General features: G+C 35.8%; 1 pseudogene; it reads left to right on the plus strand.

The window, feature by feature from the left end:
- The first annotated feature begins 22,595 nt into the window (after window positions 1-22,595).
- Window positions 22,596-114,284, plus strand: LOC140522903 (von Willebrand factor A domain-containing protein 5A-like; annotated as a pseudogene).
- Window positions 114,285-144,179: the final 29,895 nt, after the last annotated feature.

Genomic DNA, 144,179 nt, shown 5'->3' on the forward strand with positions numbered 1-144,179 from the left:
CTGATATGTGTTTCATGAAGAAAGCAAAAACAGTTGGCATTTGTTGTAAACTTATGATTCATTCATGAATGCTTAAGGTAATTTTTGGTAGGTTTGCATTCCCTAGTTTTCCATTTTGATGAGAGAAGACTATGTAACTGACATAGCAAATCAAAGCTTTCCAGTCTTCCCATGATACATTTCTAAAAAGCAACATGTTGTAAGATATTCAGGTTACATTGCTTCAGCCTTTGTTTGCCTGTCAGTCATCACTGATCACGTGTCCTGAATTATCTATGCTTCACTGATGGGATTGTCCTACTTCTATCTGTATCATGACATATGTTTGTCTATTAAGTCTGAGAGCAATGGCAATCAACGCCAGGTGAGTGTTCACATTCTGTGTCCTTCTGATTCTCATAAACTATACTAGGGAGAAAAAGGAAGAGAAAAGGAACACTTTTGGAGAACACCATAAAGCCAATAAAAATATCCCTATTTCCTTTCCCCAAATTCGTTTTGCCTGATAGCCACAATCTATCACTTTATGAGTCAGCTCTGTAATCTCTATTTAAGTTGGCTTTGTGGTGTTCATTCACACAGAAGAACTAATACTAAACTACCTATTAATATATCTATATATAATATACTATATTATAATATATATTATATATGATTATATTATATATTTACATATAAATATATAATATATGTATATATAATATTCATATATATTCTTTGAACATGTGGGCTTACAGAGTTGTTAGCTACAGTTTTAAATACTAGAGGGTACCGTGGAAGGCTCTTGAGCCAAAAATAAAAAGACAAAAACTGAGTCTCATTTGAAAAGGATATAATTTTACACAAATGGAGCAATTGAGGAAAATTCAACAACATTTATGTCACTGCTACCAATGTAAGACATAGACTGTACTACCTCACTGCCACCAGTGTTACCCTGTTCTATGCAGCACATAGCAGTGAATCAGGAAAGCTTAATCTCAGAAGACTTGTGTTCACATTCCAGCTTTGATAGTTATTAGTTATGTGGCCCTGGATCAGTCACTTAACTCCTGATTGCCATGATCAACTTCCTGAAACTCAACTACTAACATAGAACCAAGTCATAATGAACTCAACTGGTAATTAACAGTAATAATGATGATGGCTAACATACATGTGGCATTTTAAGGTTTGTAAAACATTTCACATTGTATTATCTCTTTTGATGTTCAGAGTAACCTTGGGAGGGAAGAGATATTTCCATTTTTCAGAAGAACTTTCAGAGGCTCAGAGTCAGACAATGTTTTTACATTCAGAGTATTTTCCCACTATACTATATATAACACTGACCAACTGACACTACTGTCACCCCAAACTCTATTTGTCCTTCAGAATTTTTTGTGTAACAATTTTACTTCATTACTCTGGAGGCAATAGCTGAGAAATTTTCTACAGAAATGAATCTGAGAGGAAACATTGGAAACAGAGATGGAGACACAGAGAGAGAGAGAGAGAGAGACAGAGAGAGACAGAGAGACAGAGAGAGACAGAGAGACAGAGAAAGACACAGAGACACAGAGACACAGAGATGGAGAGACAGAGACAGAGATTAAGAAAATGTTGGGTTCTGCAGGTTACTTTTATATGCATCATAGATTCAGGAGAGGCTCCAGCAGAAAATGAACCAACAGTATTCCAAATGAAGTCATGTGTCTCCGTTTGGGGCAATGCTTCTCAAGAAATAGCAATGTCTTTGGTGTTTGAAAAATAGGAAACTGTCCCAATCCAGACATATGTGACCCATTTGGTCAAAAACGGTTCTTGGAATCAGAGCTGGAGGTGGGAGAAATAAGAAGAAGGTGTAACTGATACTGTTGATTTTATGAACAGAAAAAATAAAATAATACTGTAGCACAGCCAAGACCTACAACATGAAAAAAATATCACTTGAATGGTGATTTTCAAAGTAGAACTAACTAATGGTGGGAACAACAAAGCAAGTTAAAGGTGTTTTTGCTGATGTTACCTTTACACAGCTGAAGATAGAAATGGCAATGATCTCCATGAGTAATGTAAGGAAATTCAAGTACAAAGAAATGTAAGATGAAAATGAACAAAGAATGTCACTATGCAATTATCAAGGAGAACTCAGAGTCCTCATAAGCACCATAAGCTACCTCCCAGAGGTAGAGGTAGCAACCCTATCCCTTTAATTATTTTTAATTGAATAGAATAAGACAAGCTGCTTTGGACAGTATCTAGTGCAAATGGTGAGATTTACACTAATTTCAGGTTTGATCTCTCTCCAGCTGATCTTTTTGTTTCAGTGGGAAAGCAGCAATGTTATGTTAAGGAGACATATACGGATAAAATCTCAGGATGCTACTTTCTGTGTTGACAAAGGATAGTTTATACAACACCCTTGGCAGAGCAAGATGTGCAGAGTTTTCATCAAAATTCAATGTACATCTGTTAGTGTAACATATTATTAATAGGCTTCAGTATCATCTGTGATTCTCAGTGGAAAGCTACTGATAGGTAGTAGATATTTATAGACAAATATAGTTTTATTGTGTTTTTTTCCCAGAGCAGTAGCTCACCTTTCCTATGAGTAGCACTGCTTGCCCATGTTGCCTAGCAACATGGTTTTATCACCAAAAACCTGATAGTGATTTGAATTGGGAAAGGATGAAGTTGGAAATGGAAGCTACAGTGGCTGTTTGTTCTGATTAAGAGATTTGACTGATTTCCTATTGGCAGTTGTGGAAACTGCAGGTCTTGACAAGGAGTATCTCTCTTGGTTAATAATTCCATTGACATTCTAGTAGCAACATATCAGTAATGTTTAATTTCCATTTATTTAGTTCCCCTGGGCAGCTAGGTAGGATCTTAAGACAGTTTTAGACAGCTGTTTGAAGAACTACCCCTACACAATCCTCACCCAGGGTCAGATGAGCTCTTTTGGAGTAGATCAGGAGAGAATTCAAAAAGCCATTTTGCTGAGACTTCAGGGAGTCAAATTTCCAATAAACTCTTCTAACCTAATAGATTTTAGTACATTTTTGAGGACTCTCATTGCCTATGACTAACCCAGAAATATTTGATTTAGGAATAACTGAGATGGAGCATGCTGCTCATACTGAAACTCCTACACCTATTCCAATTTCCTGTATGTCTCCTAAAGTAAACAAGTCAGAGGTAATTTCTCATGGCTCTACTGTGTGAACAACATGGTAAGAATTGCTGCAGGAGATCCAAAGTTTAATTAAGACATGGTCCCCTCCCTCATGAAGTTTACAATCAGTCAATATATATATATATATATCTAACCAGCACCTACTGTCTTCAAGACACGGTGCTAAGTATGGCCCATACAAAGAAAAATGAAAGTATGTGCTCTTAAAGAACTCACAGTCTCTAGTAAGGGAGATGACATACAAACAACTGTATACAATTTATGAAAAGGAGAAGTTTGAAATAATCAACATAGGAATGGCACTAGAATGAAGGAGACTCAGGGATCAGGCTTACTCTAGAAATTTTAGTTGGTCATTGAAGGAAGATGGAGAAGACAGGAGACAGAGATGGGGAGGAGCTGCTTCTTTCTTATTGAGTTAGACACATGCATGAATTATAGAATAAAAATAGCAGCTGAATTCATATCAGAAATACATGACATCTATATCAATAAAACAAGTGTATAAGAGAGAAACAAAACAAGTACTATACATGTCATAAGGGGAAAAGATATCTATCGATGGAGGAGATTAGAGAAGGCTTCATACATCAGATGGATTTTTAATTGGAATTTGAAGAATGAATACAAATCCAACAATTTAATAGGGGGAGGGAGGATATTCATGTGCATACATTTGTGAGCACACGTGTTTTTATGTAGTTCAACTTAACAAATTATATTATATGTTAGGTTTATTAAGGGCGCCTTGGTTACTCTCTCAGAGCTAGGTGCCATATTGGCCCCATATGGGTTCCAAGGTACCCCAAAGGGTAAAGGTGGCATTTTCTTTACTTCCATAAGTTCAAGATCCCTCCGACTCAGTTCTCCGCACTCTTAGTTGTCAGTGATTACTGCCACAAGTTATGTGTAGTCACTCAACATCAATCAACTTTTGAAAATGATATTTACCTTAAAAATAGAACTATAATAAACACACAAACATTCCTCACCCCCCCCATTCCCTATATTTCCTAAATCTCTAAGAGAGTACTCAAAACTTAGTTCAGTTTCCCCATAGAATTGGTTCAAGTCAATTCTTTTTTTTTTTTTAATTTAACTTTTAACATTCATTTTCACAGAATTTTGGGCTCCAAATTTTCTCCCCCCTTGTCCCCTCCCCCCACCCCAAAACAGCAAGCATTCCAATTGCCCCCATCACCAGTCTGCTCTCTCCTCCATCATCCCTCTCTGCCCTTGTCTCCATCCTCTCCTCTGTCCTGTTGGGCCAAATAACTTTCTATACCCCTTTACCTGTATTTCTTATTTTCTAGCAGCAAGAACAGTACTCAATAGTTGTTCCTAAAACTTTGAGTTCCAACTTCTTTTCCTCTCTCCCTCCCCACCCCCTCCCTTTGGAAGGCAGGCAATTCAATATAGGACACATCTGTATAGTTTTGCAAATGACTTCCATAATAGTCGTGTTGTATAAGACTAACTATATTTCCCTCCATCCTATCCTGCCCCCAATTACTTCTATTCTCTCTTTTGATCCTGTCCCTCCCCATGAGTGTCGACCTCAAATTCCACCCCCCTCCCCATGTCCTCCCTTCCATCGTCCCTCCCACCCTGTTTATCCCCTTCTCCCCCACTTTGCTGTATTGTAAGATAGGTTTTCATACCAAAATGAGTGTGCATTTTATTCCTTCCTTTAGTGGAATGTGATGAGAGTAAACTTCATGTTTTTTTTCTCACCTCCCCTCTTTTTCCCCAAACTAAAAAAGTCTTTTGCTTGCATCTTTTATGAGAGATAATTTGCCCCATTCCATTTCTCCCTTTCTCCTCCCATATATTTCTCTCTCACTGCTTGATTTCATTTTTCTTTCTTTTAAGATATGATCCCATCCTATTCAATTCACTCTGCGCACTCTGTCTCTATGTGTGTGTGGGTGTGCATGTGTGTGTGTGTGTAATCCTACCCAGTACCCAGATACTGAATAGTTTCAAGAGTTACTAATATTGTCTTTCCATGTAGGAATGTAAGCAGTTCAACTTTTATAAGTCCCTTATGACTTCTCTTTGCTGTTTACCTTTTCATGCTTCTCTTCATTCTTGTGTTTGAAAGTCAAATTTTCTTTTCAGCTCTGGTCTATTCATCAAGAATGCTTGAAAATCCTCTATTTCATTGAAAGAGCAATTTTTCCCCTGAAGTATTATACTCAGTTTTGCTGGGTAGGTGATTCTTGGTTTTAGTCCTACTTCCTTTGACTTCTGGAATATCCTATTCCATGCCCTTTGATCCCTTAATGTAGAAGCTGCTAGATCTTGTGTTATCCTGATTGTATTTCCACAATACTTGAATTGTTTCTTTCTAGCTGCTTGCAATATTTTCTCCTTGACCTGGGAACTCTGGAATTTGGCCATAATATTCCTAGGAGTTTCTCTTTTTGGATCTTTTTCAGGTGGTGATCAGTGGATTCTTTCAGTATTTATTTTGCCCTCTGGTTCTAGAATATTAGGGCAGTTTTCCTTGATAATTTCATGAAAGATGATGTCTAGGCTCTTTTTTTGATCATGGCTTTCAGGTAGTCCCATAATTTTTAAATTGTCTCTCCTGGATCTATTTTCCAGGTCAGTTGTTTTTCCAATGAGATATTTCACATTCTCTTCCATTTTTTCACTCTTTTGGTTTTGTTTTGTGATTTCTTGGTTTCTCATAAAGTCATTAGCCTCCATCTGTTCCATTCTAATTTTGAAAGAACTATTTTCTTTAGTGAGCTTTTGAATCTCCTTTTGCATTTGGCTAATTCTGCTTTTGAAAGCATTCTTCTCCTCATTGGCTTCTTGAACCTCCTTTGCCAATTGAGTTAGCCTATTTTTCAGGGTGTTATTTTCTTCAGCATTTTTTTGGGTCTCCTTTAGCAGGGTGCTGATCTGCTGTTTATACTTTGCTTGCATGTCTTTGATTGCTCTTTCCAGTTTTTCCTCCAGTCCTCTAACATAATTTTCAAAATTTTCTGAGCCCTTTTTGAGCTTTTCCATAGTCTGAGCCCATTGAGTGAGCTGGGATGCAGAAGCCCTAACTTCCATGTCTTTCCCTGATGGTGAGCACCGCTCTTCCTCATCAGAAAGGAGGGGAGGAGAAACCTGTTCACCAAGAAAATAACCCTCTATAGTCTTGGTTTTTTTTCCCTTTTCTGGGCATTTTCCCAGCCAGTGACTTGACCTCTGAATATTCTCCTCACACCCACCTCACCTCTGGATCCTCCCAGCCAGCGCTTGGGGTCTGAGACTCAAATGCTGCTTCCCAGCCTCAGGGCTTTGGGCAGGGGCAGGGCTGCTATTCAGTGTGAGATGAAGTTCAGCTACCCGGGTCGAGGCAGGGCCACCTCACAGGCTCAGTTCCCTCAGGGGGTTTATGCAGAGACCTTCAACAATGGATCCAGGCTCCTGCCTGCTTGGGGAGCCCCGGTCTGCTCCCACCTCCGTTGGTGCCTCCTGAGGGGGCCTGAGTCATAGGGGCTCCCCACTCCCCTCTCGACCCCTGAAGAGAGCCTCTCACCGACCCTTGTCACCTGTGGGTGGAGGGACCCGTGCGGCTGCTGGAGATTCTGTCCCTGAAGCCTGCTCGGATCTGCTCCCCGCTCGGATCTGCTCCTCTCAGCACCAGGTGGCCGCAGCAGGGCTGTGCTCAGCTCCCAGTCCACGGCACGAAGAACCTTTTCCGAGAGGTTTTCAGGATCTGTGGAACAGAAATCACATCCGCTCCACTTCTGTGGCTTCTCCTGCTCCCGAATTTATTGGCAGCTCTTTTCTACCAATATTTCATGGGCTGTGGGTTCGGAGCTAGCATATTTGTATGTTTCTACTCTGCCATCTTGGCTCTGCCCCCCCCCCCCAGTCAATTCTTGCCTAAATGTATCAAAGCACCCAGATTAATCCCTAATTTTATGGCACTTATTCCATCTTCACTTGACCTGTGTTCAAGAGGTCACTCCAGAAATCTCTCCTTGTTCCTGACAATATTGATCCTCTGGTCGATTCAGTCTCAGACTCTAGAATAGTGAGATGCTGAGATACACTCCATGCCTGTTAACTTCACAGAGTTGGAGGCTTTAGGCTCTTCCCCTAAAAAGGAAAAGATCATATTGGTAAGTTTGTATAGTGTTAATGGAGAGTAACATGAAATTGATGAGTCATGGTCAAATTTTGACAGGATTTCAATTGAACAGAAAGAAATTTTATTTTGTCCTAGAGGGGAGTGAACTGCTGAAACTATTTAAGCAGAGAAGGAGCACGTGATTTAAGAATCTCAGTTTGACAGTTTTGTAGGGGACAGAGAGTATAAAGGAGAGATTAGAGATAGATAGAATGTTTGAAATATGGTGGTGGCTATGTGAGAAGAGAATGAGTGTGGGTAAAAAAATCATTAAAATGGAATGAATATGACTTGGCAGCTGATATGATATGAGTTAATGAACTTTTAAAAAATGAAATATTTGTGAAGTGCTATGTATTATGTGTTGTTCTCTAGAGATAATAGTACAAAAGCAAGAATAATTCCTATCATCAAGGAACAATGGAAGATTTGATTGGTTCAAGCATAATGTTTCTGTAATTGGGGCAAGGAGAACACATGAGAGGGAAGTGTACTCATGAAGCAGCAAGGTGGTTAATAAGGAGATGGAGATGATTGGAGAACAAGGACTGAAGTAAAACATGGTGGCTGGGTTTTTCCTGAAACAGTGGGTCAGGAAAGGCCATTGTCAATCGGTAGACTAACACAAGACAAAAGTTTCTCCAGGACAGCAAGTCCTTTATCAGGAGAAGATGGCAAAGATATGAATGAAGGGATGGTGAAGGAGACTGAATACCTATAAATGACTCTGAGATTATGAAGTTGGGTAGCAGTAAGAATCATAGTGCTTTCAATATAAACAGGATCATTAGGAAAAGGGGTAGGTTTGAGGGGAAAATGAAGAGTTCAGTTTAAGACATGTTGAATCTGAGATGCCAATGAGACATCTACACAGCAACATCCATCAGGAAGTTAATTATTCAAAACTAGAACTCAGAGGAAAGATAAGATGGATGTATAGATTTGGGAGCAATATTCAGGAAGATAGGAATTGAGCTCATGAGAGCTGATGAGATCACTGAGAGTACCGAGAAAAGTTTAAGGTATCAGACAGAGCCCTGGGGTATAATCAGTGTTTAAATGTTCTGCTTTATAAACTTATTTCATGGAACTATAGAATGTTAAAAGCCCAAAAGGACCTTGGAGATGATCTGTTTTCACCAACTCATTTTACAAATGAGGACACTAAGGCCCATATTTTCATTTAAATGTTTCCTTGAATTAATGTAATCCACATGCTTGTGGTTTCTCACAGTTATACAGTATTCAATTTTGTTAATGAGTTATAATTTGCTTAACTATCCCCACTACTTTAAGCATTTGAGCTGTTTCCAATTTTGTTTTACTACCTTTGCTTACCAATTTCTTCTCCTATATGATGAATAGCGTGAATGGTTCACTGTATCATAATGTTTATTGGTTATGTCATTTTAAGATAACATGCTGCCATCAAGAAGAATGTGCCAATATGCCACTTCAGAAAACTAAGTTCAGGAGAGTTCTATTTGAAATGACCTACCCTCCTATGAAAGTTGCATTTTCTATCAAGTGTTTTTATCACATTGTCTTGGTTATCACTCACTTACTCATCTAACCTCTAATCAATCTCTCTTCCAAGCATCTATCTATCAACACTTTGCCACACACCTCTATAATTTTCTTTTGCTTGATTTGTAAATAATTTCCATTTCTCTCTTTTTTTTAACTGTAGAGTAGGTATATTTTCCCCTGTTTGGCTTACCTATCAATTGGTCTGCTACTGCCCATTTCCTGACCTTGTGCTGCACTCTCCCACTTCTTTCAACTGTCTCCCATGCCTGGATTGTAATTCCTTTTCATCTGTAAGTTTTGACAGCCTTCTTTTCCTCTTTTTTTCAAAGTCCAGTTAAGGGGGTACTTCCTCCATGAACTTTTTCCTTTATCCTCTCAGATGAAAATGATCACTTCTATTCCAAATTTTCCCGGAGAACTTCTCTAGATATCTCATTTATCCTTATGTGATCCTCCTGGTATAATATATGTTTATGTGCATGTCTTACACCCATTACCCACAGGTCCTAAACTTGTTGAGGACGAGGATGATTTAATTTTATATTCCTATATCTTCAGTACCTGCCACAATGCTTTACATATGGCAGATGCTTATTAAATATTCATTTCATTGTTTCAAATATACACATAGCTTATTCAATATGTAATTAATCAACAATAACCAGGTTGCAGTAGACTAAAATGTTCTTTGGTTTCTGTTTTCCTCTCTTTAAAATGGACTTTGTCTGGTTGCTAAAAGTTTCTTGCATGCTAAAACAGTTTTTTTTTTAACCTCATTATGACTTTGACACGGATTAATATCTGATCTTTCTGCTTCTATAACCTACTCATATCTCAAAACTATCCTGAATAAACTGAGTCCATATGAGGTATTCATCTTCTACACTTTTCTTCATTTATCCACTGCTTGCAGGATTCACTGAGATATATCATATGCCATTAGTTAAGCACTACAAAATATTCCTTTTCCTCTTGTATATTCTAGCTCTTAATGGTCAAGTGGGGCTCTGAAGAAAAGTTACCATTAGAAGATATAAACCTTCTATCTTTCCTCCTAATACTCATATGGTCCCACAAGGACCTTTCATAAGTGCTGTGATCTGTACATCTGTTGCTACTAGTACTCTGTGTGTGTATGTGGTTGTGTGTGTGTGTGTGTGTGTGTGTGTGTAATAATGGATTTATGCAAATCTCAGAGTTTTGAACTGCTTTTTTAAGTAGTAAATATTGCAGATACTTATTTTAAAGAAAATTCTTAGTATTTAATAAAGTTTGCTAAGCACTTTACTTAAATCCAGTCATTTGAACTCCAGAACCACAGGTGCTACTGTTATTATCATTTTAGAGATAAGGAAACTGAGTCCCAGAGATTAAGTAACTTGCCTGTTATCACCCAGCTAATAAGTAGCTGAGGCAAGGTGTGAACTCAGGTCTGTACTGATTCTCAGTCTAGCTATCTCTCCAAAGTGTCACCCAACTTCCTCTTTTCAGATCACATAGTATGGAGTAGTATAAAAATGCCTGGACTTGTCAATCAGTCATTCACTTAGCATTTATTAAGCATCTGCTATGTTCCAGGTGTTATTGTAAGTGATGGCAATAAGAAAACCTGGGTTCAAGTCCCAACTCTATCCATCACTAGGGATACTTTGTGCAACTTAACTTCCTGTCAATATCAATAACTTTATTGTTAGAATGAGAGAAATATCTACCTACCAAGGTTTTCAGTTTGATCATGTAAGATGTATATATGATCACAATGTTAACCACGCACAAATGCAAAGTGGTACCATTTTCCCCCAAATGAATACATCTAGTCATCTTCATAAGTCATGGACAAGGACAGAAATAACCCAGAAGGAATAGAGGGATTGAAATTTGTACCGTGGGCAAGACTATCAATGAAATCACAGATCTTGCTATTTTCAAGAATGTCTGTTGTATTCAGAACTTTTTTCAAGTGTGTCTACTCAGTGCCAGGCCCTATGCTAAGTACTGGTAATACAAAGAAAGACCTCATATAGTCCTTGCTTTTAAGGAGCTCACAATGTGACGGGGGAGACTACGTTCTAACAAATATGTACTAACAAGATATGTTCAGGGTAAATTGAGGATAATCTCACAGTGAAGGCACAAAGGTTGGGGGCACTGGGTAAGGCTTCTTGCAGAAGATGGAATTGAACCTAAGCCTTGAAGAAAGCCAGAGAAGCCAGGAGGCAGAGATGAGGAGGGAGAGCAATACAAAAATTGAGGGTTTGTAGATAATACAAAGTTTCAATGCATTTTTAATAAACTAGATGTCAAAAACAAGATCATATTACAGTCATATTGTTCTCTGGATTATACTTTGCTCTGCATTAACTCATATAAAAATCTTCCTATGTTTTTTTTTTCTGATTCCTATGATTTATTTGCTATTAAAATAATAACGCAATTCTAACATTAAAGAAATTAATCAGTTGAGGATCCTCAGACATTTACCTTTCCGGTCCTTCCCCCATTTGTTCTGGTTTGTGAACAGCTTTGTTGTTGTGCTCTAGTAATAGGGGATTCCCTTTTCTTCACAACAAGTCACACTGACTTATTAACAAATCTCCCGCTCCAGCATTCTGTGGACAATGAAAATGGTAGTAACTCAAGGCTCATATTCACGAACTCCATAGAAGGGAGTAAAAGGGTGATGCTATGCCTGATGTGAATTGGGCATGGAAAATGCAGTTTATTGCTCCTCGCAAAAAGAAATGTTAAGTTGGAACAACTCCAAAAATTAGAAGAGAATTCATTATCTCAACTTGGAACTATGGTTTTAATTGTTTGAAAGGCTAATGTTTTCTCCTGATGAAAACATAAAAACAGTTTTGTAAGAGTGCTAAACAGACATTTAATATTTCTTCTCAGCACTACATTGTCCAAACAACTGTATAACTTGTCTGCTCATAGCATATGGCATGATTTGGCAAGTCCTCTTTTCACTGTCCAGTTTCTCCAATGAAGAAGTTTTCTCTGCCATCAGTTGCTGCCACTCTGGAGGCCTGACTCCAGATGCATTTGGGACGTGTTAGGATCTTTGGATTTTTCAGAAATCTGTAGGTCACAGCTATTCCTGAATGCATTCATCCTGAGATACTCATTTGTCTAAGTAAGGAAAGAACAAAGAAGAGGAAGAGTTAGGCTTGTGCTCATGGCTACTTGGAGGTCAAGTGGGAAATAGAGCAATCACTTTTATCCTCACCTGTCTTTCTAAATATAGTACAACAAAATCTTGATACTTCTCAGTCAAAAAAGAAAAGATCAGCAGAAAGTCTAGACAGTCCATTTGTACATGCCTTGAGTCATCGGTACCTTTAACTCATCAGTCAATTAAAGAAATGATTCCTCGCAATCTTCTCCAAGCTCCTCCCATTTTTAACGTCATTGTAGAATCGTGAAAGTAGACAGAGAAAATCTGTGCATATTCTGTATGAGTGGTGTTGCACAATAATATTCAATTACATCTATATTCCATATATGACTCAGGCACAGTTGTCACTGACTACCTAATTTGTTTCCACTATTTTGGCTACCACAATGTGTACTTTATACCTTAAATTGTACATATTTATACAACATACTTCAGCTAAAATATGTGGTCATATAATGAAATACAATATTTATATATTATATAATATATGTATAATATTATATAATATGTTGTGGGACAGCTAGATACTGCAATGAATAGAATGTCAGATCTGAAGTCAGGAATACGCATCTTCTTGAGTTCAAATTTGGTCTCAAATACTTACCAGATGTGACCCTGGGTAAGTCACTTAACACTGTATGCCTCAGCTTCTTCATCTACAAAATGAACTGGAAAAGGAAATGGAAAATCACTCTACTACCTTTGCCAAGAAAGTGCCAAATGGGAGTACAAAGAGTTGGACATAACTGAAAAGCTGGTGAACAACATGTAATACATACATATATACATATATATATATATATATACACATATGTATGTACATACATATATCCTTAAATATATACATTTCTGCTTCAAGTATATATAGTTATATAATGTGTGTATATATAAATATATTATATATATGTGTGTGTGTGCATGTGTTTTTATACACATACAGACATTACATATATATCCTCTATGGTATAAATCATACTTGATGGTAGCACAACTTATGTGGCACATGTGACATGCCTATCATCCCTGTTAACAGCATCATACCCTTATAACATTAGCTAGATCACTGGCATCACAGAATGTCAGGATGCTGTGAATATTTTGTTAGCCTTCTGCCATTTCTTTCTGATGCATTTCTGAGTTCATGTCTTGTTTTTTAATTGGTAGTTTATTTCTAGATATAAGGTTTTAAGTTAACTAACACTTGAATCATTTTCACAACAGCTGTGAAATTTCAGCTAAATCACACAAATTTCAGCATTTCCAGATATAGAATCAATGATACAATATTTGAATGCATATCAGAGATCTTCTAGTACAAACCTTGCCTTTTACAGGTGAGGAAATAAGACCTAGGGTGATTAAATGATGTCTAAGGTCACATTGATGATAAGGTAGGGTTTTAACTCAGGTCCACTAAGCCAATGTTATTTCTACTGCTCTCGTTAGAAAATGAACTGAGTTGAAGAGTATAATTTCATATGTGTGTACATATATACATATATGAAATATGCAGCACATGTATGACATGCATGCATATATCTCATTGATCTCAACAGCATAGTAGCTTTATCAGATCAGTCATATCAGTGCTAGTCTAACTGTGATATGTCATATCACTGTTATATCAGAATCCTCTAAAATTTACCTTCCTTTTAGTGAAATGGGTATGAACCTCAGCAGTTCTATGTAGAAGAACAAATAATAATCAATTTTAAAAAATGCATTTGTTGCTATGGAACATTCTTTCCCTATGTATCTGTCAGCTATCTATATATATGTATCTATCATCTAGATATCTACGTATGTAAAAGAGAATAATTTGATAATTAAGATTTACACCATGAGATACCCTTTTACTATAGTGACCAGCTGCATTCTAGCGTCATTCCATTCACCAAAATTTCCCAGACCAGAAAGATATTTGAAGATATTTCTGAGGTTCACAGGCATTAAAATTTCACTGTTATTGTTTTTGTTGGCCCAGAATCTCATTAGAGCCCAAACTTGCCAGATATGGGTTTTCTCATCTGCAAAATGGCAAGGATTATATTATATGATCTCTGAGGTCCCTGACATTTCTAATAAAAAATGGATAAAAATAATGATTAAATTTGGATTAAAAAAGGTTAAGTATTATGGTTTTCACTGATTAATCAACATTCTTTTGTATGTGTTTACTGTGTATCAGGCACACCCCTCACCTAACTCTCATCTGCCCCAATGACAAAGAAGAGAAAGCAACCTGGCAGATCATGGGAATGTGCGTACCCCTCCTATCATCTCAGCTGGAGACATCAGCCTAGACTAGATAGGATGTGTGTGTGTGTGTGTGTGTGTGTGTGTGTGTGTGTGTGTGTGTGATTTAACATCTGTATTGGAGGACTGAGAGTTTACATATAAGCATTCCCAGCCTGAGTAGCCAGAGAATATGATCTTGCCCCTGGGACTAGAAGTGAAAAGCTGGACAGCTGTGAGGAAAAACCTGAGGAAAGAAATAGTAAGAGACAACATCCAGACTTGTTAATGCACAGTCTTGTTCGCTGCAAACTTTGCAGTTTCCTGTACAGGAAGAGAAGTTCTAAATAAAACAAGACACTTCCTCTTCTCAAAACAGATACTTTCTCACCAATGCTACAAGGGAAATACAGTTAAATTTACATATTGTTTGGAATATTAAAGAGTACTAAGCTCATATCCTTGGCCTTTTACAGCTCTTATCTTGGGGCCAAAAGCATTCTACAATAACAACAGAAATATAACTCACATAGTTTTCCATCCTTTCTTCTTTTCCAGATATCACGGGTTGTGGAACCTGAGGGAGGAGAAAGGGCAGTTTCAAAGGAGAAAATGTAAATGATTAGGATAATGAATAAATATTGGTTGTGACCAGTAACAACAATTAAAATGTGTCAATAAATCGTGTAGTATGATTGTATATGTTTGTGTGTCTCTACATTATTCAAATTTTGGTATTTAATTAAAAGTGCACAAACTATAGTTACCCTTAAAAAACATGACTATATATCCTAATTTCATTTCTGCTAATGTAACAAGGGAGCAAAAAAGGCTTTTTACGTGCTGTCTGATACAGATTGAAAGGATTACGAGTTAAGGTGAAAATAGGATGTCTGGGCTGTTTGGGAGGCTGAAGGGAGGATTAACTCTTGAAGAGGAAAGTGGATCTCAAAGCCATGAGGGAGATGGAGTTCAGACATCTCTTATAATAACCATGGACTATTAATTCAATGTCTGAATTTTATGGCACTTTTCCTTTTTGTGTTTCCTTCTCTACTTTCTTGTATACAAGACCTTTAAGCTGTATCTGCATACGCAATTTCAGAAACATTCCAAGATTTTTCCAGTGGAGTCCTTTTACATAAATCTATGAGAATAAGATACTTTCTTTTTTTCTTTTTGAATTTTCTTTTTTTAAAAATTTTGAACTTAAACAAAAAATAAAATCTATTTCCATATACACAGAAGAACACAAAAAGAGACTTGAGAAAGAAACCATGAATCCACATTTCAAAGGCTCCAACAGTCTCAATTCCTATGTCTTCTTGTGATAAATAGAAATGGGCGATTTCCCCATATTAATTGAAATAAGTAGGTAAGTCTATTACCAATGATCCTATGTACAAGGGGAATATACTGCATTTGTTATCACTATACATAATTTCTTCACCCCCTCATTGTACCTTTAAAACTGATTGTAGTGGTATCTAATGTTGGAACCTCCCATGTATCCATCAAATATTTTATACTGAAACTGTAACATATTATAGTTGCTTTTAAATGCTAAAGATAAGATAAACAACAAAACACATAGTCCCTGCTCCCAAAGAATTTATAATCTGAGTGAGATATGTAACATACTACAGCATTTAAAGATAGAAGACCTTATAGAACATCTAGTGCATCTATATCATCAAAATCTAACAATTAAAAAGCAGTTTATGAGGACTTCTAGCAAGATGAACAGAGGCAGAGAGCCATTTCCCAAGGATCTACCCTAGGGAAAAGCTAAAAACCAAAACAAACTGAGCAACAATCAAGAAATCCATTTAAAAGCTATAGGCAATGGTTTCTTTTACCCCAGAAATACACAGTTTCAGCAGATGGCAAGTGAGCAAGCTTTTACTGAAATTTAAAATTGGTGGAGAGTAACATGAAATCAGATGGGAAAGGTACGATGAAGCCAGATTCATAATGGCTTTAAATGTTAAGCTGAAGACTTTGTATTTTATCCTAAAGCAAATGAGAACTGACGAAGGTACTTGATCAGGAGAATGGCAAGGCCAGAACTAAGTTTCAAAAAAGGTGATTTTGACATGTTGAGAAAGAAATGAAGAAGGGAGAGAGCAGAAGCAGTGAGAGGATTTAGGAAGCTACCCCACTAATAAAGACCAGACAGATGTGAGCCTGAGTAGGGTAGTGGTGGTCTTGGTGGTGGTGGTTGATTCTTTACTTTCAAAGCAGACCAATGAGAATACAGATGATGTCTTGACTTGCATGTGGATTGACTTAAGTGGTGGAAGGGATAGATGTGAGAAAAATTGTGGAAGTAGAATTGACAAAATGTGGTAATTAATTGGATCTGGGCATTGGGAGAGTGTTAAGAGTTGAGGGTGATTCTGAGGTTGTAAATCTGAGCATCTGGAAGGAGAGTGGTACTATCCATCTGCTTTTTTTCTCCTTTGTGATTACTACACTGATATCTTTTGTGTGACAATTGATCTCACTGAGGAAACCTTATGTTATTCTGGGGCTTAACATACATCATTGCTATGTGTCGTCTTTGAAGAGAAACTCCATGTGTTGAATTAATTACTCTTCCATTGATACTTCCACCAGAATGCCTCAATAACAGTAGTGTCTTTGATGGACAAGTGTTTTATGTCTTGCTTAATATTCATAATCAAAGGATCACTGAACAAAGTTAACACTGAAATTGCTTCTATCAGAGATCATAGAATTATATTTTTGGAGTTCAAAGTGATGTGAGACATTAGCGATTCCAACCCTCTCATTTTATAGATGGGAAACTGAAACAAGAGGAGGTCAAGTAGCTTACCCCAGATTACAAAACTTGATCTTCTGACTCCCACACTAGCATTTTTTTCCAATTATGCCATATTGCCTTCCATATACTTTTATGAATTTAAAAGTTCTTGGGAGGTACCTTTTAGGAGCAAATGCTTTAAGGTCTTATTTTAGTCAATTGAATTGCTTTTATTTTGTTTTGGAAGCAATGGAAATAAATGTAACTGGATCTAATGTTCTGTATGCCTCTCAGTCAATTTTTTTGGCTGTGATGACCCAGTTTGCTGCAGAAAGTCATCTGTGAAAGACTGCCTGTTTATATCATTTACGAAAATGGAAAGTTGTAAACAAACTGTCTTTTCAACAACTGGGAAGTAGATAAACACTTTGTTATATGTAAATGTTGGAAAGTATTGAATCATAAAGAATATAAAAAATTCAAGGAAATATGGAAAGTATTAAATAAGGTCATATAAGGTTAAAAAAGTAGACCAAAATTAATAGATTATTCATTGACTACAATAGAGTAAAGGACAATTAGGAGGCCCAGTGGATAAGTCATGATTCCTGGAGTGAGGAAGACCTGAGTAACAATCTAGTCTCAGACACTTACTAGCTATGTGAACCTGGGCAAGTCACTTAACTCTGTTTGCTTTAGTTTCCTTGTCTGTAAAATGAGCTGGGAAAGGAAATGGCAAACCACTCAAGTGTCTTTGCCAGGAAAACGCCAAAAGGGATCATGAAAATTCAGACATGACTAATAAAAAAGTAAATAAAAATAGCATTAAATGACAATAAAACTCAGACATAAAATGATTGGTTAAAATTAAAACATACAGTCTTCTTTACCTTTCCTTAATTAATTTACTTAATTTATATTGATATCTTTTTATTATTTCTGAATATATTGCATGAGATAGGGGTAGATAGACATATATATATATATATATATATATATATATATATATATATATATATATATATATATATAGAGAGAGAGAGAGAGAGAGAGAGAGAGAGAGAGAGAGAGAGAGAGAGAGGAAAATCCCACCAACAAAGCAGTTTTAACCAACACATGAAATGAATCTAGCAGAATATACATCATTCCATATCTATAGTCCCTCAGCTCTGTAAAGTAGAGATATAGGTGCATTTTCTTCTCTTTCTTTTTGGAATAAGTTTATACATTATAAGTATAATTTGTTTAGTTTCATTTCTTTTTTCTCTTTCTATTTATATATCTACAGTCATCATGTATATTACTTTCTTGTTTCTGTTTACTTCACTGTCCTTTAATTCATATTATTCTCCCTATTGAATGGGAATGATTGAATGGAAAGATTACATTGCATTCATATATCAAATTTTGTTCAAGCATTCCTAAATTGATGGAATCTATGTCGTTGTTATTGTTAACTTTTTTCTTAGCTCTTTGCTACCACAAATAATGATGTTGTAAATAGTTTGGTGTTCTTTCCTAACCTTTCTTCTTGGATATGCACAGGAGTAGGATCTCTGGATCAAAGTTTATTGTACATTATGGTCATTTGCTTAAAATAATTTCAAATTTCCTTTCAGAATTATTAGACCAATTCAAATTTAAAGTGTGACCATTTTTCCACAGTTACTCCTTTGTTGGTTATTTCCATAATTTTGGTCATCTTTGACAATTCTCTGAGTATGAGATAAAATGTTGGAGTTTTTGTTTTTGTTTTTAATTTTCCTTATTAGTGATTTGTGGCAAAATTTCATATGATTAGTCACAGCTGGCTATTTTAATTTTTAGTTCTTTTGCTTATAATTCTGACCATTGAGGAATGACTACTACTCCTATTTTTATATTGATTTTTATATGTGTTGGATATCAGACTCATTAGAGATATTTGATGAAAGGAATTTTTTTTCCTCAGTCTGCAAACTCCCTTTCTATTCTAGTTGCAATGGTTTTATTCATATATAAAAACATTTTAAATTTCTTACAATTAAAATAATCTATTTTTATCTTTTGTGATCTCCTCTATGTATCCCTGGCATGGTGAAGAACTTATCCTCTAGCTTTAGCTCTATTTATTACCAGTGCTATATTGACAGTGCCTACAGCATCCATGAATATGCTGGTGCAATTCTGAATTGCAAAAAACCACAGACTCTCTACATGGAAGGAAAAACTAAGACATTTATTCAGCCACCAGAAAGCCAAGTCCATCATAGCAACAAAAATTTATACACAAAAACAATGCAGAAGGCAACACCAGTCCCAAGCCTTCTTCTGCTAGGCTTCCCGTAAACCAGCTCCATTAAACAAAATCACAAACAATCCCTAAATCAATCATGCTGCCCAGCCACCGGCATCCTTCCTAGCTCTGACTGCTCCCAAGACTCACTTCCTCTCAGCTCTGCTCTAGCTCTGCTTCTTCCTGTTCCATCCATTCATCAAACTCCTCCTACCACAGGCTCCCTATGACTCAGACTCATGTAACACAGGCCTCCATGTGACCTAGGAAGGCCACATGAGCCTATTGATAAATATGAGAGATCTCCCCATTTAAATTACCATTATACTCTGATACATACCTAATGTGATTTGGGGGTTGGAGCATGGTACACACTGGCATAGGACCATGGTATGATGTCTACTATGATGGGTTTAATATGAAAGCTGTGTTGAGGCATTTAAAGGACAGTTGTGTGAATGAGAAATTATACTTGTTCTATTTGATTCCAGAGAATGGAAGTAGGAACTGTGGGTGAAAGATGCAGAGAGGTAAATTGTGGCCTACATAAGGTAAAACTGCCTACTAATTAGAGATATCTAAGAATGGAATGGATTGTCTTCCTTAGGACGTAGAGTACACCTTTCCTCATCATGACTTTTCCCATTATGGTTTTGATATATTGTGGGTCAGCATAAAAAATTAAATAGGATTTTTTGGGGAATTTTGTGGAAGCTCTAGATGACATGTGAAGATCAGCAGATGAAACAGAAAAAAGTTTAGAAACTCAGAAACAAATAAGTTCTATTTATAGTTATCTCTAAAGCCCCTTCTAAATCTGAGATTCTGGGATAATGTGTTGGCCGTAGCCAATAGATCTATAGACTAGATCATCTGCGGCTTCTACGTTTAGCTTGGCTGATCCTTGTAGGGCAGACAAATGATTTCCAACTTCATCACTGAAGCTTTTCCAGTTTGGAAGAGCCTGTCCAAATTAGTGTTCCAATGGTATAACTTTTAAGAATACAGAGAAGCATGTATGCTTGCATAAGACATCAGAATTTAATGGAGGAACAAAATGGTATTTTAAAAAAATTACATTAGTTTTAAAATATGAGGAGTGGAATATAGTGAACAGAGAACCAGATTCTAAGGGAGGACTGTATTCAATTACCAGCTCTTGTTGGTTGATCCAGGGCAAGTCAGTTAATATCTCAGTGCCCAGGGGAAGTCTCAAAGGTTCATTAAATATTGAAGAGAAGGTTCTTGTATGCATCAATAAAGCAAGTTTCCCTTTTTTGGAGATCCCTATAACAATGAAATATCTAGTCCAGCAAAAGAAAATGTTAACTATTCACTTGGATTAAGTAATATATTTTAAACATGGTGTTAAATTAATTGACAAATTGACAAATACTTAACCTGACTTCTAATAAATCCTGTAACAAGACATCTCAACATTTACCTTCATTGATGGAGATCAGAAATCAGCAAGTAGTTATAATACAAATAAAAGACAACTAGTTTTAACAGTGTTTCAAAAATTTAAACTAGGTGAAGTAGATTGTATTTGTAAATGTCATATTTTCATCGTTACTGACTGTATTTTTGAAGTGAATTTTAATGGCAAATAAAATCATCATGATAACAAAAAGACATTTATAGAGGATATGCAAAAGTCCTCATGCAGTTTTATGCTCCATTTTAAGGAGGGCCAGGTTAACCATGTCTATTTTCTTATCTAGGCTGAGCACCTGATTTTCTCCAGCCTTTTTCTACAATGCCCTGGAAACCTCTTCATCTTGGAAGTTCACTCCACCCTGGATTTAACACATTGGAAATACCCTCCTTCCCTGGGGCCTTCCCTCTGTTTGACTGATTTCTCCCAGAACCTCCATCTTCAACATGAGGCCTTGACTAGTCATTTCTTTATTACTCTCTAGGCTGTATTCCTGACTTTCTTCTGGGACTTTTTCTACAAAGCTCCTACACCATGTGCCTTCATCATTACCTCCTTTTCCAGTTTCTTTTTGTGTGTTGTCTTCCCCTACCTGAATGTGAACTCTTTGAGGATAGTATCTTTCTTTCTCTTTCTATTTGTACTCCCAGCCTTACCGCAACTCCTGGTATATAATATGCACTTAATAGATACTTACTGACTTGACCCTAAGACTCTGGGAGCACTGCAGTGTACTTCATGGCTTGAAAATGCTGTCACATGCATGTCATTGGATGATTAAAAAAGCATCAAAAGGTAGGTCCCGTAGTTATAATTATACCTTTTTCACACATCAGTGAACTAAAACTGAGAGAGTTTACATGACTGGCCCAGGGTCATATCCCTATTAAGTGTCAAAGACAGGACTGAAATTCAGATCTGTCCTCTAGCACTCTTTCAAATAAATATACATGTGTGTGTGTTCATCCTTTGTTACCGAAGAAGACCACGCCATCAGAGAAATGATGACATGACTTGCCCTTGACTTTGTTTTGAGTGAGGGAGGGCTGTGCAGGTCACCAGCCTCACTTCTCCTCCAGAGTCATCTGAATCCAGTGACCAGATATTCATCAGGATGACTGGAGATGACCCAGGATGAGGCAGGTGGGGTTAAGTGACTTGCCCAAGGTCACACAGCTAGTAAGTATCAAGTGTCTGAGGTGAGATTTGAACTCAGGTCCTCCTGACTTCTGCACTGATGTTTTATCCACTGCACCACCTAGCTGCCCCCAAATAAATATATAGCATAAAGTTGAATATAGGATATCTGAATAGCATGATTCTTTCTTCCATATATAAATAATCATTCTGGCTCATCCACTTTCATTTATTATTTAAGAACAGATAATAAGTTTTTTTGTCTTTTCAGGCTGTAGATGTCCAATTCAGTTTGAGGCCAACCCCACTGATGAAAGACATGGAAGCCTTGGCCTGCTCTGTTTCAAACTTTGTCTGGTTCAGTCCTCCTTAGGCAGCCAATTTGCCCCTACTCCTGCTGGGTGCTCCTCATATTGCTTTTAGGCTTAGTGGGGAAACCTGATCACCTTAACCCCACTGTAGCTTAAAATTCTCAGTCTTCAGAGACTGGCCAACCTCAGCCTCCCCACTAGAAGAGGACCACCATGCTTGATTCCACATACTTTCAATGATAAAAATAAACTAGTCTTATACCAGGTGAAGTAGATATGAAACTATGGAGAAACAATAAACTTAGACATGTTACTTTAAAAGAAGAGTTCTTAACCCAGTTTAAGTTTAAACATTTAAACAAAATCTCTGCTTTCCCTGCGGGGCTTAGTAACCTATGGCCACACATGAGAAGATCACAAGATTTAGAGCTGAGAAGGAATCTTCGACGTCATCAAACGAAGGCCCCTCGTTCTCTGGAGGAGGAAATTTTGTCCCAGAAAAGTCTTGCCCAGGGTTCAGCCAGGTATTATTTATCTGATTCTGGGTTTGAACACATTCTCTGATGGAGCATTCTTTAAATCGATTCACTGAATATTAGGACACCTTGCAAAAGATGTCCCTTCCTATAGGCTCAGATATTTTTAAAAGTTTATGGAGACTGCTGTGTCACTTCTGAGCAACTTCTAATCATCACTCTTTCATTTTTCCTTCCCCTATCAGAAAAGAAAACATACCATCTGTTTCCCTACCCCCTTCTCCTTATTTCTCTCCAGCCTGCAGATCTCCAGGGAATGAATATATGAAGACTTGACCAATAACCTCTGTGAGGTTATTGACCCATGCTCCAAACCATCTGGCATATTGACTTAAATATACAGTATTAGAGATGCTGTATGGCTGCAGTCATGGAAAACTTGTCTCCAAAGAATTACAGAAGGAGTTCACTCAAAGGGCAATGGAGGGGCTCATGACAGGCATTAGTAGGTTGCAGCATATTACTAATAAAGGAAGCAAAAAGGGATATCAGAGAAATGTGTAGGCCCGTGGTGGGGAACCTGTGGCCTTCTAGGTCCTTGGGTACAGTTCTTTAACTGAGTCCAAGTTTTATAGAACAAATCCTTTTATTAAGGCAATTTGTTTTTTGAAGTTTGGATTCAGTCAAAGGACCTCACTTGAGGACCTAGAGGGTTACATGTAGCCTCAAGGTTACAGGTTTGCCCCTCTGATGTAGGCAGAGACAATGTAACATATATGTATATATCTGTGTATAAATGTGTGTATACATACAGATATACACACATGCACACATATATACATACATGTATATGTACATATACATAACATGTTCAGTTATACTTGACAATTTGTGACATGTGGACCATACTGTCCATGGGGTTTTCTTGGCAAATGTCCTGGTGTGGTTTGTAATTTCCTTCTCCAGTGGATTAAAGCAAACAAAGGTTAAGTGACTTAGCAAGGGTCACACAGCTAAGGGTCTAAGGCAGGATTTGAACTCATCTTCCTGACTCTAGATCTAGCAATCTATCCACTGAGCTACCTAGCTGACTCGAAATACACATATCTACATACGTATATTTAAACATATCTATACTTCTCTATATATACATGTATATACAAATATCCATAAGTATTCATCTAGACGTGTGTGTGTGTGTGTGTGTGTGTGTGTGTGTGTGTGTGTGTTGGTTACACATGCATCACAAGTCTATTGGATAGACCACCCTAGGGGAGGTTTATGGCACCCATGGTTAATAATAACACAAAATAAAAGGAAACATAATGGTTGTGATTGACTGTATTACCAAAGAATGTTATGACATAGGTAAGGTTGCAGATGCAAAGAAGTACATTGGCCAGTGACTTGTCATCACAGAGCAGGGTTACAGGACTGGAAGGACTTTATAAAGCCAAATGGGGCAAGCTTCTGGATACTACCAACCCCAGAATCACTTTGAAGATTTAGTTGCCCTTAATGTTTGCTTCAGAGGCAGCTAGGTAGTGCCTTGTGTCAGGACAATCCGAGTTCACACCTAGCCTCAGACACTTCCTTAGCTTTGTGACCCTAAGCAAGTCATTTGACCCTGTTTGCCCCCGCTTCCTTATCTGTAAATGAAACTGGAGAATGAAATGGCAAATAACTTCAGTATCTTTGCCAAGAAAACCCCAAATGAGGTCGCAAAGGATCAGACGTGACTAATTGATTAAAAAAAAAAAAAAGAAAAAAAACTCGATTTAGGCATAGTTAGTTGTATAAATCTGGTTAAAGGACTTACAGGGAGGATAATTATTCTCAAGTCTCCTTCAACATTATAAATAAACATTTCCAAAAAAGTTTTCACCTCCTGAAAAGAACCCTAGAATTAATTCATTATTTTACCTGGACGAAGAATGACTAAAAGGGGCAGCTAGGTGGCACAGTGAGTGTAGCACTGGCCTCTAGTGACTCTACAAAGAGTAGAGTCTGGAGGACCTGAGTTGATTTCTGGCCTCAGATACTTGACACGCTTACTAGCTGCATGACCTTGAGTAAGTCATTTAAATCCAAATTGCGTTGCCTTCCCCCCCAATAAAAAAATGACTAATGTGCTTTAGCCAACTAGATCTCAGAAGCAAAGAGTTAGAGTTGAAATGACCTTCAAAGTCTTGAATCTGCATGGAAAAAAAAAAAAGGCCCAAAGAGGCTGAGGGACTTGACTGGGGTCACATTGCTATTAAGATTGTGAGGAATAATTCAGTTTCAGGTATTCCTGATTCTAAGTAAATCACTCTATCCACTACCCTACACATGTCCCATAAACTTGTATTAGCCCAAATTCAAATTCCCAAAATCCAAAAATATCAAGCTCTGAGATGCTAAGCAAGTCCCAGTCAAATCACAACCTAGTGGTACTGTTAGTAACAAAAAAGTATTTACATCATACATAACTCCAAAGACCTTTGTATTCATTGCTTCCTTTGATCTTCTGGACCATCCAGAGAGTGGGCAGAGCTGACACTATGTTCATTTTAAAATTCCACCTCCTGAAAGAATCCTTTCCTGATTCCTTTAATACCAGAATCTGGAGATTACCTCCAATTTATCTTGTATATATTTTGTTTGTACAACATTGCTTACATGTTGTCTCCCCCGTTAGACTGTATTCTTTAAAACAGGGAACGTTCCTGCCTAATACATATATCTACATTTATGCATATATGTACATATGTATGTGGGTATGTCTTTATGCCTACATATATACACATATATGTATATACTTAATACAGTGCCTGACACATAGTAGGCTTTTAATAAATGCTTGAAACAGGTCTTGAAACAGGTCTCCCAATTATCAGTCAAATACTCTTTCTACCATACCATGCTGCTTCACACTAATGGAATTGGCATCAAGCTTCCAGAGGTATCTCATGACCATGTCAAAATTTAATAGGTTCCACACCACAATTAAAGAGCACTGAGACATTTCAGCATTGCCTGGAGGATACCCAAAGCTTGGATTGCAGAAACACAGACCTTGGATCTAATTTCTATGTCCTGGCTCCAATCCTTGGCTCCAGACAGAATAATCAGCTTCTTTCCACTGTGGCAAACTCATTTGAGGAAAGAAAAAAAATGGAAAAATGTAGGTTTCTCCTCCTTCCTTTCCCCCCTAAGGACTTCCTCTTCCTCTCTCTTTTCCAAATAATAGAAAACAATCTTTATCTTGCCATAATACACTTTGGAGAAAATTGGCTTTTCCTTCTCTTTGCCCTATTGTCCCTGTGTGTTACAGGTTCTGCATTTTCCATTTGAGATTTTTTTTCCCCTCTAACATTTTTTCAGTATTTCAGGCAAGTAGGTGTTCTTTTTTTGTGTGTTTTGGGTCTCTTTGGCAGTCTGGTGAAGTCTAAGGACCACAGTAGATAGAGTGCTAGGTCTAAAGTCAGGGAGACCTGAGTTCAAATCCAGATTCACTCACCTGGACAAAAGTCACTCAATTTCTGTTTGCCTTTGTTTCCTCAGGTGTAAATTTGGGATCATAATAGCACCTACAATTATTGTAAGGCTCAAATGAGATAATACTTGTGAAAAGTGCTCAGTACTATGTCTGGTACATTGTAGAGGCTAATATATAAATGTTTATCACTAAATGCATAAAATAAAATGCATGAGATTTCCAAGGAAATCAATTACATTGAAATGCAGTTTTCAAATTACTTTTAAAAACAGAAATAAATTCAAAGACTTGAGCTTAAGCAAACCAGATTAAGGTGTTTCTGTATCACTGAAATAATAGATTCAGTCCCTGTCACTGTCCTCTACTATCCAGTCCTGTGATCTTCCAAAGGGTTTAAAATAATGTGTTGAAAAATAAAGATAAAGTAGTATTTCACTTCAATGTTGACATGTTTAGATTCTGAAAAGTGTGTGCATATATATAGACACACATGTGTATATACACATATATGAATATGTGTGTGTATATATACATATTTATGTATATGTATGTATAATAAGAGAGATGTAAAGATATAAATGTAGATCTATCCATATTTACCTACAGGGAAAGAATACTAAAATACTTTAAATAATTAAGTAAGAAAATTGAAAACTTTAAGAGAATTTACAGAGGAGGAGCCCGCGGAGGAGGAACTGTGGGGTTTGGAAGGCAGCTTGGAGTCAAGATGAAAGAGGACTTTACTTGGACACTTGACAGTGATTGACAAGGTTGTTCTTAGAGCGACTGAGGGGTGGATGGTGTGGTGTTTTCTGCTACCACTTAAAGGAAGACCCTAGTCCGGGACCCCCTGACTTTGGGGATGCAAAGATGGGTGTTATATAATCCTATGAATTTTATGTTTTTTAACATTTAAATCCATTACATATTCTGAGAAGTCCGTGGCCTTTAACAGATTGATAAAGAAGTTCATGACACAGAAAAGGTTAAAAACCAAACCTACTATTAGAGATTTGCCTGACAATGTAGGCTGTTAAGTGAATTGAATAGGGTCACTTTACTTGTATGCACTAGAGACAAGATTTGAATCTGTAACTAACTCACTTGGAGGCCAGCTCTCTGTCTATTATGATTTTTTAGAACCTCTTAAAATAGGATTGAAAAAAGAATAAATGGGATGAATAAAGGGAAATGGAAGGATCAGACATGTGATTGACTTTTCACTAACAACTACTTCAGAAGGTCTGAGTATGGAACATTCATCACAATAGATAGTACAGAATTTTGAAAGGTGATGAACAGGGAAAGAAATGAAAAAGTATTAACAAGGACTACTTTATCCAAATAGACTATTTGCGAATAGCATGATTTCTAGAGAAATTTTCAAAGGACAAATAGGAAATCATTGAAAAAATGTATTTTTTAAGTCTAAGGCAAATGTACAGTGAATTTGATCAAGTTATTTCACATTTTTTTTCCCCATTGTGTTTAGAGGAAGCTAAGTGGCATAGAGCACTGGATCAAGAGTCAGGAAGATCTACGTTCAAATCTAGTCTCAGACACTTACTAATTGGGTAACATACTTATCTTCTGTCTGCTTAATTTTCCTCATTTGTAAAATGTTTTTTGTAATTTGTAAAATTCTCTCTTAGAATTGTTGCAAGGATAAGAGTAGATAATATTTTTTAAGAGTGCCTTGTAAACCTTAAAGTGCTATACAAATACCAGTTCATGGCTTTCTCTTGATATCTCCCTGAACACAGCAGTGAAGTCAATCTTTCGTTCATACAAACTGTGAAATCTCTTAAAAAAGGAGTAAACTTTTGTTAAGAATTTGAGTTTTATAGTATATACAATCTAATAGCTTGAATGGCTGTTATGGGAAAGATAGATTAGACTTACTCAGTTTGATCCCAGACAGAAAAAAAAAGAAGAAAATGGTAGAATTGACTGCGTAAAAAATTTATACTTCATTTAAGGAAAGTATTTTCAGCAAATAGAGTTATTGAAGAGTAGAATGAGTGATATTTGGAATTAGTGAGTTCCCTTTCATTAGAAGTATCCAGCAGGGGCTAAATGACCACTTATCAAGTGTGTTGTAGAGAAGATTCTTGTTGAAATACTTTAGATGGCCTAAGAGATCTCTTCCAGTGCTGAAATGCTAAAAGTTTATGAATCTCTATTATGAACTTGAGACAATAGAAGCATTCATTTTATTTAATTTTAAGAAATTAAAAAAAAAATGTACCTCCAGGTAGTCTCTCCTCTGTACTTTGCTTTTGTACTTTTTAAAATATGTTTCATACCTATTCTTTGCTAAGTATGGACAACATTTTGCATAATGTTCAATCTTCCCTGCTTTGCATTTATACAATTAGTTAATATTCAGTAGCTGTGGAAGGTGGGCTTGGTCTGGCCATAAATAGAACAATCTAACAGGAAAATTCCACATCTCTTTAAGGTCTCTTAGCTGTCTCATTTGAAAATCCAGCAAGCATGGAAATATAAGGATATAACTAAGTTTGCAAATGAGCAACCAGCTCATGGCAGAAGCTGCCATGGTCCAGGGACATGCCTGGCTAGGTGCTGAATGAAACTAGTCAGGGCTGAAGGTGCAGCTGTAGGGTTAGGTCTGGCTACAGACAGTCTACTCCATGTAAGCAAAGCCCTGACAGCCAGAGAGGATTGATGGAAGCAAGTCACTGGGGCTTTGGAGAGCAACAGGGTCATAGATGTTGCACAGAAATTATAAGGATCTGTGATAACAGAAAATACAAAAAGGAAAATCGATGTCAAGAGTGACAACCCTATTTTCTCTACTCTGTTGTACTTTCTGAGTGGAGAGACATGAAAAGATGACATGGAGCTAGGTGAGTCTTTGTTTACACCACCTATCTGCTGAAGGGAGAAAGTTTGGAAGGGATTTATGGTCTCTAATCTTATTAATAAGGCTAAGAAGAGACACAGGCATTCCTGACACTCCAAATGGAAACCAACAATTACTTGGCCCATAGATTAATTTTTCTGTGACTTTCATGATGCCATTAGTATTGTGTTAGACCGCAGTTTTTGTTCAATAGATTTTGTGATCTGGCCTGGTAACTTACTCCTTCATAGAGAGTTGTTTTCATAAGGAAATGAATCCAAAGTTCCAAACAAGTAACTTAGATACTAACACACTTTTGAAATGTAAGCCTTTTACCAGTTGGCAAGAGCCTTGTTGTATATATTTTATTATTATCATTTTTTCCTTAATAGTATTTTAAATTTTTTTCCAATAATACATAAAGATAGTTTTCAATATTCATTTCTATAAAATTTTGAATTCCAAATTTTTCTCCCTCCTTTCCTTCCTTCCACTCTTCCCAAGACAGCAAACAATCTGGTATAGGTTTTATATATATATATATATATATATATATATATATATATATATATATATATATATATATATATATATATATATATATATGTATGTATATATGTATGTATGTATGTATGTATATATGTATATATATGTATATATGTATATATATATAGTATATATGCATATATATAATATATATGGTTAAACACATTTCCACATTAGTAATGTTGTGAAAGAAGAACCAGTTTGTTGTATATATCTTAATTTTCCTAAATAACTCCTTGAAATATTTCTCCAATTGAAAAAAAAATTTGTTGAACTTTTATTTCTTTGCTCCATTTATACTTACCATCAAGAACAGCCTCTTCCAAATTTCTTCATGCTGATTTCAATGTATTTAAGCTTAAAACTGAGGTAGGTTTTGTGATTCCTTGTTTAGCTTCCCCTGTTTAGCTTTACAAGCCATTCATGACCTGATCCCAAACTACCTTTCCAGATTTATTATAGATGTCTCTCTTTCCTAAACTTTATAGTCTATCCAAGTTGTCTCTCTGACTCTTGTTCATGCATGACATTTAATTTCCCATGGTGATGCCTTTTGAGGGCTTTCCCTCAAATCTAGAATCTATTTTAATTTACTTTACCCTCTCCATAATCATTGTTTCTTTCAAAACTTGGTTCCCATGACACCTTCTATGTGAGACCTTTTATGATTCTCCCCAGAGTCCAATACCTATTATCCACCATTTTTACTTTGAATTTATTTTGACTATGTATCTATCTACATGCCTCTCCCATGGAATGTTTCTTGAGAGAAGAGAAATTTAATTTTTGTCTAGGATTTTGCACAGTACCTAACACAAACATGTTATACACTTAATAAAGCAGTCTATGCCCTCTCTTCCTCATCCCACCTCCAAATCATTTATTAAGTTAGTACCTGAGATTTTCTTAAGACTCAACTTTAGAATGAATTCTTTTTTCTTTCTGCACATCACAGTAACAGATTATTTTGTGTAAAACATAGGAAAAGACTTGTTTTCATCTACCTCTTTTCCTTCCCCACTCCTTCCATCTTCTAACTCTCACTGAGACCTAGCTTCCTTCTTATGACAAAGCATCTCTGGCTTCCCTTTCTAGTATTGATTGTACCTTCATTTACTCTTCTTCTGGTAAAAGTGGGGAAGTTGAGATAGCCCTTGCTCCTCGTTGCTATTTCCAGACTTTCCCTCTATCTCTGCCATTCAGTAACCTCTCCTTCTTTGAGGTTCATGTAATACATATTTCCATAATCCAAGATTTTGGATAGCTCTTGCCTACCAATGTCCAGGACAGGTTGGTTGGTTTGTTGTCAGTGAGTTTAGTACATGGCTCAGTGTCTTTCTCTCTCCAATTCCTTTATCTCTAGTAGGGGAAGTCAACAAACATTGATACTATCCCCTTCATCAGTTCCTATAACACAATGTTATACCATAATATTTATATACCACAAGTCTTTGAGCCATTCTGCAATTGTTGGACATCACCTCAGATTCTCATTCTTTGCCATGTCAACAATAACTATAAATATTTTTGTACGTCTTTGGAGTTTATTTTGTTTAGGATTAATCTCTCCCTTAAGCTATTCTGCCTTGAATTCCTCCCTGATCCTTCTTGTTTTTCTCTCCTTTTTTTGAGTGAGATTTTTTTGTACCCAAATATGAGTGTGTATTCCTCCTTCCTTTGACTAATTCAGATAAGAGTGAGGTTGAAGTGTCAGCCACTCCCTTTACAGTATCCTCCTTGCTTGTGGAAATGTACACTTGCGTACCTAAATTCTATATTGTATAGATGTCTAGTTGTGTACTTTTCATTTCGAGCTAGGGGCAGCACTGCAGTCCAACTTCAGAGGATGAAATCATATGGAAATGTAAGAAATAGGCCTCAGTTCTTAGCCTATTCATTTTTTTCTGTTCTTGGTAAAAGAAATAGAGTTTCTAGACCTAGAAAATGTAAATGGTCATCATGTGAAAACTCTAACATTCCAGAGCCTAGAATCTATACCAGTTATTGTGGCAGTTGTGTATTGATGTTTCAGGGAAATGGCTGGGACTCATTCTATGTAGGAACCGAATTATACTTGGGTTGTTCTCACAGAGACTGATATGGTGTGTGGGAAGGTATTGTGGAGGTATTGAGGGAAATGTTTGTACATTTCTTCTTGCTATATATGTGAAATAATTATCCTTTTATAAAAGCTACTTTATATAATGTGGTTACACCTCCCAATGATGTAAGAAGCAAAATAACTGTTGGAGACTTAAGCCAAAGAAAGTAAAGAAATACCCCAAACATTCAGTTACCCCCTGGGACAATGAAAGGAAGATGTAACACCCTGATTCTAAGAGAGAAAGCCAGAGAATAATCACTACAATCCATTTTTCAAATAGTGAAATTGAGTCTCAGAGATGTTAACGAGTTTCCTTATTGTAACATACCCAGTAAGTGTGAAATCCATATCTTTAACTGAGAGCTTGATTCCAATTTCAGTGTTCTCTCATTTATATACTATGTTGCATTAACTACTATTAGATTGTTCATATATATATATATATATACATATATATATATATATATATATTTCTTATACTATTTTATATATCATTTATAATATATACTATAATAAAATACTATATATGTTTCTATATATTTATATTATGTGTCTTCATATGCATACTATTTAATATTATTATTGAGTGCCAATCATGAATGACAAGACATTTGGATAGAAATGGTTTATTTATCATGAAAGTAAAGGGGTAAATTTCCAATGATTTGGAATTCCATTTTAGCCCTTCAGCAAATATGTCTTTGAGCAACCTTACGCTCAGGACTATGCAAAAAAAAACGCTATCAAGTGTGGCTGCTGCTATATGGGAATTTAAGATTTATTTTGGGAGAAAAGATTAACCCACATGAAGCCACAAGCAAGAAGACAAGGCAACAGAATCATTGAAGGATGTATTTTAAAGCCTATATTTTAGAGAAGTCTTAGAAATAATCTAATCTAAACCCTTACTTATATTATATAATTAAATGCTGTAATGTAATGCAAACATCTTTTTGGAATAGGAAAAATAAATGGTTAAATCATTACATAATGGATCTAATTTTATGGTGTATCTAAATTTATGGCAAGGCAATGAAAGGCAAAATATTTGTACAATTCTACAGGGTCAAGAAGTACTCTTCTACCCCAGTTCACTAGACTTCTGCAGGCTCATATTCATTACAAAATTCTCAAGTGACAATAGATACCTGGATTGTAGACCTAAAAATAGCATACAAATTCTTAGGAGAATTGGGAAACACCCCATAGCATTTGAAATGAAATTATTTCAGATTAATGGAGAACCGTGTCATAAATTCTCTCTTCTTCAGCCATAATTAACATACCGAGGGAGTTAATAATGAATCATGTATGTGTTTTTCCCACAGAGCACTCCAATCAAACTAACAAACTATATTTTGAACTCAATCACAGGGGAAAAGTGCTCATTACTTAGGTAAAATTCTTTCATTTCCACTCATAAAGTTTGATCACATAATTCCATTTCTGGGGTGGCTGAATAAGCATTCCTATTCTTTGTGGTAAAACACAGTCCTACTTTTCCTTTTCTTTTTAGGCATAACAGTGAATTTCCAACCATTTGGAATTTGTTACTTTAATCTATAGCAGACTATTATGGTATTTGTAACTCTACCTTTGACATTGTCTCATTACAAGTTAATGTAATACATACCTCGGTAGAGTGAGAATATACAAATCAAATTTTTCTACTTAAACCAAGTGATCAACTTTTAGTTGGAAAAACTAAGATTTAATATATATATATATATGTATATATATATATATATATATATATACATATATATAATACAATTTAGTTTCAACTGCATAACCTTTGTCTTTAAGGTTGCTTTCATTTGTTTCTATCTTCTCTAAATATCCTGAAGGACAAAACACAAAAATGTAGGCCAATATTGTTAATGAATATTGATTGAAAAAAATAAAAATCTAAAGAAACCATCTCAATATACATTATTACATTGATCCATTCAAAGAATAGTTCACTATAAATAAGTTGGATTCATATCAGGAATGCAAATACATTTCATCAGACAACTGCATCTACTCACAGGATTAATAATAGCAATAAGACAAAGGAAATGGAGTAAAAAAGACAGGTTGAAAATATAAATGTATCCTTAGTTGTTGATAAGATTGATCACTTAGCATATCCTAGAGAATCAGCAAAAACACTGAGACAATAATTTCAGAAAAACTTCAGGCCAAAAATACCCCCTTTCCAAAGAAAATAAATCTTATTTCTATATAATAATAATAATAACAATATTCAAGAGGCAAGAAAAGGAAAATACTATCTCAAATAATTACATGATGCAAATATATTTGAGAATTCATTTGCCAAAGTACACAAAATATTTGTATAAATACAATTACAAAGTGTTTTTTTAAAGAAATATGAGATAATTTATAAAGTAGGAGGAATATTGAGGAATTATCACTGGACAGTGCCAAAATAATAAAAATAATGATACTACCAAAGTTAAGTTGCAGTTTTAATTCTATAAAAATCAAGTTGCCAAAGGAATATTTTATATCAATCAATGAAATGGTGAGTATTTTGGGAAAATATAATATAGCAAATATTAAGGGATATGATAAAAAGAGATAGGGATGAAGGGGGTATAGCTTAAAAGCCTCAAGTTTATAAATATAAATCTATAGTTCATAAAACACATGTGACATTGGCTAAAAAATAGATATCAATGGAGCAGACTAAAGATAGGATTATCATAAACAATGGAAATTAATATCTCAGTATTTAATAAGCAATAAAATATAAATTGCTTAAGAAAGAATGCCTTTTGGGAGTGTGTGAAAAAATTACGTAAAAACTAGAAAGCAGAATGACAGAAATTAGGCTTAGACCAACATTTGACACCATATTTCACAGTACATTATAAATCAAATGTCTGACTGAAGGACAAATCAGACCCGTGACTTCTTTTGTAGAGACTACTGAGCTAAGCATTTTAAAAATTACAGTTAGGTTTTATTATATTTATAAAGTAAAAACCATTTTTAACTCATGGGCCATCCAAAAATGGACAGGCAGAATTGGTCCTTCATCCATAGTTTGCCTTTTCCTTTTTTAAAATGGAAGTGTGATCATAATATTAAAAGTCATACTATAAAAAAGGTAACAATCACATACTTCCAAATGAGAGAAAGAAGTAATTGCAAAAAAAAAATAGATAACTACATGAGATTGAACATTTTCTGGGCAAACAAAATAAATACATTTAGGATAAGAAGGGAAGTGGTTGATTTTGGGGAAAATATTATTGTATTGAATTTCTCCTATTAGGGTTAAATGTCTTGATTATATAAACAGAACCCATTCTCAATATAAAAGTGGTCAAAGAATATGGAGAATATTTCTGAAAATAAGAATTCCAAGCAACCACATGAAAGAATACTCCAAATCAACTAATAATAAGAGAAATGTAAGTCGAATCAACCTTACTCTTTCACTTCACTCAAGAGATTGGCAAATATGATTTAAAATGCCTGTAGTCATTGTTGCATGGGTTGTGGGAAGTTAGAAATCAAAAATCTATTTGTCCAGAGAAGAAATTATGACAGTCATGTAATAAGAACCTGGGTAATGGAGCAAGTAAGAGTCCTCCTGGTATGGCCCCAAATCTAAAAATGCAAAGGAAATCCTCTAGCAATTAGAAGGATCTTCGATGGCACATTTAAAAAAAATAAAAAAATTATCAAATATCTCACTAAATACTGGGTCATCACGGGCATTCCTGGAGAGAATATGATCAGTATAAAAGATGGTAGCATTCATGCTGATGAGACAGGTCTCCTAAAGCATATTTTTTGTCCAACTAATAAGCAAAAGCAGAGTTAAATATTAAAAAATCTTCAAAGACCTTTCATGTTCATGATCTCTCATGATCCTCCCATCATCCTTATTAACTTCATTTAACAATTACAGAAATTGAGACAAAGAGTTTTTATCAAAAGTCAAATGTTGACAAAGTCAAATGATAGGACTCAGACTAGAAATTAGTTTTCTTAAGTCCCAGACCAATGGATTCTTTTTGCACTGTGTATATATATTATTATAAAGACATAGAACATATTGATTGATATAATGAAAGGATTGTAAACCTACAGTTAGATGAGAATCCAGGAACCTCTGAGTCCAACCCATTCATTTTACAGAGCTGATGCCCAGGGAAGTTGTTTCTTGCTCAAGGTCATCTGTGTATTAAGATTTGGATGTTGAATTTGAGCGCAGGTTTCCTTAATCCAGAGCCAGTTTTCTTTCCATCATATCAATCTACCTCCATGGTTAATATTAAAGTATACTAATACCTTGTAACCCATGCAGGTAAATTGCTTTTTCTCACATATACTAGTCAACAGAAATAATGGCTAGGAACTCTGGGAAATATATAGTGCTGTGATTTTTATTCTCATTTTGCATAACAGAACTGTGACTTAGAATAGCGAAACAGAAAGGAAGGAAGGAAGGAAGAAAAGAAAGAGAGACAGAAACATGGAAATAAGCATTTATTGCCTACAATGTACCAGGCATTGTACTAAATGTTTTGGAAATATTATCTCATTTGGTCCTCACAACCCTGTGAAGAAGCTGTTATTATTATTCACCATTTTATAGTTGAGGAAACAGAGGCAAGTAGAGGTTAAGTGAATTGACCACAGTCACATAGCTAGTGTTTAAGGTTGGATTTGAGCTTGGTTCTTCCTGATTCCACATACTACACACTTCTTTTCACTACCTAGGTCCCCATGATTAAAATAATTTTCACATGGTCATATGCTTAGTAATCAAACAACAAATTTTTATTAAGTACTATCTATTTTAATGGGAATTTATTTGGCTTTGATATAGACATGTAGACTCAAACTCTGGTATTCTTGTCCCAATTCCATTGCTCTCTGTACTCCACTGGACTCTTTCTCCAGATAGACAAGAGTTCACAAAGACATAGAAAATTATTGCATGTTCTAAATGAGATTTTTCCTTCCCTGGAATTCAAGATTCCATAAAGACAACTTTGCACATTTCCATAATGCCAGGTTAATAGATAGGATTTCCAGGGCTCGCAATCACTAGGGATTCCTCTCACCTTCCTATAACCTGAGTAATATACTCTCAAGTACAATTTGGTTATCTATTTTCCACCTTAAACTAAAAATGTTGCACTCCAGATTGGCTGTAGGAAAGGATAGTGTACTTGTTTTAAAATTTAAATAGCACTCTTCTCTTTGAAAGCTTTTATGAAGGCCCTTACCTGCAATATTGCCATCTTTCAAGCCACTGATGTACAGCCAAACTGATGGGGTGGAAGTGTTAATGCCATTCTCTCTCTCTCTTTCCACATAGGAACATCTACATGGCTTTTCACTGATAATTTCCTTTCGACTTCTGACATTTTGCAAAATTAATGATTTTTGTCTTAAAATATTCAAATCTCTACCAGCTCTATACATATTAAATGGCTGTACCCACAGTGTGCTAGGGTATAAGGAGAAAAACATCAACTGACAAAAATACAAGGCAGATTATTATCTTATGTATATATTTTCTCTGCTTCTATTTATATACACACACAAACATACCCTCTTCTCTTGACATAAACAAACGAACAGACACTAGGCTAACAGCAAGTTTCAAAATTTCTTTATCAAGATTTCACATCATAAAGGTTGCTTCAGAGACAGTGGTTCTAGGGTACAGAGTCTTCTGGTTGAAATTAAATAATGAGAACAAGTAAAACACTGTTCATCCTTTATTATCCTATCCAATTATCCCCATTTAGATATTAAGAAAAATCATAACAATAACAGTAATCTTCCAAGAAAACCCTCTTCTAATACCTCAGTTTGGACACCTGGGATTTTTGAAGTCCACATCAATTGGACAGAATATCTAGAAGACTCTAATAATCTGGAAGAACTTTGAGTGTGATCCTGACAATTAAGCACTGAGTGTAATTCAAGGACCTGGCTAGCTGAGTTCTGGGAAGTTCATCACCAGACAGTAGTCAACTAAATGATAATTATTCTTACCTTTTGCAATTCATGAAATCAGAGAGTTGCAAAGATAGGTTGGAGTATGTATTGTTAGTGAAATCATGCATCCAAGAAGCATAGAAATAAGATAATATATCAAGGACCTAAGATGTCCGTGGTGTAGAAATTAATGCATATTATAAATCACCTTTGAATTAGTAGATAAGTCATAGCAAGATGCCTAAAACTCAGAGAGGTTGCAACTGGCACAGTTATGTTCACTTGAATTGGCTCTCAGAGTCAATTGTTAAATTTTCAGTGTGAGCATTTACAGCTCAAGTAATTCTATAAATCAGGGCTTAATGTTTTGATTTGTTGACTACCTAGACAAGAAAGTGGTGGAAACAATGCTAATTATGAAGAGTAAGCACATCACGAGACTTGTTCGTTGTCACACAACTAATGTGTCAGAGGTGAGATCTGAATCCAAGTCTTTCTGCCTCCATGTGAGCCCCTCTATCCACTACACTATGTGTATGCCACTTGATAGTAGTAGCAGCAGAAGTATCAATGATTGTAGTAAGTCAAAAATCCCAATCTGGAAGGAATAAGCCTAGAAGAAAGAACCATTTCCTAGACTAGGAAAGAGCCATGTAACAATGTCAGGAGCTCATCATTTCACCAGATGTATGACAAAAAAGAAACTGATGAGTTAGAACCCCAATTCCTTTATTATTCTTTGGAAGCATTGAAAGTAAAAATTCAAACATTAGTAATATTTTTTCAGTTTATTCTTTTTAATTAACAAGAGGCTATTATTCTCCTTCCCACATCCCTCAAAAAGAAAGCAAAATCCTTATGACAAATATTCATTATCCAGCAAAACAAATTGACCGTCTCCAAAAATATGTCTCCTTCTGCATGTTGAGTCCATCATCACTCTATCAGGAGATAGGTAGTATATTTGATTCAGAATCCTGATTGGTTATTGCATTGGTCAGAATTTGTCTTTCAAAGCTGTTTGTCTTTACAGTGTTGTTTGTTTGTTCATTTATTTATCTTTAAGTTTTCAACATTCATTTCCACTAAATTTTGAGTTCCAAATTTTCTCCCCATCTCTCCCCTCTGCCCACTCCAAGACAGCATGCATTTTGATTATCCCTTCCCCCAATCTGCCCTCTCTTCTATCACATGCCTCCCTTGCCTTATCCCCATTTCTATATTCTTGTAGGGCACAATAGATTTCTATACCCCATTACTTGTATATCTTATTTCCTGGTTCCATGTAAAACAATTTTTAACATTCACTTTTAAAACTTTGAGTTCCAGCTTCTCTCTTTTCCTCCCTCCCCACCCATCCCTACTGAGAAGGCAAGTAATTCTATGTATGTTATACACGCATAGTTATGCAAAAGACTTCCATAAAAGTCATGTTGTGAAAGACTAACTATATTTCCCTGTCCTGCCTCCCATTTATTCTATTCTATCTTTTGACGCTATCCTTCCTCAAAAGTATTAACTTCTAATTGCCTCCTCCTCCTATTTGCCCTCGGTTCTATCATCCTCCCCACACCCTGCTCATCCTCTTCTCCCTTACTTTCCTATAGTGTAGGATTGATTTCCATAACAAATTGAGTATACATGTTATTCCCTCCTTAAAGCAAATGTGATGTGATAAAGGTTCACTTTTTCCCTATCACCTCCCCCTTCTTCCCCTCCATTGAAAACCCTTTTTCTTGCCTCTTTTATGTGAGAGATAATTTGCCTCATTCTATTTCTCCCTTTCTCTTCCCAATATATTCCTCTCTCACCCCTTAGTTTTATTTTTTTAGATATTATCTCTTCCTATTTATCCCACCCTGTGCTCTCTATCTATATGTATATAATCTCTCCAACTATCCAGATACTGAGAAAATTCTCAAGAGTTTCAAATATTATCTTTCCATGTAGGGAAGTAAACAGTTGAAATTTAATAAGTCCCTTATGATTTCTTTCCTGTTTACCTTTTCATACTTCTCTTCATTCTTGTGTTTGGAAGTCAAATTTTCTACTCAGCTTTGGTCTTTTCATAGTAATGTTTGAAAGTCCTTTATTGTACTGAATGACTATGTTTTTCCCTGAAGTATTGTACTCAGTTTTGCTGGATAGGTGATTCTTGGCTTTAATCCTTGCTCCTTTGACTTCAGGAATATCATGTTCCAAGCTTTGTGATCCCTTAATATCACAGCTGCTAGATCTTGTGTTATCCTAATTGTACTTCCACAATACTTGAATTTTGTTTCTTTCTGGCAGTTTGCAATATTTTCTCCTTGACCAGGGAACTCTGGAATTTGGCTACAATATTCCTAGGAGTTTCTCTTTTTTGAATCTCTTTCAGGAGGAGATGAGTAGATTCTTTCAATGTTTACTTTACCCTCTATTTCTAGAACATCAAGTCATGATAATTTCATGAAAGATAATATCTAGGCTCTTTTTTTATCATGGCTTCCAGGTAGTCTCATAATTTCTAAATCTGGATCTATTTTCCAGATCAGTTGCTTTTCCAATGAGATATTTTATATTGTCAGCTTTTTTTCATTCCTTTGGTTTTGTTTTATAATTTCTTAATTTTTTTATAAAGTCATTAGCTTCCATCTGCTCCATTCTAATCTTTAAAGAATTGTTTTCTTCAGTGAGGTTTTGGTTCTCTTTTTCTATATGGCCAATTATTCTTTTTAGGGCATTCTTCTCCTCGTTGCTTTTTGGATCTCTTTTGTCATTTTTATTTATCTTATTATTTTAAGTATTATTTTCTTCAGCATTTTTGGGATCTCATTTTGCAAGCATTTGACTTGTTTTACATCATTTTTTTTTTTGCATCACTCTCATTTCTCTTCCCAGTTTTTTGCTCTACTTCTCTTACTTGATTTTTTTGAGGTTTTTTTTTTTTTTTTTTAGCTCTTTTTCATCTCTTCCATGGCCTGAGACCATTTCATATTTTTCTTGGAGGCTTTGGATATAGGAGCATTGACTTTGTCTTCTGTTTGTATGTTTTGGTCTTCTTTATCTCCAAAGTAAGATTTTATAGTCTGATACTTCTTTGGGTTTTTGCTCATTTTCCCAGTCATTTACTTGACTTTTGAGCTCTTTGTCAATGTACTTCTCTGCTTCCAGTGGTGATGGGGGTTTACTGTCTGCAGCTCTATCCACCCACAACTTGTAGGCCTAGAGCTCCAGAAACCATAGCTGCAGCTACCCCTGATGCTGCTGTGGGTTCCTCCACCTGCTCCTCCCTCTGCCACCCTGGGGCTGGGGCCAGACCACTCAACTCTCCCACACAAGTCCCACAGGTTTCCACTGATCTTCCAATTTGTCCTCAGCATTTTGGTGTTGTGAAGTCTGTAAACCACCACAGGTACAAGAGATTCAGTCCCCCTAAGACCTCTTCAGGTCCCTACTGTGTTGATGCTACCCACACTGGACAGGGTTCCGCTCCCAGTGTGGTGCAATAGACATTTCCTGGCAACCTTCCAGGCTATCTTGGCCTAGAGATTGTTTCACTCTGTCATTCTATGGCTTCTGTAGCTCCAGAATTTCTTTAGAGCTACTTTTTATAGATATTTGACTGGGCTTGGGGGGAGAGCTCTAGAAAGTCCTACTCCTCCATCTTGACTCCAGCCCCATATATCAGTAATATTAAAAAAATTGGGAGTATTAGCTTTCTTCAATGACTGCTATGGTTTGACCAATTCAATCACATTTTGTTTGGAATGTTTTAAGTTTAATTTTCATGTTTCTCTTCCCTCTCCACTCACATCCATCCTATCTCTGGCACCTTTAGTATTTTACTCACCATTTTTGTTGCTTCTTTTGTTGCCTCTGAAATTAGTTCTCAAGTGCTATGATATCCAGGAATTGACCAACAAGGCAGGCAGATGGGGTTCATGGGAACTTTCCATTGAGACAGGCAAGGAGGCAGAACCCAGGTGTTAGCCAGAATTAATATGACCCTATAGGTTGAGATGATTGACAGATAACACAGTATATGTTAATGTATTCCAGAGCCCTGGAGGGATAAGCATAAGAAAGGAGAACCAGGCTAATATCAGGAATTCAAATTGATAGGCCTAAGAGTCTAAGTGATTAGAACAAGCAGAGAAATGCATAATAAAGTAAGTCTAAGCAAGTTTACCAAGTTAGTTCTGGAAGAGAAAAAAGGGAGAATGGATAATGAGATGAGGAACTCAGGCCAGGAGCCTAGGAAAGAGAGTATGGGAACATCTACTCTCACAAAACAAAAAGAATAGGTAATGAGGGTCAAAAGACTGACTGAAATTCACATCCAGAGGCCAGAACTAAGAAACAAGGAAGTGAAATAAGAGGTATAACACAGAGGAAAAATGCCAATGGATATTCTCCATGGTTGTGCTATCATCAACTCATTTCCTGATAATCTGGACAATAGACATTAAATAGACAACATAGATGATTACAGATTTTTTTTTTCCTTTCAGTTAGTTGTTAAAATTCCATGTAGACACAGCCTAAATGAAAATAAGGAATATAACATTTATATAGTATAATGTAATATAATGTTATGACATATAACATAGTATGATATAATTTAATGTAACGTGATATGACATGACATGACATGAAATTACATGACTAACATGATATAACATAACATAAAAAATCAAAGACAGCTAATGATAATTGGGGCATCTAGATGGATAAGACCTATCTAGCCTAGAGTGAATAAGATCTGAGTTCAAATACAGCCTCAGACCTTTACTAGCTGTGTTACCTTGGACAAATCATTTAACATTTGTCTACCTTAGTTTCCTCAGCTGTTAAATAAGGATAATAATAGTACCAACTTGCCAGGATGTTGTTTTTTTTTTTTCTGGGATAGAATGAGATATTTATAAAAGGCACTTAGAGTGGTACCTGGTACATAACAGGTACTACATAAATGCTTGTTGCTACGATTATTAATAATAAGGTTTGCAAAGAGCTTGCAAAAATATCTCAGGTTATCTTTCACAATATCCTCTAGTAGGCGATATTTTTGCCTTCGCTTACAGATAAGGAAACTTAAGTAGACAGACATTAAAAATTGCTTTATTCCAGGGTGACACAGCTAATGTCTGATAGTCTATTTGAACTCCTCTTTTCTGATTCCAGGTCTAGTGATCTATGTACTGAGTGATCCAGTTGCTTCACAGTTATCTTGAACCTTTAGCAAATAATTGTCCAGGTTGAAACGAAGCATACTACAAATTTATTTTCAAACTGAGTCTATTTCCTCATACACACACTCAGACATTCATATATATTCCTAAGAGTGGTCAGCTTGGGGCCCTTCCTAACTAAAAATAAAGCACATGCATTTGCCCATGTCCCCTTCCTTCCCTCCAGAAAAAGTATATGAAGTGATGTAAACTTTTTGAAGAGAGCCATGTAGAACAACACCTTATTCTCAGTGATTGTTTTAGTCTTTGTTGATATGTAGTGTGTGTGTATAATAATAATAATAGTAATAATACATATATGGATATGTATATGTGTTCCTTATTGGCTTGCTTTTTATTCTTTTCCTTATTCACTTCACCATATCTCCCAATAGAATGCAAGCTTTCTGAGGTGAGGGAGTCTTTGTTTTCAGTTACATTTCTTCTTAAAAGTTATGATTCAAATAAAAAATCTGGCAAAGAACAGGTGAGCATTTGCTTCTAACTTTAAACATTCACATGAAATCAGTGATTAGTTTGTGAAAGGTGAGAAATGTTTATGAATATCACTTCCAATAACTTATATTGCTTTGAAATTCACAATTCAGTCATTTCACTAAAAATATGCAAACCAAGTCCTTGCTTATACTATGTTTGTGTTGTAAAGTCTAGAAGTTCAATATAAATGCTATTTTTTAAAAGTATTTTGTGCCTCTAACTCCAATATTTTCATTTTGTAATGTGTAAAAATACTAATGATGTTAAAGTTCAGGTTTCTTTGTAATGTCACTGAGAAACTTTCCTAGAAGGCATTGTTGTTTGAAGAACATACTGTTTTGAGGGGCAGTAATAATACTCTTTTTTGATGATTCAGTACTTAGGCATCTCAGGCTTTTGAACTACTTTTCCACATCTTGCTTGCATTGCTCCATTTTCCAGTGGTCAGTTCCTACATTCTCTCAGGTGTTAAGGGTTAAATTTGACCAATGGGGAATGTCTTTGTAGTACTGTTACTCAAAATATCCATCTGTGGGCTTTCCAATTGAATATCAGTTGCTGTCCGTTGTGTTCAGTCACTGATGATGCCATTTGGCATTTTCTTGGCAAAGATTCTGGAGTGGTTTACCATTTCCTTCTCCAGCTCATTTTACAGATGAGGAAACTGAGGCAAATTGAATCAAGTTTCTTGCCCAGGATCACACAGCTAGTAGGTGTCTGAGTCCAGAATTGAACTCAGAAAGATGAGTCATTCTAATCAAGGCTTGATGCTCTATCCACTACTCCATCTAGATGTCCTACCATCATTTAGTCAGCCAGATTAGTTGTTTAGGAGCAGACATTTATTACAGTGGCCTATTTAATACAAAATACCTCCCAACTAGTTTTTGATCCACTCTTTTACAGATTCAAGGGAAACTTTGACTCCAATTTAGACATGAAACAAACAGGATCAACAGCCTGAAAAAGTCTTTTTCCATAGTTTTCAAGCTATTCCCCTTAGGCAGAGTATAGTTTTTCTACTGTACTTCTTTTTTTTTAAATTATTTTTTAATGTTTAACAATCACTGCCATACAATTGAGATTTTATCCCCCCCACACCTACCCCCCACTACCCCCCTCCCTCCCCACAACAGCATACAATTCTGTATAGATTCTACATATACTTTCCTATTGAGTATATTTTCACTACAGTCATGCTATGTAGTCAGACTAAAATAAATGAAAGAAATTGTATAACAAATCAGAACATGATACACAAACACATACACATACACAAACATGATCTGCTACATTTTGTGAGTGACTTCCATATTTCTCTCTCTGAGTGTGGAAGGCATTTTGCCTTGAGAATCACCTTTGGGATTTTTTTTTTTTATAAGAAGTTTTTGCGTTATTACAAAATTCCAAGTCTACCAGAAAAAACTCTCGCACACTGTGGTCGTTGCTGTGCACAAAGTTCTCCTGGTTCTGCTCCTTTCACTCAGCATCAGGTCATATAAGTCCTTCCAGGCCTCTCTGAAGTCTTCTTGTTCATCATTTCTTGTGGCACAATAGTACTCCATTACATTCATATACCATAATTTATTCAGCCATTCCCCAATTGAGGGACATCTCCTTGACTTCCAGTTTTTGGCAACTACATAGAGTGCTGCTATAAATATTTTTGTACATGTGGGACCCTTTCCCATTTTTATGATCTCTTGGGGATATAGTCCTAGTAGCGATATTGCTGGGTCAAAGGGTATGCACATTTTTGTAGCCCTTTGGGCATAGTTCCAAATTGCTCTCCAGAATGGTTGGATGCGCTCGCAGCTCCACCAACAATGAATTAGTGTTCCAACTTTCCCACATCCTCTCCAGCATTTATCATTTTCTTGTTCTGTCATGTTTGCCAATCTTATAGGTGTGATGTGGTACCTCAGAGTTGTTTTGATTTGCATCTCTCTAACCAATAGTGATTTAGAGCATTTTTTCATATGATTATAGATAGCCTTAACCTCTTCCTCTGAAAATTGCCTGTTCATATCTTTTGACCATTTATCAATTGGGGAATGACTTGTATGATTATACATTTGGATCAGTTCTCTATATATTCTAGAAATGAGGTCTTTATCCCTGACCTTAGCTATAAAAATTCTTTCCCAATTTACTACATCCCTCCGGATTTTGGTTGCATTGGGTTTGGTTGTGCAAAAACTTCTCAGTTTAATGTAATCAAAGTATCCATTTTGCATTTCATAATGCTTTCTATCTCTCCTTTAGTAAAGAATTCTTCCCCTCTCCATAGATCTGATAAATACACTATTCCTTGCTTCTCCAGTTTATTCATGGTATCAATCTTTATACCTAAATCATGTACCCATTTGGACTTTATTCTTGTGTACGGTGTCAGGTATGGGTCTATGCCTAATTTCCGCCACACTGTTATCCAGTTTTCCCAGCAATTTTTGTCAAACAATGAGTTCTTATCCCAGAAGCTGGGGTCCTTGGGTTTATCAAACAGAAGGTTGCTATATTCCTTGCCTACTGCATCTTGAGTGCCAAGTCTATTCCACTTGTCTACCTCTCTGTTTCTTAGCCAATACCAAGTGGTTTTGATAATTGCTGCTTTATAGTAGAGTTTGAGGTCTGGTAGCTCTAGGCCACCGTCCCAGGCATTTCTTTTCATTAGTCCCTTTGATATTCTGGACCTTTTGTTTTTCCAAATGAATTTTGATATTATTTTATCCAGCTCTAGAAAGTAATTGTCTGATAGTTTAATTGGTATGGCACTAAATAAGTATATTGATTTAGGTAGAATTGTCATTTTTATTATATTAGCACGGCCTACCCATGAGCAACTAATGTTTTTCACTTACTTAAATCTGACTTTATTTGTGCAAAAAGTGTCTTGTAATTGTGTTCATATAATCCCTGGGTTTGTTTTGGCAGGTAGACTCCTAAGTATTTTATACTGTCTACCCTAACTTTAAATGGGATTTCTCTTTCTATCTCTTGCTGTTGGACTTTGTTGCTAATATATAGGAATGCAGAAGATTTGTGTGGGTTTATTTTGTAACCTGCAACTTTGCCAAAGTTGTTTATTAATTCAAGTAATTTTTTACTTGAATCTCTGGGATTCTCTAGGTAAATCATCATATCATCTGCAAAGAGTGATAACTTAGTTTCTTCTTTGGCTATTTTAATTCCTTGGATATCTTTATCTTGTCTAATTGCTAGAGCTAACATTTCTAGTACCATATTGAATAATAGTGGTGATAATGGACAACCTTGTTTCACCCCTGATCTTATTGGGAATGCATCTAGCTTATCCCCATTGCATATAATGCTTGCTGAAGGTTTTAGATAGATACTGCTTATTATTTTATGGAAAGTTCCCTTTATTCCTACATTCTCCAGTGTTTTTAGTAGGAATGGGTGTTGTATTTTGTCAAAAGCTTTTTCTGCATCTATTGAGATAATCATGTGGTTTTTGTTAGCTTTGTTGTTGATGTGATCGATAATGCTAATAGTTTTCCTAATATTGAACCAGCCCTGTAGTCCTGGTATGAATCCTACCTGATCATAATGTATTAATCTCGTGATAAGATGCTGTATTCGTTTTGCTAAAATCTTATTTAAAATTTTTGCATCTATATTCATTAGGGAAATTGGTCTATAATTTTCTTTCTCTGTTTTGTCTCTTCCTGGTTTGGGTATCAAAACCATATTTGTATCATAGAAAGAATTTGGGAGGACTCCTTCTTCCCCAGTTTTCAAAAATAGTCTATGTAGTATTGGAATTAACTGTTCTTTAAATGTTTGATAGAATTCACTTGTGAATCCATCTGGCCCTGGAGATGTTTTCCTAGGGAGTTTATTGATGGCTTGTTCAATTTCTTTTTCTGAGATGGGGTTGTTTAAGTATTCAACTTCCTCTTCTGTTAATCTGGGCAATTTGTATTTTTTAAAATATTCATCCATCTCATTTAGATTATCGAATTTGTGGGCATAAAGTTGGGCAAAGTAGTTTCTAATTATTGTTTTAATTTCCTCCTCACTGGAGGTGAGTTCACCCCTTTCATTTTCAATATTAGTAATTTGATTTTCTTCTTTCTTTTTTTTAATCAGATTGACCAAAAGTTTATCAATTTTATTAGTTTTTCCATAAAACCAACTATTGGTTTTGTTTATTAATTCAATAGTTTTCTTAATTTCAATTTTATTAATCTCTCCTTTGGTTTTCAGTATTTCTAATTTGGTATTTACTTGGGGATTTTCAATTTGTTCTTTTTCTAGCTTTTTCAACTGCAAGCCTAAGTCATTGATCTCCTCTTTCTCTACTTTATTTATGTAAGCATTCAAAGATATAAAACTTCCCCTAATAACTGCTTTTGCAGTATCCCATAAGTTTTGGTATGTTGTCTCACTATTGTCATTCTCTTGAATGAAATTGTTGATTGTTTCTATGATTTCTTCTTTAACCCAACCCTTCTTTAGAATTAGATTATTTAGTTTCCAATTGATTTTTGGTTTCTCTTTCCATGGCCTTTTATTACATGTAATTTTTAATGCATTATGATCTGAAAAGGATGCATTGATTATCTCTATCTTTCTGCACTGGATTGTGAGATTTTTATGTCCTAATACATGGTCAATTTTTGTAAATGTTCCATGTACCACTGAGAAAAAGGTATATTCCTTTCTATTTCCATTTAATTTTCTCCAAAGATCTATCATATCTACCTTATCCAGAGTTTTATTTACCTCCTTAACCTCTTTCTTGTTTATTTTGAGGTTGGATTTATCGAGTTCAGAGAGGGGGAGGTAGAGGTCCCCCACTAGTATAGTTTTGCTATCAATTTCTTCCTTCAACTCCCCCAACCTCTCCTCTAAGAATTTGGATGCTATACCACTTGGAGCATACATGTTTAGTAATGATATTGTTTCATTGTCTATGGTGCCTTTTAGCAGGATATAGTTTCCATCCTTATCCCTTTTGATTAGATCTATTTCTGCTTTCGCTTTGTCTGAGATTAGGATTGTTACTCCTGCCTTTCTTACATGAGCTGAAGCACAATATATTCTGCTCCATCCTTTGACCTTTATCCTATGTGTATCCCCCCATTTCAAATGTGTTTCTTGTAAGCAGCATATTGTTGGATTATGGCTTTTAATCCATTCTGCTATCCATCTCCATTTTATGGGAGAGTTCATTCCATTCACATTCACAGTTATGATTACAATCTTTGTATTTCCCTCCAACCTCTTTCCCACCATTTGTGCTTTTAGCTCTCCCATCTCCCTTCGCCTCCTCAATAGTATTCACTTTTCTCCCCCTCCTCCTGCAGCCTTCCCCTCCTTCTTTTAGCCTTCCTCCCTTTTAGTTCCCTTTACTCTTATTGCTTCTTTCCTCCCTTTTAGCCTCCCTCCCCTTTCTTCCCCCTTCCCCTCCTACTACCTATAGAGTTAGTTAGGCTTATCTACTTAAGATTATTGTTCCCTCCTTTGAACAAATCAGATGAGAGTACCTCTCAAACAATGTTCATCTCCCTCCCCTCCTTCGCTCAACTATAGTTTTGTACTTCTTCCTGTGATATAATTTGCCATTTTCTGCTTCCCCCTTTTCACACCTCCTATTACAATCCCTTCTCATACTTAAATCATATTTTTGACATGACATCATTTACTTTATGCCCATTCCCTCTACGTATATCCCTTTTATCATAATAGCTGCACAGTTCTCAAGATTAACAGGTATCATCTTCCCTTATAGGGAGATAAACAGTTTGCCCTAATTGAGTAGCAAGTTTTTGTTTTTATTTTTTCCCCTCTGTTTACCTTTTTATGATTCTCTGGAGACCTGCATTTGAAGATCAAATTGTCTATTGAGTTCTGGTGTTTTGGTCAGGAAGCTCTGGAAATCCCTTATTTCATTGAATGACTTTCTCCTTGCCTGAAATGTTATGCTGAACTTTGCTGGGTAGTTGATCCTTGGTTGAAGTCCCAACTCCTTTGCCTTACGGAATATTGGGTTCAAATTCTTTCGATCTTTTAATGTAGAAGCTGCAAGGTCCTGTGTGATCCTGACTGTGTGTCCTTGATATTTGAATTGTTTCTTTCTGGCTGCTTGTTGTATTTTTTCCTTCACTTGATAGCTCTGGATTTTGGCAACGATATTTCTTGGGGTTTTGAGTTTGGGATCCCTTTCGGGAGGGGAACGGTGGATTCTTTCGATGACTATTTTGCCCTCTGAGTCTAGTACTTCTGGGCAGTTTTCCTTGATGATTTCCTGGAAGATATTGTCCAGACTCTTTTCTTCATCATGGGTTTCTGACAGGCCAATAATTCTTAGATTTTTCTCTCCTGGATCTATTTTCCAGGTCAGTTGTTTTTCCAATTAAATATTTTACATTTTCTTCTATCTTTTCATTCTTTAGATTTTGTTTGACTGATTCTTGTTGCCCCATTGAGTCATTAGTTTCTACTTGCCCAATTCTAATCTTCATTGTATTGTTTTCTTCAGTTAGCTTTTGCATCTCCTTTTCCATCTGACCAATTTTTCCCTTTAAGGAGCTACTTTCTCCATTTAATTTTTGTACTTCTTTTTCCATTCGACCAATTTTCCCAGTCAGGTTTTGTGTTTCCTTTTCCATCTGATCAATTTTCCCAATTAGGTTTTGGGTTTCCTTTTCTGTTTGATTAACTCTTCCTTTTAGGGAATTATTCTCTCCAGTTAATTTTTGAACTTCCTTTTCCATTTGTTCAATTTTCCTTTTCAGAGTCATGTTCTCATCAGTGAATTCTTTTTTTATAATTTTAAAATCGTTGGCCAGTTTTTCTTTTATTTCCTTCTTCAGATGTTCCAGGTAATCTAGTTGTGCTTGCGAGAAATTCATAGTCCCTTCTGAGGTTTCAGATGGAAGTACAGTCTCAGCTCTGACCTCTTGGTGTTTGTGTTTTGGTCCTTATCCCCATAGAAAGATTCTATGGTTTTGTCACTTTTCGTCTGCTTTTTCCGATTCATGATGTTGGCTGAGTGTTGTAGCTTTTGCTTCTTTCAGTCAGAAGGTACAGATCTTTAAGTTGAGCTGATGTGTGTCTAGGCTAAAAGCAGGCTTTTGTTTTTTGTTTCCCCGATCAACCCTGGAGTTAGCTTGTTAGGTGTGTGGGAGGGGTGGTCTGGTCTCAGGAGATCTCCTCAGCTGACCTGAGGCAAAGGCAAGGTCAGGGAATGGTGATCCCAGCTTCCCTATTGTCTTCCCTTTTCCCCTGGAGGGCTGGGGCATGCCTATAAGCTAATACGTGTTCCCGCCCCTCCTGGGGCTCGTCTCCCGGCGCTGAGGCTTGCCTGGGTCTCAGTGCGAATTTTCTCTGCCCTGGGCCGTCTGTCCTTCCAGATCACCTCCGCCACAGTAGGAAGAATTCCCCTTTGCTATTTTTCTAGCCTCTGGTGTTATGAGACTATTTGCCCCCTTCTGCTGTTCGCGCTGGTCCAGGATTTATCTGGGGAAGTATTTTATGGTTCTTTCGCGGTCATCAGGGGGGATGAGAGAGCATTTACTGATCACTCCACCATCCTGGCTCCCGGAAGTTCAAGTAGGTGACTTACCGAAGTTTAGTCTTCAGGCTGAAGGTTTCAAGGGCTGCTGCGCTGATATCTGGCGCTCAGCGGCTCTCACTGGCTTGGTTTGGCTTGTCTCCTGCTCCACTGGTTTCGCCCGCCACTCTCGGGCTTCTCAGGTCCCTTCCACCCTGCTGCGCTGACCATGCTGCGCTGTGCGCTGGGGGCTTACCCCCGCGGGACAGATCCTTCCCGTGGACCTTCCAGTCCAACCTGGGCTCCGAATCTGTCAAAGTCTGTCACACACTGGATTCTACACCTCCAAAGTCTGGTCAGATTCTCCTTTCAGAGATATCCAGAGGAGTTTGTCCAGGAGCTTAGGTGAGTCGTTGCTTTCACTTCGCCATCTTGGCTCTGCCCCCTCTCTACTGTACTTCTTGAGGAACCTTGAGCCTGCTGTCTCAGGAACATTTCTAGAAAACTGATGAAAAAAAGAATAAATTCTTCATTCTTCTGGGGTTCAAAAGGTTTCTCCCAGCAAACATGGAGACTGAGTTCAGGGCTGGATATTCTTTTCTGTCTACCTCCCCACAAAATTTTTCTCAAGCTCTTGATTGTAACGGTTTCTACCCTAAGTTACTAGATGCTCAGATCCTCAGTTCTAATTAGCTTCCTACTTTTGTGAAGCACCACAGGGCATGACCAAGTTCCTCTATTAATTGTCAGATCTTATTCACACTTTTGAGTGAATGTTTCATTAATATGGAATACCTGATAAAGGAATTGAGGTTATATTGACTGGGGTATTTTTCTCTTTTTTTCCTTTCGCTCATTCAAAAGCAAAGATGAATGGTTCCTTAATGTGATACAGACACACACACACACACACACACACACAAATATGTATGATGTATGCATATGTGTGTATATATATACATATATATATATATATGCTTGCATACCTGTATACATGTATTATATGTTTCTGAAGTAGTATTGATCTCTTTAAATTCCTCTGCCACACAAGAAGTACTATACTATACCAAAGGCCATCATCATTCCTCATATCTATGAGGAAGGGACAGCCAGGTGACACAGCAAACAAAGTGACCCAACTAGCATCAGGAAGATCTGAGTTCAAATCTAGTCTTAGACACTTACCAGCTATGTGACCTTGGGTTTGTCACTTTATCCTGTTTGCCTCAGTTTCCTCATTTGTAAAAGGAGCTGGAGAAGGAAATGGCAAACCACTCCAGTATCTTTGCCAAGAAAACTCCAAATGGGGCCACAAAGAGTTGGATAGAACTGAAAACATACAATAAATTTTTTTTTTAATTAAATATACCTTAGTATATGGTTTAATGAATTGCTATGATAGAAATATTCATCATCTAGTGGTCAACCCTCTGGTAATGGGACTTTCTGAAATTGTACATGGAAAGATTAATTAGTATTTATTCCATTTAATTTAACAAGACAAGGAGGTAGATGAGGAAAAGAGGATGAGGCAAGGTCTCTGATTCTTCTCTGTAGGTTTTATAGGGCATTATAAGAGCAGGAAACATCCAGAATACTTCTAAACCCAAAATATTAGCCCTGCAGTCACATACTGCTATTTGTTTAACTTTACTCAGTTAATGAAATTTTAGCTTTTGTTATCTATGCTTCTGGTAATTATATATAATCAAAGGATACATGAAATAACAATTTCACTGCTATAAGAACCAAGATTTACCAACATATTTTTGCAGTTAAAAATAACTGTCTTTTTTTTCTCCCATTGTTTTAAATGTAGACTTTGGGCATCTCTTTTTTCCTAGCCATGTTGAAATACTTGTAAAAAGACTGTTTTGAGTACTGTTTCCACCCAGCCAGATGCAGGAAATACTGCAGATCTTTTAACAAAACCCCTTCTCTAGAGATTTCCTCTTGAATTTTACAAACTTAAGTAGTTCTCATGGCCTTTTGAGGTTTAATACATGTACTACTCCTTAAGATTTTTCAGAGTAGAAATCATTTGACACTGTGTCTTGTGAGATCATTGGATATATGGGGAAGACTATGCTTCCTTAGATTTAAATGGAAAACTTTGTGTTAACTATTCTATCAATTAATCTTGAATCTTCTGAAGTTCAAAAGTTCATTTAGTGCTGTTGAATTATACCTTTACAAATAAGAGGTATTATAGAGTAACAAGAAGCTACACAATGAAAATGCAATCATTCTACAGCTATACCTTACAGTTGAGAAAATTAAAAAAGTTCTTGTAGATCACATAATTGTTATAATTTTCCATTTGAAGTTATTCAAATGCACCTAAAACTGGGCAAAAACACAAATTAGATCAACTACTTCTGCATAGAACTTATTGAGACAGCTCTGCAAATATGATCCATGACTGTTATTTCTACATATGTGTAATTGAGCAGTGATATCCACATTGAAGGCCTTTCTGACACACCTAAGACAGATGGAGTTATGGCAGTCTAAGAACCATGCCTCCAACTCGCAGAAGGTCAGCATGGAGGATGCATGTAGCTTTGTTAAAAAGTCAAAGCATTGAAAATCCTGGATAATTCAAAGAAACTTAAATATATACACTCTCTGTATCTTTTCTTGTCATTTAATACCATTTATGATGGCTTGAATCTCAGTTTCTATCTCTGTACTATGGTGCTTCAGACAAATTCAATTTCCCAAATCAGTCTTGCTTTTGGTTTCCTGTATAATTATTTAGATCTTTATTGAGATTCAAACAAATACTTTTCCTCCTGGAGAGGATTCATCTCCCTCTTCCTCAATGCCTAAACACTGAAATAATTAATAGTACCATAACAGTTGTCTATTTGTGATATACAATAAGTGAGACTTTCGCTAAGGCACAGCATATCTGTGGTTCATTTGAGACAGCTGTTTCCTCCAAGAATTATGGCATCAACTGTGACAGAATTGACATTAATTTAGGAGAAACTGGCATGCAAGTTCAGCCCAATCTTTAAACCAGTCATAAAAACATACACACACCTGCAAAAAGCCAAGTGTTGTAAAATGTGTTGAATTCCATACAGATGTGACACCTCCTCAATTCTGCTAGCATTGGACATTTCTGCATAAGACCTAGACCACCTATATCTTTTCTTGTTCCTTGAACTTGAATGATTGCAGCTCTCATTTAACTCCTATCTCTTGTACAGCTCTAGGGCATATCACTCTGTTCTTGGCTCTGAATACTCAAACCCCTGGTTATGGCATTTCCCTGGTGAGAACTTTGTGGCTGTCACTTTTATTGCTTTAGACAGCTTCTGGTCCAGCCAAGAAGTCCTTAGCCCCAGCACTAATAGGACTGTGAGGGTAAGATTGGTAAGAATAACATTGAGAACAACCATTAAATTAGTGGCATTCTATTTGCAATTCATGTATTTGAGTGCCCTTAGCCTTGGTATTTTATTTACCTTGTATATATTTTGTATTTATTTATCGGTATACCTATTGTCTCACGAGTCTCCACAATAAAATGAAAATTCCTTGAGGGCAGGGGCCATTTTTTTTTTTTTTTTGGTCTTTGTATCCTCAGCACCTAGCACAGGGTCCAGAACATAGAAGTTGCTTAATAAATGCATGTTAAACTAATTTGTGTTGGATGAACTAGATTATTCCAAATGAAGAAATGCAATATAACCCTCTAAAGTAAATCAGTCCTCTTCATGTCATAACATGTCATTATATTCAAGTGGTTGAACTGTGACAAGGTTTCAAATTCAAAATGAGTTTACTTTACATAATTCATAGTTTACCTTGCTTTAACAGTGGCAAAGGGTCAAGCAAGGATATCTTTCAAGGAATTACATGTTCACTTGGAGAAATTAATTTTAGCTCTTTCTGAAACTAGATTCTGAAAAAGGAAAACTGATTTAGTCATTGTAAAAATATTTCTCAACAAAGCTCTATCCATTCAATACATATACCCCAGATAAAATCTGTGTGCTTGGAGGTGATGTCACTTACTTATCATCCCTACTACCAGGGAGGCTTAGACTATTGTAACACTTGAACTTGGAAATTCTGAGGGTAAAAGATGATCCAGTGTCCATGCTAAGTCTAATTCCAATATGGTGATGTCCTAGGAGCAGCCTACTTACAGAGAAGCGAGCCAGTTCACGTTAGAAAGAGACAGGCCAGAACTTCTATGGAAACCAATATTGGGACTGGGTCCATGAATGGAGATTATACTTCTAGTCTAGGTAAGGTAAGAATAATTGCATATGAAACTACAAAACCACTCTGCACAACTTTCTATTCCTTTGAAATATACAAAATTATCATGTATCATTTTCTTCTCTCTCCTAGAGGTGGCTACCATTGGACACAAATATGTGTGTATGTATACATATATACACATACATATACACTTATGTACATATATATACACAATGTAAATATACATGCATATATGCATACACACATGTGTGTGTGTGGAAAATTATTCTATTTTTCAGTTCTCTCTCTGTATGCAGATAACACATTTGTTCATATATACTTTATGGTTATTTGGGGTCTTTATAATAGCCAAAATAGCTTATTCCTTCCAAGTGGTTCCTAAAACAATATTGCTCTTACTGTATACATTGTTCTCTTGGTTATTCTCATAGCCCTCTTCATTATTTTGTGTAAGTCTTTCCATGTTTTTTTTCCCTAAAATCACTGAGCTCATTATTTCTTACAGCATAACAGTATTCCATCACATTCATATACCACAACTTGTTCAGCCATTCCCCAACTGATAGGCATCCCTGCATTTTCCAGTTCTTTGCCACCCTAAAAAAAGCCAAAACAAACATGGTAGAACATATGTGTTATTTTCCTTTCTCGCTAATTATCTTCAGAAATAGACAAAGTAGTAATATTGCTGGGTCAAAGGATATAGGTAGTTTAGTAACTCTTTGGGAATAATTCCAGATTGCTCTAAGATAAGGAGACTACTTTTAAAAAATAATTAATCAGCTAATTTCTGTTCATCTTTGTAAAAAAATAAAATAATATTCTAAACTTTATCCTTTTATATATAGGTACTTCTCACACATACTTGTACTGTCTGTTTGACATTTCTTTTTAACCTAAAATTCCCATTGGAATTCCAATTAGTCATTTCAGATATTTCACAAGGGCACAGTTTTAGTCATTCAATTACTTTAAAAAAATGTATGAGTAGTAGATTTTTCCCATTTAAATGAAAATGCAAACTGAAAGGAACAGATTTAATTAATATTCCTCATAGCTATATTGCTTCTTTTCATTAGAATTAAGTTGGCTATATGACCTGACATATTTAAACATATTTTTCCTTTCAACATTTAGAGAAAGATCTTGTAGAATGACCAGAAGAAGAGAGGTGGGTAGATAATCTTTTTGGGGGAAAGTTGAGTTTCCATTTTCTAGAATTTTAAACTCATAGGAAGGTTTTCAAATAATTAAAGTATGCAAATGATCAAATAAACCTACAAAAGATTAGCCACCATCCAAAAGTCACTAATCAGACTGGTACTTCTCAATCTTCAGACTAGAAATCATTGTTTCATTTTTTTCTGTAGAAGACTTATCCAGTCTCTTGTACTGTACATATTATGATGGATGGATAGATAGAGGAGACATATTTCAAACAAAAATCATAATTGATCATCTTAATAGTACTTATACAAATTAATATTAATTCCCCATCCAATAAAAGACATACATTTTAAACTTGTTTGTGAATCTGTGCACATAAGAAGATGATAATTTTATATGCCCAAAAAACACTTAAGCATTTCAGTAATGGAACCAAGAGCAGCATTTTAAATAAAATATTCTAGACAGACAAAGATTACAGTAGAACAGCAAATACTCAGATTCAGAACACCTGGGTTCAAATCGAATTCTGATGCTCATCACTTGAATTATCTGCATCTCATTCCTTATTTATGTAATGGAACTAAATATTTGCTCCACCTATTTGAAAGTGTTCTTATGAGAAAAGCACTTAAATGTAAAATGTCATAAAAGTATAAGATAATAATATGATATATAGACATATTATATTAATATTAACACAGGTATGAAATATCAAGGGTAACCTTCCTCCCCAAGTGCTATGATTAAGCTCATAAGTATACATTATGCTTTTGTGTAGTAGCAGGGCCATTGTCAGCAAGTTTACATTTCAGAAAGAGTATCATCACAGAAACTGAGAGCATGAAGTAGGACATTATTAGAAGAGAAACTCAAAGTGCCTTTCAGGGTGGAGTTCTTTTGGTCCAAGAATAGTTTAATTATCATATTTGGGGAGCGGGGGAGGGATAGATTAGATGAAGCACTGATATGGTGTGGCCAATTTAAAGCCCCGATTTGACAACATATGGTAATTTACTTTGGAGTATCCTGAAGGAAGAGATCCAACTGCAACTAACAAATAGCTAAAAATAGCTATCAGAGATCATTTCTAAGATTTGTTTTGTTTTGTTCAGTTATGTCCAGTTTCTGTCATTATTTATCCCTCTCCCCCCAAAATATTCAAAATATTCATATTCAACTGAAATTGCTCTCTCCTAAATTAACAAAGATCTCTTAATTTCCAAATCTAAAAATGCCTTCATTCACCCCTTCTATGCATCCTCAGGCTCTTTGAAGTCCTTGGCACTGTTGATCACTCCTTTTTTTTTTTTTGGAAAGACCTTTTAATTTAATTAATTTGTTTATTTTTAGTTTTCAACATTCACTTCCATAAGTTTTAAATTTTCTTCACCTCCTTCCCCTCCCTCCTCTCCAAGATGGTGTGCAATCCAATACAGGCTCTACATATACATTCCTATTAAACACATCAATCACCCCTTTCTCCTTGCTCTCTTCTTTCTAGTTTTTGTGATCTACCCTCTCTCGAGTTTCCTACTACCTCTCTGATTCAGTCTCTGAAATAATCTTCTTCCAGACCATGCCTGTAAACTGTGAGTTTCCTCAAAGGCCCTTCCTGAGTACTATTCTCTTCTCCCTCTCTATTACCTCACAGCTAGCTGGCACAGTGGACAGGGCACTCAACTAAAGTCAGTCAGTCAATAACATTTATTAAATACCTACTATGTGCCAGGTGCTACACTAAGTAATGGAGATAAAAAAAAGAAGCAAAAAAACAGCCCCTGGCATTCTGTTTCGTTTTTAAAGTCCTTTATAAACTGGATCCTTCCTATTTGTCTAGTCTTCTTACATTTTAATCCCTTCTATATATTCCACAGTACATCAAACCTGCCATCCTTTGTATTCCTCTCATAGATCATTCCATCTACAATTTGTCACTATACCTATTACTTACTAAGCACTTAATAGATGCTTGATGAATTGGCTTGGCTTGATGTGTCAATTACATTTGAATTTTAGTTATCCATTAAAGAGAGTTTGTGAGGACCTCCTCCTGAAAATCAGAGATATCATTTGGGCAACAAGATCAAGGCTGTGTACAAGGGCTGATTTTTTCCAATGTTCTAAATCACTATTGATTAGAGGAATGCAAATTAAAACAGCTTGAGGTATCACCTCACACCTATCAGATTGACTAACAGAACCAAAAAGAAAAACGACAAATCCTGGGGGGGTTGGTGGAGTTGTGAATTGATCTAATCATTCTGGAGAGCATTTTGGACCTATGCCCAAAGATTTATAAAATTGTCCATTTCCTTTGACCCAGCAATATCACAACTAGGCCTCTCTCCCAAAGAGATCAAAGAAAAAGGAAAAGACCTGTTTTTACAATATTATTTATAACAATTCTTTATTGTAGTGGTAAAAAAATTGGAAATTAAGAGGATGCCCATCAATTGGGGAATGGCTGAACAAGTTGAGGTATATAATTGTGATGAAATACTATCATGACGTAAGAAATGATGAGCAGGAAGGTTTCAGAAAACCTGGAAAGTCTTGTACGGATTTATTCAAAGTGAAGTGAATAGAAAAAGGGAACATTGTACACAGTAACAATATTTTAACAACGATCAAATGTGAAAGACAGCTACTTTGATCAAGGCAGTGATCCAAGATAATTCCAAAAGACCCGTGATGAAAAGTGCTATCCACCTCTAGAGAAAGAACTGATGAACTCTGACTACAGATTGAAGCATTTTTTTTTTTTTACTTTTTATGTGTCTTGCATTTTATCGTTTTTTTCTATAACATGGTTAATATAGAAATGTTTCAAATGACTTCACATGTAAAATTGATATGTTGCTCACCTGCTTAATGCATGGGAGACAGGAAGGGGAGAAGAGAGTTTGGACCTTAGTTTTCTTAAATGAATGTTTAAAAAATAAAATGAATGGTTAATATAAATAAATAAAAATAACAAAAAAAATTAACATGAACCTGATTAAAGATCTCTACCACCCCATCCCATAGACCTTGTCTTTACCTTAAAGTTTTGCCCTCTTTGGTTTCTCAAACTTTCCCTAGGCCTGGAGGCAGAAAGTCAAGTGAAAGTCCCCCAGGTTGCCTACTAAGAGAAAATGAGCAGCATATCTGGACCTCTAGAGGAGAGCTATGGAGTTGTCTGATATTTCACAGGACAGTGTACTCCAAGGTAGGATGTAGATAGAATGCCCTCCAGAAAGGGCTAGGTAGAATAGGAGCTAGGTGGGCTTTCTGCTAATGTCTCCGCATCCTCCTTTTCAGGGACATTGGGTTTCTTCGGGGTATGTGTAGAGGGATCCTTGAGATTCCTTCTGACTTTTATACAGTAAACAATGTAAGCATTTTGGGGAGACGGAGGGGATTCAAACCCTTTTATGGCACTCTCACAAAAGGTAGTGAATTTTTTTAGCATAACGGTTACCCCTCCATGTCCATTGCCCGTCACCCAGGCTCCCTAATTAGACTTCCTGGAAGCCAGCTATTAAGGCAAAGTAACTGACCTCAACACTTAGGGTTTTGTAATTTTTGTTGTTGTTTTGCAGATTTGTTTTCATTTGTAGATTTGTTTTGGTAGGTTGTTTTGAATGAGACCTATAATTAAATTGGGAATTTGTAGGGAGGAATCTAATAAAGATTAACATCATTCCTTCAGAGAGTTGACTGAGGCAAATTCTACAAAGTAGGGATACAACTTTATGCACAATCCTCTACTGCTTATATTGAAATGTTTTTTATTTAATTTCATTTGTTAAGTTCGGAATAAAAATAAATAAAATTTGTGAAAAAAAATAAGCTGCCTGGGGGTACCAAATTACTTTCCTTGGATCCTACAGTCAGGAAGGGTCAGAGATGGGATTTGAACCCTCATCTCTAACCTGTGATATCATAATGACTCTCAGGGCAATTAATTTTCAAGAAAAACTATGCTGTGAAAGGAGTGGCACTTCCAATGAGTCATTTCAGTTCTCCCTGACTCCAGACAAATTTGAGGCAGCCCCAGTCACTGGGAGTCAATTAGAATTTTGGTTTTTTACCTCTATGTAGGTGCTTTTCAGGCAAAGTTACGTGTAATCTCATTAATTTAATGAGGTTCATTTGTCAAGTTTATCAGGGATGGCCCATTTCAACTTCCTTTTTCCCTGGAAATTTCTTTCCTGATTAAAAACAGCTTACTATGTTTTTTTTAAAAATCTTCTTTGAGAGGAGTGACTGCTTTCCCTGGTCATGGTCTTGCAGTATCCTGAAATATCTATTTCCTTCAATAGGGTGGTATTTCCCTATCCCACCCATGAACAATGCTGGCAACCAACATCTTAAATTCCTACCTTCAACTTTTGTTGGTTTAAGTAACAGTCTATGCCTTGATTATGCGTCTTTAGTAAATAAAACAAGTTATTCATTTCACAAACATGTTTGAATTATATAATTTTCATTCCAGAAAGTCAGCTTATCCATTATAAAGTAGAAAATCTTAATTGAATGAAAAATCAGCTTTGAGAAAAGTCACTTTAACAAAAACATACTTGTGAATTTGTTAAATTATTTCCTTTCTGCTGCAGTCATCAACCAGTGACATAAAAACTGCTTTTAATAAGATTTGACCTTCAGCAATAGAACATTCAGAGGTCTTGCCTGTGATATTTTAATCTATAAATACCAAATATTGCCTTCTTTTTAATTTAGACTTCCATTGAATTGATTTATGATAAATACAAGTGTTATTTCATTAAGTTTTATGACCATTTCTAACCCATGAAGACTACTTACAGGCAGTATAATTTAATTGTATTAAAATGTCATTTTAGGTGTCATTTTGAGGATTATTTTACCTTAATAATAACTGTGCAATATTTCCCTGAATAATTGGTCATATGATGATGATTTTATTTTATTTTTGTTATATAGTATCATAATGGGAATACTTATGTTATCTCCCTTAGCTCTCTTTCCTTTTATCCACTGGAAAAGGAAATGGTAAGACACACCATTATCTTTACCAAGAAAATGTCATGGACAGTATTAGTGTTCTGTGGACCACGGGGTCACAAAGAGTTGGACATGGCTGAACAACTGAACAAAAATATATCATGAACTGTGATAAACATTGAAGATACAAAGACAAAAAGAGGAAATAATCCTTTTCTTTATTAACTTTGTAGAACAAGTCATAAAACTAACAGTATTTGATGGAGCAGAATATCAAGACAGGACAATGTGTTATCACACTGATTTAGATATACACTGGTATACTGAAAAATACAGAATCAAAGATCTTGTAAAAGACCTTGCAGAACATTTAGTTCAATCCCATCTTTACATAGACCACAAGTTCAAGGAAGGCAAGGTCTACTCAACCTTACTTCACCTTTTTGCCTCTTCCTCAACATGCCACAATGCTGATTGAGTAGACTCACATGGAATCCAGTTAAATTAACAGAGGAACAAAAAGAACACAGAGGTTAAGTAGCTTGCCCGAGGTCATCTAAGCAGTGACCAAAACAATTAATGTAGAAAAGTCATTATATGGCACAGTCACAACCTATCCCCTAGCACCAGCACTAAAAAGCAAATTCCTTGTATTATAATATAAAAGTTGTCAGCTTTAGTCACTTTCAATTATAGAGGTTTGGCAGGATATAGTATTAAGATTTAAATTGAAAATGTTTCAATATTGTAGATTATTGCATGATTGTAAGAGTCCGTAATTTAATTAAATTCATGATTAAATTCATAATTGATCATTGATTTTGTGTTAGAATATAAACAGAATGTTTATATGTAGATATAGTGGTGTGGTGGATAGACAGCTGGACCTGGAGTCAGAAAGACCTTACTTCAAATCTGACTTTAGATACTTATCAGCTGGATGACCCTGAAAAAAATCACTTAACCTCTCTCTGACTCAGTTATCCCATCTATAAACTGGAGATAATAATAGTATCTCCTTCCCATGGTACTTATGAGGATAAAATTAGGTAACATTTATAAAGAGCTTTGAAAATCTTAAAGTTTTATGTAAATGCTAGCTATTATTAGTCTGTCTCAACAAGATCTCTCAAATCCATTCTTATATCTCTATTCCATTAGCCATCGTGATTCAGGCCTGTATCACTTCCCACCTGGTCTCTTAATTCATATCTCTGACTCAAGACTGTTCCCTATCTCATCTATTCTGCACACAATTGGCAAAGTGATATTATAAAAGCAATGGTTTGACCATGTCATTTTCTTTCTAAATATACTCTAGTAGCTTGAATTTTGGGATAGCTAGGTGGTATAGTGTATAGTGCTCTTTGCCTGGAGGCAGGAAGATATGAGTTCAAAGGTGACCTCAGACACTCACTAAATGTGTACCCCTTGGCAAGTTACCTAACCCTTTTTTAAAAATTAATTGTATTTATTTTCAGTGTTCTACAATAACTATCATATAACTTAGATTATTATTTTCCCATACCTCCCCACTCCCTCCCTGAAAGAGCATCCAATTTTGTATAGGTTCTACATATACATTTTTATTATAATCATGCTGTGTTGAAGAATTAAAATGAGTGGGAGAAACCATCTAACAAACTGAAAGGCAATACACACACACACACACACACACACACACACACAAATGATCTACTACATTCTGCAACTGAATTCCATAGTTACATAGTTCTTTCTCTGGATGTGGAAGGCATTTTGCCTTAAAAGACCACCGGGAATTTTTTTAAGTCCTTAGATTGCAATGAAGTTACAAATCTATCAGAAAAAAACTCTCGCACCTGTGGTCACTGTGCACAAAGTTCTCCTGGTTCTGCTCCTTTCACTCAGCATCAGTTCATATAAGTCCTTCCAGGCCTCTCTGAAGTCTTCCTGTTCATCATTTTTTATAGCACAATAGTACTCCATTACATTCATATACCACAACTTGTTCAGCTATTCCCCAACTGATGGGCATCCCTTTGATTTCCAGTTTTTGGCCACCACAAGGTGGCCCTTGGTGCTATAAATATTTTTGTACATGTGGGTCCTTTTCCCATTTTTATGATGTCTTGGGGATACAGTCCTAGAAGCTCTATTGCTGGGTTCACCTAATGCTTTTTGCCTCAAAGTCCTCATCTATAAAATAAACTGGAGAAGGGAAATGGCAAGGATCCTTGCCAAGAAGACCCCAAAATGGGCTCACGAAGAGTCAGACATGACTGAAAATGACTAAAACAGCAACAGCTTTTCTCTTACGTCTTTTATGTTTTACAAACTTCCTTATTTTGAATTTATACACAGTCATTGCCTAACCCCAGACTACTTTTCAAAATTTATTGCCCCTTCATGTATTATAAAGTCTAGACATAATGTCCTGCCTGTTTTCTATACATAGTATTCTATCTAGCATCTCCTTATCTTTGCACCGACTTTTACCTAATGCTTGGAATAAACTCCATTCTAACCTCTACTTGTTTTGTTCAAAACATATCACCAACTATACCTTCTCTATGAAACCTTTTTTTGATTCCCACAGCTTCCCCTGAAAAACAAAAAAGTTTCAGATTTATTTTGCACATAATTGTATACATTCATATTGTTTTTTTTACCAGATTAGATATTATCTCCTTGTGAGCAAGAATTATCTCACTTTTGTCTCTGATTCTCCAGATCCTACCCCAGTGCCTGGCATATGATAAACACCTAATAAGAGTTTGGAGTTTGATTAATTGATTAGTCCAAGTTGGAAAAAAAATGATGTTTGAAGGTTAAAACTTAAAAAATATATTAAACATTAAACCTGGATAAATTGGAAAGCTACTATTCACATCAAGTCAAACAAGATATGTTAGTTGACTTCTATGTATAACATAGAGTGACAGGGAATCAAAAACAAAATGTCAAGCAATTTACTTGGGGAAGAAAACAAATATAGGAAAATGCAAGGACATTTGAATAAGACAGGAAGAGAGAAGTTTTTTTTGTTTTTTTTTTTTAATAGCAACTGAGATATGGCACTGAGCTGAGCTTAGTAGAAAGATAAGGATTCTAAGAAAAGTAAAGAGGGAGAAAGGCAGAAGACACTATGCTAAATTGTTGGGGAAGATAGTATAAGACTGAGACATAGATCATAAACTCTGATATTGTTTCTCTCTGGTATGAATTTTCTGATGAATAAGCAGTGATAAATTCTATCTCCTGACTCAACACATTTGCTCTGGCTGTTGCACATGCCTAGAATTGTCTCTTCTAACTCCTGGCTTCAAATCCCAGGAAAATCCCCATTTTTTTATTAGCCCAATCCCCAACCTCATTTAATCCTAGTTCCTTCCATTAAGAATTATTTCCAACTTATCCATATGTATTTTTTTGCATGCTGTATTCACCCATTAGACTGAATTCTTTGAAAACAAGGACTGTTTCTGTTTGTTTGTTTGTTTTTAGCCTGTCTTTGCAACCCAGTGGATTCCATGGTGCTTGGGACAAAAATGTAAATGCTTCTTGATTTGATCTGACTTGATCTCTAGCCAAAAGTCCTTTCACATTTATTATGTTGATATGGTTTCTCCATATGAATTCTCTGATGTTCTTGTGGTTCAGTTGTGTCTGACTCTTTGTAACCCCATAAGGAGTTTTGCTGTCAAAGATACTGGAATGGTTTGCCATTTGCTTCTCCAATTCCCTTTACTGATGAGAAAACGGAGGTAAACAGTGTGAAGTGACTTGTCCAGGGTCACACTGCTAGTAAGTATCTGAGGCTGGATTTGAATTCAGGAACATGAGTGTTTCTGACTTGAAGACCAACACTCCACTGAGACATCTAGCTTCCCTGATGTTCAGTAACCTTTGAACTGTGACCATATTCATTACCTTCATAAATTTCTTTCTAAAATATGGATTGTCTCTAATCCAATTCTGAATTCCAATCAAATAAATTCTATATTTATTTCACTTAGGAAAAAAGAACTTCCTTAAACACATTGTATTACTTTTTTTGTCTGACTAGAGTCTGAAGTTTTTTCTTTGTTTATCACATATATGGTGACTGTGACTCATTGTCTTGCTGCCTAAGTTATCATTATATTCCCCGGCTTCTGTGAAAAGGAAAGGAATCATATTTTATGTGCATTTCTTGGGATGACTTTTCAGTAGACAGGCCGAGTGTGAAAGATGACATATTGGGTTCAGTTCTTGTCTCCTAGTCTAACAAATGATCACCAAGACTTTGTTTAAAGACATCCAGGGAAGGGTTAGCTCCTTTCTTCCTGAAACGGTTCAATGATACTTTTGAATAGCTGATTTTCCTCTCAATGGTTTTAAATTTAAAAAAAATTACCAAGTTAGCTAAATAGTTTATCTGTTTTGTTGTTTATTAAAATCCTCTAGTTTTATTTATTAATTCAATGGTATATTTGTTCTTAACTTTGTTAGTTTCTTCTTTGATTTATTTTTGGTAGGTTTTTATTTTGCTATCTAATTGGGGTTTCAAAATTTGTTTATTTTCTGATTTGTTTTAGCTACATATCTAATTCATTGATATGCTCTTTCTCTTTTATTATCATGTCTCATGTAGAAACATAATTTTCTCCTAGTAGTTGATCTGGAGGGATCCCCAAAATTGTTGTACACTGCTTCAACATTATATTTAATGACATTATTGACTCTTTCCATGATTGTTTAATACACCTAGTCTTTAGTATCACATCAGTTTCTAATTAATTTTAATCATTTCTTCAGCAGCCTCTTATCAAATATGATTTTTTATTACATTGTGATCTCTCAAAGATGTATTTAATAAGGACAAGCTGATGAGGATAAACTCATCACCTGAAATCTCATCCTCATGAAAAATGGCTTAGGTTCTGAGTCTGCACTTTCTCAACTCTCCCTCAGTTGCCTCTCCTCTCTGTTGGGAGATCAGAGCTCTAAACTATTCCCAAAACTTTCTTTAGAGAGATCTCTTAACTTTCTTGGCAACTCCATTTTCCATCAGCTGCTCTGCTTGGCTTCAAGGGTACACTGTACTTTCCCTCTCTCCCCCAGGATATATCCTTAAATCATAAGATACAAACTTCATTATTTACCATGGGATTTTACTAAAACAATCTTTTATCCTGGAAACTGACTTGTGTTTGTCCTTCTTTCTTGAAGAGGAAACCCACACTTCACACCTGAACTCCTTCTCCCATTGGAAGTACTCTCAGTGCCAGAAGCCTTGCCTTCTGATTGACTGATACCAACATTCAATTTAAAGAGGAAGCCAAGGTCAAAGCTAACTTCAGCCCTCTTAAGGCTACACTCCTTTCTCCTTTTCACAGGATTTTTTCAAACTTGCCATAGAAACTCCTTTTTCCATTGAAAAGATTCTTTTCCTCTGTGGCTTATCCTTCGAATGACTGTTTCCTCCTTCCCTAAGACTCTAGTTTAAGGAGGCTCAAGTCAAAGGTATCTTCATCCCTTTTCAGGTCACACTGCTGACTCACATCTGTGTGATTTTCTTTAGGATATCTCCCATTCAACACCTGAGTCAGGCAACTTCCCTCATCCTCACTTTTTAGCTTCCTTTTATATGTTGTTTTACCTCCAATAGAATATAAGCTATTTAAGGTCAGGGACTGTCTTTCTTTCTGTTTGTATTTGTAGTGCCAGTTCGCGCAGTGCCCATCCCATAGTAAGGCTTAATAAATTCTTGTGGATGATTGACTTTCCTAAAATTCTGTTCACACATGCCATTTCTGTTTTGTTAGGCTTACAGAAGTATGAGAAGAATAAATTGAGATTCCCTTACTCTTAGAGTTGTACTATCTATTTCTCTTTTCAAATCATTGAAATGTTTCTTTAAGTATTTTGATTTTATGTGATTTGGTACCTACCATTTTGTGTTGATTTTAATTTGTTGTCTCTAGTACATTTTAGCAAAATGCAGTTTGTCCTAGCTTAACTCTTTTGTACGTCTATTTTTGCTGTTGCTTTGCATGAGGTCTTTATTCTAACTACTCCTGCCTTTCTTATTCACTTCACTTACTTACATGAAGCGTAAAATATGTTGATCCAGACCCTTATTTTAACCCCCTATATATATTGTTGTATTCTGCTTTTTAGTCCACTCCATTATTCTCCATCATTTTGTGGGTAAGTCTGTAACATTTCCATTCTTAGTTAATATTGTTAATTTCTATTTCTGTCCATGTTCTCGTATATTTTTCCTTCTTTTTGTTTCTTACCTTTTTCTTATTAAAAAAATTACTGAGAGAAAAAAAGTGATTTCAGTATCAGTTTTGTGTAGTCTGCTTCTTCTCACTTGTTCCTCTACACTTTGCCTCTCTCAGAACCCAGTAAGAGGCTCTTGACCTTTCTTTTCTTTTAAGGCCTTCTCTAAAATCTACTGTCATTTACAGTTTGTTTTGCTTAAAATCCCCAAATCCCTTAAATCCTCCCTCAATGAATGAAATTTATTTCTGTATCCAACTTTGTGTATGTTTTTATCTCCTCTGAACAGTTCTTCAAGTGTCACCTTCCCCTTCCGTTCTTCTCTTATTTTTTTATAAACTTCTACTCATGTGCAATAGTTATATAATTTCTCCCATTCTTCCTCTCTTTTCCTCCCCTCAAATGCATTCTTCTTTCATTCCTTCTATATTTTTTCTTTTCAAAGCAAGAAAACATAATAAATTTACTTCCAGTCCCTAGATTTACTTTCTATGGCCTCTAATATCAGAGTTCTGAGGGTCTAAATTTATTGTCCTCCTATATAAGCAGTTTATCTTTGATCTCGTGATTGCTTGCTGAGGTCTACATTGTTATGTTTCTTTAGACTCCTATATTTTAATTTCAAAATTTCTTTGCAAATCTTTTTTTTAAAATCAGAAATGCTTAAAAGCTTTCTGCTTATTAAAGGCTCATTTCCCACATACACCCCTGGTCCTTCAGAATCATGCTTAATTTTGTTGGGTAAGTTATTCTTGGTTACAAGCCTATACCTTCTGTCTTCCAGAGTACTGAATTCCAAGCTCTCTTTTTTACAGTGGTGGCTGCTAAATCTTGTGCAATACTGACTCTAGCTCCTTAGTACGCTATTTTCATGTCATACTTTTACCCAGATGACTTTGATCCATTTTCTTCTGCTCCCACTTCCCCCCGCAAGTTTTAGAAAAGCAATCAAATCAACACTACTATTCTTTTACTTATAACCTCAAAAACACTGAGCATGGTACTTTGCTTATAGCAAGGGATTAGTAAAGGCATTTTATTATTTCATTCACAGGAAAGAATCCCAAATATTTTCCATGACAGAAGTTATAACTTCTGTCTAAAACATTTATTTGATATTAGACAGCATAAATTTGTGGTGCACATAATCAGTGGAATTTGGAGTTTTCTTTCAACAGCATTCAGATGTTTAGGAGTAACAGGCATAAAGCCACAATTTCCCTGATTTAAGATCCAATGATAAAAAGTCAAGAAGACAAGGGATTCAAGAGCAGAAGAGGAGATATTATTTAAATGACACGTCATAGCATCCTGATCAATGACACTGGCCAAGGGTTGTTCAATTTGGAAAATATGAAGCAATTGAGGAACCAAAAGTAATAGTGAAGACAATAATCAGTTATTAAAGTAAAGAAGGAGGATAAAGTTAATTGTCATCTGAAATAGGAATTTCGATATTTAAACTTTGGAAAATGGAACAGTTTTGAGTGGTCTAAAGATTGTCAATAGGAGCACCCTGGTAATTATCTGAATTAGATCAAAGTTCAGGGATCTGAAAAGTTAAAGAATTCAAGAAGTTATGAAGATAGGGTTTTAGTGGGATCATAATATTGATAAACATGGTGTCAATATGGACATCTCCAATGTTGATAATACAGGAAGGAGTAGAGGTAAACCTATGAATAATGTGTTAAAACCATAGTAAGAACTGGAAGAGTGATGAACAAGTGAGAAGGACAATAAGGATGGGTGAAGAGTGGTATAGTTACACAACACCTATATGAAAGGACAAGCCTTTGAGTGGCAATAGTAGAGCAAGGATCTGAAAGTGACAATGGGTAGTAAGAAGTATGGCAACTTCTTTTTCTAAAAAATGAGCAGCATTAGAAAAGTGAGGAAAGGAGTGGCCAGCCAGAAATTTGAATCTTTAGACAATAATATAGACTTTAGCTAATATAATGAAGTAGAGAGTGTAGTAGTGAGAAATCTAGGATGAAGGAGAATTTGTTGGCAGAGGAATGGGCTTGCAAAATGCACAGGGGAGTAGGCAGACAGGAACTGATAACTACAGAGGTGAGCTGAGCTGCAGTAAATAAAGATGAGAAACAGAAGTCTAATGTGTAAGCTGGCAAGGCTCAATGACAGAGATTAATGCTAAAGGACATTGGGAAATGAGCTGGTGATCAACCTTCTAGTGATCAAACTCTGTTTTAAAGAAAGCTAAGCTGGTCCAAAGATAATAAATACATCATTTATTGACAGGTCTGTAGTCAAAGCTTGCCAAACATAACAGGAACTTCTAAAGTGTGTACTCTGATCTTAGCATCTTCAAGACCCCCAGTCACTCCCATGGCACAGTGAGACATCAGGAGAAAACTCTAAAAGGGGAGGGTTTCCATTTTATACATTTCTAAATATGCTCATTTTTTCTTTAAAAACTTTTAAATCATATTTTAACTTTTATTGATGTTGTTTTTTGCTTCAGAAAGGTAGCTGTTCTATTCATAGATGCACCCATCCTATACCATTTCTGAGTATCAAATTAAAGGATATTGAAGTGTCTGTCCCAGAGCAAATGCTTTCAGTGGTCAATCACCTATATCTATTTTCATAACATCCAATTAACAAGAGCAAAAGACAGATCTTCTTAAATAAATTTAAATTTTATGCCTCCTGATTTCTCTTAGGTATATGTAATGCTAACTTTTAGTCCTTGTGCATATGCTAGTAAATGTCTTCATATTTCAGAAAATGTCCAAGGACCTTTTTTTAAGAAAGTCAATAATGTAACTTTATTTTCTTACAAAATACTTTTAACATTGAGTCATTACAATCCCAGTGAGTTTCCAAATCAGTTCTGGTACTTGTGATCAAACCCTTCCACTGCTCTATGAAGTATTTATGGTAGAATCTGGGCTTTGTTAAGTGCAAACCTCACCCAACCTTAGTTTAAAACTCAAAAGCCACAGAAATCAACTATTTTCTGGGTCAAGTTCTCTTTCAGGCAAAACAAAATTGTCTTCCTTAAAGATAAATAAATTTCAATTAACAATGGCTTTGAAAATGTTCTTCAGAACATCAAGTTGTTTTTGCAGAATGATATTTAGATGGGTTAAGTGTAAATGAACCAGAAACATATGGCTTGTATTCCATTTGAAATAAACACATATTCAGAAATAATTGAGAAAAGTGCTAGGGGAAAATGTTAGTATAAAGCATTACAAGATTTTCTTTTATGTGTTTCAGTAACATGTCAGGCAGAATCCAGTTTATTATATGGAAATTTTTCATTCAAATATTCTAACCGGACAAGAACTTTTAATTTTAAAAATTAATTTTAAGATGTTTAAATGATTTATAGATGCTATTTTTGGTATCTATCAGTAGCACCAATCAAAACCCCTCACATCAAACAAATAGGCATTGTCAAGAAAAGTAAATGAAGACACTGGCTATATCTGAGAATGTACAACAGTGTCTGGAGTCTATCACTTCTTACTAACAGTCCTTCAAAGTTCCCTGCTCCCCCCCCCCCCCCCACCAATTTTATTATGGTCATCAGGAAAATTGTTCTGTTGCTTCTGTTTGCTTAGCTCTACATTGGTTTATACAAGCAATCAATTGCAATAGTTCAGATGTGAGGAGGTGAGGGCCTGCACCAGGGTGGTGTCAGTATCAGAACAGAGAAGGGGAAGTATTTGAAAGATGTTGACAGGCCTTTGCAACTGATTGGATATGGAGTTTGAGAGATAGGGAGGTGTTCAGGATGACACCTAGGTTGGGAGTCTGAGGGACTGGTAGGATGGTGTTGCCCTCTACATTAATAGGGAAGATGAAAGTGTGGGGAGTGGTTAAGAGGAAAGATGAATTCTGATTGTTATATATATATATATATATATATATATATATATATATATGTGTGTGTGTGTGTGTGTGTGTGTGTGTGTGTGTGTGTGTGTATGTATATATAGTTGAAGATATCTCTTAGACATCCAATTTTAGATAATTAAAGATGTGAATTTAGAGGTCAACAGAGAGCTTGGGGAAAGATAGCTAGAATTAAGAATCATTAGCATAGAGATGGTAGTTAAATCCATGGAAGATGATGAGATAACCAAGTGAAATAATATAGAGGAAGGGAAGAAAAGAGCCCAGCAAAGAACCCTGAGTTTCACTGTCTTTAGAGGACATGATCTGGAAGAGGATCCAGTAAAAGAGGCAAGAGAGGACAGATAGGTAGGAGGAAATCAGGAGAGCGGTGTTCTGAAAACCTAGAGAGAAGGGTATCAAGGAAGAGAGAGTGATCAAACGTGTCAAAGGCTGAAGAGAGGTCAAGAAGAATAAGGATTGAATAAAAGTCTTTGGTTTTTAGCAACTAAGAGATCATTAGTAGTCTACAAGCCTTTCCAATATTTTTTTCTGAATCTTTCACATTCTTTATTTCTTATGATGTAATAATAAAATTTCATAGAACTCATGTTGTAATTTGTTCTTCCATTTCCCAAATGATGGATAACCATTTTGCTTCCAGGATAACTATTTTTTTCCCACAACAAAGAATGTTGCTATAAGTATTTTGGATCCACCAATTTCTTTTTCTCTGAACTTCTTGGGGGTACATGCATGATAACAGTATTACCATGATAAGGGTGTTGTATCATTTAGTTTAGTGACCATTTAGATATAATTCCAAATTGCTTTATACAATTGTTGACCCAATTTACAGTTTTACTAAAATTATAAAAGTGAACTTATCTTCTTATAATTCTCTCCAAATGGCAATTTTTTACTTTTATCATCTTTGCCAATAGGATGAAACAAAAGTACAATCCTAGGCTTATTTTAATCTGCATTTTTAATTAATACCTTGGAGTGTTGTTTTTTTTCATATGATTTGCATTCTTTATCTGAGAACTGCTTGTTCTTGCTCTCATCTATTGAGGAATAGATATTAGACAATTATCACAAAAATTTTGCCATCAAGATATTTTTCTTAATTGTTGCCCTTCTGTTTCTGATTTTTTAAATTTTACTTGGGTCAAAGTTTTTTTTAAAAATTTTATTCAAACTTGTTGATTTTGTATTTTATGATAAACTCTATTCCTTATTTAGGTAAAAACTGTCTGCAGCAAAATTTGAAAAAATATCACCTTCCTTGTTTACTGCCCTTTTATGATATGATATTTTGCATTTAAGTACTGTAGCCATCTGCAATTTATGCAGTTGCTTTATTGGTTAATATTATTTTAATTAATTTTTACTTGACTTGCTAGGATAACTCCAAAGAAAGACATCATATCATCTAAAAACTGTTATCAATTTATTGCCTCTTTGCTTATGAATAATATTTGAATTTTTGTTCTTATTGCTAGAGACAGCTTTCTAAGGCTACATCAAGCAATACTGGTGCTATTGGACCTGACTTCTTTACTCCTCATCTTATTAGAAAAGCTTCCATTTTTCTCCATTACAAATAATGGCACTTGTTGGTTTTAATAGATGATAAATTGGGTGGGCTTTTGAGGGAAAAAAGACCTTACCTGAGTTCAAATTCTATGTCAGACTTTGGACAAATCATTATACCTCTCATCTGTTAAAAAGAAAAGGAAAACAATATTTCCTTACTTATAGACTCTTTATGAAGAGTAAATGAATTAGCATATATGAAACGTTTTGCAAATCTTAAGGTACTATATGAATGTTAGCTATTATTAAGTTTCTTATTATTAATATGCTCTTTAGCACTTTAAAGAAAGCTTAATTTAACCCTGTGCTTTCCAGAGTTTTTTTAAATCATCAATGAGTATTGAAATTTATAAAAATATTTTCTCCATCTACTGATGTAATTGTTTAATATTTGGTATTTGTGTTATTACTCTGGCCTATTATCTTCATAGTTTTCATAATTTTAACAATCCCAATATGGCTATTATAAATAAAATTTGAAAATAGCAATCATTTAGACATGTGACTGTAGCCAAGTCTTTTATGTAATTGTTATGTGTTAATATTTATTAGAGGTATTTGTATGTAGCTTGCTTTTTTTCTATTTTTCCCTGTTTTAGGTATCAAAGCTATCAATGAGTCATAAAAAGATTACATAATAAATTCCCTCATTTTATAAACATACCAAACAAGCATGATATATATAGATATAGATATGGATATATATGTATATATATATATATATGCGTATATATATATATATATATATATATATATAATGATTTCTTCAAGATTAGACTAAATAGATGTTTAGTAGAAGAAAAAAGACTAGAAGCTACCAGTTCCCCATCAGAGCGATCAGTTATAGGAAAATTGAAAAAGAAAAATCACAATGAAAGAAAAAGGAATTTTAAGAGGAGCACTGCTTTTAAATTAATGGAAATAGAATACTTAACACTTTAACATTTCATTGACTTTGTGATTTTATCAATGTTTGTACTACTTCCTGTAGTCGATGTAATGGCCCATAGTGCCTCCTTATCCATTGACATTCTTGATCATGTCAATTCTGGGGAAATTTTCTCTAGATATTTTAATACTATGAAAATATTAATGAAAACTAAAAGCTATCTTCCTGTTGTTATAACCACCCCAAATTCTTTCCAAGCAACAATATGTTTAATGATATCTTTTTAATTAAGATTTTTTCTGCACAATTCACCATTAGTCATATGTGAAAACTTGCTAATCACCATGCATTTATCCATTGCCTATTGGGTGAACTGAACTTTTAAATGTTAATTGTGGAATTCCATAATTTTAAGTCATACATAATCACTGGGAAAAAGTTTTACATTTTACATTTCATTCCCAAATTGATAAGTGGTCCGAGGATATGACTATACAATTTTTAGAGGAAGGAATTCAAGTTATCAGTATGAAAAAATTATGAAAAAATATTTCAAATCATTAAAAATGATAGAACTATAACTTAAACAACTCTGAGGCTAAACCTTAGCTTTGAAAAGATGATCTAAAAAAGAAAATGACTAAAATGACTAAAAGGATAAGTAAGACATTAGATTGACAGCATCTAAAGAGAACTCGGAGGACTTTTGGTTAAAATGGTAACACAGAAATCTCAAAGCAGAACTAACTCACTTGAAGAGTGCCTAGACTACAAGATGAAATCTTCAAAACATATACATTAATGCACTGTGAGTAAATATGCATATCATTGGATCAGCTACTGTGGACAGCAGTTTGGAATTCTGTCCAAAAGTTATAAAACTGTATGCACCCTTTAACCCAATGATACTACAGCTAGGTCTAAAAAGAAAAATGAAAGAATAAAAATAAAACCCATACATACACAAATGTTTGTGGCAGTTTGGTGGCAAAGAATCGGAAATTTAAAGGGATGTTCATCATTTGGAGAATGATGGCATACGAATATAGTTGTAAACTATTGTGTTATAAGGAATGATAAAAGGATCAATTTTAAAGAAATCTGTGAAGACTTTGATGAGCTGATACCGAGTAAAGTGATCAGAATATATACAATTTATACATCAACAACAATCCTGTAAAGACAAAAAACTGTGGAAGATTTAAGAAGTCTAATCAAGACAAAGATTAACTCCAGTTCCAGAGGACTCATCGTGAAACATGCTACGTGCCTTCTGACCAAAAGACGATGGATTCAAGGTGCAGATATATTTTTTGGACATGCAAAGATGAGAATGTATTTTCTTTTAAAATACATATTTATTACAAGGTTTTTTTTTTCTTCTTCAATGGGGGAGCAAAAAGAGAGAGAAATGCCAGGTTTTTTTTTCTTAATTGAAAAATAATACTATCTAAAAGAATATTCATATTTTAAGGAGACCCAGGATCATTGAAAAGGCTCTGAAATTTCCTCAATATAAGCAAAGTTGCTTTCTTCCTTTAAATAAATTATGGAGGGAGAGGAGCCAAGATGGCAAAGTAGAAGGATTGCCCCCCATAGCCCATAAAATACCTGTAAAAATGACTCTAAACAAATTCTAGAGCAGAAGAAGCCATAAAATGACAGAGTGAAAGAGATTTCCAGCCCAAGACAGCCTAGAAGGCCAACAGGAAAAGTCTATCAGACTGGACTCAGGGTGGAGAGCAGCTCAGCCTTGACTGCCTGCCATGGAAGGGATAAGACTAGAGCAGGCTTCAGGGCATGGAATCATGGGCAGCAGTTGTGGTTCCCAGATTTCTCAACCCACAAATGCAAAAGACAGTTTCAAGGGTCAGCGAGCAAGTTCTTTGACCTGTGTGAGAACAGAACACAGTTTGGGGCTGGCTCCAAGATGGCAGCAGTTGCTGCAGCAGCAGCATCCAGTTTTGGTGCCGTCAGACTAAAGACTCTGGGGAATACTGCCCTTCATCTGGGTCTCAGCCCTGAGTGGCGATCTTGGGGTAAAGAAGAGCACTGATGCGATGAAGCTGGTGGAGGCTCTGGAGAAGGAATGCTACTCACAGATTCTGGGCAGAAAAGCATGTGGTTGCTTCCAGACAAGAGCCCAGGCAAGGAGAGGAGTACACTTGGAGGAAGTGAGAACTTACTGGTCCCTATAGTATACCCTCCACTTGACAAAGGACTCACAAGTCAAGTAACTGGCTGGGAAAATGCCCCAAAAAGGGGAAAAATAAGAGTATGAGGAAGAACAAAGCATACCATCATACAAACACATAAAAGTCAAGGCTTCTGCATTCAAAACCTCCAAAAAAATATGTAATGGTCAAAGGTCATGGAAAAGCTCAGAAAGGATTTTGAAAATCATGTAAGAGAGGTGGAGGAAAAATTGGGAAGAGAATTGAGAACGATGAAAGAAAATCATGAAAAGCAAGTAAATGGGTTGCTAAAGGAGACCCCCCAAAATGATGAAGAAAATAGTACCTTTAAAAATAGACTAAACTAAATGGCAAAAGAGCTTCAAAAAGTCAGTGAGGAGAAGAATGCTTTGAAAAGCAGAATTAGCCAAATGGAAAAGGAGGTTCAAAAGCTCACTGAAGAAAATAGCTCTTTAAAAATTAGAATGGAACAGTTGGAAGCTAATTACTTTATGAGAAACCAAGAAATTACCAAAAAAAAAAAAAAAACCAAAAGAATGAAAAAATACAAGGCAATGTGAAATATCTCATTAAAAAAACAGCTAACCTGGAAAATAGATCCAGGAGAAACAATTTAATAATTATGGGACCACCTGAAAGCCACGATCAGAAAAAGAGCCTACGCATCATCTTTCATGAAATTATCAAGGAAAACTGCCCTGATATTTAGCATCAGAGGGTAAATAAATATTGAAAGAATTCACTGATTGCCTCCTTAAAGAGATCAGAAAAGAAAATCTCGTAGCAATGTTGGAGCCAAATTCCCAATCTTTTGCAAAACTACACATGTATAGCCTATATTGAATTGCTTGCCTTCTCAGTGGGGATGAGTGGGGAGGGAGGAAAGGAGAGAAGTTGGAACTCAAAGTTTTAGGAACAAATGTTGAGAATTGTTTTTGCATGCAACTGGGAAATAAGAAATACAGGTAATGGGGAATAGAAATCTGTCTTGCCCAACAAGAATAAAAGAAGATAGGGATAAGGGAAGGGAGAGGTATGATAGAAGGGAGGGCAGACTGGGGGAAGGGTAATCAGAATGCTTGGTGTCTCGGGGTGGAGGCAGGAGTGATTTGGGGAGAAAATTTGGAACTCAAAATGTTGTGGAAATGAATTGTAAAAATTGAAAATAAAATAATTAATTTAAAAATAAATAAATTACAGACCTATTTCATTATTCAACTACAGTGAAACTGAGAGATAAGTATACTGATCAACTAGTTCAATATGCTATGTTTGAAACTTCATATAAACTAAACAAACATATTCTCCATCTATTTGGTATTTCCTTTGCTTTGTGTGAGTTTTATATGTGTGGTGGTCTCATTTAGAAGAAGTCTTTATAATATTCCCAGTCTTGGTGCAATCAATACAAACAATATCCTCAAACAGGAGAATTTAAAGGACCTTCCCTTCTATAGGTAGGCCAGTTGGTAGTGCAGCAGATAGAGCCTAGACTAGTTAGGATGATCAGAGTTCAAATCCAGCCTCAGATATCTACTATCTGTGTGACCCTTGATAAGTCTCTTAATTACGTCTGCCTTAATTTCCTCATCCACAAAATGACAAATAGATAAAATAGAAGGAAATGGTAAACCACTCCAGTATCTATACCAAGAAAACTCCTAATGGGATCACAAAGAATCTGACAAAACTGAAATGAATGAACAACAACAAAATCACCTTTTGGGGCAATGGAAATGACCAAGAATAAAAGCACATTTATCTTACCAAATCACATTTTCATTATCCCAGCAAAGCCTAGCGATGGACAGAAGTCTCATGCAGCACAAACACTGAACTTAAAGAACTAAGGACTTAGTTTCAAATCAGATGAAGTGAATTATTCTTCTGGGTATCCTATGACTGCTTTTAGTATTATTTTCTTCTTTTGGATATGGACTCTGAAAATTCGTTTGCTAGTGTGAGGCTGGGGGAAGTGGTCACCACAGATTTATAGTGGTGTTCAGTTAGTAGTATCATGTCTCTATTTCACTTTAATCTCTGAAGGTGCTGATATTTCTTCTATTAATGTTAAATCCTTTGTCAATGACTAAAATAAATCACTCATAACCGCATATATTGGAAATTCACAGTAGATAGCTCATTCAATATTCATTTAATAAACATTTATTAAGGATTTCTATGTACAGAACACTGTGATTAGGAAAGGAAAACGTAAGAGCAGAATCATTCATAGAATGTGAGCTAGGTTTCCCAGGTGTACCCATCTGTGTGCATGCCTATTCTTACACACACATTACAAGTACTGAAAGTACTGAAAGAAGGTAAATCCCAATTATATCAAAATGAGAAGACTATGATAAAGAGTATATCTGTCTGCCTAAAATGACAGATATTAAGTTGAAACAGTGCATGAAATATATAACTTGAGTGAAAACTGCTAGAAGGTAAGGTCAAAGCTTACCCACAGCTTGTGTCAATCAGAATGGTGCTCTTAAAGAATGCTCATTGAATTTTCACACTCATTGATCCATAAATCTGAAATTATGTTCATTGTTTGCAACATGGCTTTACAAAAGGAAATAAAACGTTGTGTGGCTTAAGACTGATGATTAGTATGATCCCCTTTTGAGATTAAAATTTTGTCCTCATTAATTGGCCTAATAATGTTGCATTTTACTAATCGTTGTAACTGTCTAATGTTTTAAAAAACATGCTCTACTATTTTTTTTAGCTTTCCATAACAGATATATAGCAATACCCCTGGATCAAACCTTCTCTTTGACAAAGAAGAGAAATTAAACAAGATCATCTTATACAGTGACTTCATATGACAATATATACAATTTGTTCTCTCCTAGCAATCCTTCATGTTTTTCCTATGATAAGATTTAGGATATGTTCTCCAGGATCTTCACTATTTTTCAGTTACTGAGAGTCAGACTGCCTTTCAGAGACTTTTTCATTTACGTTGTTGTAGTCATTGGTTCCCTTGGTTCTGTCTATTTGACGTTGGATCAGTGTTTTTAATCTTCTCATATTTCTCTGAATTTTTCATATTACCCATTTCTTGTGCAATATTCACCTACACACATATGCCATTTTCAGCCATTCCTATATCAATAGGTGCTCACTTTGTTTCTAGTTATTTGCTACTACAGAGGGTACTGCTATGAATATTTAAATACGTATTGATCTTTTCTTCCTGTCACCTTCCTTGGAGTTTATCCTCAATTACAGGATTGTAGGAGCAAAGGGTATGGATGTTTTCAACTTTCTTCCATAATTCCAAGTTAAAATCTTGAACACATGGTGGAGTGATAACTCTATCAGTTTACTGTTGCATTTATATAGATTAGATTAATCCACAAATGAGTCCAACTACATTGTGCCAAAGTAGCTCTTCATAAAGACTTTTATGGAGTAGTCCCAAATATTAGCAAACAAGGCTATCTAACAGGTAGCATTACTTTAAAGTAATCATTCCCTCAGTATTTTCACAGTGGTACAATGTTTCTGTGAGTCATAGCAATATCAAAAGACCCAAAAGTTACAGGTGACTTAAAACACACTGAGAGAATGCATGGTGAGTATCAAGAGGACATAGAATATTGTCAGTTATATTTTTTTTGTATAAATATTGTATATACATTGTCATTATTTGAAATAGAATATTATGACAAGGAAAAGGTAGATAGTCACATCAGGTTACAAAAGTCTGGGCTAACAGATGCATAGTATACAATATCCCCATACACATATGTTAGTTTTTCTTAAAAAAAGGTATTGAAACTCTGCTTGGATATTTTTTCCATTTATTTAACATTTATTTTTCTCTCTCCCATTCCCCTTCAGAAAGGGGAAGGGTCACAAATATAAAATCAAATTAATTTATGAGCCTAGTTCAGCAGAATTAAATATTGACATTGACCATATTCAAAAATATCTTTCTCATTCTATTTCTTAGTTGATGACTGTCACAAGACGGTCAGCATTTTTCAACATCAGTCCTCTTAAATCATGCTTGGTTATTGTGTTATTTGTCACTGTGTCTTGAGTCAGTGGTTATTGTGTCATGGGATCAGAATGGTGTTTTATGTAATTGTATGAAATGTTCTGGTTCTGGTAATAAAATTGCATTAGTTAATGCAAGTCATCCCAGGTATCTCTGAAATAATCCCTTCATTTTTTAAAGCACAATAGTAATTTATTGTATTCCTCTGCCTTTAGTTGTTTAGCCATACTGCAATATCGAGCACTCACTTAGCTTTCTTTCTTTGACACTATGAAAAAACTGCTATAAATATTTTTGTGTGTATACAGAACCTTCTATTCTTTCTTTGATCACTTTGATGTATAGGCCTAGAATAATTCTGGGGCAAAAGGCATGAATAATTTAGTAACCTTCTACACATAATTCCAAATAGCTTTCCAGAATAACTGAACTAATTCACAGCTCTTCCATCAATGCATGAATATGCCTGTTTTCCCTCAGCCCCTCCAGCATTTGTCATTTCCTATTTTTGTTAGCTGTGCCAGTTTGCCGTATGTGAAGCAGAACCTTAGAGCTGCTTTGGTTTTCAATTCTATAATTTTTCATGATTCATAGCAATTTTTTAAATGGCCATATATAGCTTGGATTTCTTCCCTTGCGAACAGAATTTTTTTATATCCTTAAGCAATTTATCAATCAGAAAATGTCTCTTATTCTTATAAAATTGAATCAATTCCCAATGTATCTTGCAAACAAGCCCTTTATCAGAGAAATTTACTGTAAAGCTGTTGTTATTTTTTCCTCGGTTAACTGTTTACTTTCTAAGCTTAGATTTATTTATTTGGTTTGTTGATTTTTTTTGTAATGCACATCATCTATTTTGTCTTCTGAGATTCTTTCTATACTTTATTTTGTCAAAGCTCTGTATGCTTAAGATTTGACAATTTTATTGTCTCAGGGGGACATAAGGCTTAGACTATTGGTATAAATTCTTGGTTACATGGGCACAAAACAACCAGAAAATGAAAAAGAAACTGCAGTCTCTCCCTGAATTTCCAGGCCATATAATAGAAACATGAACAGGCTTTGAAATCAATCAACTGAATCTAGGTTTTATCCAGGATGAAAAACTTTGCTCTGCTCTGAACATCTTTTTCCTTACTAGAAATAAGAAAACCTCTCCTTGTTAAGTGTTAGATTAGGAATGTTGCTTTTCATTCCAAATTTATACCTAAAATTTCATGGGATTTGTCTAAATCATGTCCAATCTATTATTATTCCATCAAACCCACTAAATAGTAAAAGACACAGAGAAAGAACTTTAACACTTTAGGTAGTTGTTCTATTTAAAAGTTATAAAATGATTTTAATGCAAATCACACAAAAAGAGAAAGTATATGTTGGTTGGTATCTGCATCTGTATAAGAAGGGTTCATAAACAGACATCAAGTAGTTATTCAAGTTTTTTCTGATTACTACAGCTACAGTGGGTGCTACATAAAACATATTGCATTTTTTATCTTCTATTGTCATTTTTTAAAATTATTTATTTATTTAACTTTTAACATTCATTTTCACAAAATTTTGGGTTCCACATTTTCTCCCCTTTTGTCCCTTCCCCCCACCCCAAAACACCAAGCATTCTAATTGCCCCTATCACCAATTTGCTCTCTCTTCTATGATCCCTCTCTGCCCTTGTCTCCATCTTCTCTTTTGTCCTGTAGGGCCAAATAACTTTTTATACCCCTTTACCTATATTTCTTATTTCCTAGTGGCAAGAACAGTACTCGACAGTTGTTCCTAAAACTTTGAGTTCCAACTTTTTTTCCTCCCTCCCTCCCCACCCCTTCCCTTTGGAAGGCAAGCAATTCAATATAGGCCAAATCTGTGTAGTTTTGCAAATGACTTCCATAATAGTCGTGTTGTATAAGACTAACTATATTTCCCTCCATCCTATCCTGTCCCCCATTACTTCTATTCTCTCTTTTGATCTTGTCCCTCCCCATGAGTGTCGACCTCAGATTGCTCCCTCCTCCCCATGCCCTCCCTTCCATCATCCCCCCCCACACTGCTTATCCCCTTATCCAACCACGTTCCTGTATTGTAAGATAGGTTTTTATACCAAAATGAGTGTGCATTTTATTCCTTCCTTTAGTGGAATGTGATGAAAGTAAACTTCATGTTTTTCTCTCACCTCCCCTCTTTTTCTCTCCACTAATAAGTCTTTTGCTTGCCTCTTTTATGAGAGATAATTTGCCCCATTCCATTTCTCCCTTTCTCCTCCCAATCTATTTCTCTCTCACTGCTTGATTTCATTTTTTTAAGATATGATCCCATCCTCTTCAATTCACTCTGTGCACTCTGTCTCTATGTGTGTGTGTGTGTGTGTGTGTGTGTGTGTGTGTGTGCATGTGTGTGTGTGTGTGTGTGTAATCCCACCCAGTACCCAGATACTGAATAGTTTCAAGAGTTACAAATATTGTCTTTCCACGTAGGAATGTAAACAGTTCTCTTTTCTAAGTCCCTTATGACTTCTTTTTGCTGTTTACCTTTTTATGCTTCTCTTCATTCTTGTGTTTGAAAGTCAAATTTTCTTTTCAGCTCTGGTCTTTTCATCAAGAATGCTTGAAAGTCCTCTATTTCATTGAAAGACCATTTTTTCCCCTGAAGTATTATACTCGGTTTTGCTGGGTAGGTGATTCTTGGTTTTAGTCCTAGTTCCTTTGACTTCTGGAATATCATATTCCACGCCCTTTGATCCCTTAATGTAGAAGCTGCTAGATCTTGTGTTATCCTGATTGTACTTCCACAATACTTGAATTCTTTCTTTCTAGCTGCTTGCAATATTTTCTCCTTGACCTGGGAACGCTGAAATTTGGCCACAATGTTCCTAGGAGTTTCTCTTTTTGGATCTGTTTCAGGCGGTGATCTGTGGATTCCTTGAACACTTATTTTGCCCTCTGGTTCTAGAATCTCAGGGCAGTTTTCCTTGATAATTTCATGAAAGATGATGTCTAGACTCCTTTTTTTGATCATGGCTTTCAGGTAGTCCCATAATTTTTAAATTGTCTCTCCTGGATCTATTCTTCAGGTCAGTTCTTTTTCCAATGGGATATTTCACATTATCTTCCATTTTTTCATTCTTTTGGTTTTGTTTTGTGATTTCTTGGTTTCTCATAAAGTCATTAGCCTCCATCTGTGCCATTCTAATTTTGAAAGAACTATTTTCTTCAGTGAGCTTTTGAATCTCCTTTTCCATTTGGCTAATTGTGCTTTTGAAAGCATTCTTCTCCTCATTGGCTTTTTGAACCTCTTTTGCCAATTGCGTTAGCCTATTTTTCAGGGTGTTATTTTCTTCAGCATTTTTTTGGGTCTCCTTTAGTAGGGTGTTTAATTGTTTTTCATGCTATGCTTGCATATCTCTCATTTGTCTTCCCAGTTTTTCCTCTACCTCTCTAACTTGATTTTCAAAATCCTTTTTGAGCTCTTCCGTGGCTTGAGCCCATTGAGTGGGCTGGGATACAGAAGTCTTGACTTCTGTGTCTTTCCCTGATGGTAAGCATAGTTCTTCCTCATCAGAAAGGAAGGGAGGAAATACCTGTTCACCAAGAAAGTAGCCTTCTGTAGTCTTATTTTTTTTCCCCTTTTCTGGGCATTTTCCCAGCCAGTGACTTGCCTTCTGAATATTCTCTTTACACCCAGCATGCCTCTAGATCTGCCCAGCCAGTGCTTGAGGTCAGAGATTCAAATGCTGCTTCCCAGCCTCAGGGCTTTGGGCAGGGGCAGGGCTGCTATTCAGTGTGAAATTAAGTTCAGGTGCTCAGGTGGGGGCAGGGCTGCCTCAGGGGCTCAGTTCCCTCAGGGGGTTTATGTAGAGACCTTCAACAATGGATCCTAGCTCCTGCCTGCTTGGGGAGCCCTGGTCTGCTCCCACCTCTGCTGCTGCCTCTCAAGGAGGCCTGAGTTATGGGGGTACCCCACTCCCCTCTCGACCCACCAAAGAGACTCTCACTGACCCTTGTCACCTGTGAGTGGAGGGACCTGCGCGGCTTCTGGAGATCCTGTTCCTGAAGCCTACTCAGATCTGCTCCCTGCTCGGATCTGCTTCTCTTGGTGCCGCACAGCCAAGGCAGGGCTGTGCTCCGGGTCTGCAGCACAAGGACCTTTTGTGAGAGGTTTTCAGGCTCTCTGGAACAGAAATCTCATCCACTCCATTGTTCTGTGACTTCTGCTGCTCCAGAATTTGTTGGAAGTTCTTTTTTACAGATATTTTATGGGCAGTGGGTTCAGAGCTGGCATATGTGTGTCTATCTACTCCGCCACCTTGGCTCCGCCTCCCCATTGTAATTTTCAAAAGAAAAGCAAATATATGAAGCCAAGGGAGAAAGAAAATCATTATAATAATTTATGGTTTGATGAAAAAAATCAAAGTACCATTATATATATTTTAATTACTATTTATTTGGTTTCTAGTCTCAAGTATGCAAGTACTACTTACTGAAAAGCCCACTAGTTACAAAATTTGCTAGGCATTCTAAAATTACTAAATAATCTTCTAAATCTTTGAAGGAACATGATGATTGCCTTAGGTAATGACTAGACTTTTAAGTATACATTCATGCACCAAAAAATCATACCTGAAAAAAATTGTGGATAGTTGAGTATGCTTATTAAATGTACAAAATGGATAACTCAGCCTTACTAGATACAGATACTCATCTCCGTCAAATCAGTGATTCTCAAAGGATTTTATCCCAGTGTAATGGGAGTTTAATTCATTCTTAGACCATCTACAATGAAAGTATCCATGTGGAAAGATCCTTCTAGTAGATTGGAGGACTGAAATATGCATGGACATTGTGTGTTTGCATAATAAGTGATTGGCAGGATCTTTTTTCCAGTAGCTAGTTAGCCAGAACCATCAGCATCTTCAAAGAACCCAAAGTATGATATTCTCATTTTAAGGAACATGGTGACTCCTTCACTTACTCCTGGTGAGACCATGTGGTAAAAGGGGAATCTCCTTTTACTTCCTCCCTCTTCTCCTTAGAGGAAAGTCATGTGACTTTTGAGAAATGAATCTGGATCCTTGGTATTTTCATTTGTTAAGTTGTGAGCCTAAGCACTTCTCCTCTCCCCAGACCAAGGTAGTATAAGGAGTTGTAAGAAATGTTCATACATTTATTCTTGCTACAACTTTGAATTAAATATCCTTTCATAAAGATTAATCCAATTTTAAGCAGATAGCTAGAACAGGGGTGTTAGTCACTAAGCTCCTAAAATATGGGACATGTGTCCAATGGGACCTTGAATCAATTGGATAGAAAAAAGATAACTGTGAACCTCTCAGTACTTTTTGGGGTGGGGCATGAGAGTGTAACAAGCCTGTACCTAAGAAATTGGAACCAAAGCAACCATATTATACCAGTGTCTAATTTTATGTGACTCCCAGTGCTTTTGTTTAGAGAGGGTCAATATTGGACTTTTTAGCTCACTGCACTCTCCCTCTATTATTCTTCCTAGTTTCATTTCCATGAAAAAAGATGTTCCCCACTTATGAATGCCTTGCTTTCCCGTATCCCCTATATTTTCTGGCAATTTTGTGCGTCGTCTCTCTCCCCATTAGATTGTAAGCTGCTTGAGGGCAGTGACTGTCATTATTTTTATTAATTGAATCTCTAGCACAGTTTCTGGCACATAGCAGGTGACTAACAAATGTTTATTTAATTATTAGATTGAGTGTGATCATAGGAAAAAAAGATATTGGAAATTTTCTTTCTTCATCATTACAAATGAACTAGCCACACTAATAGCTTTCTTTTTTAATTTATTTCTTTTCAGTCTTCAACATTCACTTTCATAAAATTTTGAATTTCAAATTTTCTCCGCATTTCACCCCTCCCACCACCTCAGGTTACCCTTTCCTTTAATCTGCACTTCTGTCTATCATCCACCCTACCTCTTATCCCCTTCCCTTCAGTTTTCCTGTAGGGTAACATAGATTTCTATACCCCTTTGTCTATATATCTTATTTCCTAGTATATAAAAGCAATTTTTAACATTCATTTTTAAAGCTTTGTGTTCCACATTCTCTCACTTTTCCCCTCCCCATTCCCCTTCATTGAGAAGCAAGAAATCCGATTTAGGTTACACATGTGAAATTCATGAAAAACAATTCTATAACAGTCATGTTGTGAAAGACTAACTACTGCCCTCTATCCGGTCCTACCCTCCATTAATTCTGCTCTCTCCTTTGATATGTCTCTCTACTGAAAAGTTTGCTTCCAATTACCCCTTCCCCTAATCTGCCATCCTTTCTATTATGCCCCCTCTCTTATCCTCTTCACCTTTGTTTTCCTGTAGGGTAAGATAGACTTCCATACCCAGTTGAGTGTGTATGTCATTCCCTCCTGAAGCCAAACTCAATGAAAGGAAGGTTCACTTATTCCCTCTCACCTTCCCCTTCCTCCCCTCCATTGTAAAACCTCTTTCTTGCCTCTTTTATATGAGATAATTTACTGCATTCTACCTTCACCTTTCTTTTTTCTCCTAGTTCATTCCTCTTAACAGTTAATTTTATTTTTTAGACATCACCCCATCATATTTAGCTCACCCTGTGCCTTCTCTCTCTCTTTTTCTCTCTCTCTCTCTTTCTTTGTCTCTCTCTGTCTCTTGCTCTCTGTATTTCTTTCTCTCTCTGTGTCTCTTTCTGTGTGTCTTTCTCTCTTTATACACATACACACACATACATATACATGCACACACATATTCCCTCCAAATATTCTAAAACTGAGAAAGATCTCATGAGTTACAAATAACATCTTTCCATGTAGGAATATAAACAGTTCAACTTTAATAAGTCCCTTATGGTTGCTCTATCCTGTTTACCTTTTCATGATTCTCTTGATTCTTCTATTTAATTTCAAATTTTCTCTTCAGCTCTGGTCTTTTCAACAAGAATGCTTGGAAGTCCTCTATTTCATTGAAGTTCCATTTTTTCCCCCTGAAGTATTATTATACTCAGTTTTTCTGGACAGGTGATTCTTGGTTTTAATCCTATCTCCTTTGACCTCCAGAATATCATACTCCAAGCATCCTGATCCCTTAGTGTAGAAGCTGCTAAATCTTGTTTTATCCTGACTGTGTTTCCACAGTACTTGAATTGCTTCTTTCTGGCTACTTGTAATATTTTCTCCTTGATCTGAGAGTTCTGAGATTTGACTACAATATTCCTAGGAGTTTTCCTTTGGGAATCTCTTTCAGGAGATGATCAGTAGATTCTATCCATTTTTATTTTATCCTCTGGTTCTAGAATATCAGGGCAGTTTTCCTTGATAATTTCTTGAAAGATGATGCATAGGCTCTTTTTTTGATCATGGCTTTCAGGTGGTCGCATAATTATTAAATTGTTTCTCCTGGATCTATTTTCCAGGTTAGCTGTTTTTTTAATGAAATATTTCATATTGTCTTGTATTTTTTCATTCTTTTGTTTTTGTTTTGCAATTTCTTGATTTCTCATGAAGGCATTAGCTTCCATTTGCTCCATTCTAATTTTGAAGGAATTATTTTCTTCAGTAAGCTTTTGGACCTCTTTTTCCATTTGGTTCATTCTGCTTTTTAAGATATTCTTTTCCTCATTGACTTTTTGGACCCCTTTTGCCATTTGGGTTAGTCTAATTTTAAAGGTGTTATTTTCTTCATCATTTTTTTGGCAAGCTATTGATTCGTTTTTCTTGATTTTCTTGCATCTGTCTCATTTCTTTTCCCAATTTTTCCTCTACTTCTCTTACTTGATTTTCAAAAATCCTTTTTGAGCTCTTCCATTACCTGAGACCAATTCATATGTTTTTCTTATAAACCTTGGATGCAGGAGCTTTGAATTTGTTGTCTTCTTCTGGTTGTATGTTTTGATCTTCATCTTCACCAATGATGTAAGAAAATACCTTTTCACTCAAACTGTAAGAATCTGTGGTCTGTTTATTCCCCTCCATTTGCTAATTTTTGCAGCCAATTACTTGACTTTTGAGCTCTTTGCTAAGTGGAGGGCTCCAGAAGTAGCCTCTGCTTCAGCAGTAGCTGCAGCCACCTTGGGACTACAGCTAAGACTAGGACCAGACTAAGTTCTCCTCTCAGTCAGGTAAGGGGTCCTTCCAACTGACCTTCGAAGCTGTCCTTGGTATTTGTGGTTTGAGAAGTATGGAAATCTCAGCAGCTGCCAGAGATTCAATCTCCTAAGGCCTTTTCCAGCTCCATTCACACTGGCACCAAACTGTGCTCTGCTCCAAGTCCAATATGACAAATGTTTCTTGTCTAGAGTCCAAATTTTCTTGGGCTGGAAATTTGCTTCAGTCTGTCATTTTGTGGCTTCTGCTGCTCGGTTTAGAGTCATTTTTATAGTTTTTTTGTGGGGTTTGGGGAGAGAACTCTAGCAGGTCCCTGCTTCTACTCCACTATCTTGCCTCTACCACCCCCAACATCTTTCTTTTGTTAACATATGTGAGGAGGACCTAATGGAAATAGGTGGCTATATGAATAGAGATGATTATTCCCAGTCCTGAGAAGCATTCAACAAGTATTATGAATTAGATGTCCAGAAAGTACAAGAAACAGAAGAAAATGATATACATTCTTATTTGTTTCAATGAATACTGATCCCTGGTTGTAACATTTTGTAGCATGGATATATCTATCCTGATGAAAAGAATGATTGAAAATTTATGAGAGCCCACTCTCCACAAAAGCACCATGAAGTCCTAGAAAGAAAACCAAGAAGATATTCTTTCAACTTCTGCCCCTGATATATACTGCCTGTGAGATACTGGACAAATCATTCAACCTCTCAAGGCTCTAGTCAGCTCTCTAAAATTATAAGGCCCTGACTTCTTATGGGTGAGAGGAAAAGGAAAGAGTTAAAATTCATAAACGTCCTACTATGCACCATGACGTATGCTAATATAAGTAAGGAAAACTTTTTACAAATATTATCTCATTTCATCAGTAGAGTGAGTTTCATCATTCAAGACTTCCCATATCCAGAAACTTATGGATTATGGATCTCTATTACTTAATTCTCTTCCTTTGAGGCATAAGGAGAAAAGACACATTTTGCATATTACAGAACAAACTAACAACTCCCTACAATTATCATAAAATCCCTTCCTTATCTCTACCCCTCAAAAGAAAACTGCTTTTCCCTAACTAATGTCTATGCAAAGCATGAGCCTAATCATACCAACAACATATCTAGGTCTCTTCTCTTGTGCCAACCTGATAAGCAAATGGTAGCAGAGTTGAGAGATAATGTAAACCATATTGTCAAGTTGAACACCCTAGAGGATTTTTCTCTGCAGCTATAGTTCTACCAAATGAAATCATGTTCCACTGATCTTGGAATGTTGTTAGTATAATTTTAAGAAAACAGAGAAATGGAGAAAGATAAATGATACCCTGTGCAGTTCTTTAATCAGCAAATTTTGCTGTCTTTAGACAATTCCTATGGTGGCCCTGATGTCAGTTTTTCAGTTGGGATACTGCCAAACTGAAAGCAAACAAGTTTCTGAATAAGATCCATGACTATTTCATTAGTGAATAGGTAATGTAGTTCAGAGAAACTCACTGTCTTCTGTGGTGCTGCTTTTGAAAATGATCAAAATGTATAAGGCTCTTTAAAGAGTTCGTGCATTTTACCTGAAAATAGGTCATACCTCAGAGAATAAGGTAAATACGTTCATAATTCTGGTAATAGCTTGTGAAGAAATAGTATTTTAAATATTTTTAGAGAAATATTCTAAGAATAAATATCCACTTTTTAAGAAGGACAATATATATAGATAAAGTAAACTCTCATGATCCCTTGGTCAGAGAACCAGTAAACACCAAGTCTTGATTGATTTTTTGTTTATTAGACAATCAACATCACCTAAGGAAATGAAGAAAATGTTGATAATTCATATTAAAATTAATAATGTGTCATATATATGTATGTATGTATGTGTCTATACATACATATATATGTATGTATGTATGTATATATGTATGTATGTGTATACACATCTTCTCTTCTCCTCCTTACTCCCAGATCTGGTTGTAAAACATTTTCTATTGTACTCCCTGATTCTCTCCCTGGGCCTCATTTCTGAACCCTAATCACTGGCACTCACAAAGGTTTCTTTCTTCATAAGGTGGCAGGAATTAAACAGAATTCTTTCATAAGATCCTAAGTATCCAGTGACCTGCACAGCCCTCCATCACTCAAAACAAAGTCAAGTGTAAGTCACATCACCATTTCTCTGATGGCATCTTCTTTGGCAATGAAGGACGAAAACATACACACAAGTACCTAGAGTGCAACTTGGAGTTACAAGAGAACCCAGCATCTCATTTCATCTTGATTAAAAATTAGTGGTCAAAAGTTTCTGTAATTGTCTACTTAAAAGAAAATCAACTTGAAGCATATTCAGGACCTCCAAAATCATGTGTGAAAATATACTTTGTGGAATTGGTCTCTATAAGTTCACTTACAGAACAAAAAAAGCCTTGAAAGGCCTGGCACCCCATATTGTGAAGAAGATATGTTATGGGAGGGCAGCCAAAATCATTATTTTTACTTTTCAGCATTGCTATGTCTTTAAATATTTATATGTTCTTCACAAGTATGTATAGCTTTGACTAAAACAAATGTGTTTCTTTACTAAAGGGAGATAACTGGTTAGAACTGACAATGGCTCAGGATGTGTGGTTTCTTTTAAAAGAAAATAGAGATTATTTCATTTTAATATTGACTTTATTGGAAGAACTGAAGATCTTTCTGAGTTAGAAATGGAATGTACGTAAGTTCCAGGAGTGAGCACAACTGGAAACAGGTATATACTAGTAGTTAAGCAAAAAAAAAAAGAAAGTCATCCTTTCTGATCAAAATAAACATTTATTTGAAGGGAAAGCAAACATATTCTTTACAAATGATGATTTATTTCAGTGCCTGTACCACTGGATTTGGAGCTGACATCTGCTGTTTTCATCTCAGTTTTTTTTTTTCTTTACTAAACTTCAGGGTAATATAGAATTTGTACAGTATAACCAATCTTAAAGCTCACAGCCCAGACCAGAGGATGGATGTATTACTGATTGATCAGCAAGGTGGTGCAGTGGATAGAGTGCCAGGCCCGGAGTCAAGAAGACCTGAATTCAAATTCAGCCTCAGACACTGTGACCCTGGGAAACTCACTTACCCATGTTTGCATTAGTTTCCTCATCTGTAAAATGACCTGGAGAGGGTAATGGCAAAGTATTCCAGCATCCTTGCTAAGAAAATTCCAAATGGGTTCATGAAGAGTCATACATGACTGAGATGATTTAAGTATAACATTTTTTATTATCCAGACATCTACTGAAGCTCCTCTCCTCTGTTCAAAGTAGAGTGCTTAATAAGATTTTGACTTTTTAAGATTATAATTTCAAATTTCAAGAAGTAAAGAAATTAACAAGAGGAAGTTCTATTCTGGAACCGAAAAAAATGAAAATGAGGCTGTGATTAAAAAAGAAGAGAGGAAAACCAGACATTATCTGAGGTGCAAACTAGATTTTTTAAAGTAGTTTTCAAAGGGCTAAGATGAAGGATAGGTAGTATTCCATGAATTGAAATGCTACAGAGGATGTTAGCCTGAAAAGGATCAGATACTCTTTAAGAACAAGATTTTAACACAAAAAAATTACAAAAATTAAAAGAGTTGCCTGAAAAGACCAATGTAGATATACAAGGAGTTCAATAACCAATATAAATTAAACGTAAATACACACACACAGAGTGGTGCCCTGGTAAATGTTTAACAACTGGCTCTCCAAATATTAAATTATACATGACATACTTTTCAGTTTAATTAGCAGTATTAACATTTTCTTCATCTCTTTCTTAAGTCTGGATAATCAACGAAACAATAAAGCAATCCCTGATTGGTAGCATTTGCTAATTTTGAGGCATGAATGTTCACACTGAAATTTTAACAAGTAAGTTTAGGAATACAATTTGAGCACGCTCCATAACATCCCTGGATGAATAGATAGCTACATAGAGAGGGAGACAAATAGACAGATAGATAAAAAGGAAGAAAGAAATCTACCTATCACAGACCAAAAACAATCAAGAAAAAAAAGCTTTTTTTAAAAGTATACTTCAATCTACAGTCAGACTCCATCAGTTCTTTCTCTGGAGATGGATAGCATTTTTCATCACGTATCATTGGGAACTGTCTTGGACCACTGTATTGTGGAACATAACTAAGTCATCCACAGTTCATCATTGTCCAAAATTGCTGTTACTGTGTACAATGTTTTGGTTCAGATTATCTCACTTTGCATCAGTTCACGTAACTCTTTCCAGAATTTTCTGAGAGCATTCTGCTCATTTCTGATAAAGCAATAATATTCTATTACAATCATATACAACAGCTCATTCAACCAATTCCTAATTGATTACCATCACCTCAATTTCCAATTCTTTGACATTGCTAAAAGAGCTACCATAAATATTTTTGTAAATATAGATCCCTTTGCTTTTTTATCTCTTTAGGATACAGACCTAATGGCACTATTTCTGGGTCAAAGGGTACGCATGGTTTTAGAGACCTTAACCCACTGGTTAACACGTTCACAATTCCATCAACAGTACATCAGTATCTCAATTTTCCTACATCTTTCCAATTTTTTTCATTTCCCTTTTCTGTCTTATTAGCCAATTTGATAGATGTGGGTTGAGTTTCAGAGTTGTTTTAATTTATGTTTCTCTAATCAATAGTGATTTAGAACATTTTTTCATATGATTATAAATAGCTTTGATTATTTCATCTGAAAACTGCCTATTCATATCTTTTGACCATTTATTGTTTGGAGAATGAGTCTTTCTTTTATAAATTTGATTCAGTTCTTTATATATTTGAGAAATGAGGCCCCTATAAAAGAAACTTATACAAATTTTTCACAGTTATGATTGCTATTTATTTCCATCCATCCTACTGCTCTCCCCCTCCCCATTTATCCTATTTTCTCTCTCTCTTTTCACCCTATCCATTCACCCTATCCATTTTGGTTTTGACTACTACCTTCCTCAATCTACCATCCTATCATGCATCTTTTTTTTTATCCCCTTCCCCATTACTTTCCTCTAGGGTAAGACAGATTTCTATACTCAACTAAATGTGTATGTTATTCCCTCTTTGAGGTAATTCTGATGAGAGTAAGGTTCAATCATTCCCTTCTTTCTCCCATCTTTCTCTCTACTGTAAAGTCTCTTTCATACCTCTTTCATGTGAAGTAATTTAACTATTCTATCTCTTTTTATTTTCCTTCTCCCACTACAATCTTTTTTCTGACCCCTTAATTTTATTTTTTATGTCATTCCATCATACTCAATTGACACCAATGCCCTCTATGTATACTCTTTCTAACTGCCCTAATAAAGAAAATTTTCTTAGGAGTTACAAGCATCATCTTCCCCTGTAGGATATAAATAGTTTGACTTAGCTAAATCCTTTATAATTTCTCTTTCCCGTTTATTTTTTTGTGCTTTACTTGAGTCTCATGTTTGAATATCAAATTTTCTATTCAGTTCTGGTCTTTGCATAAGAAATACTTGAAAGTATTCTATTTCACTGACTATTCATTTTACCCCTAAAGGATTATAATCAGTTTTGCAGGCTAGGAGATTCTTGCTTGTGATCCTAGTTCTTTTGCCTTCTGGAATATCATATTTCAAGCCCTCTGATTCTTTATGGTAGAACCTATTAAGTCCTATTTAATCTTAACTGTGGTCCCGCAATATCTGAGTTATTTCTTTCTGGCTTCTTGCATTGTTTTCTCCTTGGCCTGGAAGCTCTGGAATTTGCACATAGTATTCTTGGGTGGATTTATTTGAGGATCTCTTTCAGGAAGTGGTCAGCGAAGCTTTTTTAAATTTCTATTTAATTCTCTGGTTCTAGGATATCAAGGCCATTTTCTTTGATATTTTTTTTTTTCAGTGATGGCATGTAGACTCTTTTTTGATCATGGCTTTCTTTTTTAAATCATCACTCCTTAATCTATTTTTAGGTCATTTGTTTTTTCAATAAGGTTTTTCACATCTCTTAATCTTTCATTTTTTTGATTTTGCTTAATTGTTTCTTAATGTCTCATGGAATCATTTGATTCCACTTACTCAATTCTAATTTTTAAGAAACTATGTTTTTCAGTAAATATTTGTACCTCTTTTTTTCCTATTTGGCCAATTCTGTTTTTTAAGAGACTCTTCTCTTCAGTGAATTTTTTGCTCTTTTAACATATGGACTTTTCTTTTATTTAAGGTGCTTTTTTCAGTAATTTTTGCACCTCCTTTATCGAGCTAATGGCATTTTTTTCATAATATTCCTGTTTCACTTCATTTTTCCCCATTTTCCCCCTATCTCTCATTTGATTTTTGTAATCCTTTTTGAGCTCTTCCAGTAATTCTTTTTGCACCTAAGAATAATTCATGTTTTTTTTTTTTCCCTTTGAGGCTTTGAATATAGCAGTTATGACTTTCTTCACTTATTCTGAGTCTGTATTTTGTTATTTCTTGACACCAATAGTAACTTTCTATGGTCAGATTCTTTTTTGCTTTTGTTGTTGCTTTCTCATTTTTTCAACTTAGTTTTTGACTTTTAACTTTTGTAAACGTTGGTCTATGGTTCCAGGGTAAAGTAAGCACTGTCATATACTTCAGATTTTTTTTTTGCAACTGATTTCAGAGCTAATTCTTAGAGACTAAAAGTTTTCAGTTCTTTCAAGGTGATTATTGTCTAAGGAGAGGAGTGTTTACTATATTTCTGCTCTATGGTCTTGCCTCTGAGTGACCTCAAGGATTCTTTTTCCACCCTGGAACTGTGATCACAGTTCCCCCCACCTCTAAAGCTGCAGAGTCTGGTATGATAATATTTCTACTTTCCCTGGGACTGCACCTAGGACTACAACCCAGGATGGCAACCTGGGTCTATGAGCAATGCAGCAGAGTCCTGTACCAAGTGTAGCAAAGGGACCACTGTAATCTCCTCCTGACCAGTTGTCCAAACCTGTTATCATGTGTGGACTGAGAGTTCTGGAAGTCACTTCTGCTGAGTCATTTGCCTCCAAGGCATGTTATCTTGTCAGAGTGTTACCTGGGCTGTGATCCACTTTCACTCTGTGAAAGAGACATTTTCCTGCCTTCCTTCTAAGTTACCTTGGGCAGAAAAATTGATTAAATTCATCCTTTTGTGGGTTCTGTCACTCCAGAATTCATTTAAAGGCATTATTTAAAGTTGTTTTGGGGAAATTTTTCAAACAAATCCCTGTTATCTTGGCCCCATCTCCCTGAGACCTGATTTGAAACCAGAAAGCTAGGGTCAAAGGAAAGAACCCTTCCTGACTCCCGGCGCAGCACTCTTTCCACACACCACCTAGCTTCCCCATCGTTTTATATACATATGTATGTACACATATGCACACACATATATATATATATATATATATATATATATATATATATGTGTGTGTGTGTGTGTGCGTGCATGTATATATACACACACAAATGAATGTATATACATGTGTATACATATTAATGCATGCATACATGCATATATGTGATATATATGTTTGCATGCATGTGCATGCATGTATAAACAAAGCCTAGAAGATAGTATGTGTATACAGGTTATACACATATATTGTGTATATGTGTTTGCATGTGTGCATGTACATATATATGTGCACATGCGCACACATGTACATCCATATACACAGTTATGTAACAATAAAGAATGCTAAAATTCAAATTGAGCTGAAATTAGTAAGGATAATCAAGAAAAATATAAATTTAATTTCATTGTTATTTTTGTCCTATTGGGTCAAAAATTATGTTCAAGAAAGGAGAAGACCATGGCTTGGGGAGGAGAGAACGACAATACTGGAAAAAAAAAAGTTGAGAACAAAGGTATTTAATTCTTATGTTACTTCTCATTGCTCTATTAAAGAACAAGTTTTTTATTATCAATAGATTGAGCATAACAAAAATGACAAACTGGTAGTTCATGCCCAAGATTAATGAGAATGTAGTAACTGAGAGCTGAGAAGCTTTAGATGAGCTCAAGTCAGCTATACTAGATGAGTTATTTCCTCACATACTGAAAAAAAAAAACTTGTAGGCATGACTGCTATGCTAATATCAGGAATATGTGAGTGATCTTTAGAATAAGAGAGCTAATGCAGGACTTAGCACAGCCAAATGGTGTCCCCATTTGGAAAAAAAGGTAGGGAGAAGAAAATTGAGTCTGCAAACTATTGGCCAGTGAGATTCACTTTTTTTTTTCAGGGAAAATTTTTAAAACAGATCATTAAAAGAATGGTCTGAAAAGATTACAAAAACCTAGAATGATTTCATCAAGAACAGATCCCCCAGATTAACCTCATTTCCTTTTTTAACAGAGTTATTAAACTGATAACTACGAGAAAGTTTTAGATATAGCTTTCCTGCTATGCCTGTGAAAAAACATAGAGAAATATTGACTAAATTATGATGCAATCAAACTGGATAAGGACTTGGCCTAGTGGACAGACTCGATGAATATTTGTGATGGTCATATCATCTTAGTAGTAATATTTCAGTGTAAGGTTCCAGGGATGTATGGTTGGCCCTGTAAAGTTACATTTTTTTATATCCACAACTTGGATAAAACTATACTTGGTATGTTTATTAAATTTGCAGGTGATCTAAAGCTAACAGACACTAAAGGCTGGGTATTGGGCTGAATCTAAAAAGATGAACAATGTTAAATAAAAACTCTTATACTTACATTAAAAATGTCAGTTTCATATGTATAAGATGGGGAAAGAGTGGTTAGATGATATTTAGGCTGCATTAAGAAAAGGCAGACTAGCTTCCAGAAATAGGGAAGCCACTTTATTATATTCTGCCCTTTTAAGACCTCAACTGTAGTATTGGGTTTAATTCTGTAAATTACAGCTTGGGAAGGATATTGATAAAATGATATTGTATCCCCAGAAGTGGACAACCAGAAGAGAGAAGGACTTTGAGTCTTTGCCACATGAAAACATAAAAGGGGACTAGAAGACTGAAGATATGATTACAGTACACAAGTATCTGTAGGGCTGTCATGTGAAAGAGGGTTTATACATTCCGTATGTCCCCTGATGGCACAACCAGCAGCAATATGAAAAATCTACAGAGAGAAATTAAGGTTTGATGTCAGTAAAATCTTCATAAAAATTGGAAGTGTCCAAAAGTAGAACAGACTGTTTTAAGAATTTTTAGGAGGTGGGGTTCCATTATTAGAAAGCTTGAAGGAGAGAATGGATGATGAATTACTGGGCATGTTATAGTGAAGAATCCTTTTTCTTGTATAAATAAAAGCTATTATTTTTAGACATAATGAAGGTATACAAAATGTTATCTACAAACATACCAATACCATACACTCCTAATCCCACCTTAAAAGCACATACTTTAACCCCTAGGGGCCAACTCTGCAATTACATCTCCATTAGATATTTTCTTAAGGTTCATATATATTCCTTATATTGATACATAAGGTTCATAGCACAGATTCACTAGATTCTTAACTGACTTTTTTTTTCAATTTAACCAATATCTTTATTTTTATTTTTTATAATTATTTTATTTCTTTTCAGTGTTCTATAATCACTTCCATATATCTTAGATATTTTCCCCTCCCTCTCCCTCCTTCCTACCTCTTTCCCCACTCCCTTCCTGAGACAGCTTGCAATCTTATATAAGTTCTACACCTACATTCCTATTAAATACAATCTCTCTATAGTCATTTTGAATAAAGGAATTAAAATGAATGGGAGAAACCATAAAACAAAACAAAACATTACACAAAAAGAAAATGGTCTGCTTCATTCTGTGATCCAATTCCACAGTTCTTTCTCAGAACGAGGAAGGCATTTTGCCTCAAAAGTCCATTGGAATTTTTTAGGTCCTTGCATTGCAATGAAGAACTTAGTCTACCAGAAACATCTCTCACACATTGTGGTTGTTGCTGTGTACAAAGTTCTCCTGGTTCTGCTCCTTTCACTCAACATCAGTTCATATAAATCTTTCCAGGCCTCTCTGAAGTCTACCTGTTCATCATTTCTTATAGCACAATAGTATTCCATTACATTCATATACCACAACTTGTTCAGCCATTCCCCAATTGATCGGCATCCCCTCAACTTCCAGTAGCTGGCCACAGCAAAGAGAGCTGCTATAAATATTTTTGTACATGTGGGACCCTTTCACATTTCTGTGATCTCTTTAGGATAGAATCCCAGAAGCAATATTACTGGGTCAAAGGGTATGCACATTTTTGTAGCCCTTTGGGCATAGTTCCAAATTGCTATCCAGAATGGCTGGATCAGCTCACAGCTTCACCAACAATGAATTAGTGTTCCAACTCTCCCACGTCTTCTCCAACATTTATCACCTTCCTCTTTTGTCATTGTGGCCAATCTGATAGGTGTGATATGGTACCTCAGAGTCGTTTTGATTTGCATCTCTCTGATCAATAGTGATTTGGAACATTTTTTCATATGACTATAGATAGTTTTGATTTCTTTCTCTGAAAACTGCCTGCTCGTATCCTTTGATCATTTATCAATTGGGGAATAACTTGTATTCTTGTACATTTGACTCAGTTCTCTATATGTTTTAGAAATGCTGCCTTAATCACAGACATTAGTTGCAAAAATTCTTTCCCAGTTTTCTGCTGAGGATTACTTTTTTGTATATTGATAGAATGAGTATCTCTTTCAACACTGAAATTCTGTGATTCTTTACTCTTTTTATCAAATCCATCACTTTCTGGAAGAGAACCTGAGAGTGAAAGTGACTTGCCTAAGAAAATTTACACAGTAAGCAGTAGTACCAGAATTTAAAATCTGGTCATACTTTCTTTAAGTCCATTGTCTATGTACTATATGATTTTGACTGACTTTGAGAAAAGAGAGTCATCTTTCTGGAAAAGGAACTGATCAATGCTTACCTTCATGCTCATGAAAGGCATTATACATGATTCATAAGGTTGGTTTGGGGATATTATTTATTTATTTGTAACACTTAGAAGACTACACTGTGCCCATTCTTATCACAAAAAGTCATAAAAAATAAGAGAAATACAAATTGTATTTTTATTATCACTGATCTTTGCCTTAAAAAGTATGTATTAAAGGTTTTGGCAAAATAAAAATATTCACATTTCTGAGAATAAAAAGACTATCTGACCACAAATCATTATATTTTGAATGGATATTATGAGACAAGCAGAAAACCGTTGCTAGCAGTAGCATCTACTCTTGTGGATTAAAAGTAATAATAAAAGAAACATGGATATAGGCTATGGCAACAACTGGCAAAGCAAGAAAAAACAAAACAAATTAGGGCACTTCACTGATTTCTAAAGACCACAACATTGTTCTCCAAAACCTGTATCACAAGTTTCTTTGTAGTGTTCTTTCATCTCTTTCTATTTCTAATTTCTTTAACCAGGTAAGAAAGCTTGTCTTTGTGTCAAACGCAAGAATTTCCACATACCAGCTGTCTGATGTTTAGTGGGAATGAGGATCCTGGAAAGGAGTCAGCTTGTGGGAAAGGGTCTAGACCCAATCTGAATAATCCAGACAGCCTACATTGGCATTTTTAGGAGGTTTCTACTGGGACAAGTTCACTACTTTCCAGCCTTGCTTGTGAAAAGCAATGGCCTCATCACTGGATTATTCCAGCATTTTTATCAGTAAGCACTCATCATACACAGGGGGGCCTACTACAACAGGTTTTTAGATCTGCATTGGTAAAAGAAAAGAAATATTTTTTTTTGTTTTTGCAAATATTTTGTTTATTTTCATTTCTTAACACTCACTTCTACAAGAACTTGAATTCAAAATTTTCTCCCCATCTCTCCCTCTCCCCCTGCATGCACCCCATCCACTTCCAGTCAGTCCTTCCTTCTATTACCCACCCCTCTTCAATTTCCTTTCCCTTCTATTATCCTGTAGGGCAAAATAGATTTCTATACTCCATTGTCTGTATAGCTTAATTTTCAGTTGCATGCTAAAACTATTTTAACATTCATTCTTAAAGCTTTGAATTCCATATTTTCTTCCTCCCTCCACATCCACCCTCATTGAGAAAACAAGTAATCCATATAGGTCATACATGTGTAACAATGCAAAGTACTTCCATAATATTTATGTTGTATAGACCAACCTCATTACCCTCTGTCCTATCCTGCTTTTCATTAGTTCCATTCTCTCCCTTGACCTATCCTCCCTCAATAGTGTTTGCTTCTGATCATCCCTTTCCCCAATTTGCTGTCCTTTCTACCATCTTCCCTCTTCAATCTCCTTCCTCCTTGCCTTCCTGCAGGGTAAAAGAGATTTTCATATACAATGGAGCGTGTGTTATTATCTCCTTGAGTCAAATCCCATGAGGATAAAGCTCAATTATTTCCTTTCATCTCCCCCGTGTTTTGTTCCGTTGTAAAAACTCTTTCTTCCCTCTTGTTTGTGAGATGATTTGCTGCATTCTGCCTCTCCCTTTCTCTTACTCCTAGTGCATTCCATTCAACAGTAAATTTTGTTACTTTTTAGATATTTTCCCTTTATATTCAGCTCACTCTGTGCCCTCTATCTGTGTGTGTATGTATATATACATACACATACACACACACACAAACCCATACACACCTACACACACACACACACACACACACACACACACACACACACACATATATATGTGTATATATATATATATATATATATTCCCTCTAACTACGTTAATACTGAAAAAGGTCTCATGAGTTATAAATAACATCTTTTCATGTAGTAATGTAAACAGTTCAACTTCAATAAGTTCCTTAAAGTTTCTCTTTCCAGCTTACCTTTTCACTTTTCTCTTGATTCTTGTATTTGAAAGTCATATTTTCTATTCAGCTCTGGTCTTCTCAACAAGAATGCTTGGAAGTCCTCTATTTCATTGATATTCCATTTTTTTCTCTCAAGTATTATACTCAGTTTCACTGGGTAGTGATTTTTGGTTTTAAACCTATCTTCTTAGACATCTGGATTATCATATTCCAAGCCCTTTGATCTCTTTGTGTAGAAACTGCTAAATCTTGTGTTATCCTGATTTTATTTCCACAATACTTGAATTGTTTCTTTCTGGCCACTTGTAATATTTTCTCCTTGAACAGAGAATGCTGGAATTTGGCTATAATATTCCTAGGAAACTTCCTTTTGGGATCTCTTTCAGGAGGTGGTTGGTGGATTCTTTTCATTTCTATTTTATCCTCTGGTTCTAGAATACCAGGGCAGTTTTTCTTGATAATTTGTGAGAAGATGATGTCTACACCCTTTGTTTCATCATGATTTTCAGGTAGATCAATAATTTTTAAATTATCTTTCCTGTATCTATTTTCCAGGTCAGTTGTTTGTCTCAATGAGATATTTTATGTTGTCTTCTATTTTTCATTCTTTTGGCTTTGTTTTGTAATTTCTAGCTTTCTCATAAAGTCATTAGCTTCCATCTGTTCTATTCTAATTTTTAAAGAACTATTTTCTTCAGTGAGCTTTTGAACCTCCTTTTCCCTTTGGCTAATTCTGCTTTTTGAAATATTCTTCTTCTCATTGGCTTTTTGGACCTCTTTTGCCATTTAGGTTAGTCTATTTTTAAAAATGTTATTTTCTTCAGCATTTTTTTCAGTCTCCTTTAGGAAGCTGTTGACTCACTTTTCATGATTTTCTTTCATTGCTCTCATTTCTCTTCCCAATTTTCCCTCCACTTCTCTTACTTGATTTTCAAATTCCTTTTTGAGCTCTTCCATGGCCTTCAACCATTGCATAATTTTTTTTGAGGTTTTGGATGAAGAAACCTTGAGTTTGATGTCTTCCTTTAATGGTATGTTTTGTTCTTCCTCATCTGAAAGGATGGAAATAAATATCTTTTCATCAAGAAAGTAACCTTCTATAGTCTTATTTTGTTCCCTTTTAGGGGCATTTTCCTAGCCTATTACTTGACTTTTGACTCCTTTGTCAAGTGGAGGGTATACCCTAGGGACCTGTAAGTTCTCAGTTCCTCCAAGGTGGCACAATCAAGGTAGAGGAGTTTACTCTTCTGGCCTGCACTCTGGTCTGTGAGCAAATACATGCACTACTCAAATACATCCTACTCCAGAATCTGTGAGTAGGATTGTAGGATTCCCTGTCCATTGTAGACACCAGGTCCACTAGATCAGCACTCCTCCTCATCTCAGGACCACCACTCAAAAGTGAGACCCATATTGGCAGCTTGATTCCCCCAGGGTTTTTAGGCCAAGGACTCCAAAAGTGGATGCTGCTGCCATAGTGGGTGCTGCCACCCTGGGACCAGGACTGGGGCCAGACCATGCTTCCCTCTCATCCAGGTGAAAGAGCTTTCTTCCTGACCTTTGAAGCTCTTTTTGGCATTTGTAGGTTGAGAAATCTGGAAGCCACAGCTGCTACCTGTGATTCCAAGCTTTGAAGCCTACTTCAGCCATGGAGTGCCTAGTGGCCAAGGCTGGGCTGTGCTCTGCTCTGAGCCTGGTATGATAGACCCTTCGTGTCAACCTTCCAGACTGTCTTGGCCTGGAAATCTCTTTCACTCTCTCATTTTGTGGCTTCTGTTCCTCTAGAATTTGTTTAGAGTCATTTTTTACAGGTATTTTATTATGGGGGGAGAGCTAGAGCAGGTCCATCTTTCTCAGAAAGCAACTTTCAAGGGGTTAACAATCACTTTAATCAAGCACAGATATCAGAGAAAATCAAAATTAAAATTTCAGAGAAATCAAAAATAAATCAACAGACAGCACTTCCAGACTGCTTGACCATTACATACATACACGTCTGACCATTACATAGTTACCAGAGAGGGAAGCATCAGCTTCTGAGTTTTAGTGAGGTGATGTGGGAAGAGGTCAGTTCCTTGGCTCCTTGGCTCCAGAGTCTCTCTGGCCAAAGAAACACTTTGAGTCAGTAAGCCCCAAAGTAAAACCTCACCCTCAGAGCATTTCTATACTTTTTAGAGCCAGAGGGCATAATCCTCTGACCAAGTGCCTCAATAGAAATGACAAAAGTAACTTGGAACCCCCCTACAAAACAACTCCCCTAATCAAGCTTCCCATAATGAGCAAGCCCATCAATGGGTGGGAAAGACCCTCCTCAATCACACCATTCAATCAGAGACACTTTTAGTCAAACAAAAACAGCAAAAGATCCTAATCCGATTGCCATTACAGTGTTCTACTGTGTTCATTTTTCCTTTAAAAAACCAAGGATGCCATGATGGTTTCAGTCTCCTTTTCCATGCCTGATTCTTTCTGAAGGCAGTGTTGAGACTTTTAACACAGAAATCAAATTTGTCTTATCCCAAGAATGTCATTAAGGCTGATTTCCATGGGTCATTTGGGGATGTTTGCTATGGAAGAAATATGAGTCAGTTGTTGAACTGTACAAGTACACTTTAAAGATGAGATGGCTCAAGTACTGGCTATCTTGGGAATGTTGTATGTGGCATAATGGAAATAACATTGGCTATGGAATCAGAGGATGTAGGTTCAAATTCCACTGAATCAATTACTCAACTTTCTGTACCTCCACTTCTTCATCAAGAGCATGAGGTGGTTAAATAAGATGACTTCTCAAGTCTCTTCCAACTCTAAATCAATAATCCTCCACTCTGGAGCCAGAACGTAGACTGAGCATAGCATAAATAAAAATATTTGATATGCACGAAACATTTTTCTTACTTGATCCACTGAACAACCATAGGAAATAGGTAACTGTAGGTACAATTATTCCCATTTTAGGAATCAATACAATGTAATGCATACAGGTTTATACCTGTTGCCTGAAGATTTTGGTTCAAATTCCATATTTATTGCTGATGTTACTATGTACAAGTCACTGAATCACTTTGAGGTAGTTAGTGGATGAAGTTCCAAGCCTGGAGTGAGCAAGATCTGAGTTCAAATCTGAATTTAAGCACTTATTAGCTGGGTGACCCTGGGCAAGCCATTGGAACATTATTTTTATCTGTTTCTTCAGCTGTAAAATGGAGATTATAATAGCATCTTCTTTGCTTGGTTATTATAAGGATCAAATGAGAAAATAATTGCAAAAAATGCTTGGCACATGATTGACACTATATAAATGCTTATTCACTTCCCATTCCCCACTATGAGTATCAGCTTTCTCCTCTACAAAGTGAGATTCATAATATTTACTTCATAGGGTTATTGTGAGCATCGAAAGAGATGCATGCAAAATGATTTACAGACCTGGAAAAGCCTTATATAAATGCCAACTATAAATAATTTTTTGTTTATTTATTGATTGGTTGACTACTTGAAGAAGTAGTCTGGTCTGGTGGCTAGCATGCTCTCCTCTACTTTTACTACTTGACTACTACTACTACTACTACTACTACTACTACTACTACTACTACTACTGCTACTACTACTACTACTAGAACTTAAATAGCACCTTTTATTTAGCAAACTAAATCCTTTACAAATATTATCCCTTTTGATCCTCACTACAACCCTGGGAGGTAAGTATTGTAATTATCCCTGTTTTATGTATAGGCAGATAGAGGTCAAATGACTTGACCAGGAATGCATAACTAATAAATGTCTGAGGTTGGATTTGAACTGAGATGTTCCTGACTCAAGACCCAGCACTCTATCAACTCTGCCATATGCTTACAAGGGTAAACTACTTAACCCACTCTGTTTCTTCATCTATAAAATGGATATGGTAATATTTATAATATGATATGATGTTTGCTAATGTAACTCACAGTTAAAAGTAAATAATTAAAATATTAAGGACAACATATGATTGTACCTAAAACCATTTGCATCTGGGTACATGTGTCTATATAAAAAGAAAAACAAAACATTGCAAAAATAAGTTATTTTCAGTCTATCTATGTTCTTTGGTTTCAGTTTAATTCTTTTGTCAAATACCTACTCTACTTGCTCAGAACATAGAATTTGCATGTAAACATCTTCTGTCAGACAAATCCATAAAAAACTTATAAGAATTCATCTGGAGACAAAAGAAAATTTCAACATGAAAGTGCAAAGAGAAGATGAAATGTCACTTTGAGGGTTTCCATGAGTGTGTTGTTTGTCTCTCCAAGAAAACTTCGCAAAATTCTTAAAGGTTACTCATAATGATACTCATGGGTAATATGAAATCACCGATACACAATCATAAAAGTGATACATAATCACGCCGATATGAAAGGCACCTTAGAAATCATCTGATAGGTACACTGCCTCTACCACCATATCACATTGATGTAGTAAAAAAAGTGATGGGTCCAAATTAATTAAAATAAGACAAACAGGGCTAATTGAGTTGCCCACACAGCTAAGTAGGTGTCTGAGGCCACATTTGAACTCATGAAGATGAGTCTTCCTGACTCCAGGTTTAGCAAACTATCCAACAAAGCTGGCCAGTCCCATCTACGATTCACAACAATTGATCATCTTTTCTATTTGAAGATTTGCCGTGATAATGAATACAATTCTCAATAGAACTATCTACTCTGTTTCTGGAGAACTTTGATTGCTAAAAAAATATTTATTTGAATTACTTATAACCGTTTGTCCTAGTTTGGGGCCACGAATAACTTAGGCAGACATTCTTCCATGTGATAACTCATCATATATTTAAAGGTGGATATCAGTTTTACCCTAAATTTTTTTCTTCTCCAGGCTAAACACCCTAGTCTCTAATCCTTGAATGGCATAGTTTCAAGTCCCCTCAATGTCCCATTTACCCCTCTCCTGGGCACATTCCAGTTTGTCAATGTGCCTTCTAAAACATGGTTCATAGTAATGATAGTATCCCAAATGTAGTCTGATCAGAGTAAATGCATCAAAATTATGGGTTCCTTTTTGGGGCATTAAATTACTATTAATGTAGCCTATGATTATACTATCTTTTTTGGCTATATCAAAATACTGATTAATCATCTTGAGTCTCCATCCCAATAAAATCTCTAGGCATTATTCTCATGAACTGTTTTCTGGCCACATTTCTTCTATCTTATTGCAGTTCATTTTTTTGACACTATCTGCATGATATTATATTTATTTCTATTACTTTTCATTTTATTCACTTTAGTTCACTTTTCTAACCTGTAGAGCTGTTCATACCTCAATTCTATTTTTACTTTGCCATATCTATCCATTGCAGCTGTATTATATGCACAAATTAGATAAATATGTTGTCTATATCTTCCTACAAGTCAGTGAGGGGAAAATACTGAATAGAACAGGTCCAAAGAAAGAGTTTTATGATATTCCACTAAGTAAACACTTTCAAGTTGTCATCACTATATTAAACAAATTAATTTGGGTCTAAAATCTTAACTATATCTAGATACACCTAAACTTATTTTCCTTGAGTCATTTTCTTTTTCATCTTACACAGAAGGATATTTGGAAATTTTGTCAAAAGCTATATTCACATTCCTACATTTACGCCATCCCCCGATCTAGTAACTCATAAGAAATGAAGTCATTCTGGCACTAGATGTCCTTAATATCATAGTAATTGCGATGAAGCAAAACTTGGACCATAAGTCAAAAGACTTGGATTAAAATTCCACCTCCAAATTTTACTACCATGTGGCCAAAGGCAAATCATCTAAACTCCTAGGAACATCAGTTTCATCACCTGCAAAATGAGGGATTGGACTAGATAACTTTCAATAACTCTTCCAATGCTAGTTCTATGATCCTATAATATTCCTCTTCCAGAATTCACAAACTTTCCATAATAATCTGCTCTAGAATTATCTACATCACTATAAACATTTTGAGACATCATTTGCTTGACTGTGGTCCCTTAACACCTCTACCATGCACTCTGATTCTTTAGTGATCAGTGAAAACATTTCATATCCACAAATTACGCCATTTTGTTCAGGTCTCATGACCAGGAATTTCTTATCAAAATCTAAATTTTTCACTACTATCTTCACACTTATCTTTAATTTTTATTCGATATCCATTTTTATTCTGTATCTCTCAGGATGAAGAACATTTTCCTCATCCAGAATACATAAATATCAATTTTTTTCTCTTCCCATTACTTCAAGCAGGGATTTATCCCTTCCCTCATTAATATATTTTTTCTTCAACATAGCTTTTTGGTGGTGGTGGTTGTTTTGTTTTCTGGAGAATCTATCAGAAGCAAAAGCTTCTGTTCAACTATAATCTTCCTGATGGCATTCTTACAGAATTTCCCAACTCTTGCTTTTTGTCTCAGTTACTTACCCTTGCTTCTATTTCTTGTATGTGCTCTTTCAAAATAAAAGTTCATGATCTATCTCCCTATGTTGCTTCAATATATTCTCTAGACAGTTTCCATCTTTTACATGCAATTTCATGAACCTAAGAAAGTTGCATGGCATTGAAAATTTGGGAGAATAAAGAGGAAAAATAATGGGGCCATAGTGTGGTGATTAATAAGAAGGCAAATATTATAAGAAAAAGATCAGTAGCCCTGGAGTCAGGTGAAAGGTGCACTCAAACCACATCTCTGATATTGACCATAAGCAAGGTACTGAGTCATATTTTTAAAAATACAGCTTTTATTACTTGAATACCTACTTGAGAGAGTTGTGGTGAGGAAAGAATACTACTACCTAGGACCCTATGTTTTGTAGCTTACTTCATTTTTTATAAGCCCTAGATTTACAATGTTCTTTCTAAGTTGCCTCTGGCAGTATCATTGGTTTCCACATGAATCACCAGGAGAGGTAGCTGGCCTGACGTTTGAAAACTCTCAGAACACATTGTGTCACATCCTGAATCTAACTTCAGAAAAGACAGAACCTTTTTTAGTTGGTGATGTAAGGCTGAAATATGGATCCTTGCACATAGAGGTGGTCCTCTATTGCGCTGTCCAATCTCTTTTTCTTGGGGCCTTTACTCTTTATTTTAATTTCTGCATTCCCCTCTCTATTCTTCTGTTTAGCATGAGAAGCAGCTTCTGTCTCAAAAGGTCCTGACTATCGCCTTAGGAAGGAATTTTTGCCTAGTACATAGTCCCAACTGCTAAAAGAATAAAGGGAATTTTTTTCTTTCCTTTCTTCCTCCCTCCTTTCCTTCCTTCCTTCCTTCCTTCCTTCCTTCCTTCCTTCCTTCCTTCCTTCCTTCCTTCCTTCCTTCCTTCCTTCCTTCCTTCCTTCCTTCCTTCCTTCCTTCCTTCCTTCTTTCCTTGCTTTCTTCCTTCCTTCTTTCCTTGCTTTCTTCCTTCCTTCTTTCCTTGCTTTCTTCCTTCCTTCCTTTCAGTTCTCAACACTACAGAATAAGACAGATTTCCAATAGGTTTTGATTTGGGTATTTTTTTTCCTTCTTTTACTCTCACTTGTGAGGTGGCTTTTCATAGTAGAGTGAGTTAGCTAGCTTCATATCCAGGAAGATGTGGGTTCAGATTCCACTTGACCCATCTAGTTATGTGGCCCTAAGCAAATCATTTAATTTCTCAATGCTATAGGAAGTATTTAGGCCTCTTTAAAGTTATTAGTTGAAGAAAAGGTAGCAGCCTGCACTGAGGCTTCAACCTGCCACAGCCATTAATCTCACAATCCATCATCCAGGGAAGTACTTCCTGTGGAAAGAGGACAAGTCGTTGCCACCAACTGCCAATCCACTGCCACATACTTGGCAGGAAAGCCAGATTAGCTAAAACAGAAAGACGGGCTAAGTGAGAGAAAAGAAACATCATATGCCCAGTACATAAAACCGCCCTACCACCTTGACCACCATGTCCCCTTAGACATTGATAAAGACATTCAGGACAATGAACCCAAGAGTTTTGTGAATATCCATTTCCCCTAACCACCAGACCTGCTTGCAGCATCTATGAAGGGACAAAATTTTGAGGAAAAAGGATCCATTTTCTTAACACAATAAAAACTATTGATAAAATGCCATCAGTAGGCAAATGGGCATAGGATCCCTGAGAATGGTATTATCCCCCAGCCTGAGCAACTTTTTTTTTATTGCTCACAGAATAGCCCTCATGGCTAATATATTTTGGGGAAAATAACCCCTATAGAGGAGTTAGTCACCTCTATCAACTAGTAACCCAATTGTCATATATGGGGCAGGCAAGTCAATCAACCTGAGGCATTAAAGCACTATAAGTAAAGACAGGAGGCATAGTTTGGTAAGCAAATCTAGCCACCACTACCAGTACCACTTTGACTACGATCTCCCCTCAGAATCAGAGGGAAATAGCTCAATATCCTGAACCCAAGAGCCTTAGGAATAGCTGTACCACCAAATCTGCTTCAGGTCCAGGTCCATAGCCATCACCTGGGAAGTAACCCCACTGGTGATACAGCCTGGCAATTGCCCTTGCAGGTATTACAGTCAGAGCTTCTGAAGATCTGAAAAAAAAAGTTCTTGTCACCAAAGTGCATATTACTGTCAAATGATTCTACTTCAGAAACAATATGATTTCATCAGTAAAACTGACATAAAAACAGAAATTGTCATGTGCTTTTATGCTGTATACTAAGGATTATGAGGACTTCCCCTCTGACTTGCAGCTGAAAACTGCCATGTGTGTTGTCTCTCCCATTAAAATAGAGCCCATTGAAAGCAGGGAATTTCTTATTTTTCTCTTTGCATTCCTAATATGTCATTGAGGTTGGATTTTAACTCACAAAGATGAGTATTACTTACTTCAGGCATGACACACTATCCATTGTGGCACTTAGCTGTCCTACTTTGTACATAAAATGTAATTAATAAATGCTCCATTCATTGGTAGAAAAACCTGTCCTCAATTAGGAATTCTTTATACTCATGAAAACAGAGGTTTACTCCCAATCCCTTAATCTCATTCTAAGAACCTAGGTACTCTGATTCATATGGAAATGTCCTCTCCACCTTTGTGGCCAAGAATAATAGGTAGGAGAGATTTTAATATTCTCCACGTTATAGATGAAGAAACTCAGTGACACAGAAGTAAAGCAACACGTTGAGTAAACAGAGATTATAAGCAACGAAGCAGAAACTAGAACTGGATCTTCAGATGCCTAGTCTTTAGCATGGTTGTTAGATGACTATATCTTTCAAATTGTATTCCATGGAGCCCTGGTATTATAAATGATATGAAAAACGAATTATGGGAATTTTTCAAAAGTCATTTAGTCTTATCTTCTCTTCAAAATATTAAACTTTAAATGGTTCTGTAATTAACATATTCAATGTGTATACTAATTGCATCTGTGAAAATTAATCATTCATTTTCCAATTTACTCAATAATTTCTGCCATGCCCCTTCCATAACCCCAGTTTACTTAGCCCCTCCAAAGTCTCAGAATAACATTTTCTATATTATATAATCATCTTTTGAACCCTAAAGCACTTCATAACAGCCTCCAAAATGACTTTTGTTCCATAATCTTGATGAAATATCATTCACAAAGGTCACCAATGACCTCTTAATTTTCACCACCAATGACCTTTTCTTAGTCCTTGTTCTCTTTGAAATTTCCACTGTATTTATCACTACTAACCTGATATTATTTCTAGATAATGTCTATTCTGATTTCTCATAAAGTCATTAGCTTCCATTTGCTCAGTTCCAATTTTTAAGGAATTATTTTCTTCAGTGAGCTTTTGTTTCTCCTTTTCCATTTGGCCAATTCATTTTTTTAAGGATTATTTCTTCTTCCTTCAGTGAATTTTCATTCCTCTTTTTTCCATTTGGTCAGTTCTGCTTTTTAAGGCATTCTTCTTCTCATTGTCTGTTTGTTCCTCTTTTATCATTTGGCTTAATCTGTTTTTTTAAGGTGTTATGTTCTCCTTTATGAAGCTGTTGACTTGTTTTTCATGATTTTCTTGCATCACTCTCATTTACATTCCCAATTTTTATTCTACTTCTCTTACTTGATTTTCAAAATCCTTTATGAGCTCTTCCATGGCCTGAGAACAATTCATATATTCCTTGGAGGCTTTGGAAGGAGGAGCTTTGATTTTGTTATCTTCCTCTGAGTGTGCATTTTGATCTTATGTGTCACCACAGTAATTTTTTAAGGTCAGATTTTTTTTTCTGTTATTTGCTCATATTCCCAGCCTATTACTTGAAGTTTTTTTATTTGTTAAAGAAGGGCTCTGCTTCCAATGTGGAGGGTGTACTGTTCCAAGCTTCAGGGGCTTTGTGCAACTGTTTTCAGAGATACTTCCAGAGACCTGTAAGTTTTCAGTTCTTTCAAGGTGGCATTCTTTAATGAGAGATGTTTAATACTCTCTTGGTTTGTGTTCTGACCTTTGAGTGACCACAAGAACTCTTTTCTACCCTGGAACTACAACAGTCCATGCTCCACTGTGGCTACAAATTCTGGGACTGCCACTCTGAACTGAGACCTCTATCCAAGTATGGACAGAGCAACAGAGTCCTGCCTTGGTGCTAATAAAGAGATTCCTATCATCTCCTTTCCATCTGTGAACTGAGAATTCCAGAAGCAGCTGCTGCTGATTCAGTTGTTCCCAAAGCCTACTCTTAATTTACTGTTGCTGGGGCTATGCAGGGACTGGGGCTGTGTGTGCATGGCCTGCTCTGCACTGTGTTCAACTGTCACTCAGGTGTGATAGAGCTTTCCTGATGATCTTCCAAGTTGTCTTTGGCATATGTGAGCTGAGAGGTCTGGAAACTGCCACTTACACCACTGGTTCAGTCACTCAGAGGCCTGCTTTCAGTTTGATCAGACTGGTTCTGCGTTTCTCCTTCTGGTGCAAGAGATCTTTCCTGCTAAATCTTCTAAGTTGTCTTGGGTTGGAAAATTGTTTCACTCTGTCTTTTTATAGTCTCTGCTGCTCTAGATGTTATTTAGAGTCATTATTTAAAGGTGTTTGGGGTAAAGCTGAGGCAAGACCCTGTCTCTACTCCTCCATCTTGGTTCTGCCTCCTTGATAGTCACTATTTTGACTTCAGAAAGTTCACATTCTGATTTTCTTTCTGCTTGTGTAATCATTCCTCCCTTGACTGACACAGTGAATACATTGCTATACCTAAAGGTAGAAGATTTTATGAAACTTCAAAGTGTGAAGTAGTTCTGAGCAGATTTTCACTATGGAGTATCCTTGTGGTCTTTTCATCCACTCTAAGCAGACAGTGCCTCTTACAAACATCTCTATGTCTGTGTCTGTCTGTGAGTTTGTAGCAAATGTGTCTGCAATCCAGGATTACAGGAATGAGACGCTGTGGCAGTATCCTTTATTTTCCCCATTGATGAAGAATCCACTGATTATAGCTTCTAGATTCTGGTGGATGGGAAGAGCATAGTGACAAAAATAAAACAGAAGCAGCAGGTCCCACAGAATTCTGAGGATGTCACCCCACTAAGGCCAGGATGCTTATCTACTAGAGCAGGATAGCAGTTCTAGGGACATCTTCAGCTATAGTATAGGAAATCTGCCTTCTAACCAGAAGGCTGCTGTCACTCTGAGCTACATTCAGGACTTGCCCCTCGAGGCAAGTGGAGCTGTTTGCTTTGTGCTGTCAGCCATCTTGAACCCACACTACCTCCCCAAGAGTCAGCTGAGGCTGACAGCATCACCTCTCAAATTCCCCAAGTTCCTGGGAAGGAGCTGCCCTACACATTTAGTGTCAATGCCAATGTCAGTTCCCCCCATGGCATCAAAAAATTCCATTCCAACTGTCCCCTATGTTACTTGTAGTACTTGGAAGTTGACAAGACAGTTTCCCTGGTTTCCTTGGCTGAAGGATGTCAGTTTGATCCGGATGTTGAGGTTTACTATAGGGGCATGAACTTGTCCAATGTCTCTGTGGAGCTGGTTCAGGCTGATGCCAAGCCAAGTTCCCTGAAATGAGATACAGCTGTGACACTTTTGGCAAATTTATCTTCCTCATGAACTGCTCAGGAGGCATGTCTTACCCAATGAATAACAAATAAGGTGCCCAGTGACAAAGAAACTCTGGTCCTGCTGCTAAAGAGTTTCACTATCATTTCAATATTCATAGATTTGGATCCTACTTTGAGTCACTCTTTCCAGAAAGTGTGGAGTGCAGATAACAGACTATGGAGGAGAACATGAGAAAAGTAAAGGTTTTACAGGCTGACTAGGGAAGGACTGAAATCTTAGAGTCACTGAAGGACATTTGTAGCAAATTCTGCAAACCAGCACACACATACACACAAACACACACACACCATAGCTTTTTGTCTTCATAAATAGAGAAGTTTGTGGTATATGGCAGGTCATTACTAAAATTCAATGCCACCACCAGAATCTCAGGTCTTTTTCTTTTTCTTTTGGAACTGGAGAAGGAGCTTCAATTCACCTTATTATAGATATTGCTTAGGCAGCTGGGGGCACTGAAAAATTGATCATAGGCAAGGAGAGAATGCAAAGCAAAACCCTCCTATATGTAATGTGGCCCTGCAGCTAATGGTACAAGAAGTCACCCTAATCTAATCTCTAACACCTGGGCTGGAGATTGCCTTGCTCTCTTCAGCTCCTGTCATCTTCCAGGGTCAGAAGTTAACCATCTATGACCAGTTTCAAAGCAGAAATACATCTAAAGTAGTATCAGGTTAGAAATGTCTTCAAAACACATTCAAAAGTGATGGCATCAGGAAGACAGTGCCATTCTCCCTGAATCCCAAAGCAGATAATAAATTTGCAATTTACCACATGGCTGCCAAGTCCTTGATTCAGACCCTACATAAAAACTTACTAGTTGCTGCAAAAGAGAAGAAAAAAGTGGTGAATATCAGCCTCCAAGTTGAGAGTTTTCTCCTCTCATAGAGCCTACATTGATGTTGAAAAGGATCTCAGCTAGTCCATTCAGGGGCCCATAAATCAGATGAATATTCCATTGGCCTTCACGTATCCCAGACCAATGAAGTGCATGCCAGGTCTTCAGACATATTCTTTTTCTCCCATTGCTTTCATGTCCTTCATCTTACAAGCCCTGTGTGCTGATGCAGTTGAGAATCATGCCTGGGATGACTGCTGTCTCTTTCTCAGACTCTTCCACACTGAAATCTACCAGAGGTTAAACCCCTCTATAGTCTCCACTTCTGTGGTTAATTTCTCTCCAAAAGACAGATGGTTCCTAGGAAACAGAAAAAAAAAAACCACTGTTATCAACCGTGGATGAGTGTTCAGGCCACATTCTCTGCATTGCCTTATTAGAGGAAAGATGTCCAAAGCTGGGTCACTATCTTGGCTGTGCTGTGGATGTGCAGCACCAGTTAGGACAAGAGAGAACAATGGGAACTTCTGGAAAGCAAAGTTGTGAAATAGATCTGGGCTCAATCTGATACCTCCCTGGAAGAATGCATCTAAACCAGCAATGCCCTCCTGAAATCATTTGTAGATCCTTCTGTCTTTGGCCTTTGAGAATATAAATGGAAGCTAATAAATGTTTAATCTTTGGTTATTATTCCTAACCCTCTATGATGCTGTGACCTGATACTGTACCTCCCTTCACAGTTATGACTCTTTCCCCATAGGGACTGGTCAATCAGATTCAATTTGACTTATTCAAGTATTTATTAAGGGCCCTACTGTGATCTGAGTCCTATGCTCAAAGCTAGTGCTATAAAGACAAAAATGATAACCCCTAACACAAACAGGTTACATTCTATTGGAAAATGCAACAAATATACAGACCAGTAAGTTGAAAAATACATGCAAAACAAATTAAAATAATTTGGAAGGATGGGAGGAAGAAGTAACAACTAGGAAAATAAATAAAGACCTTTTTCAATTCCATAAAGACTTTTTTATGCCCTATACTGTGCACTATACTGAATCATTTTTCCTGGTTTCCAAAATCCCTATCATTACATAAACCATGAAGTTCTAGGTTTGGGGAATTGAGATGTTACTCTAGTTTTTCCCCTTTTCCCCCTTTTTTGTTGTTTCAGTTTTATCCAACTTTCCATTACCTGATATGGGGTTCTCTTGGCAAAGATACTGGAGTGGTTTGCCATTCCCTTCTCCAACTAATTTTACACCTGAGGAAACTGAAGCAAATGTGATTAGGGGACTTACCCAGGGTCGCAGTGTCTGAAGCTGGCTTTGAACTCAGGTCCTCCTGACTCCAGGCCTGGTTCTTTATCCACTGCACCAAATAGTTGCCCCATTTAGAATACCTTAAAGCAAGAGTGATTCCCCCCACTGTCCATTTTAAAGATGAATGAATAGAGTGATAGAAGGACTAGTTTGAAGTGTCTTTAGTTTATTTGCAAGTAGGGATTTGAGTTTTGAGGAAAGAGTGAAAATTTAGCTGGAGGTAGGGCATTCATCTACCATAACATATATTATTATATAACAGAATTTAAAGATGACTTTAAAAATTTCTTCTTACACTTTATATTGTACACTACACAGACAAAGGTGGTGAACAGCCAAGGACCTCAAACATAGAAGCTAGATGTGGGAAGAAGCAAACCTTAGGTTTATTCTAACCCTGTGCCTGGGAGATGTGGTTATGGGAAGAGATACCAAAACTCCCCATCTCACAGACTGAATTCTACACTGGACCTTTATGATTCTTTGTGTGTGGCCTTTATTTCCTCTGTTTCTACAATCACTAACAAGCTCCCTTTGCCACCTATGGGAGCTGTTGGAGGCAGAAATGGAGGTGGGATCCTATGACTCTGAACTACAAGACCTCTGCTTTTATGCCCTGTTGTCTGCTGAACAACACTAGTAGTAGACTGAACTAGGATAGAGATAAACATTTCCCTCTCTTTGAAATGAAAGAGAAGACCTTCTCTGCATGTTATGATATGGTCCTTATATCCCCAATTTCTTTGTCAGATTCTTAAGCTTTTCAAAAGCATGTTATTTCTGGCATATGTCTAGTAATTAGAAAAAAAATTATCTATAAAAAAAGAATCTGAATGCAAATTGAACATACTTTTTGTTTTTCATTTTTGTCTTTGTTTTCTTTTTTTGTTAATAATTAATTTATATATTTTCAACAATCACTTCCATAAGTTTTTAATTTTTCTCTCACTCCCTGCTCCCTCCATTCCCTCGATGGCATGTAATTTTATATGGGCTCTATGATTACATTCCTATTCTTTCTTTTCTTTCACAGCACAACTTACATGGAAATGTGTTTATACATGTGTAACCTACGTCAAATTGAAGGAGGGAGGGAAAGAAGACAGAACTCAAAATTTGTAAAATTTGAAAAAAAAAGTGTTACAATTGCTTTGTCATGTAATTGGCAACATAAAACATTAAACTAAAAAAAATAAAGATTGGATATTTTACCTTGAACTTGGCCTCAGACTCTTATTAGTTGGGCTTCTCTAAACCTCAGCATCCTCATCTGTAAAGTGAGGATAAAAACTGAATCCACCTTACAGGTTTATTGTGAGGATTAACTCAAACTCTTTTTCTCTCTCTGCCTCTGTCTGCCTACCTGTATGTATGCCTCTTTTTATATATACACACAGAATCATACACAAATATTGGAGATTACATAGGAATAACTATATATATACACATATATCTCTTTGTAAATCTTAAATATATAAAAGTGTTTTAAGAGTGACTTTTAGTGACTGTCATTTTGACTATTATAAATGCAAAAATTAAAAATAAAGGACATATGAATAAAAGTGCTATCTTTGTCCAGAGAAAGAACTGATAAATAGATGTATGGAATAACTGTACACACACACTTATCTGTGCCACATGATATCCAGCTCTAGGTTGGGGGAGGAAGAAAAAAAGGGAAAAAAGGCATTTGCAAGAAAACTTTATTATACGTTTTAAAGGAATAGCAAATTGTGCATAACAGATTTGCAATTTCATGTCCAGTCATCTTTCTTCTATTATACTATATTATATAAATGCTTATTTTATTTCATAAATCAAAGAATATTTTTTTGAAGTGGACTAACATCATTTGACTTCTTGACTTTTTTCTAACTGTGTGAGGTGTCATACCTCTGACCTTGTCCTTTCCTTTAAAGTAGACCTCATATTTGGAGTTGAAGACATTGGTTTCAAATTCCGTCTCTGCCACTTACTACTTGTTTGGCCTTTAGCAAGTGAATTAGCCCTGACAAAACCTAGGTTCCAGATTTGACTTTGCATGAAGACTCTGACCACAGTATTTCTACTTTTACTTTCACTGACAATCATTAGAGGAGTCAAGAATAAGACTTGAACATGATGCAATATCAGAATCAGACCCAAACACAGTTATAGTCAATGGACAGGCTTGTCTTCTTCAGAACACTTGGTTCTCCCTATTTACCCTAGGGAGGATTGTCCCAAGTCCCAATAACAGTGACCATATGAGGTGAGGGTTTTACCCTCTCTGTATTTGTTTTTATTCCCAAAAGATGAATGCTGTATTAGTTTGAGGATCATTTATACAACTTTCAAAACAGAATCTATGTGCATCAGGCTTAAATGACTCTAGATGTTCTCCTTCCTCTCCTATTTAACAACCTTCTTTTTTCTTTGCTTTTGCCATTTTAAGCTTTGTTTTCTTGCTTTCATTTAAATTCTATTGTGTCCACTGAACTTAGGGTACTTCCTCTTCAAGATAGCTATGCAGTTCTCCAGTGTCACTGAAGATCATAGCACCATCAGGCCAAGGCTCATTAAAGAGACTTATTTCACTCTTCAGTATTACAATTTCTTCATCCATAAAATGAAAAGACTGAGTTAGGTAATATCTAGGATCGTGCACAGACCGTGTCTTTAAAGAGTTGAGCTTTTCAGATCTGAATTTCCTCAGATTGCACTCTCATTTCCACCCCAATCATTTCCTCATTGCTTTTACGTCTCTCTTCTCCATTTCTACTTCTTGCTGTGAGAACCATCATAAAATCAACATTCTCATTGTCTTTGGAAAGAATGTGAATGTCAACCAACTACCCTATTGTTTAATTCACCATCACAGTGACTTCCCAGATCAGAACATCCTTCCTTACACATAGATGTGTAATTCAAAATTTATAATTTCCCCCATTGGAATGTAAACTCCTTGAGATTAGAATTGGCTCACATTCATGTTTTATCTCCAGAGTTTAACATACTTCTTGGAACAGAGTAAGTACTTAATGTGCAGTTTTAAAAAATTCATTAATTTATTCTTTCCCTTCCATGTCCATATCTGTGATCTAAAAACTCTATTCTGCCCTCTCTGCCTTGGAAGCTCGTTAATTCTCATAGCTTCAACAATTTCATTTATGAAGATGAAAAACACAAGTCTGCAACTCCATCCCTAACATTGCTTTGGTTTTCCTGCTCATCTCCTCAACTCCCTAGACAGTGTCTTCACGTAGATTACATGATGAATTTCCTGATTCAGTGCTTCAAATTCAACATGTCCAAAACCAAACAAAGTTGTTACTACCTTTCCCATTAAACATGTTACTGGCATTATAAAATTGTAAGACAACCCAGAGATCATTTAAACCAACTACCTCATTTGATGAGGAAACTGAGGCTGAGAGGAGAAAGGCTTTTATAAGCTCATTTAAGCAAAAGGTGGCAAAACTGAGATTAGACCAGATCTGATACCAAATCATTGCTATGAGTTCTATAATACAGTGCCTATTTTTGAATTCACTGTTTCTGTTAGTGGTACCTAAATTTTCACATTTAAAATCTTCATGATACAAATGAATCTCCTTTCTCCCCCAACCTTTATATCCAATCATTTAAAAGGTCTTGTTAATTCCGTCAACATATTTTAAATTACTTTTCTCTCCTTTCTATTCAAAGTGTTACACTTTGAAGCATTGCATCTTGTATTCTATTCTCTGACAGGTCTTTATATGCTTATAATCATGAATTTATTTATTGAAGTACTAGTTCAATGCCTCATGTTACAAAAAAGTGACCAATGCTTCACACAGGCTTTATGATGACAGAACAATATCTGTGAAGGCCCACCAAAATGGAAAGTCTTCTAGTATGTGCTCAGTGGTGGCCTGTATTTCCATTTTGTAAGGCTAAATTCAAAAGAGATCATTGTTGGTAGATTCATAACCAAGAATTTAGTTCTTTGGTCAAAGAAGCTCACTAGAGATAGGTGTCTACAAACAAAAAGTGGTATTTCAAAATTCTGCATCTTTAACATAATAAAATCATAGGCCATGGTATGATCATATCAATGTACAGTAACAGTAGAGAAAAAAGCTATTACAGTTGTTGAGGCAGAGAATTATGTCCATATTGTTAAAGGTGTTGTCAAAATAAATATTGACTTGTGGAGGCTAATGGCAGGGGAAAGTGTTGAGAGGAAGAGCATGGAAGAAGAACTAAAGTCAGTGAGAATAAACTATAATTATTTAATGGAAGCAATAAGGATGGAGAAATGTTCCTTTAAATGAATTGAATGGACGTTGAACGTGGAGAGATTATAATTATAATTGTTGTTGTCCATTTTTGAAGAAGACCAATGACATCATGATGTTGGGGTAAAATAGTGAATGATGTATGATGTCTTGACTTAAATTTGAATTGCATTTAAGGCGGAGTTGCACAGCCATTAGCTCTATTCTCTTTTCCGGAGTAATTTAAATCCAGTGGCAAGACAATAGTCAAGATAACCAACTATGGCTCTGGATGCAGTGGATGACATTGGCATCTTTGATGTCTAACCAAACTCTAAGAGTCCCATAGCACCTGCTTCAGCCACCATCATGGCCAGTGAAACAAATTGTTTTGATCTGCCCATTCCATTGGGAGAAGTTTTCTTATACTTGGGGTAGACAATCCCCTGAGTCACCAAATGGTTTGAGACCTGTTGGTTACCCTCTGCCTGGTTTAGCCATTTGTTGATATAGGGGGTTATGGCCACTGTCTGTGCTATAGTTTCTTGGAGCCCCTGGTCAAAAGTGTAATAAAAATAATAGCTAGCATTTATATAATGCTTTAACACTTATTTGGAAAGCACTATATATAGGTTATCATGTTTGTTGCTACAATAACCCTGTGAGATAGGTAATATTATTATACTTCTTTTATATCTGGGGGAACTGAAGCAGTTTTCAACTTTAATTTGCCAGTGTCAAATAATTAGTAAGTAACTGACATAGGATTTGAACTCAGGTCTTCCTGATTCCAAGTTCAACACTCTTATCCCCTTCACTCCAAGCATTAATAGTGCTAACGAATCACTTAGAAGCTACTGTGTTGAGCAAGAGTATGTCCACCCCCTCTCTTCTCCTGGAAACTAGGGAGAGTGAGAAGAGTCACCTCAAGTGAAAAATATTGCCTTGGATTACTGTCTTTGGTAAAAAAAAAAAAGTTAAAAAACAGGGAGGGATGTTGATAGCAATTCTTAAAAATAGGATAGACTCCAAAAGGCACAGTAGATTTCTAGGTCAGCAAAAAACTAGGTCAGAGTGTCGTAGGGAGGACATGGGCTTATTGGAATAAGGAGGAAAGTTCAGAAGAGAAGGCAGCTTGATTGTAAGACAATGGTCAGAACACAAAAATCAATATGATGGGAAATAAACTATATTGGCATGCAAAATCTGAAGAATATGGACCCCAGATTCAGAAGAGAATTTGGAGTGCTTACAATGTTTGTACAACTCTGAAAAATGCAATGATCACTCATGATTCCAGAGAACTGATGAAGAAGAGTGTTATCCATCTCATGGCAGAGAAGTGATGGATCAATATGCAGAATAAGTTAAATATTTATGGATGTGGGTAATATAAAATTTTGTTTTGCCATACTATATTTATATTTTGCAAGAGTTTTGTGTTTTTACCCCAGGGAACAGGGGATGTGGGAAAGAGAAAAAAACTGTTTGCTAATTAGAAAATATTAAAATTAAATAACAAAATCAAGGACTCAGGTTTTTTTTTTGTTCCTTTATGTAGGGAGGTTTCCTGGTTTACACCATTGTGGGATGGGTTAAGGAATCAGAGATTTCCACAAGGAGGAGAGACTGGGCCTTTCTGAATTGGATCTGAGTGAGGAGAATAGTCTTCTACCTCAATCCCAGATGAAATGAATGTTGCAGAGCATCATAAAGTTAGTCACGAATTATGTATTTAATAAACACTCTCTAGATACACATATCACTCAAATCCTCAACAAATATATAAAAAAGATTTTCTAAAAAAAAGTAGTGAATTGATTCTCATAACAATTATACCAGCCTTATTTGCTGCAACCAAAAAGGTAATTTGTCACTTTCCCCTTTTAATAACAAAAGTAATTTCTCAGTTTGAGTAGTAGACATTCAAAATTTTGAAAGGAAAGGAAAAGTTTTGGAGAGTGCCATTTGTCCAGCAGTTATTTCTATTAAAGGCAAAACACAAAGGGAGATTTGAGTACTGCCAATTCACTTCCCACTCACTAGTAACCCAAAACAAATTAGTTAAGTCATTTGTCTAAATTGGCCCCAGTGAAAGCTCAGAATGCTTCAGGCTTACTGGACTTGAAGAAGCATATGGAACTTGTAGTGTACATATACATGAGGCAGATGGCAGAAGAAAGAAGCCAGCCTAAGGACTGCATAAATACCTCTATTAACTGGATCTGCCAAGTGTGAGTTGAAAGAAGATGAAATATCAGCTCATCTTTTAGATTTTATTTTACAGAAGCATCATTTCCATTTGTGACGAATGTATATTGTGGCACAGATTCCAAGAAAACAATCAAAGAAACATTTCCCAGATTCTAAGAGTTGGAAGAAATTTCAGGGGCCTTGTAGTTCAATTTATACCTGGCCAAGAATGCCTTCATATAACTAGCCCCAAAAGCGGTCACTCAGCCTTTTATTGATGCTGTCCAGAGAGGGGAAACACTCTACCTCCCAATACAATCTATTCCACTTTGGAATATCTCTAATTTTCAGGAAAATTTTGTTCCTATCAAGCATAATTTTTTTATTTCAAACTTCTACCCATGGCTCATAGTTCTACCCTCAGAATCCAAGCAAAGTCCAATCTTTCTTCCAAGTGATTTAAGTACTTGAAGAGATCAGTTGCATTTCCTTCCTTCAAGTCTTCTCTCTTCCAGGCTACATACGCCCACTTCTGACTTGTCCCTAAATTGTAGGTTATCTAAGATCTCCACAATGTTATTCAACCTCTTTCTAAACATTCTTCTAAAAATGTAGTGTCAGTACTTCAGAAATTATTTAACAAGAACAGAGAAAAATTGTATCACACAACAATTTCTTAGTCTTTTACCTTAAGATTTTGCTCTCTGAAAGGGCCATTCCCTGATTACTTCTTAAAGAGGCCTCTTCACTGAATGGGTGTTACCTCACTCTAAGTGAGTACCTGAATAAGCCAAGATCTCTCATTGCATCCTGGGTCTTCTCTGCTCATCCTGATGAATATCTGGTCATTGGATCCAGATGACTCAGAAGGGGAAAGTGAGGCTGGTGTCCTTGCACAGCCCTCTCCCAGTCAAAACAAAGTCAAGTGCAAGTCATGTCATCTTCTCTGATATTGTGGTCATCTTTGAAAATGAAGGAAAACACAGACTCTAGATATAGTCTAATGTTTAATTTCTTTTTCTGGCAGACCATATCATATCATATTGCTGACCCATATTGAACTTGTAGTCAATTCAAGGTCATAGGTCATTTTCATATGAACCATTGGGTAATTATACCTATATCACTTTTATGAAGTTAATTTTTGAGTCCAAGTGGAAGATTTTATTTTTATCCCCTTTAAAATTTATTATATTAGGGGGTGGAGCCAAGATGGGAGAATAGAAGGACAGACTTGCAGTAGCTCTCCCTCCAAAACCCATAAAATACCTGTAAAAATGACTGTAAACAAATTCTAGAATAACAGAAGCCACAAAACAACAGAGTGAAAAATATTTCCAGCCCAAGACAGCCTGGATGGCCAAAAGGAAAAGTCCACCACACCAGGCTCAAAGAGGAGTGCAGCTCATGGAGTCCAGCCCAGGTTTGGCCCAGGGACAGAACTGGAGCAGGCTTCTAGGTGCAGTATTCCAGCTAGCAGCTGTGGTTTCCCAACCCCCAACCCACAAACACCAGAGACAGCTTCAAAGGTCAGTGAGAAAGCTCTTTCACCTGGGTGAGAGGGGACCAAGGTCTTGCCCCAGCCCTGGCCTCAGGTGGCTGTAGCATCCATTTTTGGGGCCCCTGCCTAAAGACCCTGTGGGAATCAAGTAGCTGATATGAATCTCAGCCCTGAGTGGTGGCTCTGGCGTGAGGAGCACTGGTATGATGGAACTGGAGACAGTTGTGGAGAGGGAATCCTACTCCTAGGTCCCGGGCAGAAAAGCTTGTGGTTGCTTTGAGACCAGAGTACAGGCCAGGAGAGGAATAAATTCCTCTCCCTTGATTGTGACCCATTGGAGAAACTGAGAACTTACAGGTCCCTAGAATACACCTTCCACTTGACAAAGGACTCAAACGTCAAGTAACTGGATGGGAAAATGCTCAAAAAATGGAAAAAAATAAGACTATATAGAAGGTTACTTTCTTGGTGTACAGGTATTTTCCTCCATCCTTTTTAGATGAGGAAGAACAAGGCATATCATTATAGGAAGGCATCAAACTCAAGGTTTATTCATCCTAAACCTCCCAAAGAGGTTTTGCAGTGGTCTCAGACCATAGAAGATTTCAAAAGAGACTTTGAAAATAAAGTAAGAGAGGTGGAGGAAAAATTGGGAAGACAAATGTCAGCTAATCAAGAAAATCATGAAATGTGAGTCAACAGCTTCTAAAAGAGACCCAAAAAACTGCTGAAGAAAATAGCACCTTTAAAAACAGACTAACCCAAACGGCAAAAGAGGTCCAAAAAGCCAAGGAGGAGAAAAATGCTCTAAAAAGCAGAATTAGCCAAATGGAAAAGGAGATTCAAAAGCTCACTGAAGAAAATAGTTCTTTAAAAATTAGAATGGAGCAGATGGAAGCTAATGACTTTATGAGAAACCAAAAAATTATAAAACAAAACCAAAAGAATGAAAAAATTGAAGACAATATGAAATACCTCATTAGAAAAACAACTGACCTGGAAAATAGATCCAGGAGAGACAATTTAAAAATTATGGGGATACCTGAAAGTCATGATGAAACAAAGTTCTCAGATATCATCTTTCATAAAATTGTTAAGGAGAACTGCCCTGATATTCTAGAACCAGAGGGTAAAATAAGTATTGAAAGAATCCACCAAACACCTCCTGAAAGAGATCCAAAAAGAAAAACTCCTAGGAATATTGTAGCCAAATTCCAGAGTTCCCAGGTCAAGGAGAAAATATTGCAAGCAGCCAGAAAGAAACAATTAGAGCATTGTGGAAAAACAGTCAGAATAACACAAGATCTAGCAGTTTCTACATTAAAAGATCAATGGGCTTTTAATATGATATTCCAGAAGTCAAAGGAACAAGACTCACCTACCCAGCAAAACTGAGTATAATGCTTCAGGGGAAAAAATGATTATTCAATGAAATAGAGGACTTTCAAGCATTCTTGATGAAAAGAGCAGAATTGTATAGAAAATTTGACTTTCGAACACAAGCATCTAGAGATGCATGAAAAGGTGAACAGGAAAGAGAAATCATAAGGGACTTACTAAAATTGAGGGGTTTACATTCCTACTTGGAAAGATAATATTTATAACTTCTGAGACTTTTCTCAGTGTTTGAGTAGTTGGAGGGATTATATACATAGATACATACATACATACATACATACATACATATGTACATACATACATACAGACATATGTATATGTATGTATGTGTGTATGTATGTGTGTATAGATAGACAGATAGATAGATAGATAGATAGATAGATAGATAGATAGATAGATAGATAGATAGATAGATAGATAGATAGATATAGACAGAGGACACAGGGTGAATTGAATAGGAAGGGATGATATTTAAAAAAATAAAATTAAGGGGTGAGAGAGGAATATATTGGATGGAGAAAGGGAGAAATAGAATGGGGCAAACTATCTATCATAAAAGGGACAAGAGAAAGCTTTTTCAATGGAGAGGGAAAGGGGGAGGTGAAGGGAAAAAGTGAAGCTTACTCTCTTTACTTTTGGCTTAAGGAAGGAATAACATACACACTCAATTTGGTATGAAAATCTATCTTATACTATAGGAAAGTAGGAGAGAAGGGGACAAGTGGGGTGGGAGGATGATAGAAGAGAGGGTAAATGAGAGGAGGGAGTAATTAGAAGTAAACTCTTTTGGGGAGAGACAAGAACAAATGAGAGAATAGAGTAAATGGGGGACAGGATAGGATAACTATAGAAAATATAGTTAGTCTTTCACAACATAACTATTATGGATGTATAGCTTATATTGAATTTCTTGCCTTCACAGTGGGGATGTGTGGGGAAGGAAGAAGGGAGAGAAGTTGAAACTCAAAGATTTAGGAAGGAATGTTGAGAATTGTTTTTGCATGCAACAGGGAAATAAATACAGGTAATGACCTAGAAGAAAAAAGAGAAGATGGGGATAAGGAAGGGAAGAGTGTGATAGAAGAGAGGGCAGATTAGGTGAAGGGATAATCAGAATCCATGGTGTTTTGGGGTAGGGAGAGGGAAGAGATGGGGAGAAAATTTGGAACTCAAAATCTTGTGGAAATGAAAGCTGAAGACTAAAAATAAATTTATATATGTATATATATATACATATATAAATTTATTTATATATATATATTTATATATATATATAAAGTAATAAAAAATAAACACTAAAAAAAGTCAACAAATTGAATGTACTATAATTGTAACACTATGACAGCAGAGCCATGGCTTACAATCTCATGGACAGAAGACTAATTCATAAAAAAAAAAAAATTAATAATTTTAAAATGGAAATTTGCATTCCAAATACTCATATTCTCTAAGTTACATGAAATAGAAAGCTATAGGACAAAACACAGTGATTCAAATTAAGAATTCACCTTTAAGGTGACATTAATTAATGTGTTTCATTTCTGTGTACTGGAAGTAATTTTTTTAATCAGATATTTGTATTCCAACTCTTGGTATCTTTGAAATGACAGGGATAGACAGTAATATACATTAGCCTAAGTCCACCACTTAGATTAGAAAAGTCAGCTTTCTTCCCTTTGACTTGGTTTATTCATACATAAAATATGTGACAAATATTTTGCTTTCATAAAAGATTATATTGAAGATGGTAGAAAGATATGCCAAAAGCACTTTATAACTTCCATCTACAGTATAAAGAATATGAAGTTAAGCAGCTGTTATCATGACCGTCTTTATCAATTAAACAATGATGAAAAACATAAAGGTGACTAGAAATAATCTGTATTAGGGAATAATACGAAACTTGATGAGGATCTCCATAGTCATTCTGTCTTGATTAGAACTAATTATAGTACCAATAAAGCTAACATTTACATAGCAAAAAAAAATTATTTTATTAGATTTAAGTCAATGTTTTAGACTATTGAAATTTACTAAATCCTGACTGCCATTCAATCCAATAGTTATAGCTTCCAGTTTTGTGTCATACGCCACATAATAGTCTAAATAGTTGTGCCTTCATCAGTCATTGATTAACAAATGAATAAATAAATAATAGTAGAGACAAGCAAAGATCCTTAGAAAAGCCCCTTGAAATTTTCCTTAAAAATCTACTCCAAGTTTTTAATAACTACTTATTGAATCCAGCAATTCAACCACTTCAAACTCCATCTGATTGCATTATCATTTGGTCCACATCTATCCATATTCATGAGACTTTGAAAAAATGCTTTACTAAAATTTATCACTTGGCTTTGCTAAATTTATAGCATTCCCTTGATTAGCCTGTGCAGTAACCCCATCAAAAAGTAGAAATGGAATTTAATCTGGAATAACCTGTTCTTGATGAAAGCTCGATGTCTCTTTTTAATTATCATTTACTCTTTTTTTATATGTTCAAAAATCATTCCATTGATAATAGCTTCTTCATGTTTTCCAGGAATTAAAGTCAAGTCACTAGTATTACACTTTTCTTTTCTTTTATGCAAAAAGGAAAACATTCACCTTCTCCAATCCTTGTATTCATTCTCCATACTTTTAAAGATTGCTTATGATATCTCAAATATGACATCTGTTATATCTTTAGTACTTAGTTTATATGAACCAGGGACTTGAACTCCTTAAGGGCAGCTAGACATACTCTTAAAATCCACTTTATCTTTTGACCCCATACTCGTTATTTTTTTTCCTGTCTTTTCCATTCTAGAGATCATTTTCTCTGGAAGAGAATATAGAAGTAAAGTAAGAGTTGAAATCTATACATTGTTACCATCATATTCTAAGAAGGGATTCTAACTCTCCTTTCATCCTTCCAATCCTTTCTTCTTCATTCTCAGTTTGTAGAAGGCATTTGAGTTATTGGACAATAATAAGAATATAATCAAGTATAAGTCAAGATGTTCTTATATGTAGGAAACTCAGCAAACTGGGTTAATTTTAATGATGCCCTGTCTTTGGGCAGATACATCAATGAGAGAGGGGGGAAGATGAGGAGGAGAGAAAGAAGAGGAGAACAAGAACAAGAAAGAGACAGACATACAGAAGGAGTCAGGGAGAGACAGAGACACAGAGAAAGAGCCAGTATTAATGTCAAGAAGACCTAGATCAAGTTGAATATTCTAAGATGTGTTAGAAGGATGACCCAGGATAAGCCATTCAACCTCTTTATGCTTTGGGTAACTCTCTAAGAATATGAATGATACAGAAGGTGCCAGCTTAACATTGGTGAAGGGACTTTCTTTCCTATGGAGTAGTCTGCACCATTTGAAACTGTAGGTCTTATGCTTACCCAAAGATATGTATCTACTTTATAAAAATCAAATTGGCTAAATTTTGACAAAAGGACCTGATGGACAAATGGTTGTATCTAAAACTACTTTTTTAAAATGTTTGTATATCTCCTATCTAAAGCAATATGCCATTTGGGAATTAAAGAAAAGAATGAAGAGTACATTTTTGGTTGTAAAAATTTCCAAATTTCTCCATGTCAAATTAATGAATGTTTTTTTGAGGTCACACAAAGAGAAACATGGGACTTGTTTTATAGATGACATTAATTTGTTATGTTTTCATCACTGTAATTGAACATGAAAGAGAGAGAGAGAGAGAGAGAGAGAGAGAGAGAGAGAGAGAGAGAGAGAGAGAGAGAGAGAGAGAGAGAAAGTATGTCACATTGAAGAGAGAACTGACCTGAGTCAGTTGGATCAGAGCTCAAGATCTGTATTTGAATATGTGATCCTACTTAGTACTGGCTATGTGACCCTGGACAAAACATTTAAACATTTAACATCCCAGGTCACTCAGACCACTCTCTAAAACTATAAATTATAGGACTTGTGTCAATCTATATTGCGGAAGAAACTTCCTCATTGGATTTTCCTGTATCAATGTATTCAAATATATAATTTTGTTTTGTTTTTTAACAGCTTTACTCCTACAATTTAGAAAATGAGTTTGGTAATTGTGGGAGAAGGGAGGAGAGGAAGAAATCAGTATGGTGCCACAGTTATTTCCAGATATAAACATCACTACTGCTCAAATAACCCCTGTAAAGATTGCAGTGAGGGACAAAAGCTGAAGAATCATCTGGAACACAAGCTTAGAAATTATTGAACCTATATGTTCTAAAGTGTTTATAGCTACTCTCTTTGTGATGGCAAAGAACTGGAAATTACAGGCATGCTCATCAATGAGGGAGTGACTGAAGAAGTTGTGGTATATGATTGTGAAAGAATATCATTCTGCTGTAAGAAATTGACTCAATAATCTTAGAAAAGCACTGGAAAAATTGCAAGAAATAATAGAGTGAAATGAGCAAAACCAAGACAACATTTTATACAATAATAGCAATACCATTTTTGACTTTGAATGAGTAAGTCATTTTGACTACTATAAAGACCCAGATTAGCTACAAAGGATAAATGAAGAAAGATGCTATCTGTATCCAGAGAAAGAACTGATAAATAGAAGTATGTATGGAATAAGTTTACGTATGAGTGTGTGTGTGTGTGTGTGTGTGTGTGTGTGTGTGTAATACATATATGTGTGTGTGGGCCTAATGGAGGCCATTTTTAGGGCAGGGAGGGGTGGGAGAAAGGGAAAAAAAGCAAAAACACTATACATAATGACCTTATTAAGTATTTAAAAGGAATACCAAGTTGTAAGTAATAGATTTGCCATTTCATGTGCAAACATAGTTTTGTTATATTATGTTATGGAAATATTTTTATTCCATAAATTTATAAAAATAAAATATAATATTACAAAAAATTTTTAAAAGAAATAACAGAATGAAACCTTGAAGTTTCTGCTAGTTTCAAGGACAATATGCTGAATGAATTTACAGTTCAGTAGAGAGAATCAGAAGAATTGCGTTCCAACCCCAGATTTGTTTATCGTGTGACATTGATTAAGTCACTTAACCTCTAAGGTTACATCTCCAACTGTGTGTTTGTATGACAATATTTACAAAATGCTGTCAGAGGTTTCAAAAACTTCATAAAAGACATTAGCACTTGATAGTCCTTTTAGCTAAATTCTCTAAACTCACAAGCCTCCTCCACTCACTAATTTTCTGCTTATCTCACCATAGGGATAATTATTCATGAAGCTCTAATCTACATTGGTCAACTTGTGCAACACAGAAGATTTAGGAGATCAAGGGAGACAGCTTCTGTCCTTTATTTAGGCACAAGTATTCCCCTAGGAATCCGGAATTAAATGTAAAAGGATGAGAAAGCATTTTCTTTTCATTTTTTTTAATTTTTTTAAATTGAATTGTTTTATTTATTTTCAGTGCTTGACAATCACTTCTATATAGCTTAGATTTTTTCCCACTCCCTCCCCCTCATTCCTCCTTCCCTCCACACTCCCTCCCTGAGATGGCATGTAATCTTACATAGTTTCTACATGCACATTCCTATTAAAAACATGTTGCACAGAAGAATTAAAATGAATGGGAGAAACCATAAAACAAAGCAAAACCAAACATAATACAAAAGAAAATGGTCTACTTCTATCTGTGATCCAGTTCCACAGTTCTTTTTCTGGATGTGGTAGGTATTTTGCCTCGAATCCACTGGAAATTTTTTAAGTCCATATATTTTTTTTAATTTTATTTTATTATTTTTTTTAATGTTTTACAATCACTGCCATAAAATTAAGATTTTATTCCCCCAACACCTACCCCCCCTACCCCCCTCCTTCCTCATGACAGGATACAATTCTGTATAGGTTCTACATATACTTTCCTACTGAGTACGTTTTCACTATAGTCATGCTATGTGGTCAAACTACAGTAAATGGAAGAAATCATATAACAAATCAAAACATAATACACAAAAACACACAAACACACTCAAACATGATCTGCTACATTCTGTGAATGACTCCCATATTTCTTTCTCTGAGTGTGGAAGGCATTTTGCCTTAGAAAACCACACTGTGGTTGTTGCTGTGTACAAAGTTCTCCTGGCTCTGCTCCATTCACTCAGCATCAGTTCATATACATCTTTCCAGGCTTCTCTGAAGTCTTCCTGTACAACATTTCTCATAGTACAATAGTATTCCATTATATTCACATATCACAACTTGTTCAGTCATTCCCCAATTGATGGGCATCCCCTTGATTTCCAAGTTTTGGCCACCACAAAGAGAGCTGCTATAAATATTTTTGTACATGTGGGACCCTTTCTGATTTCTATGTTCTCTTTGGGATAGAGTCCCACAAGTGATATTGCTGGGTCAAAAGGTATGCATATTTTTGTAGATCTTTGGGCATAGTTCCAAGTTGCTGTCCAGAATGGCTGGATTAGCTAACAGCTCCACCCACAAGGAATTAGTGTTTCAACTCTCCCACATCTTCTCCAACATTTATCATCTTCCTTTTTTGTCATGTTAGCCAACCTGATAGGTGTGATGTGGTACCTCAGAGATGTTTTGATTTGCATCTCTCTAATCAATTGTGATTTAGAGCATTTTTTTCACATGATTACAGATAACTTTAATTTCTTCTGAAAATTCTCTGTTCATATACTTTGACCATTTATCAATTGGGGAATGACTTCTATTCTTGTACATTTTACTCTATATATTTTAGAAATGAGGACTTTTTCACAGACACTAGTTGCTAAAATTCTTTCCCAGTTTTCTGCTTCCTTCCTATAACCCACTCGTTCTTTAGGATTAGATTGTTTAGTTTCCAAATGATTTTTGGTTTATATTTTCATGGTCTTTGATTACATATAATTTCTATTGTATCAGGATCTAAGAATGATGCTTTGACTATTCTGCCTTTCTGCACTGGATTGTGAGGTTTTATGACCTAGTACATGGTCAATTTTTGTATATGTGCCATATACCATTGAGAAAAAGGTATATTCCTTTCTATCCCCATTCAGTTTTCTCCAGAGATCTATCTCATCTACCCTATCTATTATAATCTGTTATTCACCTTTTTAACTTCTTTCTTGTTCATTTTGAGGTTAGATTTATCAAGTTCAGAGAGGGGGATGTTGAAGTCCCCCACTAGTGTAGTTTTGCTGTCTATTTCTTCCTGTAACTCCCTTAATTTCTCCTCTAAGAATTTGGATGCTATACCACTTGGAGCATATGTTTATTAATGAAATTGCTTCATTGTCTATGGTGCCTTTTTAGCAGGATATAGTTTCCTTTCTTTTCTCTTTTGATTAGATCTATTTCTTCTTTTGCTTTGTCTGAGATTAGGATTGCTACCCCTGCTTTTTTTACATCAGCTGAAGCACAAAACATTATGCTTCAAACTTTTTACCTTTATGCTATGTGTATGCCCCCATTTCAAATGTGTTTCTTTTAAACAACATATTGTTGGATTGTGGTTTTTAATCCATTCTGCTGTCTGTCTCTGTTTTATAGGGGAGTTCATCCCATTCACATTCACAGTTATTTTACTGTCTGTGCCTTTCCCTCCATCTCCTTCCCCCCACTTTATGATTTTAGTTCTCCCTTCTCCCTTCCTTCCACAATAGAGTTTTAATTTTTGACCACTATCTCCCTCAGTCTTCCCTCCCTTCTTTCAGCCCCCTTCCCTTTTAATACCCTTTTCCCTTACTTGTTCCCTCCCTTTTAGCCTCCTCTCACTTTTCTTTCCCCCTTCCCCTCCTACTGCCTAAAGAGCTAGCTGAATTTCTAAACTTACTTTCTATACTTAAACAAACTGAGTTTGTTGTTCCCTCCTTGAATCCAATCAGATGAGAGTACCTCTCAAACAATGCTCATCTCCCTCCCCCATTACCTCTACTGTAATATATTTTTGTGCCTCTTCCTGTGATCTATTTTGTTTTTTTCTGCCTCCTACTTTTCATATCTTGCATTACAGTCTTTTAACATCCTTAAATCACATTTGCTATCACCACATCATTTAATTTATACTTTCTCTATCTGTATATATATATATATATCCTTTTTATATATCATAAGAAATATTAAATTATCAGGATTAATAAGTATCATCTTCCCTTATAGGGATATAAACAATTTGCCCATATTGAGTAACAAGTTATTTTTTCCCCTGTTTACCTTTTTATTCCTCTCTTGACACCTGTGTTTGAAGATCTAATTTTTTACTGAGTTCTGGCATTTTCATCAGGAAAGTCTGGAAATCTCTTATTTCATTGAATGTCCATCTCCTTGCCGGAAACATTATGCTCAGATTTGTTGGGTAATTGATCCTTGGTTGTAGTTCCAGTTCCTTTGCCTTACAGAATATCATATTCCAATTCCTTTAGTCTTTTTAATGTAGAAGCTGCAAGGTCTTGTGTGATCCTGACTGTAGCTCCTCAGTATTTGAATTGTTTCTTTCTGGCTACCTGCAGTATTTTCTCCTTCATTTGACAATTCTGGAATTTGGCAGTGAGAATTCCTTGGTGTTTTTAGTTTGGGATCCCTTTTGGGACATGAATGGTGGCTTCTTTCAATGACTATTTTGCCCTCTGGATTTAGGACTTCAGGGAAATTTTCCTTGATGATTTCTTGGATGATTATTGTCCAGGCTCTTTTTCTCATCAAGGTTTTCTGATAGACCAAAAATTCTTAGATTTTTCTCTCCCGGATCTATTTTCCAGGTCAGTTGTTTTTCCAATTAGATCTTTTACATTTTCTTCTATCTTTTCAATCTTTAGGTTCTGTTTGACTGATTCTTGATGTCTCATAGATTCATTAGATTCCACTTGCCCAATTCTAATTTTTGTCAAATTGTTTTCTTCAGTTAACTTTTGCATCTCCTTTTCCATCCGTCCAATTGTTCCTTTCAAGGAGTTACTTTCTCCAGTTAGTTTTTGTGCTTCCTTTTCCATTTGTCCAACTGTCCTTTTAAATTCGTCTCTGAATTTTTTTCATATTTTTTAAGACATTGGTCAGTTTTTCTTCTATTTCTCTGAACTGGCTTTTAAAATCCTTCTTGAACTCGTTCAAGAAGTCTCTTTGTGCTCCAGCCCAGTTCATATTCCCTTCTGAAGTTTCAGGTGGGAGTACAGTCTCAATGCTGACCTCTTTGGTATTTGTGTTTTGTTCCTTGTCCCCATAAAAAGATTCAATGGTCTTTTCTTTTCTACTTTGCTTCTTCTTCATGATAATCACCCACTTCCTGGCTTTTAAAAGTATATCTCTGCATCTGGGGCATAGGGGGCTCTATCTCACAGTTCTTGTGCTTAAAATGTGAAACTTTGTGTGTTGTGGCCTCTGTTTCTTTTACCTGGAAGCTAAAATACTGCAGCTAATCTGGTGCCAAGTTGGCTGGTGTTGGAAAGCAGAGACCAGGTGAGGTCTTTTTGGGTTTCCTAGCAGTTACCCTGGAGCTAGCTCATTAAGTGTGAGACAGTGGTGGTCTGGCCGTAGGAGGTCTCCTCCACTGAGTTAGAGCATGGGCAAACTAAGTGCTTGGTGATCCATTCTGTGCTAGTGTCTTCCTGATTACCCTGATGTGCTGAGGCATGCCTGGGGTTCTGGTTTTGGCAGTTGCTGGCTTCACTTCCTTGGGGCTCAGGATCTTCTCCTGGTTTGCAGATGTGGGGTTGTCTGAGGCAGCTCAACTCAAGCCTTTGAATCCTCTTCTTTTAAAAAATAAATTAAAAATATTAAATTATTCCCTCTGAAATTTTTGTTCAGGGTCCCACTGCTTTACATAATGCTAGGGATTCCAGCTGGTATATGGTCACTGCTTTCTTTGTTACATTAGGATTCATATAGAGGCAGCTACTTTAAGCCAGGAACTGACCTGAATATGAACTGTCCCTGAAGAAGCTTTCATAGTGATGATTAATGGTCTGCACTGATTTAGAAATAAAAACCTAACTCCACAAGAACTCACACTATTGGCTAAACACTGTGTTTGGGTCTTCACACCCAATTCCCAGATAACCTTCTGTTGACCCTCCAGATATCAATTGAGAAAGGATTAGAATTTTCAAGAAAGGTTTTGTGGTTTGGGTTTGTCCAATCGATAAAAACTGCCCAAGTACATGACATCGATCTAAGTCCCCAATAGACTGAGGAAATTCTTTATGAGGTTCTTATAGAGGAAAGTAGTGACAGCTGAAATTTGCCATTGACAGGCTTCTAAAACAGCTGATAGATCCCAGACTGGTAAAAAAAAAAAAAAAAAAAAAAAAAAAAAAAAAAAAAAACAAACCTCTGTACAATTTCCCAAATTTGGTTAAGCAGTCAATAGGGAGGAATGGTGATGCCTGACAACCATGATAATTGAGTCAAACTGAGCAAGACACTATACCGAGATCCAGTTCCTCAGGAAGACTGGAGTCATCTCTTTGTAGGTCATGTATCTTATTGTCTCCACATTACAATGTTGTCAAGAACACAAACTTTAATCAATCAAATGGAATAGGTGAGCAAGAACAGGAGATCATCCTGTTGCCCTAGGCATTAATTCACAGTCAACAACACCAGGTACAGCTCATGCTGCTTTGGTTTGTTTGTTGCATTTATAATTGAGGAAAATGCTAATTTCAGTTGCTGGTTAGTGAAAATTTATTACAGTTTTATATTGAAAATATAAAAAAAGAATCATAAAAAAGCTTTAATAGGCTTTTCCTTCTTCCTTCCTCCATTCCTTCCTTTCTGTCTCTTTCTTCCTTCCTTCCTTCCTTCCTTCTTTCCTTCCTTCCTTCCTTCCTTCCTTCTTTTCTTTCTTTCTTTCTTTCTTTCTTTCTTTCTTTCTTTCTTTCTTTCTTTCTTTCTTTCTTTCTTTCTTTCTCTCTCTCTCTCTTTCTTTCTTTCTTTCTTTCTTTCTTTCTTTCTTTTTTTCTTTCTTTCTTTCTTTCTTTTTCTTTCTTTCTTTCTCATTGAAGGTAAAATTAAGATCAATGACCTCAAGATCAATTGAAATACTGGAGTATTTTCCAGTTCCAAATGCCCCAGACATGGTTCTCACTGGGCCTACTGGATAATAATTCCTTTCCACATCTCCCCCTCTAGTAGTCCTTTCTTTTTAAGGCTCAGTTCAGGCACCACTCACTTTATAGGGCTTTCCCTGCTCTCCTCAGTTGAAAGGGATTTCTCTTACTTCCTATTTGTCTAGAGTATTTTCAAGCTCTCTCCTTTTCCTTCACAATGACATTTAGCATTTCTATATCACTTTAAAGTACATTAAGCATTTTTGGTATATTAACTCATTTGATTCTCACAACATCCCTAGGATGTGTGGGATTATTAACCCCATTTTGCAGATGAGGACACTGAAGCTTGTTTTGTTGTTTTTTTCAATTAGCCATATTCAGTTCTTCATGACTCCATTTGAGGTTTTCTTGGCAAAGATGCTGGAGTAGTTTGCCATTTCTTTTCCATCTCAGTTTACAGATGAGAAAACTGAAACAAACAGGGTTAAGTTATGTGCCCAGTGATACACAGATAATAAGTATCTGAGACTGGATTTAAACTCAGATACTCCTGACTCCAGGCCTGGCACTCTAGACACTGCACCATGTCTAGGCTAAGTGAGGTTAAATGACTTGCCCAGTATCATATGTTTATTTGTTATTTATGATTACAATTTTACAGATGGGGGAATTGAGATAGATGGAGGTTAAGTGACTTGCCCTGGGTTCATATAGCTATTATCTGAAATTAGATTTAAGCTCACATCTTCTTGAATTCAGGTCCAGCACTCTAATCCCTGTACCACTCAACTGCCTTTATATGCCATACTACAACTATGATAAATGGAAAAGAAAGTTCTCACTCCCACTCTTGGGCACAATCAAATGGATTATTATCAGAAATCAATATGGTTTTATCAATGTAAATAACATTAAATTAGATTCAGTGCTATTGGCTTTGTTGATGCATGTTAAAGAGTATGTGATCTTTCATTCTGATTGAAGATTGAAATTGAAATATGCAATGTTATACATTATTTCCTGATGAAAAATTAAAAAATATGTGTCAAAATCTTGTGATCTCTGTGCAAAAATTGTATAAAACAAGTGATACTTAATAAACATCTATTGATCAATACTGCATATTAGAATTTTTTAAAAGTTGTAAAGGATTTTGTATGTCAATAAATTTAATTATTTTACTTCATCCAAATTAATTGTCACATCATTTTTGGCTGTGTAGTCAGGCTACAGCAAGTGAACAAAGGGAGAAGATGAATTAAACTGATACCACTGGGCCCTCCAGGGCAAAAAGAGGAACAATGGGTGAAAAGTTTGAAGAGACCAATCTAAAAATAACAGTGAGTCAACAAACATTTGCTTAGTGCCTATTAGTTGTTGGTCACTATGCTAAATGTGGGAAAGTAATGAAAGACAAGGAAAAAACAATCTCTGCTCTCAAAAGGCTAATGGATGAGACTCTCTGTAAACTATGTATAAACTATATACATATGCATATATAGATATGTGTGTGTGTAATAAATTAGGGGTAATCTTGGGGGGAGGCATTAAGAAAAAAGAGAACTGGGAAAGACATTTTATAAAAGGTGGGAATTTAGCTTATATTTGAAGGAAGCCAAGGAAACTGGAAGGTAGAGAAGATAAAGGAGAGAGTTCCAGACATGGTGGACAGTCAATGAAAATATGCAGTGTCTAGCAAGGGAGTATTCTGTATAAGGAAGAGTAAGGAGGACATTACACTTGGAGAGAAAATTATATGAATGATAATTCAATGTAAAAGATTATAAAGCTAGTAGGGGTCAAGTTAAGAAGGACTTTAAAAGACATATAGAGAAGATTTTATGTGTGATACTGAAGGTGAAAGGGAGCCACAATAATTTGTTAAATAGTGGAAAGGCATGATCAGACCCGTGTTTAAGGACAATCCAGTTGAGTGGAGGATGGACAAAAGTGAGGAGAGATACCAAACATCAGACTATTAAACTGGTCATGTATGAGATAAGAAAGGATCACACCTGAGTTATTCCTGGACAAGTGAAAAGTGATGACAACTTTGAATCACCCAGTGAGCACTTTCCTAGATGAAGTTGCAAAAGTGATGTTCTGCCTTCTTGTTCCAGCTCACATACCATAAACAAATGTCCTTTTCTATGTTCTACTTAACGCCAATTTTTGCACTTTTGTGTTTTTTTGTTGCTGATTTCACTGCTTGAAATGGCCTTCAAACATACTTCTGAAGTGCTAGCCAATGTTTCTAAGTGTATGGAAGCTGTGATGTGTCTGAAAGAGAATATATATGTGTTGGATAAGTTTCATTCAAATATGAGCTATAATACTATTGTCCACAAATTCAATGTGAATGAATCATGAAAAAGGTACATCCATAAAAAAAGAAGAAATTCCCAATTTGTATTTAATGCTGTTGAGGAAAGTGCTAAAGTAAATGTTGTGAACAGAACCTCACAGGAACCTAAGCTTTTATTTCTCCTAGAAGCAATGGTTCAATATTCAATAATTTTAGACCATAATTTAGACCATAATCACAGCAAATGATGAAAACTGACTTTATTAGCAGCAGTAGTATTCTGTACAATTATGTTAAGTACAGAATCTCAAGACTGAGACCTCAGAGAGCAAATCCAACTCATATTTGAATGCAAATCCTGCATCTAATGTCCCAAGCTCATGTACATTCTTTCTGATGACCTTTGATGACTGAGAAGCTCATAGCTCTTAAGGGAACTCACTCTGCACTTGGATCATCCTACTTGTTAAGAATTTTTCCTAATATCTATCAAGCTCAAAGACAATCTTCCACATTTCCACTAACTGTCCTTAGTCCTTCCCTCTGAGGCCCAACAAAAAAAGTCTAAGTCCTCTTTCACATATATGAATTATAGATGCTTAGAGATATAAAACTAGAGTCTGGTTTTATGCTTAAGTTCTGAAGAGTCAGTTAGTGATAGGTAGGTTTTCTTATTGAGTTATTCTTGTGAAGAAGGGGATGGAGGTATAGTTTGAAACAAGTCATCCCCATCTCTAAGAGGTCACTGAGTTCTGGTGCTCCACTGGCAGGCTTGTAATCGATGTGCATTTCTTAAACGTTCACTTTGTCGTCAGGATCTGCTGCCTGGAAGGATTTAATAATAACCATTTATTATGCTAATGATAAAACCTAAGCCCCTGTATTGGTGTAAGCCCTGTTCAGGTCTGATCTGATTTCTCTGCTGATAAGTTTGCTGCACAGAAGCTGTAAATCAAAACCTCCTGGGAATTCCACAAATCCAGACCCCAGTATGCTGTGTTGAATTGTCTTTGCATTTTACCGTGATGATTTTCTATTTCTTTAATGGCCAGAATTTCCTTAGTGTTAGGATTCAAAGAAGATTATAATGGAAACAGGCCTATCTTAAAGTGTCCCAACCAAAGATTCAAACTAAAGATTAAATATTTTGTGTATTGCATATGTTTCTATAAATCTATGTCAAAACATGTATCATCTGATTTTAACATTAATCTGAGTGATGGGTGCCTTCTAATATGCTGAGCTTTTTATTATTGTATAAATAGGTGATAGGTGTATATATATTTAGATAGATAGATAGATAGATAGATAGATAGATAGATAGATAGATAGATAGATGGAAAGATAGATGGAAAGATAGATGGAAAGATAGATAGATAAAATTGGAGGTGTGTGCCTTTAAAAACAATTCACAAATACATAGTGGCAGCTAGGTAGTTCAGTGGACAGGTCAACTGTCCTGAAGCCAGGAAGAATCATCTCCTTGAGGTCAAATCCAGTCTCAGATACCTATTAGTTGTGTGACTATGGGCAAGTCATTTAATCCTATTTTTCTCAGTTTCCTCATATGCACAATGAGTTGGAGAAGGAAATGGCAAACTGCTCCATTATCTTTGCCAAGAAAACTCCAGATGGGGTCATGAAGAGATGGACACACACAACAACAACAACAACATAGTGGCAATCTCCTTACAATTGCCTTCTTATTCTCATTTTAAAAAGAATGAAACTGAAGTCCCCAAAAGGTTATTTACCTACATTCATATAGCCAGCTTGCTGAGTGAGAACCCGAATTGCAGGTTTTGGCTGTATTTGCTGTTTTCTTTCCATTACCCTAATCACACTACCTTTTAATATAGTGTTATATATTATTATTATCATGTTAATTTCATAAAAGAGTTAGATTAAAGGTGAAACGTCCTCAATTATTATGCCTTGCAAAACATCTCCAATAAGAATGTAGGACAATGTACAAAATAAAGACTTGGAATTGGAAGACCAAGGGTTTGAGTTCCTGTCACTTATTAAATGAATAGCTTTGACAAGACCTTTAATTTCTCCAGTTTCCTTATCTGAAAATGTCTGTTTCTCTTCTAACTCCAAATGATGTCAGTGAAAAGGGTCAAATCCTATACCATTGCATTCAGGGATGTGTGTTCTATGTCACAGATAGGGGAAAATTGATATTTAAGTATATCAATGAATCCTTCTGCAGGACTCCTTCTTCCAGATACGTTGCAACCTGGTCATAGTCCCAAAGTGCTACTTTTGTTCTTGTACTAACATAAATCTTTGGGGGATGGTGGGAGAGAGATCTATCCAATGTGACTACACTGCTAGAAATTCATATTAGATAAATACATATTCATATATAATTGCTATTCATATTCATTATATAGTCATATTCATTATATGTATATATTACATATCTGAGCATATATAGGATGATATTTACATATAATGAATATATAAGGTAAAAGTATATGGGCATGTGTATTACAAAAATATATTTATATATAAATGTGTGTATATATGCATGCGTGTGAGTATATTCTTGTGGGAGGACAGCTTAGAAATCATTGTTCTGCTCTAGAAAAATCAATAATTTCTACAATCAGCAATAAATTACCAAACAATAAGCACAGGATCTCAGGATAATTTACAAGAATCAGTTGCAAGAGTCTACTTATTCCCTTCCCTTACTTGCATCAAGAAATCTCTTGATATATGTATGGATTATTCTCATAAAAATTTTCTAGAGATGGGAAAATATACATATGAGTAAATAACTATTGATATTGCTTAGGTCACCTTTTTTTGAAAAATAATAAGATGTTGTTATTATTACTGAATATTTACCAAAAATTATTTTAGTGAATTAGAAAAAAATAAAATTCATTTGAAAGAACACAAAGCCAAGAAAAGCAAATGAACTATTTATTTTAAAGTAAAGGAAGGAGACTTAGCAGCACTAGATCTTGAACCACATTATATAGCTATAATTATCAAAACTATATGATACTGGCTAAAAAATTAAAAGGTAGATCAGTGGAAAAGAGTAGACATAAAACAGCAAATAATTTAGTAACCTTGTGTTTGATAAGTGTAAAGACTTAAGTTTGGGGGATAAGAATTCATTATTGGATAAAAATTGTTGGGAAAATCAGAAAGCAGTCTAGAAGAAATTTAGCATAGACTATTGTTTCACACCATTTAGTAAGATAAGCTCAAAATGGATATATAGACTGGATATCAAGGGAGATATTACAAAAAAAATAAAGAAAAAAGAATATTTCAGCTATTAGTCTTATGAACAGGTCATCAATTTATGAATGAACAGGTCATCAATTTATGAATAAACAAGAGATAGAGATTGATGTGAGGCATAAAATGAATAATTTTGATTACATTAAATTAAAAATATTTTATAAAATAGGAGAAACTTAGTCAAGATCAAAATGAAAGCAAAAATTGAGAGAAAAGTTTTATGGAGTTTCTCAGATAAAGATCTCTTGTACTTCAAATGTATAAGGTGAAATCTATATGAATGCAAGTTATTCTGCATTTGATAAATGGTCAAAGAATATGAACAGTTTTCAGATGAAGAAACTAAAGCAATTTATAATCATATAAAAATTATCTAAATCATTATTGATTAGAACCATTGAGATATCATTTTATACCTATCAGATTAGCTAAAATGTTTGAAGAGGAAAGTGAAAAGTATTGGAGGGAATGTGGAAAAATTGGGACACTAATGCCCTGTTGGTGGCATTACCAATTGATCCAACCATTTGGGAGAGCAATCTCAAAGTATGCATGAAAAATATTAAAATGCCTATACTCTTTGATCCAGCAATACCTGTTATCTGTTCTTTTATCCAGTTCTTATTTTAAGTCCTAATATCTTATTTAAATAGGTCAGCTTGCAATTGCCTCAAATACATGCTGTATATTTTTATTTTTGTCCTTTTAGTTTAATGGCACTGAGTTTTAATAATTAGAAATACATATATGTACACATATGTGTATACATATATGTATGTAAATGTGTATATGTATATTGCATAATGGCAATTTAAATGGGAAGATCTTTCCCATTCATTAATAGGTCCATGTGACGTGCTTAAATCACATGGAAGCTTAAGTCACATGTGGTGAAGAGGAGCTTGCTGAATAGATGAAACAGAAAGGGTGGGATAGAACTGAGAGGAAGTCATTGAGAGCAGGCAGAGCTAGGAAGGATACAGGCAAGCAGGCAGCTGGCTAGCATGGGTGAGAGAGTTTGTGATTTTGTTTAAGGGACCCCGCTTGTGGTTTGTTTGAGGAAGCTGGTTTGTGGGAAGCCTAGTGGGACAAGGCTTGGAGATGGTGTTCTCTGCATTGCTATTGTGTACAGATTTTTGTTACTATGATGGATTTGGCTTTCTGGTGTCTGAATAAATATTTTGGTTCTATCTTCCATGTGGACAGTCTATTGTATTTCATGATTCAGAATTGTGCCAAGATATTCATGACCACTGTAGGTACTATGAATATCACATTGGTGCTACAGTATGTGTGTGTGTTTGTGTTCATATGTATGTATGTATACATATATACACACATCTACCTATGTATATGTATATATGTATACATACGTGTATACATATACACATACACAAACATACATGCACATCTATGTTCTTTTAGGGTCATGATGTTCTAGCTACATGTAGAAAGCTGATTTAGAAATCATACCCACATCACTATTAGTTTCCTTGTTATTAGAATATAATTGATTTAATATATTTTTGTGCAATTTTATTTGCTGTTGACTTTCTAATTAAAGAAATAATTAAAATTATAAATCTATCTACTTATCAATATGTCTATTTATCTATCATTCTATTTATAAGTACTTAAAGAAACATAGGAGATAGGTGGAGACAAGATTGGCTATCCCATTATTTTCCTCTTAATAACCTTTGACAGCTAGGTGATCACAGCAGACAGAGTGCAGGCCCTGTGATCAGGAAGATCTGAGTGCAAATGTGGTCTTAGACACTTACTAATTGTGTGACCCTGGCAAGTCATTTAGCTCTACCTTAGTTCCTTATCAGTAAAATGAGCTGAATAAGGAAATGGCAAACCACTCCAGCATCTTTTCCAAGATAACCCTAAATAGGGTCACTGAGAGTAGGACATAATTGAAACAATTCAATAACAATAAAACAAAACAACCTTTTAAAAAAAATGTTTCAAATTGAATTCTAAGTAGTACAATGAACTAAAAAATTAAAATTAGGCATTTTTTCAGCCCAGGAAAACTTAAGAGATTTGTAGACGTTGTGGTGGTGTCTAGACTGAAGCACTGGGAAACACTGGGGGTTGGATAAGTCACTAGAAGCAGCAGCCGCACTGGGAGTACTTACAGTGCCCAAACACAGTAAGAGGAATGAATACCTGGTCAGAAAACAAAATTCAGGGGCACTGTGCTAGCCCTGTGTATAGAAATGTGTGATATTCAACAACTCCATTGCTCATTACTCAGTTCCCAGAGAGGAAAGGAGCTGGGTCTTGACCTGTGTAAAAACAAGATCACTAACCACACCTCTCTATGGATCACACCACCTTAGAATCACTAAAAACTTACAGATTCCCAAAACTAGCTGTGTAAACACTAGGGAAAATAAAGGCTGAAGTTCAGAACAATAACCACCACCAGAAATAAGCAGAGCACAACTCTAATGTAAAATTCCAATTCAAGAAATAGTATGAAATGATGAGCAAACAACAACAAAGAACCTGATCATTAAAAATTAGTCTGGTGACAAGTAAACTAAAGACAAGCTCAGAAGATAATCTACCTGTCAGATCCATGGGAAAAACTTAGGACCAAACAAGAGGTAGAGGATGAAAGTAAACTGGACAATTTTGATTGCGTGAAAATGAAAAGGTTCTGTACAAACACAACCAAAGCAGCCAAAATTAAGAGAGCAAGAAATTGGGGAATTTTTTTTAGAGTAAGTTTCTCTAATAAAGGCTTCATTTCTCAAATATATAAAGAATTGAACCAAATGTATAAAAAAATGAGAACCATCCCCCAACTGATAAATCGTCAAACTTTTCTTTCTTTCTTCCTTTCTTGTGTTTTCTTCTACGAAATGTCTAATATGAAAATGTTTTACATGATTGCACATGTAAAACCTCTATCCGATTTATAACTATTTTAGGGATGGAAGAGGAAAGTGAGAGGATAGAATTTAGAAAACAAAACAAAACAAAATTGATGTTAAATTTAAAATATTATTTTAAAAAATCATTGTAGATGCAAGGTACTGTATCAATACTATGGAAGGTACAAAAG

The sequence above is a fragment of the Notamacropus eugenii genome, chromosome 2 (assembly GCF_028372415.1).
Source record: "Notamacropus eugenii isolate mMacEug1 chromosome 2, mMacEug1.pri_v2, whole genome shotgun sequence".
Classification (NCBI taxonomy): Eukaryota; Metazoa; Chordata; class Mammalia; order Diprotodontia; family Macropodidae; genus Notamacropus; species Notamacropus eugenii.